This window comes from Pipistrellus kuhlii, unplaced genomic scaffold (assembly GCF_014108245.1).
Source record: "Pipistrellus kuhlii isolate mPipKuh1 unplaced genomic scaffold, mPipKuh1.p scaffold_m20_p_24, whole genome shotgun sequence".
NCBI lineage: Eukaryota > Metazoa > Chordata > Mammalia > Chiroptera > Vespertilionidae > Pipistrellus > Pipistrellus kuhlii.
In genome coordinates this window covers 8982281-9126459 of record NW_023425523.1, presented here as the reverse complement: position 1 = coordinate 9126459, position 144179 = coordinate 8982281, and the positions used below count along the sequence as shown (strand labels likewise).

At 44.5% G+C, this 144179-nt stretch overlaps 1 protein-coding gene across 6 annotated transcripts; it reads left to right on the top strand.

Moving 5' to 3' along the window:
* The first annotated feature begins 23828 nt into the window (after positions 1–23828).
* TBX15 (T-box transcription factor 15) lies at positions 23829–113539 on the top strand. Of its 6 annotated transcripts, none has more exons than XM_036452553.2 (9): positions 23829–24175; positions 72822–73035; positions 77357–77458; positions 79106–79277; positions 80370–80537; positions 88548–88612; positions 102504–102601; positions 105924–106022; positions 111148–113539. In XM_036452553.2, the coding sequence occupies exons 1-9, from the start codon at positions 23971–23973 to the stop codon at positions 111930–111932; spliced, it is 1908 nt and encodes a 635-aa protein (XP_036308446.1). In that variant the 5' UTR covers positions 23829–23970; the 3' UTR covers positions 111933–113539. The 6 variants fall into 6 exon arrangements, with proteins under 6 accessions (XP_036308446.1, XP_045442923.1, XP_036308447.1 ...); XM_036452555.2 differs by lacking the exon at positions 23829–24175 and adding an exon at positions 45321–45438; XM_036452557.2 differs by lacking the exon at positions 23829–24175 and adding an exon at positions 61586–61812.
* The last annotated feature ends 30640 nt before the right edge of the window (positions 113540–144179 follow it).

The window sequence follows — 144179 nt, the reverse complement described above, 5'->3', positions numbered from 1 at the left end:
GAAGAAGAGAAATTAAAGACAGTGACCTTGACTACTTTTGCAAGGAATAATGCGCTAAAGAGCAGCAGAGAAATGGGATAGTTTGGTAGTGCACAGAGTCAAGAGAAGGTTTTTTTTTTTTTTTTTTTTTTTTTTTTTTAAGGTTAGGAGAATAACTGTATACTTCTATGCCGATGGGAATGATCCAGCAGAGAGGGAAAGTTTAATGATACAGGAGTGAGAGAGAACAATGACTAATGTACGTATTTGAGGAAGTAAGGAAGAATGGGATCCAGAGCACATGTGAAGAGGTTGGAGTTAGATGGGAGACCAGAGAAGACAAAGAAGAATATATGGATACGGGCACAGATGGATTTTTACATGTGGTAGAATAACAAGTAAAAAGTCTCTGTTGCTTCCATTTTCTTAGTGAAATAGGACTCAAGGTCCTCAACAGAAAATTGGGATGAAGGAAGATGTGTTGGAGGTTTGAGGAGTGAGGAGGAGGAAGAGGTGTGAAATAGTCATCTAGGGGAAAGGAGAGGGAGGGACCAGGGACGTGCAGTAGAACAGCCAGGCAGCATTTAAGGGCTCTCTTGAGGCTAGAAAACACGAGTTTACGAGAGCAGCCAACCAGTTGATTATTTTGTTCCCAGCCACATTCCGCTGTGTGGCTGTAGGCAGAGCGTAAGCAAAGTTGGATTAGCCTAGAGCTGGGTTTTGCTAAGTGATTACAACAAAAGGGCAAAGGGGCAAAGCAACTAAATGCGTATAATAATGAGCCACTGCCTCCCAGTGGGGCAAGGGGGAATGAGGATGTGAGGGGCGTGGAGACAGAGGACTGATGGGAAAATCACTTGATTGAAGATTCCAGTGGTGTCAAAAAAATGAAGGCGATAAAAACACAAATGTTGGTCTGAGTTTATATTCAACAGGCATGCAACTCTTGGTATTGACAAAAGTGGAGGTATGGCTTGAGGAATGGTTGTTGAAATAGGTGGAATATATGATCTTTAGGAGATGAGGTAAAAAAAAAAAAAAAAAAAAAAAAAGACTAGGGAATTATAAAGCCCATTTACTTCAGTATGCAACCAAAAAGACTTTGCCCAGGGAAGCAATGGAGACAGAGTAAAGTAGGAAGAAATTTTTCAAAAAATGAAGGGGAGCCTGGCTGGTGTGGCTCAATTGATTGAGCTCCGTCCTATGTACCAGGAGGTCCTGGTTTAATTCATGGCCAGGGCACATGCCCAGGTTACAGGATCAGTTTCCGGTTGGATGCATGCAGGAGGCAGCTAACTAATGTTTCTCTCTGACACCAATGTTTCTCTCTCTCCCTCTCTATTTTCTTTGAAATCAATAATATATATATATGTATAATGAAGGGGAGTGGTCTTGAGAGTCTGGGGGCTGATGATATGAGTCCCAAACCAGAGGTTTTTAGGGAGAGAGAGGGATAATGATCTGGAAGTAACAATGAGGAGCAAAGGGAACACTTCCTCCACCTCCAGCTTCCAGTATTGTGTACAAGCTGGAACATGAGATCCCCCATATCTCCAGCACATCTTGGGTGGCGGGGCTGAGCTAAGTAGTGAGCATGGAGTCTCTTTGGAGGATTATGTTGGGGACATTCAGAAATCTGTGATTGTTGTTGGACTGTTACTTCTAAACCCATAGATGTCCCATCATCATTTTAAAAAAATTTAAAAATATGTTTTTATTATTGACTTTAGAGTGAGAGGAAGAGCGGGGGAGAGAGAAAACACTGATGTGAGAGGGTAACATCAATCAGCTGCCTCCTAAACAGTACCTACTGGGGATAGAGCCTACAAACCGGGCATGTGCCCCGATCAGAATCAAACTGGCCACCTGTAGGTGCACGGGGCGACACTCAACCAACTGAGCCACAACAGCCCTGGCACGCCATCATCCATTAAGCCTTCAGCACATTTTGAGAGTCAAATTTGTTCGACCTTACTACAATAGTTTATTATCTAAAGCATTTTGTTGTTGTTGTTGTTGTTGTTGTTGTAGGGGGCTTGAAAATGTGAAAGGCCTGACAGCTAATTTAGCCCAATTCATCAGAGACCTTCATAGAACATCTTAAAAACTTGCAATAGGGATGCTGTCCTGGAAAATGTTCTCTCTCTCAAATAAGGGACCAGAATATCTGGGGCTCCCAGGTGGGTGCACCTCCTGGAGGAATCTGCCCTGACTTCCGGTGCTGCTTTGTTCTGGAGACACTGGCTGATGTTGGCACAGTTGCTTTGGGTCACCACTTTGCTTGCTGTCACAGGGAGATCATTGAAGTGACACACTTTCTCTAGGCAGAGAGGACGCTCTGCATCCGGTGTGCCAGCTTACAATTCTGTCTTTAGCATGAGGGGCAGCTTTGGTTCCCTAGTAGCGGGCAAGGAAGAAAAGAGTGTTGGAGTAAGTGATGATGTGGTCTTTCATGTGGCTGGGAAACCATCCCTGAAGTCATTTCCAAACACGGCATTCCAAAAATGTTTTCAGCAATCATTTGAATAAGATGGAGATCCCCAGGGTAACTTCTTTGAAGGACAACTCAATCCAAATCAACTCTGGTATTTAAAAAATACATATCAACCCCATTACTTTCTAGTCAGCTTTCAATCCCTGAATCCTTTAACAAAAATTTTTAAAACTGACCAAAGGAAAGAGCCTGCCGTGGTGACAGTTGCTACTCACCATCATGAGATAAGACGCAGGATGTGTGGCTGGGCTGGAAAGTACTTCTGATTTGGTGGATTTATGATCAAACCCAACTTGGTTTGCCTTCTAATTTAGCCAACATTTAATTCAAATGTTTGAGGCTTTCGTACATGCTAACGCAGAAGCATAATGAGGAATCAGAGGATGAACTAGTCATTTTGAGGAAGGCAAGCATTTTAAATGTTGTGAACTGCGCTTTACGTCTAAATAATGAGATGGCTCCAGAAAGCAGGAAAAGTCTATCTGGAAAGCCACAGGGAAATGAGGAACAACTTGATCTTGAGTGCCTATCTTTATCTTTGCCTTGGGGAAATTTTAAACAAAAAGTACAAAAGAGGCAGAAAACAGAAAGCTTCTTGAAAGTGGGTTTTATGTCTTTTTTTACTACATAGTCTAACACAGCCAAATATACCTAGTGATGCCTTAGTTTGTACGGGTGAAATCCAATTAGCATACCTTTTTTGAAACACATAATCTCTTGTGAGGAGATTAAGGGTGGCTCTTTCTCAGTTCCCTTTGGCCCAATTATAGGGAAGGCTATCATGGATGTGTATGGAATGGGCCAAACGGACTAGCACCCAAGTGGGTGGAGATTTTGTAATGATCTTATTAGTATCCATAAAGACCCACTGAGCTAAGCAGCCATCGTAGCTTACAAGGGAGCATGGGTGGGGGAGTGGGGTGGGAGGTAACAAGGAAGTCATCCTTAGCCGAAAGAATCCCCCTCTCTGTGTTTTCCTGGCCTGATGTGGGGAGGCAGAGGAGACAAGGATGTTGGTTCTGGAAGCTGGGCAGGAGGAGATATGCCCCAGTGGAAGAAGGAATCTGAACAGAGATTTGCCTGCCCGGGACGTGAAATTTTCCTTCACTGTTTCCAGGTCGAGTCCTCCCCTTGACCGTACTCTAAGACGGGGGATCAGTGTACCCAGCAATATGCAAGACCTTGTGTATAACGAACATAATAACATTGAGTGTCTGATCTCAGTATGTTATAGCTTAGTCAGGGAGACAGAACTTAAGCCCTTTTAACACGTGGTCACAATCTAGCAAAAACAGTCTTGCTTTGGAGGACACATTCACTCAAGAAATGGATCATAGAGGGTTTTTTTTTTTTTAACTAAATGAAGTTAAGTAGCCAATCCTTTTTGTATTCCTTCTTAAATAATTTGTCCATTCATTCTACAAATATTTATCGAGGGCTGTCTGTTGTGAGTAAGGTACTTTGTTGGGCACGGGGAAAACCTTGCTAAACCTAATGCATCAAAAAGTATTAATACTGATCAATAATTCCCCAGTAAAAGGGGGAAAAAAAACTTGATTCATCTGGAAGCATTCTAAACAAATGATTTATTCCAATTCGGTTATTATTTTCCTTTATCCTTCCTGACGTGCCTTTTCCTTTCCCATCCTACTATAAAGTACTGAGAGTATTTTGGTGGCGTGAGGTAGGAAAAGGCAAGTTTGTGCTGTGAAATAAATGGCATCGGCACTCTCTTCTGCCCTGGAAAGAGGGGGAATCGGCTTGCTCTGGGGGTTCCTGTTCCTTAGGAAGCCCTCAGCTGGTCTTTAGCAGCAATGATGACATAAAGGAAAATTACATTCTGATGCAGAATTCAGCCCCTTCATCTTTCTCCTGTCTCTACGGCATGAAGTCAGGGGCCCATAGAGGATCTAATATCAAAAGGAAGAGGGTAATACCACTACATGTAGAAAAAAAATAATTACCAAATTTCCTGAATAGTAAACAGCTTAGAAAAAAGAAGAAGCTGAACCCTTTGATAGCTTGGCCCTTGGTCTGCCCATGAATGCCTTAAGGATTATATCATCAGACTGACTCCAGCAGCCCGCGCTATTGTTTCAGAGGAGGAGATGCGAAGGGGGCTGGGGTGGGGGGAGAAGGGGAAGAGGGGATGGGTGGGAGCAGGGCTGCACCTTGGGGAGGGGAGAGTTTGATTTTGAAAGGGCCGTTATTAAACGTCAATGGCACTGCGGCTACGAAAGACAAATTGAACAATTTCTCAGCGTCTGCGGGAAGGAGGTTTCTCGGGACCATTACTTCTTTGCTTGCGAGATTGATGTAAACGTTTGGATTCAATAACTTCTACCACAGATGACATTGGCTCGAAAGGGCGAGAGGGAAAGGGACTGAAAGTTGCCCACAAATGTTATTGCCGAAAACCATCACCTGGGGGCAGTCTTGTGACTGTTAAGTGCCCCTATGCCTCGTCCTGGAGCGGATTTTACTACTTTTTTTTCTTTTTTCTCCTGGATGTGCTCAGTTTCTTTATCGGAGGGTAAGGTGTGAGACAAGGCGCTAAGGGGGAAGGCGGCTTAGGAACCGAGCCTTACACCTCCTCGGTCAGCCGGAGCGGATGCCGAGGGAATGGATGTGCAGGAATTGGAAAGAGTCGCCAAAGTTTTTGAAGGAGAAGGAGGCTGAGAGGCGGCGGGGAGCGGGCCGCAGACTTGGGGTCCTGAGATACTATCGACCTCAGCGTGGATGGCGAGGCCGGGATTCTCCGCATTCCGAGAACTGACGGAGCCCCCCTTCTCTCTGCCCCCGCACACCCCTCCCGCCTCCCTGAGCTTCTAGACGCCCTGCCCCCAACAGGGCCGCGGGGACTTCAGCACCCGGAGGACGAGGACGTGGGCCCCCCGGCTCCAGCCGAGGAGACCGGGCTCCGTGGGGCTCCCAGGCCTGCCAGGCGCTGCGGCCACAGGAGTTGTGGGCTCTGGTTCCCAGGCGCGCTCCTTGGTTCGCTCTCGGGGTGCGAGGTGCGGGGGGGCTCATGGGGGCATCTTCCTTCGCAGCCCGCCCGAGAGGCTGCTCGTTCCTTCCTGCTCTCTCCGCTCAAAGAGTAACGTCTTAGTCTAGGAACTCCAAGACCTTCGTGTGCGATCGGATCAGGTCCGTGAAATAGAAGCTACCGCGGCCTTCCAGCATCCATGGGCGGAAGCGCTGGGTCTGGAAGGTCTCATTCCTTCGTGTGCATACGTCCTTCGTGTGCATACGTCCTTCATATGCATACATCCTTAGTGTGCAATGCGTCCTTAGTGTGCAATGCGTCCTTAGTGTGCAATGCCTTAGTGAGCACACGTCCTTAGTGGGCACACGTCCTTAGTGGGCACACGTCCTTAGTGGGCACACGTCTTTAGGGTGCACACGTTCTTAGTGAGCATATGTCCTTCGTGAGCATACGTCCTTAGTGTGCACACGTCCTTAGGTCCTTAGTGTGCATATGTCCTAAGTGTGCACAGGTTCTTAGCGTGCATACGTCCTTAGTGAGCATACGCCCTAAGTGTGCACACGTCCTTAATTAGCATACATCCTTAGCGTGCATACGTCCTTAGGTTGCAATGCGTCCGCTCTTGTGCACGTGTGCCGGGCAGCCGGAGAGCAGGCTGAGCGCGCATGCAGCCGGACGTGGAGCGCAGAGTGGAAAGCAAACCCAAGAACACCGAGCGCGCGCTCCGCACAGCATCGGGGGACTCTCGGGCTGAGGAGGGGTGACTTCCCCAAGGCTTCCCCCTTCCCCACGGGCCGCCAAGCAGGAAGGGGCGCCCTCACAAGTTAGGGGGTGGCTGTTTCCCGCGTGGGGGGAGGGGAACGTCAATTGTGGAGGGTGGGGACAAGACTTGGGACAAATATGCGTTTGGAGGGCTCGGCATCAGCTTTCACCACCAGCCCAGGGCCCGCGCCAGGATGCCCTTGCGAACTGGCCGGTTGGAGCGCAAGGCCAAGTTCACGGAATTCCGCGCGGGGGCCCATTTCTCCGGAAGCTGTGTCCTTGGGGCAGGCCCTTATTGAAAAAGAGGGAGAGATCGCTCAAAACGGCATTTTTTTCTCTCTCCAAGACGATGGAGAAGAGGACAGTACCTGGCTCAGCGCGGGTGGCAGCCTCTGCCCTTCACCTCGGAGCCCCTGGAAATGACCGCGGCCGCCGTGCCCCCTCCGGGCTGCGGTCCACGCCCTCGTGGGAATTGGGGGGGGAGTGCCTGGGGAGTGGACTTCGCCTGTAAACATCGCGGAGGGCACCAGGCGCCGGGAAGCCCACGTGGAAGGCTCTCCGTGTCCGCAAACGTGCGAATTCGCGGGAAACGTCTCATTCGAAGTCCGCGGCCCGGGAGGCGCCTTTGGATGCAGGGCCGGCTTCCTAGGGGGTCCGGGCCCCAGCTCGGGCGCGAGGTCCTTTTTTAAAAAAACTCCCACCCCCTCCTTGCAGCTCCACGCGAGCTCCGCGGCCGTGTCCCGCCTGGGACAAAGGCGGGCGCCGCCGCTGGCCTGGCCCCCGAATGTCCGGACACGGGAACCTCGCTCGCTGGTTGGGGACCGAGCCCGGAGCCCGGGGAAGAGGCCACACTCCTGCGCGCGGAGCCGCGATGGGGCCGCCCGGCACCGCCCGCTTCCCGCGCCCGAGCGGCCGGCGGCCGGGCTCCGTTCCCCCGGCTCAGCGCGGCGGGCGCTGTCTCACCTGGGCAGGTGCAGTGGGAATGACTGTAGGCGTTCCGGGCCGAGGCTACATTTTCAAGGGAATGATGGGAACCTAAGCACGAAATTCCGAAAAGGAAAAGCCGTTTTTGCGTCCCTTGTTCAAGGTGAAAGTGAAAATGTTTCAGCTTGCCAGCGGCGCAGCCGGGGGAAGCGCCTCAGGGGGTCCTGTGCAGCTGCGCCGTCAGGAACATAAAGGAAAGGCTCTGTCTTATGCGCCTTTGCACTGGGAGAATTTACCCGCCTGGGCCGTCAGCGGGGTGTGCTTGAGCACCGGCCGCAGCAGCCACCACCACCGAGTCTGGCGGAGACCGCTGGCGATCAGCCCCACCCCTGCTTTTGCCCCATCCTGACAGTGGCGTTGTTTTCCACTGCAGCTCCTCTCTTTGGGGTCATTGTACCTTCCTCTCCATCGCTTTATCATCCCCCCTCCAATTATAACCTCCAAGGCACTTATCAGACGGAACCCCTATATTGGTACCGCTCTGCTTGGCCTGGATCTTAGAATTCGAAGTCACTGCCCAGGAACATTCCTGTACATGCAAATGCCCACACCAAGGCTGCTGAGCAAGTCTCAGAGGGTCTGAGCATTGATAGCAGCGGGTATAGATCTGATTGCAACCAGCTATGCCAGGAAGCCACAGGCCACGGGATGACACACACACATCCGGGCAGTGCCTGCGGGGCTGGGTACGCACTGATGAAGCAGATGGGTAGGTAAGGGCACATGAAAATTACTTTTAAAAAAGCTGAGTGATGCTTTGAGTCTACCTATAGAGTGTCTTAATACCCCTCCTCCCATTCTACTTTTTTGTAGGTACACTTAATTTGTAAATAAATTTGTATAGTAACGCGTGGGATCTGTGCATACGTGTCTGTGTGAGCATGATAGTGAAGTGCGCACCTGTGGAAATCGCCCTGAATCAATTTCTCTTCTGTGCCAGATGCACTGAGAGGAAATCCTTTGGTCTCGGGGTTTGTGATTCCCAAACTTCTTAGAAAGCCCCTGGAAGGGGAACAGGCTTTGGGAAAAGTATTGTTTAAAAGGGATTTAGCATCCTCTGCTTCTCAGCATTTCCCTTAAGGTAATAGGACGGGACTTGGTAGCTCAAGGCTGTCCACTTCCGAGGAAAAGTGTGAACTCCTGCAGACTCGTGACCACCTCTGGCCATGACCCAAAATGTGTACCTATCCTGAAGTCTAAGCACCACCACTCTGACTGTTCTAAGCCCAAAGTCCCACAAATCTGCCATGAAGCCAAATCTGAGTGTACTGGATGAATCTGTACTCTCTCTCTCTCTCTCTCTCTCACACACACACACACACCCACACCCACACACACACACACACACACACACACACACGTTTGTTTTCTTTTACAAAGGAGAGCTTGGTAATATGCCCTACATGTGGTGGACATTCGGTGATTATTTGTTGAGAGAATGAATGAACTCGTGTGTATATTTATTCTGTCCAAGGCAAGTTTTTCTCTCTCACTAAATAAGCTGGTACATGCATGTGTCAGATATATGTGACAAAAAACTGTGTGCCCAGAGTACAGGGGAACTTTCTTGGTATCTGTCCCTTTTGCCTTCAAGCTCTCCTGCACAGCCTCCTCCCCCACGTCCCTGCCTGAGGTGCAGGTCTCTGCAACTACCGTGTTTCCCCGAAAATAAGACATCCTCCGAAAATAAGACCTAGCGCATGGAAAGATAAGACATCCCCTGAAAATAAGACCTAGCGCAACTTTGGGAGAAAAAATTAATATAAGACACTGTCTTATTTTCGGGGAAACAGGGTAGTTGGCAAACATATCCAACCCCTGCCAAAGCCTGTCAGCCAGCAAGGAGAAGCAAACGCATTACTTTGGTGCTGTCCTTCCTTCCCTCCCAGAACACACTCGTGTTTCTATAAAGGTTCTTCTGCTGGTTTCCCCCTGCGCCCTCCCCCTTCCTTCACATTCTCTCAGGTGGTGCGCTGCTTGGGCTCCAGTAGCTAGCACACACCTGCAGACAGGCAGGTCGCCCCTGCTAAGGGACACGCATTGGTCAGCATTTGCACGGAGTGGCTACGGTTCTCAGGAAAGCTTGAGGACTGCCCATTCCGGGAAGGCCAGAAGCCAATCTAGCTGACGTTTTCTTTTACAAAAAAAAAAAAAAAAAAAAAAAAAAAAAAAAAAAAAAAAAAAAAAACACAAAAAAAACAACAATGTATTTTATCTCAACAGAGTCTGACTTCGGGAATGATAAACCTCCAAGAAGAGAGTCCAGTGCCAGGACCTTGGAGCTCAGTGGGGCTCACTCTTGCCATCCAGTGGGTCCCCGAGTCCTCATCCCTTTGAAGGGCTTGGAGGACCCTCTCCTGTGCCCCAGCCAGCCTGCTGCCACCTAGAGGACGCTGACACCCTGCTCCTCCCGCCGCCCCAGAGCTTTCTGAGGGACAGCAATATGGACGGAGCAGCCCACCTGCCACTAATTCCTCCGAACAGAGTCTGCCCGGCAACAACCCAGGAAAACCAGAACGGGGACTTTTCCTTCTCCCTTGCCCTCTGTCCTCCCCTTCTTCATCTCCCATCTCTACTCCTCACACTCCGCCTCCCATCTGGGAGTCCACAGGTCCATGAAGAGGGGTGTCTCTATGGCTTTCACCCCCCAGGGCAGCTGCTTGCTCACCAGGAAGGAGGGGCAGGGGCAGGGGCAGGAAAGGCGCTTTAAAAGCTCCACTAAAACCAAAGCTGCCAAAGAACCTTTGGGGTGACCTGGGAAGTTTCAGACCCCACTCTCCAGACCCCCAGCCCTGGAAGGGCCAATACCCCCTCTTTAAACAAGATGAATTGTGATCAGAACTCTGAGTCAGGTGTGTGGAGGGGGGGCAGGGGAGGGAAGCAAACACCTCTGAGGTGGAGGGGAGTCTAACCTGAACTGCCAATGTCAAACCGGTTTCCTCTGGGCAGCTCTTGACCTCGAGCACCATTCTCCTCGTGAGGCCTTGGACTGGGGACAGGACACCCATCAGAGACCCTCTGTTTTCTCACCCTACCTCAGAGACTCAGGCCCAGGGGAGCTCTGTGATTTGTTAGCGCTTTACACTTTATAAAGAATGATAGTGGTGACAAGCCCAAGGCTGGTCTAATGCAGGGACCTCCGCAGCCTGCTGACTGACGCCTTCTTTAAGTTCTCCGGGGGCTGCTCTCCGAATCGCCTTAAAAAAATGAAACCAAGTCTCAAGGCCACAGTGTTGAATCAGCTGTTCACTCTACCTAACCCGCCCCCCTGTGATCTACAGCCGTGATTGCTAACGATCACCGAGGGGCAAATTAAGGAATTGAAAATGCTGAGCTTGAGAAGCTGAATTCCTTACACTATCTGGGGTCGTTAATCACCCAGCAGAAACCAGTCGGGCAAGGAGAAGTAGCGAGAGGGACAGGAAGGTGTGGGTCTGTGTGCTGGTGTTCAGGGGCTCACGTGGCGGGACTCCAGTGCAGATGCTCATATGAGTAGGATGTGCTCCAAATGGGTGCAGAGGACCCGTCCCATGAACCATAAGGCTCCTATGGGCTGCCCCAAACACCCTAGTTCACTGCATGAGAAATGGCGGCCTGGTAATCAAGAGACTTGTGCAAGGTTAGCTCATGGCTTCTTCAGACTCCATTCCCCCAGTGAGTCGGGTCCATGCCTCACCCGGTTGCTTTACCCAATGTGGTGAGAAGAGAAGATGCTGGGTCAGAGACTCCAGAATCCTTTCTAAGGTTGGGGTGGGGTGAAGGGCCCTGTAGGGAGGAGCGGGCCTGGGCAAAGTGGGGTGCAGGAAATTTGCAGCCCTAGGAAAGCAAGTGTCTGGGGACGAGGAAGGGAAAGGCTTTACCACCAACCCCCGCTGCAGGGTGGGGATCGCGACAAATACTAGGAAACCTGGCGCCTGGTGCGGGTCGTCTGGCACCAGGTCTTCCAAGAAACTCACATTCTCCCAAGAGCCCGCAGCTGCCTTACTCCCGCCCCCGTGCCACCCGGACCCCACGATGCCAGGCCTGGACCGCCCTCTCCCAGGGCCTGGATCCGAAGTCTCAGAGCGCGGGGCTCTGCACTCTGAGCTCCCGGAGTCGCTGGGCTCCTCGGGAGAGGGCGGTCCAGGAGGGCCCACTCTCGTCCCTCACCCCGTTATCCGCTCTTCCCCGCAGCCCCGCCAGGATCGGGAAGGTTTGTTTAGGGAAGCTCCTCAAACAATGGAAAGTTCGGAGGTTTCCTGGACCTTGTGTTGGGGAGGCGGGGCCCGGACCCGCTGACGGCGGCTTCCCCAGCCCTGCTCCCCCCTTTCTCTGCCCCCTCCGCCGCCGGCCGGGCAGCAGAAAGCGGCGGCCAGCCCGCTCCTGCCCTTCGGCCGCCAGACGACCCGCGCCCGCCGCGCCCGCCGCCTCTGCACCTGCCGGGCCGAGGTGAGATGCCCGCGCCTCCAGGGCGCCGCGCCCGCTCCGGCTGCCGGGCCGTGACCCCGGGCGTCGCGGGAGGAGGGCGAGCGAGGAGGGCGGGACACCCCCAAGGGAGCGGGGAGCACACAGATGTGCGGGTGACTTGGGTAAAGGGCCCTAACCGTGCTGCTCTGGAACCCGGGACCAGTCGCTGACGCTTTAGGATCTCGGTTTTCTCCTCTAGAAATGAGAGTCATCACACTGTTGGGATCCGGGGTGCCAGCCCCCCGGGGAGCGTCCTGTGGGGGAGGGGGGCTGGGAGAACGCGGGATCGGGGCAGGAAACAGGCGCGCTCCGTCCGTTAACCCTTCCCGCCCGGGCAGGGAACTCTGAGGTTCAAACCATCAGGAGCGGCCACTGGGGACAACTCAGACCAAGGGCAATGGAAGCGGCCTGACAACGTGAGCACTGGGTCTTTCCAGGAGAAGAAATGCCGCCGCGGCCTGGGAGCAGCCGGCCTTCGGGCTTCACCCCCTCCCCGTGGCGGTCCTCGGCCGCCGGGCTCCGTGACAGCCGGCCCGCGGGGTGCCGGGCGGCCGCCCTCCCCGGGCCTCGGCCCACCCCGGCTTCACGTCTGTGGCCGCCAAACCTCGAAACCTTACGAGCGAGCGGCGCTCCCCTCGCGGCTGCGGGCGCCGGCGCCCCGGCCCCTCTCCGAGCTCTCTGCCCTCCACTTTGCTCGATGGAGCGCGCAGGGGCCGAGGGGCCGCCGGCGGGCTGCCACCCAGACCCAGACCCAAACCCGCCCTCCAGAGCCTCGCTGCCCGGCGCCCGGGAGGCCTGGGCCTGACCCGGGTCCCCCGAAGAAGCCGCATCCTCGCCCGGTGCGCGGGCCGCGGGCGGAGCACAGTGACCTGGCCGCCCGGGCGGCGCGGGGAGGCCGGCGAGGCGCCTCGGGCAGGCGCTTGAGTAAGAGCGCGGCGACTCGGCGGCGTCTCCGCGGGTTATTTGGGAATTTGGGGACTGGACGGTGCTGGATTAGCCACCCTCACCACGCCCCACCCCGCCCCACCCCCAGGACCGTCCGCAGCCAGGTCTCCGCCGGGCCTCGGGCGCGGGCACGGGGGGCCGAGGCCGGGGCTCTCCGCGCGCGCGCACCGGGGATCCCCCCCCCCCCCGCCCCCTGCGAAGCCGAAGGGAGAGAGAATTACAATGCACCGGCTAAAACCCGCTCTGGAGAACACTTTGAAGTCGGGGAACTGTGACTGCACCACTCTTCCCCTCCCTCCCCCCATCTCCCGCTCAGCCAGATGCACCAGAAAGCGGCACTTTGATCTTACAAAGCAGCAATTTATATTTCTTAAAAAAATTTTTTTTTTCTGTAAAACGATGATTGGGGCCGGGGAGAAAATAATGTAATTCCGCGGACACAGGGCTGAGGAGCAGCTTTCGGGGCCGGACCCAGGGTGGGCCGGAGGGGCGCCGGGCACATCTGTTCGCCCGGGTTTGCGGTGGTGCATTCCTCTTCGCTAGGCTTGTGCTTCCCTCCCGGGGCGGGCGGACCGTCCCTGTGATTCCCCCCAGGCAGGAAGCTGGGCATTACTGTGCCTGGCCGAGAGAGGCTGGGAGAGGGGTGTGTCTGTGTGTGTGTGTGTGGGGGGGGGGGGATGTTGCAGGAGGAAAAGCTAAGACTGAGGCTCTAAGTCCAGTGAACTGAGTTGGAAGACAGGGGAGGAGGAGCTCAGAGAGAAAAACCACCTCCCTCCTACAAGAGAACCCGCCACATCCCCCCACTCCCCTCCAGGAACGGGGAGAGGGCAGCTGCGGACTTGGTGGGGGAGGGCTATGCCCACCCGTTCCCATCGGTCTTTGCAGCCAGGGGATTTATTGAAATAAAGCGCACGGGTAACCTTTCCCGCTATTTGGACTAATAGCCTCAAATTGGATTAAAATTTGGGAGAATATTAACCTCCTAAAGCGCCGAACTGCAGACTTTCCACCAGCTCCTCCCACCCTCCCACCCAGCCGGGAGGCCCTCCCTCCTTTGCCCGGGCACCGGGCACCGGGGCCTGAGCGGAGCCTTTCTCCTCAGAACCATGTTTTTTTGTTTGTCTGTTTTGTTTTTTCTGTTTTCTAACGGAAACTTTTCCCTTTCCCCTCCCCAGACCCGGGGTCCTACCCAACGCCTCAGTGCTGGAGCCAGTGGTGCAGGAGACGTCCCATCCCTGCCCTTGGGTGTGCAGTCTGCAGGTGGTCCGTGGAGGCCACGGGTCTCTCTCTGCGGGAGTTTGGTTTGCGCCAGGAACCCTTAGCTGAGGGCTGCAGCCTAGGCGGTGGGCCGCAGGGCTCTGCCGTGCTCAGAAGACCCATTCCAGGCCTCCTCCCTAAACCTCCGCTCTGACTCCCCCCAATCCCGCTGTGGGAAGATGGCTCAGAGTGGGGGCCACGATTTTACACCCAGACCAGGCAGGAGTGGGGCTGGGTTTCAGGAATTGGAACAGCCCTAGCCTCTTTTCTTCTCCTTTTCTTTCTCTTGGTTTTCTTTTCTGTTTTTTTAGTTTTCCCTTTCTCTTCTCTACTTCTTCCTTAAGCTATGTCTTTTTCTTCCTCCCTTCCTTTCCCTCTTCTGTTTCCCTCGTCCTTACTGTCACCAGTCTGGATGGAGAGGGGCTCAGTGTCTTGAAGGTACACCCTTCCCTCTTCTTTGCCTGACACCACCTCTCACTCACCTCTCCCCGCAGCCTTCCCCAAAAGACACTTGTGAGCTCAACTTCCCACTGTAACACGTGAGTCAGGAAAAGGAGATGGAAAGACAGTGGGCGATGTCCTGGGCAGGTAGGAGAGAAGACGTGTCAGCGGCTGGGTGAAAAAATGCATCTGTGGCACCGAGGGGGAGGGGCGTGGGCTCTCCAGCCTGGGGCAGCACCCCGGGCAGGCGTTAAGGTAGTGCTTACTCACAGTTTACTGTGGTGTTTGCACGCAGTAAGTCTGCCAGTGAGACTGGCTTTGCCATCAGGGAGAAAGAGCCTCAGAAGAGAGGCTGGCAGCATTCCACTGAGACACCAAAATGGGGAGAAGGAGAGGGAGGCGGGAAGGTCTTCTTGCATTCTATCTCTTTCAGGGTCTCTCAGCTCTCTTAGCCCTGCAGCCCCTACTCCCAGGCCAGCCTTGGGGAGGGGGGGGGGCGGAGGGCTGAGCTAGGCCTGCGACCTGGGCGAAGGGAGGAGGCTGCAGCCAACCTACAGGAGACAGGACCAAACTCAGCTTGAGCTTCTCAGAGCCTGAAGGTGGTGTAGGACTCTGGGCATCGCTGCCCAGATGCACCTCTAAGAAATGGGGACACCACACGGATGACAAGTCTGTGTCTCTGTGCAGCCCCAGTTCCCAGGCCGGTCTGGGGCTTTGATATAAGCTCTTCTTGGATGCCTCTGCTTTACACCCTCTTCCCACCAAATTAAGCCCCAAAGCCCTCGCCCCTCACATACACACCAGGCCGAGGTTTTTCTTAGATGCTCCGAGTTCTCCCTTCCCCGGGACCTGAGCGTTTCCCCCTCTTTTGCAACAAATCTGAGTTTGGAATCCTCAGCTCTTCTGAGGAATAAAAGTAAATGAGCCACGGGTAGAAGTCGGTGTTTTTTGTGACATGTCACATGGATCCGAGCTGTAGAACCAGGGATGACAAGAGGAAGGACCTGGGAACCCAGCCCTGTGAGTGACTGTGTGTGGGTGAAGGAGGCGAGAGGGAAACGCAGTGTAAAGACAGGGGAGGGCCCTGGGGGGGTGGGGCAGGCATCAGGGGGTGCAGGGAGAGGGCCCTGATGGACACACCCTGCCCCCAGAAGCTCCAGGTCTGAGGGGGGAAATGGCCTGCACCTCACTACCTTCCATGACCTCGAGGGCAAAAACCACTGGAGAAGGACAGGGGCTGCCAACCCACCTGGATGGAATCGCTCAGTTGCCAACCCGCACGTGTTGTGTGGAGGACTGGCAGCTTAGGGAGGGTCGGGGTGGAGAGAGAACAGGAAACATTCTGGAATAGATTGGCGGTTGAATCAATAGTGGTTCAGAGCCCCGGAAAAACCGCGCTTTACAACGGAGCAGCCCAAGCCTAGAGGGAGGGCCCAGGCTGGCGGTGGTGTCGGAGCCACTGGAGCCCAGCGGAGTTTTGCGCCTTGATCTTAGTTGACAGTTCCCTCCCCAGAAGCAACCAGTGGGGCTGGCAGCTTCCCACCTTCCCTGCTGAGCCCCAGGCCACACCTGCCCTGAGGAAAGACCTTGGGACCCTGCAAAGACGCTGCACCTCAGCTGGGAAGGCCTCCGAGGTGTGTGCGTTTTAGATGGGGCAAACTGTTCCCCCCCCCCCCCACTCCCGAGTAGCCAACTCCCTCAGGGCCCTTTCCCCAGCGCCAGCCCCTCTGCCAGGCACTTGCAGGCACAGAGAGTGGGTTTGCGCCTAGAGCGACAGGAGGCGAAGGGATGAAGGATTCTGGCTCTCGAGCTAGATGAGCTGCAATAAGAGCTGTGAGACCCACACCAAGTTACACAACCCCTCTTTACCTCCGTGTCCTCCTGTGTAAACGGGCTGGTTAGCACTGGTTCTAGGTTCATAGAACGTGCAGTGGGGAGGGGGGGCGATGAGTTAGGCTATATAAAGCACTCGGCACGGGGCCTGGCACAGAGTATAGGCTTAACAATATTCACTTCTCGTGAGTGGTGCCAACCAAAACGACAGACACACAGAATGGTCCTTGGTGGCAGGAGAGGAAGGTTGTGAAAAGAAACGCTTCTCCTCCTCCCTCTTTCTCTCTCTCTCTCTCTCTCTCTCTCTCTCTCTCTCTCTCTCTCTCTCTCTCTCTCTCTCTCTCTCTCTCTCTCATCCTCCTGGAAGCAGGGGCCTCTGGATAGGACCGCCTTCTGCAGTCTTTTGAGATGGTCAAAAGTTCTCATTTCCAGTGAAGGCAAATATTGGGGGCATCTGTCCGAGGTGCAGTTCCAGCCCAGGGTGGTGCGCCTCAGATACCGCCGAGAATTAGGAGGATGGGGATTCACGCATTGTTCTGCCCAGGGATCGCCTTCCTTTGCCTGGAGTTGTTGACTGTCCTGTGAAGACCTTGGGAAGTATGTGAAGTTAAGTGAGTATTTTTCCTGATTAGGGAGAGAGAGCTTTCCTCGCCCCTAGCTTTCTGGGGTGCCTGGCTGTGGGCCAGAGCGCAATGCCTCCTGCAGCTGTTTGAGCGAGACCAGTGTGGGGCTGCCCCCTCCCCCCCTCTTCCGCAGCAGCAGGCCCTGCAGCTCCGGAGACGTGGGCTTCTCCACAGAAACCCAGCATATGTCTCTGCTCTGAAAAGCCCCGTCAAGATATAAAGCTGATATATATATATATATATATATATATATATATATATATACACACAGCTGATATATATATATATATACATACATATATTATATATATTATATAATGGCTTTTTAATATATAAAAATCAATTTCGAGGGCTCATTTGTCCAGCCATATGGGGCTCCCCACGTTAGTAATCTTCCTACCCCATTAGTTTTGGTGTCACTGGCTACACCACACACTTCACCCAAGAGTTCTGGGTTCTTTTTTACACTCCCTTCTTTGATTTGGTTTTGCCTAAGGGTCAGGAAGGTGGACTGTGAATCACGGACCAAAACTAACCAAAAACCTCCCACGAACTAGCTCACCTGCCTCTTGCCAGCTCCTCCCTCCCTAGTCCAAGGGCAAGTGGCCAGCTCCCCTGACCTCCACACACCGAGGGTTTATTCAGAAGGCCCTCCCTGGAGCGGGTCCGTGGTTTCCACTCTCCTTGTATAACGGACAATTCGTTTCCACTCGCGGAGAGGGAGCGATTGATCCGTAAGAAGGCTGTAAAAACCTACTCATGCTCGTTTGCAGGGAACGGCTCCGGGCTGGGCCAACTGGCACAGTTCTGCCAAGGGCATTTTGCTCCTGGGTGGCTGATTTTTATTAGTGACAAGTGAAATCTAAACATTTCTGGCAAAAAAAAAAAAAAAAAAAAAAAAGGAAAAGGAAAAAGTCATCCCACCAAGGCCCTGTGCCTCAAACCATTGACTTTAGCTGGTGGTCCTCGTGGCTCCTCCCTCCCCGCTCCCCACCAGCAGTGCCCTCTCACCTGCCTCCCAGCCCCCTCCCCTGAACGTCAGGTACCCTGTTCAGGTGCCAGCTGGCTGTGTTAGACTCTGAGGTCTAGCTCTTCCTCCTCCTTGACCCCCAGAATCCTTAGATAATCCTTTCTCTCAGAACCAAAGGGAACTCTTAACCTTGCTTAATCAAGCACCTGCAGACCTGGCGGGAAGGGGAGATGGAGTCGCTGTTTAGGGTACTCCGGGTGTCAAAGGAACTGAATAGAGTGCTCTGCCTAGGAGAAGTCTGGCTCCAGGGATTTGGCTTTCTGGCTGGCAGCCTGCTGGCTGGAGGGCGGAAGGGGCTCCATGTGCTTAAAAACAAAAGGAGGACAACCCTTGCTTGCTGCTCCTGCTCGCTGCCAGGATCTCTCGCTGTCCAGCCTGTTGGTCCCTGCTGAGTCTCCCTCAAGCACTGGATGGCTCTCCCAAGGGGTGAGGTCTCAAAGATGGGGATATAGCATGTTTCCCTTATTTTGTCACCTAGGATACTTTTGTCACCTCACAGGTAAGCTCAGTGCAGACGAAGGAGAGGAGGTTGGGGGACAGCCACATGGATTAAGTGTCAGGGGCCAGGGCGAACCCCGAGGGAGCTGTGGAGTCAGGGAGATAGGAAGCAGGCTGTGACTCATTCGTGTACATTTCTGCAGACTCTGGGCAGGTTAAGTGTGTGGCCAGGATGTTTCCCCTATGCCTGTGTGCACCCAGGAATGTGTTGTTTCTCTGTGCATGCTTGTTTCTAGAAAGGCGTGTGTGTGTACACAAGTGTAGCTGTACATGGTGTGTTTATGCGCGGGTGTGCAGCTGGCTGGATAGAACCATGGCTTTGTGCAGTCGGGGGAAATACATGTTGAACCCTGTGCTTATATGCTTACTCTACAAGTACATGGTAGTTACCGATGTACGCACATTTATTTTGGGAGGTGGGCACTCCAGTGGCTTCCAAAGTCGACTTTGGGTTGAGTTGCCTAGGACTGCCAGGCAACCTCAGTTCCTGAGGGTGTGGATGTCACTCTCCAGTCCAGCCCTCCAGCTGGCGGAGAGGGGCGGAGGGAGGGCCTTCCTGGAATGCCCCTTGCCTGGAGCCCAGGGCGACCTTTGCATAGCATCTGGGTGCCCAGAGCCAGGCTCCCCCCTCGCACTCAGTGGGCTCAGCGCAGGCTGGAGGTTTCGCTTCCGGCGAAAGCTGGCACAGGGCGGGACTGGCAGGGCTGGAGCTGGCTCCCAGCAGGGCAGGCGGACACTGAAGGCCAAGATCAGGCTGCCCAGTGGCGAGATTTGCCCCGGGGAGAGCGCCGAGGGGCCGGGGGAACAGGATTTCCTCGCCTCCCGGCGCACAGGCCCCCTTTGTGGAGGGCCCAGCTCCTGCGCAGACCCGAGCTGGCGAACAATAGCGCAATGTTGCTGCCCGCTGGCCAGGCTCTCCCCGTTACACGGCGGCGGCCCGCCGAAGGCGAGGAAACCGGGTGGCGCTTTTTTATAGTCGCAAATATAAAATTGGGGCTTTCTCCCCTTTCGCTGCCCCCTACCCCAACGTCGATAGAAAGCAGATAAATTTATGAAGGGCGAGCTAAGAGAATAATTACAGAGTGAAGGCCGTTAAATTTTATTTCCAGTCCCAAAGGCAAAACCTGCGATTTTATTGCAAACATCTGGAAGGACCGAGAGGAGGGCACGCTGCTGGTTTAAAACAAAAACAAAAGATTTTATTTCGTGAAAACAAAAAAACATCATTAATGACCCTTTTGCCCCCACGGACTTTTATTTTTGAAAAGTGTGAGGGGGTAGCTGAATAGTCAACGGCTCACGGACCCGCAGCTCCCCGCGACTGGAAATGCCATCGACAAAAGTGGGCCGGTGCCATCGCTGCGGAGCTGGCACTGGGCAGATGTTTCCAGAAATTGGCTCCCTCTCACGCCCACCTGAAGGTTCCAGGACCGCTAAGCCACCCATAACTGGGCGCCAGTTTGGGAAGAGAAGTGAAAAGTGGGTACTTGGCCTCCCATTCCTGGAAGATTCAATCACAATAATAAGGTCCTGGGTCTGTCCAGCCTCCCATCCATATCTTGCCTGCTTTGCTTGCTTGTAAAGTATTTAGGGCTCATTCACCCTGCCGACAGGGAAACCGAGGCACAAGCCATTAAGTGACTTACCTAAGGTCACAGTGTAGAGCTGACTGGGACCTGGCTGCTGGGCTCTGCTTGTCTTGGAGTCTATGGTTTCCTCCCACACCATAGTCCTCGTAATGTTTTATACCTGCCCAGTCAGGGTGAATTCATTGTAATTCCCAAGCTCCCTGCCCACGTGTTTAAGGGCAGCCTAACATGGCCTGCTGGCCAACTACTTTTAAATTTTGTTTTCAATTACTCACTCAAAACTGCCAAAGCACTGCGTCTGGTGGCTCACCTTGAGGCGTTAGCAGTGGTGGGATTTCGGGGGATGTTTAGTGTGGAGAGAAATACAAATCGAGGGCAGTCATGTGGAGGGAATAGGGCTCCAGACTCTTGTCCCTAAGCCATAGAATTCTTTCTGGTTTCTTTGAAAACATTCCAAAGGATAGTTCAGTGCCTGTTTTAGGTGAGCACTGTGCTGTCCTTCCTTTCTTGGTTTTCCTCCTATAAGGCTAGCTCTGGCTATCTATCTTGCCCCTCCCACCACCCCACAGGTGGTCAGTGAGCTCATCTTCCCCTCCCCCCTCCCAGATCACCCCTAGACTTTTCAGAATAATTATCCTCTTTGGGGCCCCTGCAGGGGGTAGGGTGGGGTCTCCTGCTTGGTCCTTGTCAATGAGCTTCAGACCGAAATAGACCTGAACTGGATTCGCCACCTACAGACTCTGCCCAGGGCCCTAAGTGGGAGCCTGTGGTTGGGAAACTCAAGGATTGCCTTGGAACATAGCCTCATACATGCCGCCCACCCCCCCACCCATTCCTAAGAGTTAAAGGAGCGAGAAACTTGGGTAACCAGAGGAGAATCTGAAAAGCCCTTTGATGCAATCCGTGGAAGGAAAATGCATCCATTACTCCCAGATTTTTACATGGAATTCCCTAACCCTCTTTTTCTCCTCCCCATCACATAAATGTAAACACCCAGGTCACAGACATTAAACCATCCTGCTTAATCTTTCCCCAGACTCTTCCCCATCAGCACAGGTCACACGTCAAGGAGTGTATGCCCCTGGGAGAAACCTCAGGTTGACCCATGTAGTCACAAAAAGAAAATGTCCCTGCCCCTTCCATATCTACCTAGAGGAACACTCCCATTTTCCTGATTGTTCCGAACCAGCCTGGCTTCACTGCCATCTGATTTGTTTTCATGGCCTAACCTGCTCTTAAGGACATGCGTGTACATAGAAGGGGGTGGACAACCTCTGTAACCTGAATGATGCAGGGGGTCTTTCTGAACTCTGCTGAGCGAATGGTTTTGGGGGCGGGGGGGGGGGGGCGTTAATGCCTGCCTTTAAAAGCTTTGCTCACTTCTCTAGGTGTGTCTCTGGACATGTGTCTGTGGACACCTACATAGAGCAGGCATTCTGGACCTGTATGGAGGTGTGTGGATAACCCCAAATTCCTCTTTTTGAGAAGCTTTCACAGCCTATGGCGCACCCAATTCTTAATCCAAATTGGGTCTGTGTGAGAAGGTCAAGGCAAGAGGCTGCCAGAGGGAGCTGTGAGGTACAGAGGATGGGGAGAACACAGGCTACCCCACTGGGCCTGATCCCACTGGGCAAACTCCAGCCACCAGTGCTGACACCAGAACCTGGAAGCCGAAGAGCGGGCAGAGCCTGAGCGGAACATAACTGAGAGCTCTTGGACTGAATGGTCTCACTGCAGCCTAAGGGTGGTAAATGCTGTCCCTTTAGGCAGTGGCTCCTGGAAGCAATGCCAGGTGGGGGCTGAGAGGGAGACTCTGTGCCTAGCCACCCCAGCTCCTGGGGAGTTTGCGAGGCAGCGTGGAGGGAGACCCTGAGGGGCTCAGCACCCAGCTTCTACGTTCCAGGGTTTTTAAGAGCAAGTCAGAGACACTGGCTCCGGAGGCCGAGCCTGGCTGAATCACACTCCTCCAGTGGTTTTTCCATTATTCTTCCTGCATTTGCTGCCCTCTTGGCTGATTCTCATCTGGGACGAGGGGGCTCCAGAAGTAGCCTGTTTTGCTCTCCTGTGAAAAGGCCAAGAACATTCAGGACACTAGGTTGTTGCCTCCAGCTCCAGAGCACTTCCAAGTACAATAGCAAGGACTAGATTTCCCGGCCCCTCCGTGGTCAGGGGGAGAGTGTGGCTTTTCAGAGGACTTACAAGCCCTCCCTTCTCACCCCAGTGCTCCTTCCAGGGGGGCCTATGACACGCCTGGCCTGGGCCCCTCTGCCCTAGGCCTGTGGGTTCGGACTCTGCTCAAGGCCTGGCTGTTGGCAGGAATAGTCTGCTGGGCCTGGAGATCGGTTATTCTCACACCAGAGAGCCGACTCTTTCCCGCCCCTTCTCGGGGGCACAGAAGTGCCTGTGCCTCCACCGGGGCTTTGGCTCCGGTAAGTCAGGCTGTGTCGAGGTCGTCCTTTGGGAAACCCGAGACCCTTCTCCAGCTCGGTAAGATCGACAGCTTCTGGCCCCTCCGAACTTGCTCTGCGTTGGCCTGGCTCCGGCTTTGTCTGTGGCCCCGGACCAGTAGCGCAACCTAGGAAGGGGTGTGGGAAATCAGAATAGCCAGAAGAATTGGACTTTAAGTTCCTTAGAAATCCCTAGCGACCGCACTGCTCTGAAAAAAACATTTTTTTTGGAAGGGTGGTGGGAGGATCAGCGGGGCGGGGAGAGCCATGCTCCCGAATGATCGGATTTGAAGGGAATTTTGAAAAAGTTCCTTCTGCTCTGTCCGAGTTCCCGGCTGCACTCGTCCAGCCCCTCTCCGTGGATTCCACCGAGCAGGCGTCCTGAGCGGGCGCAGCTCGGCTCCGCGTCCAGCGCCGAAGGCCAGGCGCGCCTTTGTTGCTTGCGGGCCCAGTCGGGATCCGGGATCCATCGGTCCGCAGAGCGTTTTGGGCGCCCCACCCGGCCTCCGGCTTTGAGGGGCCCACCTCTCCTTCTCCAACAGGTAGAGATGGAAGGAGGAAGCCGTCCTTAGATTTTCAACAAGGTTCTGGCTAGCAAGGGGGGCTTATAGCTTGTTTCTTTCGTTTTGCGTCCACCGGAGTTGTTTAGAAGTCGTCCAATCGGGAAATAAGAACCTTGTGTCGAAATCCTTAGGATCCAGCGAATCTAAAAGCATCTGGGGGGGGGGGGGGGCAAGCAGGGAGATGACTAGAGCCGTTTTCTGGCATTTCGGTCAGGTTGACATTGTGTCTGAGCCCCCGAATTTCAGATCTGTAGTGAAAATGACTGTGGGCTTGCAGCATCTCTGAAACCTAGTGGATTTGGGAGGAAAAGGTACTGGTTGGAGGCCGGCGGGAGTGTGTAACGGCACAAGTCTGACCTCGACCTTCAGCTCCCCTTCTCCCCCCACGGGGAGCCCAGGGGACCCTGGGAAGCCAGGAGTTAAAAGTCGGCCCTGGAGCATCTCGGGGACCGCGGGCGCTGCGCCCTGGCCGGGGCCTCAGTCTCTCCCCTCCGCTCATTGGCCCGCGCGCTCAGGGTTTCTCCTGTTCCCTCCTCGCCATTGGCCGGGGGCTTGCTTCTCCCCCCCCCCCCACAGCCTTTCTCTTCCTCCCCCCTCCTCTCCCTCGCCCCAAGGACAGGAGCGCACAGCCTGCCCCCAGCTCCTTGGGAAGGGAGGGATTCAGAAAAAAAGTTTCCCAGAAGTTTGGATCAGAGGGAAGGACGGGAAAAGACCGAGAGAGGAAGAGGGAGAGGGAGGAGAGAGAGGGAGAGGGAGGAGAGAGAGAGGATAAAAAAAAAAAATGAAGTCCAGTGTACACAGCCTGTGAGCGCCTGCCCGGGCGGGTGGGTGGGAAGCAGGACGCGGGCGCTCATGCTGCGAGCGGGCGGCGCTCCGGGCGCTCGTGCTTAGCCGCCGGGGCAGCCAGGGGCGCCGGGCCCAGCCCGCGGCGGCGGAAGGAGGGGGAGGGAGGCGCAGGGGGAGGGAGGGCGCCCAGTGCCCGCGGAGCTGCCGCCTCTCCCGGGCCCGGCCCGGCGGGCGCTCGGAGCGTGAGGGCGCGGGCTGCTCCCTCGGCAGCGGGGGCGAGCGGGGGGCCGGGGTGCGGGCGGCTAAGATGAGTGAAAGGAGGAGATCTGCAGTCGCCCTGAGCTCGCGAGCACATGCCTTCTCCGTGGAAGCCCTGATCGGCTCCAATAAAAAACGGAAACTGCGAGACTGGGAGGAGAAGGGGCTGGACCTGTCCATGGAGGCGCTGAGCCCCGCGGGCCCGCTCGGAGACGCGGAGGACGCGGCGGCGCACGGCCTGGAGCCTCACCCGGGTGAGTGCGCAGGGCCGGGCCGCGGGCGGCGGGCGGCGCGGAGGGAGGCCCCGGCCGCGGCCGCCCTGCCCGCCCTGCCTTGCTCTGCTGCTATGCGGCAGTTTCTTAGACAAATGCCTGCAGTCCGCCCCAAATTCGCCGGAACCAATTGGGGGAACTGGCCTGAGCTTTGCATGTCGTCGCCAAATTCAAGCCGGGAGGCCTCCTGGCTCGCATCCCCTTCTCCTGGGGAGCGGGGCGCAGGGGTCCTGGGGCCCGCAGCGGAGGAGCTTGCAGGGCCCTGGGATGAGGAGGGGCGCCGATGGCCTGGGGAAAGGAGAGGGGCTAAGACCAACTTCTGAGAACTCGGGGGATCGGATCGAGCGCGGGGGATCTTGGGCCGACAGCCCCCTCTTAGGGAATGCCCCGTTAGCGTTCCACCTCGGCCCTAGCCCTCCCCTTTCCCCCACCAATTTTTCTAGGGCTTAAGTTGGCGAATTTCCCCTCCTCGGGTGACAAGGGAGCACGGTCCTATTTCTACTTCGTTGACTTTTACCGAAAGAGGCATGTTAGACCCCTTAGCCCGCGCCCTGGGTTCATATCTCCGTGCGTTGGAGGGCATGGGTGCGATTGATTTGTATCTCGGATCCATATGCACACATCGCGTACAACACGAGGAGGAGGAGGTCGATGTGGGTATTTTAACAGAATGGGGGGTGGGATGGGGAGGGAGACGACTTAACGTTTCATAGTAAGTGCCAAGATTTCAACTGTTCAAAACAGTGGAGGGAACAGCTGTTATCAGAGGAATCTCGTACACACACACACACACACACAGGCACACCCGGCTCGCAGCTGGGGTTAGCGGCTTCAGAAACTTTCCAGCCAGGACTTCTAAACCTCTTCTCGAGGTGCTCCTGCTGACCAGCTGAGGCTGGGAAGTGGACCTGGGTCAGCGCACAGGCCAGCGCGGGGGGAGGGAGGAGGCGGCCAACGAGGCAGTGGCCTGCACAGGGATGGGGGAGGCCTCGGCCCCAGGCACTTGGGGGCTGGAAAACTGGCCGACCCAAGGAGGGACAGCTGTCGCTTACCATTTTCTCTGTCGGCAGTGACAGTTCAATTTCCATGCTCCCGGGGCTAATAATAACGCGATTAGCGGGTGACCTGCAGAGACGGAGTTTTATGAATTCTCCGTGTTCCTGCGGCCCGTTATGGTATTTGAGTTTAGTGTTGGGGAATTATTTTTATTAGTCGATGAAAAGGAAATTAAAAGGAGATTTATTTCATCCACTCAAGTTTTCCCCTGCATCTGGATGCGGGTGCCTGCCCACTCGGATAACTGAGTGAGCAATCCGGAAAGAAATTCTCCTCGGCTAATGTGTTTCCCGTCTCTGGCCAGACTATTTCCTCCCCGCATTTATTTGTTGTTAAAATCTTTGCTTGGGCCTTCACATAGTTTAGTGGGAGTTCTTTCAGGCCTTATGACAACGGGCGATGAGGAGGGTGGATTTACTTCACGTTCGCAACGGTAGCAAAGGCGCACGTTATTTAACTGTGCCCGGCAGACGCCCTGTCCTCCTCCACCCCCCCCCCCTTTTCTCCAGGCAGCAGGCCCCCAGAACCGGCCTCAGTTCGAATGTTAAAAAAGGACCAACATGCAGGGTCATACGCAGAGATTCAGCAGGAAGTTTCCTTTCCTCCGGTCTCAGCCATAAGCCCGGAGAAAACTGAGTGAGGGCTCGGCGCCGAGATGCCAGTCCAGGGCCCTGAGCTCGAGGACCCGGTATCCAGAATGCTGTTCCCTCGCTGGAGCTGGAAGTGAGTAGGTGGTGAGGACCTCACCCTGAGCTTCACATAACAGAGTTCGGCGGATCCGTTCACATTACCTTTATCGCTTTTGTAAAAAGAAAAAAAAATATGGCCTTTGGGTTAGAAAAAAACAAAACAAAAAATGAACTATGTCTATGGGGCGAAGGTCCAGGAGGAGGAAGAAGCCGCACACCGAGAGCACTCGCGGGCCTTCTGCCCAATGAACGGGCCTACCGGCGGGTCCTGGGCACATGGTGGGCTGAGGGGACTCCAAATTGGAGATCTCAAAACCCTTGGAAATCTCCAGCGTGGAGTCCCGCAATGGCCACGGTTTTCGTAGCAGCCGGACAGAGGGGGAGAACAGATCTCTCAGGAAAAGGGCGCGGTGTGGGCTCCAGCACGTTGGGATGGTAGCAGGAGGCAGGGCCAGGGTTTGGGGTCCCCTGCCTGCCTTTTCTTCTTCTTTTTTTGTCTCTCATTCAGCGCCCTAACAGCCGCACAGAGGGCCTCATTTAAAAGTGTGTGTCTGGTGGCGGAGGTGAGAGATGCGGCCCTGTGGTTCCATTGTGCCCAGGGCCTCCGGGTTCTGTTTTACCTCTTTTCCTAATGAGGGCCCAGGGGCGGGGGTTCGGACCTGCTGCGTGGCTCGCCTGTCTGCCCTGATAAAAGTCTGGAACAGAAAACAAAAACAAAAACTACAAGAAAAACAAAATTGCTTTGGGGCTGGGGAAGGATAAACGCTGGGTCGCCTCGCACATACAGGACGATGGCTTAGCGCATCTGTATTTGTCAGTCTCTCCGTCCCGCTGTTTGACGGATCCCCTTCTCCCCTGCCCTCCCTGTCCCAGCCTCCCAAACCCGGGGAGCTCAGGTAACTCGCGGAGCACATTTAACGTTTTGCTTTTATTCAAAGACACGGCCTTTGCCTGTTTGCAACCCGTTTTTCTCTCCGCGCCGGACAGAGCGGGCTTTGGTTGGCACGGCGGGCCCGCAGGCAGCCGAGGGACCAGCCCAGCTTGCGCGCTGCAGGCGCTCACGCACCAGAGGGCACACAGTATGTATTTCACAATTTCCTCCCAGCCTGGTGGTCCCGAAACCTCCCCAAGGCCTCAGGGCTTTAGAGAAGGGCCTGCGAGGCGCTTTCAGTATTGCACCGGGGCGGGCCAGCACTCAGCGTCTTTGGGAGAAGCCGCGGGGCCTGGCCCACCGCGCACTGCACCGGGGCGGGAGGGTCTCCGAACCCGTCCTGGAAGAGCCTGACTCTTGAGCCCGCTCGCTCCCCACTTCCCTCCGTCCGATCGGCTGCGGCCACGGAGGAAACTTTCTCCGGGAACAGCTGCTCGGCTCGGGGGCCTGGGAAGTATATTCCAGGCACGTGGCGGCGCCAACGGCGCTCTTACCGCAACCCCGGCGGCTCCCCTGCCTTCGTCTGGGCCTTTCCCGCCCAAACACACAGCCCTGTGCACCGAGGCCCGGGCTCCCGCGGAGCGACATAATGTAATCCTTCTGCGGGGCACTGGGCAGTTCCCGCTACAGAGCCCGCAGGCTTGAATGTTGAAGCCGCAGCGCCCTTCGGGCTTCGGAGGCGGCGAGGCGTGCGGGCGGCGCCCAGGACCCCATACCCTGGAGCGCGCGGGCGGGTGGGCGCTTCGTGCGATTGCACACACGCCAGGCGCCCGCGCTCGCTTTCGTCCGCACCCCCGTGTGCACAACCCTAGTGAACCGATTCGAGAAAAGCCCTCGCAGTGCCCCAGCGCATCTTATCCTCTGGAATTATCCACCGCCTCCGAGAACGAATATGCCGGTTTATGGCTTGTTCGCTCAGAGTAGAGCTCCAATATTTTAATTCCGACACCACCCCTCTACCCACCCCTAATGCCCAACAGAGAAACACAGACCCGTTACCGACATTTAAATGAGACAGAGACAGTGACCAGCGAAAAGTCTGGGGCCGGTGGGGCGGGCACCAGCCAGGTCTGGCTGGACCACAGTGCAGGGGTGGGTGCGCAGCGTGGCGCCAGGTGAGCCCCGCAAGGGTCTGCCTGGGGTACAGTTCCCCGAGGTGCGCACCCCCGGGGGCACCCCCCCCAAAACCTCAGGGGTGCCCCGCCTGAGCTTCCAACGTGCCCAAGGCTCCTCCTGCTTGGTCCAAGCGGCCTTTCTCGGTGGCTGTCCCTTTGGTAAGTAACCTTGCGAGAAGGGGAATGGGGGTGGGGTGAGGTGGGTTGGCAAGATCTGAATTCTACTTTACTTAGGCCCGCGAGGATGGTGATTTGCTTGAGATGATGGCCAAATAATTTTTTCATGCGCCCGTGGGATCATGGCTAAATCAGACGCCCTCTGGGTGTGCGTGCGGGGCCCTGGAGGGCACCTCCATGGCTTGCAGGCGTGGGGAGGGTTAGGGAGCCAGTCTTGTGTATCCGTGTGGCCCTGGCGAGGTGGCACAAGAGAGTCACTAGGAATAAGGAGATGATTCTAACTTCTTTCATCCCCCAGAGGGAGCAAACTGGGAGGCTGGTGGGGAGGACAGGGAATGGGGAGAACCCCGTGCCCAGAATCTGGGCTGCAGTGGAAAGAAGGTGGAGTGTGCTATGGTTTGCACCTCCCTGCGTCCCCCTCTCTCCCCAGCGGTGTTCAGAAATCCTTGTGGTGGGTGTGAAAGGTCTGAGGTTAACAAGGCAGTGTGGGAGGGGGAAGTCTTCTGGATTTCTGGCCAGGGCAGCCCCTGGCCCCCCACTGACACCCACCTGGCTCCTGGGAGACCCCTCGGAGAGCAGAGGCCTAATAGGCGACAAATGCTGTCCCGGACAGAGCAGCCCGCAGGCTAGGAACACAGCGATTCATGACTCCACCGCCCACCCAACACTATTTCTCATTAAACTTTTTTTTGGGGGGTTCAGGTTGGCCACTTTGGGTTTCCTGATTTTATATGTAAAACTCCCAGAAAGGAAAGTTCACGAGGTGATGCTCCTGCAGACGGAAGGGGGAATTCAATTTCTTATAGTGGAGTTTGGACTGAAATGATATTGATGCGTACCCACTGTTTTCCTGCCCCCCCCTCCGCATACCAATTACTTCCAATGGGGGCATAGACGTTTTTAATTATTGAAATTGGTTTAAAGCCTCTTTCGTTAGCACACCCCGAACGTGAGTGAGTGAAGAATGGTTTGAGATGCCTAACCTGGGAGCCAAAATTAAAGATGGGGACTGGTGGTTTGTGCTCCCCTCCTGATTTGTATAATTTCCTTTGCGTGTGTGGACCAGAGTTTAATGGAAGCAAGTCCCTCATTATTAATCCTTCACGTTAGGCCACAAGGAGAGAAGGACAAGTACGTTTTGGCTCCAAAGACTGAAACATTTTGTTCATCCAAGCCTCTCCAAGGGCATTGCTAGCATTATTGAGTGAAATATTCCAGGTCTGTCACAATCGCTCTCTCTAGTGCCAAACATATTAAGAAGATGAGAACCCTTTTTGAGATCCTGATTATGGACCCTGATAAAAATTTATTTCTCGTATTAGGGAGGGAAATGATTGCAGCACTTCTTAAATCTTTAAGTTTAAGTTCCTTCTCTAGGTGACTGCAGGTGTGTGTGTGTGTGTGTGTGTGTGTGTGTGTGTGAGTTTAAAAGCCGGGCTAAACTGTGCATATTCCACAGGGATAAAGAGCAGACTGGCATTTCACTTTCTGGAAATACAGACATCCATCTATATAGTGATTATTTTGGGGTGTAGCTGGTTATTGCTTTCTTAGCCCCAAAAGATGTTCAGCAGGAGAGAATATTTTAAGTGGTTTTCGAGTTTTGATCTTTTGGGGATACTTTTCCACAGAGAAAAACAGGGAACTGGTGGAATGTGGGACTCTTCCCCCCTTCTTTCTCTCCTCCATGTGGTTTATTTTTGTTTTGCTTTTCCTGGTTTCAGTGAGCTTTGAATTTTATATGCGCATGGCTGCGATACTCAGGGGTCTGCACTGGGAAGGGCAATTAGCAAATTTATAAATTAGGGTCTGTTTACACTGCTTTGGGCAAGGATAATCATTAGTTAATTTAAGTGAGGCCCTGGCTCCAAGTGTCAGGGTGGAAAATGAGACTCAGTAGGGAGGACCGGAGGTGAAATGAAAAGAGGTGGGGAATTCGAGCGACTGGTGACGACAAATCAACATTTATTCATTGCCATTAATGGCCTCGCTTTGAGACAGGACATTTTGCTGACTACAAACTGATGGCGAGCTTTTGATACCAGAGTGAAAATAGGTCTTGAAATCATACATAGGAGTATAAAGTGTATTAAAACGTTGGTACACAAATGTAGCCGTTTATGCACAGATTTACGTGGGAAACACCAAGTTCTGAATGGGACGTAGACAATATTTCAGAGAAAAGAAACCGCGGTGTGTGTGTGTGTGTGTGTGTGTGTGTTTGGAGCCAGTTTTAAAAAATAGGAACACATAAAATTTGGAGGCCAAAAACTTTTGTCATTTCTAGAGAGAATTTCAAATTTGAAAATTCTAGTTATTGGGAGAAAACAAGACTCATACAGTTGCAATTTAAAAGAAAAGGGCGAGTGAGAGTTTTCCTGCATTTAATTTTGTGAAAAATGCCATCTTCATTTCGGATGCATTCTGCCGAACAATTAACTCACTGAGAGAAGCTCGGATAATAATAATAATAATGGCTAATAGAAGTAACCAGTAAAACACTGCGATTCGGGGAAAATAATTTTAGAACGTAGGTGACATATGCAAAAATATAGTTGCTGAGGCTCTAATGGGCTGTTTCCAAATTGTCACACACTTTAGCGGATTAAAAAAACAATCCCCTAATTCTGGGTTGAGCACGTAATAGCCTAATATAGTCTCCTTTCAAAAACCAACATACCAGAAATAACATTAGAGCTCCCTGGAAGGGATGACTAGAGGTCATTACCATACTCCCAGCCTGCCTCGGAGTGTGAGCGCCTAGTTCACCGGGTCAATCGAAATTCTCATTCGGGACTCCCGGACTCCCGCTGCCTTCTTTTTACGTCCCACAGCCTGGAGTGTATTGCCCCAACGAGGTTAGCCCCCCTTTTTCTCCGTCCCCCACCTACTTCCCCTCACCTCGACATCCTGTTCCCTTCCCCCAACCTCCTAGGCACATATTGAAAACGCCCATATATTTCCCCCTACTCACAAAAAAGCATCAGCGACATTTCACCAAGGAGAAGGAATATGGATCATGTCTTGTCCCGAGAAACCGTGCTGGGGACGGCGGGCAGCTCAGGGCACCCGGCGGCCGGCGGCCGGAGCCCGGGTCTGGCCGCGGGAGTTGTGTCTGGCCTTGGGGCACGCTGGCCCCGCGCTCCTGCCCCGCACCAGGGGATGGTGCGTACCTTCCTCAGCCCTGGAGACGTGCGGGGACTCAGCGGTAACTGGGAAGGCCTTGAGCCCCATTCCCCCACCCCCCAAAAAAAGATCAGGGGGAAAAAACCCTCAAACCAACCCAACACCAAGCGGAACCCACGGCGGGCCCTACACCTAGCGCCCGAGGGGAGTTTGAGCTTTTGCTTTCATCAGGCTGCACAAATTTTCGAGGAATCAGACTGACTTCAAACATTGGCAATTAGGAACCAAGGATCCCTGGGCCCGAAGAACTTTTAGTCCCTAACCATTTCCAAATGGGTAATGCCAGGGTCAGCGACTACATCCTAGCGGCGTTGGAAAGGAAACTGGCAGCGGTTCCTGGTGCTTAGGATCCATCCCGAGAGGCAGCGGTGCCCGGCCCAGAGGCCCGCACTGCCCGCCCAGACAAAGGGATAGCACGCGTTTGCCCTCCATGTTAAGGAGATGAAAAACAATGAAGTAATTTTAACTTCTTTAAAAGAAAGAAAGAAGGAAAAAGAAAGAAACCACTCAACCTTGCAAAGTAGAGGGAGAAATGGCTGGTTCTGGAAGAAGCAGGCGGGGCTGGTTAAATATTAGCAGAGAGGGAAGTCCAGCCTCCGGCCATCCTTGCTTTAAAAAGTCAGTCACATCAGTATTGTAACCTTGGGGCTAGGTGGCTTGGGTGGCTCAGGGCTTCTAAAAAGTACTCCTTGGTTTTCACAGTGGGGAGGGTCAGGCATTTATGCCAATAAGTGACTGTGAACACTGCAGAGTTTTCTCTGGGTTTGACAAAACTTCCTCAACTCAGAAGCCTAATTAGATTTCTTTCTCTTTTTTTGCAATGAGCTGGGGAAGGGCTATATACATCTATGCTCAATTTAGAAGAAAAAAAAACAAACACATAGTAAAAGCAAGCTAGCAAAGGACTACTGAATTCTAAAAACATTTCAGAAACCGTAATTGCTCATGCGCGTGTATCTAGGAGACTTCGCTATACTACAAAGCTTTCACATTCTAGATGATATCCACGTATCCTGCTAGGAAGAGGGCTAGCCCTGCTTACATTAGACTTAGATTGTGGTGCTGGCTTACCCACTGATATTGGAACCAGGGATGTTTGTTTTAAAGGCAGATGTGTAAATGTTGGGGGGAAAAAAGTTTTTAAAAGATGGGGCCTCAATGCCTCCTCTGTGAAATGAGGCTGAGAGGCTCAAATGGCATCTGAGGCCCCTTCAGCTGTAAGAATCTGTGACTCTGTTAATTTATTTTTAATCACCATTTCCTTCTAATGCACCTTGGCCATCGCTTGGCTCATCTTTAATCTGTCGCAATGAGGAAAACTTTGCTGCGGTTGTAGAAAGTAACAGTGCAGCAATACAAAGCCAAAGAAAGAAAGAAAGAAAGATTTTTACAGCTAGAATTAAGAGCTTTCATAAAGCTCTTGAAAAGTTTTGAGATTGATATCACATGTTCAGGAGTCCTGGACCGGTGATTCTGAGCCCTTGGTGTTTCATGTAACCTGTGTGAACGCCCAGGCCCTTCTTGCCAAAAGAATCCGGGCCATTTGTGAATGTAAAGGAAATGTGCGTTATTTTATGCTCTCACCGTTTTTTTTTTTTTGTGTGTGTGCCATTCCCAAAAAAGGCTGGAAAAATTCTGTGGATTTGAAAAGTGAAGACTGAGAAAAGCAACCTCATCACTGGTAAACGGAATTGGTGGGATTCCACTCCCCCCAAAAAATCCGTGGCCCCTCATTACTATCGGAGCCTAATGGAAAGCCCTCGTAACTATTTTCCATGTCTAGTCTGCTAAGCCGAGATCTTGATCTGGCAGAGAGTAAGAATGCTAAAAGGATGACTTAGTAACAGGCAAAACGCTTGTCAACAAGATAGATCAGAAGACAGCTTAGCATTCAAGACCTCTATTCATAGCTGCTGAACTTGAAGGCAGGGTCAGACACAAACCCTGGGCCCAGCACTCACTTAGGACGGTTTCTCATGTTTTTATCTTGTGGGACTTTGTTTCCTCATCAACTTCTACATTTGGGCTTCAATTCTGGTGACAGCTCCCCGCCCTCAGTGGATGCCCCCCATTCTCCGCAGCCCCCACCCCTGTGCGGGACTCTGTCAGCATGGAGCTTGTGGAATGACAGGTCGTCCAATCTCTCTATTGCTCTATGAACTGCTGTGGGGCAGGGACCTTGTCTTATTGCTTTTTTTTTTTTTTTTTTTTTTAATCTCCAGAGCCTAGCACAAGTGACTGCTTCAGAGCAAACACTTAATAAATAAATAATAAACATATAAGGATATTACAACAAAAATAATGATAATTAGTAACATGTATTGAACACTATGTGCCAGCCAGTATACTGAGATATATATATATATATAATTAGCACTAAATATATATATATATTTAGTGCTGTGTATATTTAGCAAAATGTGTATTTATACATACAACATATATCCTAAATACTAATATGCAACAATTATATATTTCAAATAATATATAATTCCATATACACACCTACACACACACACATACACACATATACCAAATACCATTACTTATATATAATACATAAAATTCCAAAACACTCATTTCTATTTGGCATGATGCATGAATGAGTGATATAGGATAGCAGTTCAGGCTCAGGTTCTTGGGGTTAGACTGCCTGCTTCAACACGTGCTAGTTGTATGACCCCGAGCAAGTTTCTAAATATCTCCCAAGCCCAATTTCTGCATTTGTGAAATTGTCCTAGGAAACTTATTCATCAAAACCTGGTCGTGAGGACTGAATGAGATAACATACAGGAGGGAATAAAGGATTGTGCACCGTCCCTGTTATTCCTACCCCATGGACAGTGATGACTCACCTCGGTGACGAACCTGGGTATGAAGCTGTTGCTGATTTCATGTCTAGCGGCACCGCCCATTCCTCCAGTCGTTTGCTTCCAAGGAGATGTTGGACTGGGCGTGGATCGCACCTGGTGCACAGCCTATGGTTGGAAACAGAGCACAGGATCTGAGTACACGTGCCAATCAGGTGAAATACTGAGTTGAGAGCTGCTGCTATTCAGGGTTTCACTGAGGCAGAAAGTCAGGACCTGAGGGAGCACCTGAAGGAGGAAAAGAGGGCTCCCGAGGGTGGGGACCAGCCTCTGATACCAGGCAGGAAGAGGGGGTGGGCAGAAGGTGGGGCAGAAGAGCCTTTCTGAATTCGGGGAAGTAAAGGAACACACCCACGTTTCTTTGTGAAACAGGATATTTCTATCTGAAGCCCAGAAATCCTCGAAAGGTTAGCTTTAGGAAAGAAGGAAGATTCATTTACGTAAGGCCTATGGACTCTAGGATTCTGGGCAAGATGAGCCAGCGGTACCAATGAGTTGGGGCTACAGTAAAGGATATGTAGGTGTTGCTTGGTTCAGTTTTTTGTTCTTCTCCCCTAAGTGTAAGGAAAACCTCTGGTTAAGCCGACGATCTGGGAAGAAGAGGTTTGGAAGTCTTTGTAGGGAAACAGCAGAAGCCCCAGCCATTGCGTTAGAATTCACATCTGGCCACACAGTTTTCTTCAAGAAAACAGAAGCCTGGATTTGATCATTTACTATTGAAAAAAAAATAAAAAAAAATAAAACCAGTTACACCCTAGATTTTGTTTAAATCGATTTCTGGCAGAGGAGGGCAAAGGTGCATTCCCAGGGGGAGAGGATCAGAGGAAGGGTCCCGTGGAGGCCTCCCCCATCCAGGGAGCCCAGGGCACCTCGTCGGCAGTGCTCAGCCCCTGCCTGACCATCCAGAGGAGCAGGGAGCTGCTCCGCGTGAGCTGGAATCCAGGCTTCAGTGCTCACAACAGCCTCTCTGCCCCCACTTTATTTTCAGGACAGATCCTTCTATACCTCTTCCGCATCATCTTATTTCAGAGGGAGCCCACAATGCCCTCCGAGAGAACTTTCTTGGATCGAGGGTGCGTGCTGTACCAGGCACTGCACTGATGTTCTTATTCACATTCTCTTATTGCATCCCTCCAGCAGTCCTCAAAGCAAGGTCATTGTTTCCCCATTTCACGGAGTAGGAAATTGAGGCTCAAACAGACTAATTTGCCCACAGATACAGCTCCAATCCAGTTGAAGTGGATTGGCCAGAATTTAAACCCAGGTTTCTATGGCTCCAGAGTCAATACCCTTAACCACTAGACTATATTGCCTCCCCCTGCAGATGGCTCTTCAGTGCTCTGTGGAGAATTTTGAATGTTTGTAGGTGGAACTTTATGCTTGCTGTTCATTCTGCCTTTCCAAACAGAAATTGTTAAGCCATAAACATGAGAAAGCTGGTTATAGTTTCTGGTCTCTATCTTCATTTCCTACTGTTATTTTTTAAAAAAATATATTTTTTTATTGATTTCAGAGAAGAAAGGAGAGGGAGAGAGAGAGAGAAAGAAACATCACCGATGAGAGAATCATTGATCTGCTGCCTCTTGGGTGCCCCAGACTGGGGACTGAGCCAGCAACCTGGGTTTGTGCCCTGATGGAATGGAACTATGACCTCCTGGTTCATAGGTTGACACTCAACCACGTGGGAAAGGCTCCTATTGTTAATGGTCTGTCCAGTCCTCAGGTGCCTTCTCCTCTACCAGCTAGCAGACGCTTCTGTGACAGTGCAGTGGGGTTGAGTTTCTAAGCCATGGCTTTGGGTTGGCACAGGCACAGCCTTCCCAACATGACTTGCTTTTTCTCTGACGGAAATGCACAGAAATCTCAGCGTCTGAAATGCGGTGGCTACATATTGAATTGGATCTAAAGCCCCCTCATCCTAAATCCCCCCGTGCAGTGAAGTGCAGGGAGTTCTGTTTTACCCATGGCCTTCTCCATTCACAACGGGATGGAAAGAATCTGATTGGTAATTGATTCAAAATGGAACAGCTTAGAAATGTATCAGTTGCAGTGACGAGCAATTCATGCATTTCTAAGTACTACGGTTGATTTTTTTTTTTTTTTTCCAAACCCGGCAATCACAGCTGAAATCCCTTTGCCATGGATTGAATTTACAAAGGAAGAGATCCTGATTTCCACAGTGGCTTCTTTTTAATGCCCGAGGATTAAGAAACCGCCTCGAGGACCCACAGCGAGTACACCCGCTCTCAGAGTTTGTGGCTTTGACTTTAACCTCTGAGTGACTGCTCCGAGTCATTTATTTTGGAACAGCTCTATTTAGGGTGGCCTCGTTTGGTATGGGACCAGTTATTTGCAGAAATCTCCCATGCTGTCAAACACTTCGGACGTGGTAAAAGTGAACGTGAGCCAGACACTGCGTTTTAGGGAACTTAACATCGGCTTTCAGGGCTTCTTGGTCCACCTGTTCGCCGTTTCTCCATCACTTTTCCTCCCACTCCCACTAAGCATCCTCTTAGGAAGTCTGGTGTCTCCAGCAGGGATTTGGAGGAAAACTACACCCTCCGCTTTTTCGTGGGCGGACTTCATCATTAATGCATTTCTTGGCTGTTGGGCTGTAAGGTCTATCATATTCCTGTCTGTTGTGCCCGGGGGTAGAGAGTGGCTTTTATAACTGGAGAGAGAAAGATGTAAGATCCATGTCTGTTTTAAATCTTTGCTTTCTCCTTATTGCCCACCCCACTCTGTGCAGGCAACGATTGATGGGATTTGATAAGCTCTTGTAGCAACAGAAGCATATGAATCTCCGGGCCATTTCCTTTCCCAGAGAACACAGGTGGAGCCTGGGTTGAAATATAGAGTGTGGCAGAGGATAAGGTGAATGCTGCAATTTTGGTGATTTACTGGATCTTACCCTGGAGGTCCGTCCTATGAGAAGTGTAGATTCTGCAAGATAGGAAAGCAGCCAGGCCTGGGCCATTCATTCTCCCTCCAGCGTTCAGGGCACTAGTTGCATGACCGGCAGTAATCCTGGGAGTGTTGGATCTCAACTGTTGCAAGAGCAGGTTACACAGAGATGTGACACATATCTGTGATGTTCAGATGGCCGGGTAGGGACTGCAGGACGTGCTTCCTGAAGACATAGGAACATAGGACCACTTAACTGGTGTAGGGGCCCGCAAATGGTAAACCAAGCTCGAGAAAGAGAGGGAGAGAGGAAGGCGGGAGGGAAGAAAGAGTGAGAGAGGAGGGCTGGGGCAGAGGCCTCAGGCATGTTATGAAGGGCTGGGTGTAACGGTTCCCCAGCCTGCGTGGGCGAATTGGTTCCGGATGTTAACATTTTTTTGCTTGGGGCCTGAATACATTCTCCTTTTTCTTTGCCTGTTTTCCTGCCCAAACTGTTAGGCCTCCACAGCTGTGTGGCTCATTGCTGGTGAATGTTGAGAATGACAGATCTGGCTTTATTGCTGGGCCAGTTTGGGGGCATGTGTTTAGGTAGACTTTTGAGACGTTTTCACCCAGCCACTTTCCTGAACTTTGAGGCCTTTTATGTCCATCTTGTCGGCTGAGTAACAACTCTCTACCACACTGGATGACCTGTGCTAGGGGATGAGTATGACATGTTATAGAAAGCATATGGTCCTTCGTATCCTAGAAGCAGAAGAAATGGCTGGTGTGAGAAATTAAGACTACAGAGAGCTTGGGGTCCGGGTCAGGGAGGCCTGACCCAAGCACATAGTTCTGGCTGTGACCTTGGGCAAGTAAGTGACTTGATTCTGTGCCTCAGTCGTGTACATGTGAAACAAGAGTAACGATACCTGCTTCCAGGCCATGGTGAGAATTAAGTGCAAAATGCGTGGCATGGCGCCAGGCTCATAGAAACTGCTCAGTATTAGCACCTGTCTACCTTGCTCATAATTAGACACTTGGTAAAGTGAGAAAACTCAGAAACTCTTCAGTGTTCTTATGAGAAACTGTTTGATCAGTGTCAGATATAGAATGGTCCCAAACTACCCTTCTTACCTTAGCCACTGATGCCCTATTTATAGCACACAGTCTCTATTGATAATTGACATGTACATTGTACATGTGTTGATCTGGTACACTTATATTTTGCCATATGATTACCATATCTTATGGTGAGACATTTAAAATATAGTCTCTTGGCAACTTTAAAGTATTGTTGACTTGTAATCACAATGCTATGGGATAGACCCCCAGAACTTATTTAGCTTCTTTCTAACTGCAAGTTAGTATCTTTGGATCAACATCTTCCATTTTCCCACTCCCAGCCCACGACAATCACAATTCTACTCAATTTCTATTTCAGCTCTTTGAGATTCCATATGTAAGTGATAGCACACAGTATCTATCTTTTTCTGTCTGACTTATTTCACTTAGCACAATACCTTTGAGGTCCAGCCATGTTCTCACAATTGATAGGATTTCCTTCTTTCTCATGGCTAAATAATATTCCAGTGTGTGTGTGTGTGTGTGTGTGTGTGTGTGTGTGTGTGTGTCTAGATGGGAGGTATGAACCACCATCCCCCAAGTATTCATTGATGAACACTTAGGTAGTTTTTGTGTCTTGGCTATTTTGAATAATATGTAATAAAAACAGGAGTGTGGATACATTTTCAAGATCCGGTTTTCATTTCCTTTGGACACAGGCTGACTTTTTATCATCCTCCCTGCAGTTGCTCCTGCACCTCTTCTGTCTGGAGCACTTTCTCCTTTTCCTCCCTTAAGTTCCTCCTGAAGAAAGTTTAGCCTATTTTCAAGACCCAATTTCCCAGCTCATGACAACCACAATTCTATTTCAGCTCTTTGAGATTCCATATGTAAGGGAATCTTAAGCACCTACTATGACAGAAATATCCCAAGATGAAAAGGGGCGATTTGGTATAAATATTAACTGACAGGATGTACAGATTCAAACATGTGATGACTTCAGACAAAAACTGCATATGTCTACGCAGAGCTCACATAAGGTTTGGGCATTGCCACGATGGAAGAAAGTCCTCAGTTGTCACCAACTTTATTTTTCCTTGGAGCCTGCTGGAGGGAGATCTTCTTTTGGGGTCTACCTATGGTTTCCTTTCAAAATGGTGCTAGTGTGCTTCTGTGATTTTATAGTCACAGGGGAGCCTCAGTTGGGTAATCTGTAATGCTTAAAGGTGTAGCCAAGATGGTAAAAATACAAGTGCTTCCAATGGTGTCCACCATCAGAAAGCTCCTCTTGAGATGTAGCCTGATTAGACTATTTCTGAGCAAGGCTCTTGTCCTGCCCTTAGCTTCATAGAATCCCCACAGGCTTCATATTACCAGCTGTCCAGTAATTCCACGTTAGTCCTCTCTTTCTGTGGAAGGATATACACCTGTTCTCTTCTAGTTGTCCTACTGGATTGGCATTCACCTTTAGGCTCTTGGACATGGGTGCCTGTAGCCAAGGAGAAAGTGGCTTTGGCTGACTCTGTTCTGTGGCTCTCTTTGTGCACATGAACACACCCAGACATGCTCACATCATGCTTTTGATTGACCTTCTCTACATTTTTAAAATTGGTCACAGAAAAACGGGTAAAGTAGAAGCCTATGCAAGTATAGTACATTGTACCTTTCTTACATTTAACAATGAAAGATTTTTGGAGGGTGCATTTGTTTTGTGAGTTGATGAGGTAGGGGAGCCCTGGAGAGCACTGTGTCTTACTCATCTCAGGATCCCTGTTAGCGCTCAACTCAACTGGTAGTTGTCAGAAGTTAGCGATGGGTTTTGTGGCCACTACAGCCACTTTACAGATGATTTGGCTTCAAGATGGTCCTGGAGGCCCGGCAGGAGGTGTCTGCCAGTTGCTTCTAGGTGTGATCTTGGATGTGTCAATTGATATCTTCATACTCTCAAATCTCTATCTCTAATGGAGATAAGGCCAGTGGATTTTAGTAAAAAGGAAAGGATATCAAATTATACTACTGACAAGGCATTTTTGTAGCTAGAAATTGCTGAATGTTCTCTGCCTGGAATCTATTTCGGAGCTCTCTTATGTCAAGGTATTAGCATTTAGAAATACATTGAGTCTGAGAATAACTGTACCACATCTTTCCATATTTGTTTCAGGTCTTATGTTCATGGCAGCCTCTGTTTCCTGCCCAGCAAGGAAGAAAAAGAAATAAAGGCAGTTTGAAAATCCCCAGAGTTAAACAGAAGTGTAAAAATATCTCTAAATGAAAGACAGATTGCCCGAGATTGCCTAAAAGCATAGAGTTGGGTTAAGCTGAGGTAGAATGATAGAAATTCTTCTTGCCTTCCCATGAGCAGTGGGAAATATGTGCATGAACTGACGTGGGTGGGGGTTCCCAACTCCAGGCTCAGCCCCATGATGGGGGAGAAAACATGTTGTCAGGAGAAAGCCCTTTGAAACACAGGTAATTACTGAGCAACATGGAGGGCTGAGGGGGCGAGACAGCTCCTCTGTGGGAATGCATTCACAGTCAGCACAGTAACAGTGACAAGTGAGGGACACATATACAAAGTGCCAGGTGCTTTTTGGTATCCATCACATTACTTATGAGATCCCTAGTACTGTCCTGGGTCTGGCTCAGATGGTCAAGAAGAAGAGCCTTACTTTGCTATTTCCTTGCATCCTTTGTCTTCTGACCTGCCTGCCTCCTGCTCTGTGTGGCTGGACCTTGCTTTGGAGGAAAAGGCTCTCTAAACTCGTCTTTGCGTGGGCTCTCAGCTACCATGTCCACAGTGGTGGCTGATTTCTGGGACCCACCCAGTGCCATTATGGATTCTGCAGGGATGGTGGCCTCCAACCCATTGTTAAATTGCAAACACAGCAAAGTGGAGACAGACCTATATGGAGGCTGACAGACTGGGGTGAATTGATGTCTTGAGCTTCAAGTTGTAGGTTCTTTGTGAGTAAATGACCAGGTGACTCTGAGTCTCTGGTGATGATCTTTGGTCGTAAATCATGAGGACACTTCTTCAAGATGAGTTTTTTGACCCCCTACATCTTTTACAATTAGCACAAGTAGCTTCCTATTGTTTTTGCTTTATATCTGATCAAACAGGGAAGCTCCCTGTGCCTGGCTCAAGGCCTGTGTTCATTGCAGACTGCAATCCAACACCCACATCACATGCTTCTCTATAGATGTTAAATATGAACCACCAGCCCCCAAACAAATTTCCATGATCAGAACATTCAGGTTTATCCTTCCTAATGGGCAGTGGGTAAACAAACCATCATGTTTACCTACAAGTGCAAAATATTTTTACCACCACTCCCGATATCTGAGTAGCTTATGTCAATAAATTTATATTTAATTTTAACCAGTGGTAGGACTGTTGACATTTAGGTAGGTGCTGCTATACCTCAATTTAAAAAAAAAATATTTTTTTGATTTCAGAAAGGGAGGGAGAGTGAGAAAGAGATGGAAACACCAATGATGAGAGAGAATTATTGGCTGCCTCTTGCATGCTCCCTATTGGGGATTGAGCCCACAACCCAGGCATGTGAACTGTGACCTCCTGGTTCACAGGTCAACGCTCAACCACCGAGCCATGCCAGCCAGACTATATTTCACTTTTTGGAATATACAGATTTTCACCAAATATGTACATTGACTCTTTGGGCACTAACTTCTTATAGTACAAAGAATATTTGCTGTTTTGGGGTGTTCCAGCATGAAATGCTATGAAAGAAAAACAAAACAAAACTGTTGATAAAATGAAGACTAATTCCTATCACTTTGTCAATGCCAGAGTTTCACATACCAAATTTATTAAGATGAAGTTACAGCTTTCTGTACCAGATTCTGTATTTGTGTTGGGACTTAAAAGCAGACTTGTTTTGTACACTTGACTTGAATTTCACCTTCTGCATTGCCAAGCTCACCAATTCAATGTAATTCTAATTGAAAACCAAAGTGCCTAGTTTCAAGGAACTTCTTTAAGAAAAATTCAAAATACTTTACAGAGGTAAACTTCCAAGACATTGCTTAAGTCATGGCTCAGGAAAAGGCCCTGATTCCATTTGCAGTAGAATACTGAATGGAAAGTCCTACAAGGGAAAATATCAGAGGCTGCAAGTATCAGGTAACTGGCAATACAGTGCAATCATCTACCTTCTCTGCATCCTTGTTTCTCATGTAAATGGACGAGAACACAGCTTTCCAACCAGCTATCTTTCAGAGGCAGTGCAAAATAGCATTGAATGGCAGAGACAGGCTCTGGTTATTACTGCTGTTCTCTTTCAATTAAAAAACATTTCATTATGAAAACTTTTCAACATGAAAACACCAGAAACCCTGATGAGTTCCATCATCCTCCTTCAATACCATCTATATTTTTGCTGCTTGTGACATCTCTCTTTCTCTCTCTGGAGCACTTTAAAGCAAACCTCAAACTTTATGTCATTTCACCACTGATTTACTTAGGATCATTTTCTGACCTACATACAATGCCATTGTCCTATCTAATAAAAGAGTAATATGCAAATTAACCTTCACTCCAACACACAAGAACGCCGCTCTCTTGTGGTCAAAGATGGCTGCCCACCTGTGAACATAAGATGGCCGCCACAAGATGGTCAGCAGGGGAGGGCATTTGAGAGGGACCAGGCTGGCAAGTGAGGGCAGTTGGGGGCGATCAGGCCTGCTGGGGAGGGCAGATGGGAGCAATTGAGCTGGCAGGGGAGCAGTTAGGCATTAATCAGGCTGACAGGGGAGTGGTTAGAGGGTGATCAGGCTGACAGGCAGAAGTGGTTAGAGGCAATCAGGCAGGCAGGCAGGTGAATGATTGGGAGCCAGCAGTCCGGATCGGGCCTAAACAGGTAGTCAGACATCCCTCAAAGGATACCAGATTGGAGAAGCTGCAGGCTGTGCTGAGGGATTACTCCCCTCCCTATGCATGAATTTCGTGCACTGGGCCTCTAGTTATATATAACATGATTAATACTAATTCCTTGATATCATCTTTGTCAATTGTACAAATTTCCTGATTTGTTCAGAGCTGTTATGCCACAAATCTTTCTTCTTTGATTTGCTCTTTTTTTTTTTTTTTTTTTTAAAGATGGTATTTTAGAGGAAGGGAAAGGGAGAAGGAGGGAGGGAGAGAGGAAGGGAGGAGAGGAGAAGAAAGGAGAGGAGAGGGAAAGAGAGGGAAAGAGAGAGAAAGAGAGAGAGAGACAGATCAATGTGTGCGTGAAACATCGATTGGCTGACTCCTGTTCCCTCCTACTGGGGATCAAGCCTGCAACCTGGGCATGTGCCCTAACCAGGAATCGAACACCACTGATTTACTTAGGATCATTTTCTGACCTACATACAATGCCATCGTCCTATCTAATAAAAGACTATATGCAAATTGGTCAGAAAATGATCCTAAGTAAATCAGTGGTGAAATCGAACACAAACTTTTTGGTGCATGGGATGATGCCAAATTAACTAAGCTGCACTGGCCAGGGCAGTTTTTATTTTTATTTATTTATTTTTTAAAAGATGCCTCACACCAAACAAGAGTTTATATACTAGGTTGGCTGCCCAACATACCTGAGCAGTACTTCACCAGGATGGATTCTGGGGTCCCAACCTGGAGGCCTGGACAGGGAGGAGGAGAAGTCTTTGCTTTAGAAAAGTACTCAGATTATTTTGAGAGGCAATCAGGTTTGGAAACCACTATTCTACATTGCCGGCTTTTCCTTAGAAAGGTCTAGGAGACAAGGGACGAGTTAGTCCATGATTGGCGTATGATAAGAGTGCTCTGGAGCCCGTAATTAAAAAATTTATTATAATGGTTCTACCAGCACCTAAATAAATGCCACAACTGAGAAGAACAATTCCTTACTGTAGCAAGGCCAGAAAATTACTTTGTTTTTGCTTTAATAGGAATGACTTGTGGCAACTGAAATAACGTGGGGATAGTAACATCTGATTCCTGGCACTCTAGGCAAGCGAGGCTCAGGATGTTTCTCTGGTTGTAGCAAATACAACTTGTTATTTTATAGAGGTCACGGAAAATGAAACTCCTCCAGGGTTTTACCATTTGCAACAGAATCCCATTCTGAAAGTGAATTAAATTAGAATGAAATTTAATTTTATGCAGGTTAACTCAGGGAGCTCTGCCTAACATTTGCTACCCAGAATGATATTTAGTCCTAAATGAAACAACCAAGTTGAACAAAACACAAGTTTAAAAGTGAAACATTTGGTTGACCTTTCCTTTTGCTTTAAAACTGTTTTGTCCATTTTACCTGTACTTGTCCCTTCCTTTCACTTCATGCGTCATTGTGATCCACCAAGTTGGTGGAGAGCTGCTGTTTAGATGGAACACAGCTTATGTTTGTCTGGCACATGGAGGAATAAAACCCGAGCTCCATGCTGGTGAACATAATATTTGAAGTTATCTTAATTGAAATATTGCCTAATGCTGCTGTCACGGACAGGCCATTTATTTAACTACCAGTGTTCATACCACTGTGAAACTTGAAATGACCACCGATAATGAGGTCATTTTTGGTCCTTTAGATTTGAAATTGTTCAACGAAAGGGTTGACTAAATCAAAACAATACCAAACAAATATATTGACTAATATGCTATTACAAAAGATTACTGCTAATACTTGAAGATTTCCTTACAAAGACATGTACAGTTTAGTAAGCATTTGTTATTAGTCTGTATAGATTGGTATTTGGGGAGACTGTATTTGAATGTTGGTACTGATATGATAGGTATCACAGGGTCAACCCTATTGTTTTTCTCCTTGGCCTTTTGCTGGTACCTCTAATGGAGTACTGTAGCAATGATGCTCATGTGCCCTTTGCCTACACGGAACCTGGCATTCTCAATAGGACAAGAGTCTGTCTTCTCTTTGTATTTTCAATCCTCACACCACCCCTTGCTTTTAATAAGTGGTCAATAAATGTGTGTGGTAATGAATGATTTAATTGATGCTTGGGTTTGCGCTGGGCTCTCAGTATTACTGTTTTGACTGAACCAACTGACTGGACAATTTAGTCAAATTGCTGAAAAGTTCACCTGTATATACTGTTAATATTTTACATTTGTATAGCCATTTATTTTTTTCAAAGCACTGTGTGCCTTAGGATGGAATATCATGTTGAAAATCTCATTCTTCTCTCAACACCATACAAAATGAAGCCAACAGTCATCTTATTTTAGAAGTGGAAAAACAAATGAAGACAAATGGCCCAAGATCACAGTCAGGTATGAGCACTTGGGACTTCCCATGTCTCAGTACATCCCACTTCCCTTACCCTGGACAAATAATGTGGTGGGAGCTTGGAGGATGTGCTGGAGGAAGGCAGAATACTGTATTCTTTATTTATTTTAAAATATATTTTTATTGATTTCAGAGAGGAAGAGAGAGAAACATCGATAAGAATGAATAATTGCCGCCTCTTGTACACCCCCCACTGGGGATCAAGCCCACAACCTGACATGTGCCCTGACTGGGAATTGAACTGTGACCTCCTAGTTCATAGGTCGATGCTCAACCACTGAGCTACACCAGCCAGGCCAGAATACTCTTTTAGATTCTGAGGGCCTCTGGCTGTGCAGTGGTTTTCCTTTAGTTCTTGAAGATCTAGCAGAGGGCTGGGCCACAGGCAGGTGGTAGGAATGTGGAAGGCTTCCTTAAGTCTTTTTGAGGAGACGGTCGTTCTGGCCCCCCCCCTCCCCCCCCCCCCCGAATGTCTGCTGTGTGTTCTCCAAGCTCTGCCCAGCAGGCCCAGGAGCTCTGCCCAGCAGCTCTTCCCAGCTCTGCCCAGCAGGCCCTGCACTGCTAGCTAAATCCTTGCTGAGTGATAGTGCTCCTTAGGTACCTCCTTCCGGGCATGGTTACCTCTTCACCTGTTAAACGGCTGCTTGGCAAGTTCATGTACAGATTTTCCCTGAATCACAAGATTGGCTCTATGCTTTGTTTTTCTTTAAAGTACCAGGCCCACCTCTAAGTCTCAGATGATCATATTGATGTGCAAGATTCTGCCCTCTAATAGGCTCTGACAGTTGTCTCCTCTTTTACTTACAATTTTCTAAAAACTCAGATAATTTGTACACATCTAAACAGTGCAAAAAGCACCAAGAAATCGCTGCAAAGCATCAGTTAAAAAGTAGTCTCCCGCTCATAGTCTCCTGGTTATCATCCCTGAATCATTGTATGAATGATGTATGTGAATAACTATGTATGCATACAAACATTAAAATTAAAAACACAAATTGTGGCATGATACCAGTAAACAGTACTTTGGAATTTATGACTTCAGTTTCAAACTGTTATACTGGAGATTGTTAAATAAACATACTTATAGGTTCCTCCTTCCTGCTGTTTTAAAAGAACCAAATATTCCACTGTGTGGATTTGTCATAATTTTTATTGAACCTATTTTAACAGACCTGTAGGTTGTTTTTAGTCATTTGCTCCTATAAATAAAGCTCCATCCGGAACCGGTTTGACTCAGTGGATAGAGCCTTGGCCTGCGGACTGGAAGGTCCCGGGTTCGATTCCGGTCAAGGGCATGTACCTTGGTTGCGGGCACAAACCCAGTGGGGGCTGTGCAAGAGGCAGCTGGTCAATGTTTCTCTCTCATCGATGTTTCTAGCTCTCTAGCCCTCTCCCTTCTTCTTTGTAAAAAAAATCAATAAAATATATTAAAAAAATAATAAAGCTCCATGATTATGTTTGGACACATTTGTGATAACCTTTATAGAATAAATCCTGGAAGTAGAGTTGTAGGGGAAGTTATATCACTTAAAATTATGATGGACGTTGTAAGTCTCCCCCCCCAAAAAGGTGGTTCAGTTTACACTTCCACCCACAGGGTATGACACCCTATTTTCCTATGCACTTGCCATCAATATTATAGAAAATGTTTCCACTTTCGATAACTAATATCTTTGTCTTTGAAAAATGCTTGCAAATGTGGTCTTGTCATAAGTCCTCTTCAGCTCTGCCTCCACTTCCCTGTGCTTTGCAGGTCCAGAGCTCAAGTTTATAGGTCTGCAGGGCAATTCTTCCCTTTACACAAGCATAGGGTTTTATTTAATCTCTCAGGCTTCCATGCTTCTCCATTTATTACCAATCTACTTTAACTTAATTCTTTTAGGATCCCGGGGTGCAAGCCATCAGGGCCCGAGGCTTTCAAGGTATTGAGTAAATAAGATATGGCAGCAAACATTTCTTATTAGTGAGGGAGAGAATAAAAGGCATGTCACTCAGGGTTTCTGAGCGCAACTTTGGTTCAATTATCTTCAGATGTTTAAAATCAAGGCCGTTTCCAGACCATTTCAAAGAACAGCAGGGCAACCTGCTGGGAACTGTGTGAAATGAACACCCTGTTACAACTAATTAGTGTACTGTTTTCCTTGCAGTTGGGGGTGAGAGGAAATATATGAAGGGTGTTTATCCCTTCCTGTGGTAGGAAAGAATTGGAACCGCTGGAAGGGCCTGGAGGGGGACCCAGAGGAGGTTTGTTCCCTCCTTTCTCCAAAGAATGGCTGAGAGCAGTGATGATCACGTTGCTGATTTGATCGCAGTGCTCCTGCTTTTTTTGGAGCCATGCACCCTCTCTTCTGTTGTTTTTACAACAAACCTAAGACAAATAGTCCGTTCGATGAAATCCAGTAACTACTCACTGGACACTTAAGAGTATGTAGATGAGTAAGGAATGAGTTCTTACCTAAGATTTTAAAAATCTAGACACAAAAAATAAATGAGTAGATAGGTGTTTGAGCCCCCGTAAGATTTCAAGAAGCATAGTGGTCATGGGCTTAGACTAGGTTTGAATTGTGACTTTGCCCCTTATCGGCTCTGAAAACTGGGGCAGGTTGCTTAACTTCCCTTGACTTCAGTTTCCTAATTTCTTAGAAGAATGGCATAAGAGGCATCCGTGGCTTGTGATTCATTAATATCAGTGGGTGTTTTGTCATTAGGGCTATGCTTCAGGAAGATCCATGTGACAGTAGTAACTGAGATGACAGAGTGTGAACGGGAAGGATAAGGGGGGGAGATCAGAGATCATATACTTTTAAAAATATAATCAATTTGCTGTCTCCAGCATGTACCAGACCAAGGATCAAACCTGCAATCTGAATATGTGCCCTGACCAGAATTGAAACCACCACCTTTTGGGTGCATATGATGACACATCAATGAACTAAGCCACACTGGCCAGGGTAGGAGATAACAGTTTAGTCAAGATAGGTTGTGCAGCTGTGACAAACATGCCCCGAGTAATGCTCCTTTTCTCCAGCAAAGATGGCCACCTCATCCCAACCAGTGTTGTGAAAACAGGACTGCTCTCCAACACAGCAGTACCCCCTATTTCGGTGGAGGGAATGACTCACACTTTATCATGACAGTAGTTCACTCACTCATTCCACAAGCATTAACCTAGGCAGACAGGGAGGTGAATAAAGAACCCCTGCTCTCAATGAGACAGATATGCAAACAGGAAAAGGAAATACAGGGTGATGAGTGTCCCGACAAGGTATGCACAGCCTGGGGGAGCAAAGGGCGAGGACACCTGGCCCAGCCTGGGTGAAGGAGGAGCCAGGAAGTCATTTTTAGTCTCCCGATTCCCACCAGGCTTCCCGGAAGGAGGGCCTGGATGAAGGAAGACCTGGTGTGAATGTCCAGTTCCTGTGTGGTCACTCCTTCACTACCCTGCAGCCCAGTACCTCTACTCCCCTTTTGCTCCCAGCCTCTCCTGCTACTCCAGTCTGTGGGTCTCTGGCTATAGCTGCCCAGTGTCCATGACCACAGCAGTGATAAATTGTCCCTTCCCTCCCCCCTTACACCAAGAGGATGGGTTGGGTCAAGCCCAGGATGATTCAATCAGTTGCATCACACGTCACTGCTGCATTGACCAGACTCTAGTTCCTGCCCTCCTTCCTCTTCTCTTGACTTCAAAGCAATGAGTAGCAGAAATTCTGTCTGACTGAGTCAGAGTGGCCACTTGTCTCTATTTCCTCACACCCGCTTAGCTCCAGAACACGAAGGCATGATGCTGAGGGGAAGTCTGCCGGCTCACACGCTAGCCTGCTTGCGAGGCTGTGTCATGTCCTATAAATGACAACCCTGTGCTTCCTGCCCTGACATGCATTGCCTCAGCCCTTCCCTTCATTCTCTAATATGGCTCCTGATCACCAAAGCCCAGACTTGAGTGCTTCCTGGGACTGGCTCCCTCTTCTGGGGTCCCGAGAACCTGGCAGCTAAGGGCATTCAATGCCCAGCCATTGAATCTGGTCGCTCAAGCTGGTCACTTCCAACGTTGGACAGGGGGGCTGGTGGCAAGTGCAGTGACGAGCTACAGATGTTTTCTAGGTCTGATTTGTACTGTTGTTTCCATCTGATGGCAACAATACATTGGGCTTCTGAAAGCAGAACTTCCTGGTGAGTCCATGGAACCTGACATGGAAGGCGGCATGTTTTCCAGGGCAGGCCCAGCGAGGGTACCTGGATGGAAAGTCACATTGGGCCTGTGAACACAGCAAGATGGACAGACTGCCCAAAGCAGAAGCAGAAATAGCTGAGGGGTAACCCCCCCCCCCCCCCCCTACACACACACATCCTGTCAGCCTCTCCCTAACCCATCAGCTCCTGCCAGACATCCATCTCCCTTATTCCACCTTCTCTCTTTCTCATCCTTGTTTTTCTTTCTCTCTCTGTGGTTGTCTTGCCAATCTCTGAGTTGCTAGAGCTTTTCTCGGGGTGCAGGAAGACACAGGGGAGCTGTTTTCCCCAAGGGCTTCTCCTCGCTGAGAAGCCACAGGAGCATGGGTACTCTGCTCCACCCCAAGGCCATGCAGTCCAGGTGTCTGGACAGAAGGCGGCCTTGGCTCCCAACTCACGTTATAAGCAGAGTGTTTTGGGATGTGTTGAATTTGCTGCAGATAGTTGTGCTTATTCTGGTTTCGAAGTCAGATTTCATCTCTTTCTCATTTGGTCTACAGGTAGCTCTCCTTGTACACTGACTTGAGTTCATTCTCTAGTTTTCACTAATGGTGAACCGGGATTCTGGAGCAGGACGGACCCCACTCTGGAGAACAAAGTTCAGTATTTGGCTAGTGCTCAGAGTGTTAAGATTTTGGGAAACCGGTAAAGTGCAATAGGAATGAAATAGGTGCTGTATGCAGGCAGCTCCAGGGAGGCCTCAGCTCAGCTTGGCAGGGATGGTGTTTTTTTTTTGCAGCTACAGAGAGTGGAGTCCCGGCAGAGGTAAGGCACCGGCAATATCAAGGCCCGTCATCTCTCAGACACCAGCCCGAGACATTTTGTACATTTCGTGTTCTGATGCAAAAGGCCTGGCACACCTGGCAGACCATAGCTCTCTGCCTTCCAACAGGGAGAGCGGATGGTCTCTCTTGCAGATGTCAGTAAATCCATACTCTTATTCGCCTGAAAGCTTTTGGGTATGGAGCAGAGTGTACCTCCCCATAGACCAGCGCTGAGGTGGGAGAATTCGGTGCGGTCATGTGGGAAGGAGCGCCTAGCACAGGTCGAGGTGCAGAGCAGGCACATAATCACTGACCTTCCTTTCTCTATTCCACCTCCCTTTTCTTCCTTATTCTTACATTCTCCTCAAGGAAAGTTACCAGAACCTGCGTTTAATTTCCCACTACATATATAATGGGAGATGTTACACTCTTTGCTGTCTGGTAAGGCATCATCTCTCAGAGTCAGACTTCTCATGAAATAGTATTGATAATACTGGGACATAACCTCTCTTTCTCAAAATCTATAAAAACATATCCTCGGGTGAGAATTAAAAAAAAACCCAAGACCTCATAGAAGTCTGGATCCCCATTAAGAGTGTGTCCCCCTAGAGTTTTTAACTCTCAGATTTATCCATGTGGAGCCTCAGGATTAATCAGTTTCAGGTCAGGTTTTCCTACCTGGCTCTGGTGCCTGTGGAGGTCTGTGCTCATGGGTTTGTTCTCCAGTAAGTCATGATTCTCAGGACCCTGTCTCTTCAAGTTTTGAGTAAGATATTTGCTCTGTGATCTCATTTCTCTAACACATGAGTTGTGATTTTCCAGTTTGTTTGGGTTTTTACTTGTTGATAAGATGGAGTGATGATGTCTGCTTCTTATATGCTGGACCAGAGACTGGAAGTCCATTGATGATAGTATTTTCATCTTCATTATCCCTTCTATATTTATTAGTTGACCCTCTACTTTAAGAGCTTTTTTTTTGTTTTGTTTTTTTAAATTAGTTTACTAATTATTTAGGTATCTATTTACCTATGTATCTATTTAAGTGAACCCAGGGACTCATGGACTCACATCTAGTTTACTTAATGGATTATAATCTGTCCTTATAATTATTTATTTTGATACTCCTATCATTCTGATTAACTTCTGACATGTTCCCAATACTTAAGCATTTTCTTACTTTCTGATGCAACAAGATGTTCCAGGTTGGTCTTGCATTTTTTTCTGCCCCAGAGCTAAAACAATATGATTGCATTTTATTTTTTATTTTATTTTATTTATTTATTTTTTAAAATATATTTTATTGATTTCACACAGAGAGGAATTCAGAGAGTTAGAAACATTGATGAGAGAGAATCATCAATCAGCTGCCTCTTGCACATGCCCTACTGGGGATGTGCCCGCAACCAAGGTTAATGGTACATGCCTTGACCAGAATCGAACACGGGACCTTTCAGTCCGCAGGCCGACGCTCTATCCACTGAGCCAAACCGGTCCCGGCTATGATTGCATTTTAATTAATTATTTTCCTCTGGCGGAGGTTATTATAGCAGAGGACTGAGTTTGGATGTGGAGTCCAAACTGGTTGTAATTTGTTGTGTTCACTGTACTTTGCAGCACATACTGAGTGTGATGTCATCAGCATTTCCAATGCAAAGGGGTCATCTGTTATGCTTCTTTGAATCCTGTTCTCCTTTGGTTTGACATTTCAAGCCTGGGTGTGATTCATACAGGTGCAATACCTTATTTTGATTTAGGTGATTGATTTATTTGGATACCTTTGTTAAGAACTGCAGTAAGCACCCTAGTTAACTTAATATGCTTCTTTCTAGTGCTCTGAGCTTAAACTTTGTTAATAAAACATGGTCCCTGCACTCAGACGCTGTTGCTAAGTGGTTGAGCTTTGACCTATGAACCAGGAGGGCACAGTTCGATTCCAGGTCAGGGCACATGCCCAGGTTGCTGGCCTGATCCCGGTGTGTGCAGGAGGCAACTGATCAAAGATTCTTTCTCATCATTGATGTTTCTATCTCTCTCCCCATCTCCCTTTTTCTCGAAACGAATAAAAATATTAAACAAACAAACAAACAAACATGGTCCCTGCTCTCATGAAGTTTTATATACTGGTAGGGAAGACAAAAAGAGCCTCCACTAAGCCATGGCAAATACCACACGAAAGCATGTAAATCACCATGTTTTACGGTGCCAATAATAAGTCTACCAATTCTAAGGGGGAGGTTATAGGTGGGACAGAGAAGACAAGCAGGACCCACAGCTTGTAACTGTCAGGACAGGACGTCTTTGCAGATCTAGCATCCTAACTCTGCACATTTACCTTGTCTGGAAAGACTAACCCTTTTCTAGGCCTCCTTTCCACACCTGAGCTCTATGGCTACTGGGAAGCACATCAGGAAAAATGGGCTGCTGTAACCAAGCCTTGGGTCTCACTAAATCTCCATGCCTGAGCATTACTTGCAGCCTAGAACAGGGTCGTGGAGAAACAGGAGAGCATAACATTAAGAGATTCCCTGTCTTTTTTCACTCCCTGATGCCTAGAGCAGGGATCTCTTACTTTTATAAAATTGCTATGTGAGCTGTGTTTCCCGGGCCTCACAGAAAGAGTATCACCTAGCAGAAAAGCATGCCAGGATTTTTTTCTTTTTTTTTTTTCTGGCCCCGCAATTTTATATTTCCATGGTGTCTACAGACTAAGTTGTAAATGCCTTGGAAGCAGGGCCCTGCACTGTACAAATTAGCACCCACCCTTCCGCTGTATGTACTCAGTGATTGATTGGCTCCCTGTAACAACCCTGTCTGCTTTGGGATGTGTGAGATGGGAGACAGATGATGAGATTTGTTAATTCATATACATACAAAGGGTCTGCGGTGTTTGCTTAACCTTAGGGCCCTGGGGTGGCTCTAGATTTTCACTTTGTAGAAGCAAAATCGCTATAGCAGATCCAGACCTCACTTTTCCTAAACATTTTTTGAAACCACATTTTTCCTTATTTAAAAAGCAGATGGCCTTTTTAAAAAGGGGGCTCCTATATATTGCAAAGTCTCTTTTAAATAAAAATGAAGCCATAGTCTAGATCAGCGGTTGCTAACCTTCTGGACCTCACGGACCACTGGTTGCCAACGGCTGGTTTAGATGACCTCCAATGTTGAATTGTAGGAAAACTTAGGGCAAGAGAGGTTTTCCTGGCAAAACTAAAATGACACCGTGTTGGCGACTTCTGTGCTGCCCATCTTCTGGAAAGATGGCTTCCATTCTTCAGACTTGATGTTATACTGGGCCTTCTTCTTGGACCTGATGATACCTGCAGCTTGGTTTTGAGTAATTCTTCCAGCCAAGGAGGTGCTGGAATTCTGTCCTCTTAATGGGAGGGGCAGGAGAAGGTGCTGGTGGAGCTTGAAGGCTGTACTGAACCCGTTGGTTGGATCATATGGTGCTCCCAACTGGGATGTTCGTGAGCATCACTTTTAAAAACCAACAGTTGGATTAGGGAAATCCCCCAACCTGAAATGAATATTGGCTTGAGTTATTAAGCCCAGAAATATTTCCTGTCTTTCAGATTTGCTGGTAGGCCAAGCTCGCCTTAAGTTAAGGGGTTGGATTTTCCCATAAGCACTTGAGCTTTCTTGCTATTTTGGGTAATCACCTCTCTGCACACGTATGCTTCATCAGGAGCTGGGGCACAGTGAGTTTTGTTGACTTTGTCCCGTGCTGATTAGGGTCTCTTCTTTGGCCAACTGAACGCTCTCAATGAGTTTGTTCCCTTCCGTGAGCAAGTTGTAGGGCTCTGGATTAGACCCTGTTGTGTGTAATCCATCCCCATGTTAACAGGCGTTCCTCCAAGTGACGACAAGATCTGTCCCGTGGTGGATGACGGCTCTCCCCTGGGATCTGCTGGGGACAGACTGGTGCTTTTAGAACTGCCGTGTGCCTTGATCTTAATTTATCTGTTGTATTCAATATCATTGGAAGCCGGGAAAAGGCCACATAGCTGACCTCTGTTCCAGGGCTGTGATATTGCACCCACTCCAAGCTCCCTTTGATTCCTTTGATCCTTGCCTTGGCAAGCCAAGTAGGGGAACTCCTTAGCTTTCGTTAGTCCCCAAAGATTCATCTGACTCTGTCGATTTGTGACATTTAGTCTTCAGATTAGGGTTTGATTTGATTGCAGGCTGCAGAAAAAGAAGGCTTTGACTCTATACTGGAAAGTAGCTGATCAGGCTGAGGCTTTTCCATGTGTCTCCATGAAGATCAGTACTTCTCTGTCATCGGCTGGCTGTCATGTGACAGTTCTTGAGGGGTAGGACGCTGGGCTTTCTTTGGGCTTCCAGGCTAGGAGAGCTTAGAAGGGTGGGTAAGGGCCGCTCTAGACAGCTAACAGTATTTCTGTGAAGTATGCTCCCGTTCTAAATAAGGACGACTCGTTGGCCCTGTTTATTTTAGAATGTTTATTTGGAATGAAATCAACTCTACTGAAATATTATCTACCTTTGTGTGTGGGGAGAGCAAGAAAATATTCACTACATATTTTTATGCAATAAAGAGGAAAATTGTTGACTTTCTTGAGCATCAAGACCAATAAACTTGAAAGAAGGAAAGGAAGGAAGAAAGAAAGAAAGAAAAGAAACTTGAAACACACTGTGTGTCAAATATTAGTGCTGGGTTAGGAGGACATGGGTTTCAGATACAGTTCCCATATATGTAACATTATACATATTATAGGCACACAGCCTCTCGTGTATTTTCCATTCCCATCTGAAATAGTATTATGTGAACTGTGAAATAATGAAAGTGCATTTTAAAATATATTTTATAATTAGAATCAGTGGCCTTAATGAATTTTTTCACAAAGTAAAGTCTACTAGAGAATATTCTCAGCCATCTTCGGCCCAGAAACAAGTCCATGGCAATATAGAAAAAATGTCAGAATTTGGGTAATATATTTTTTAAAAATAACCCCCTCTCCTTCTGCCTCATTTAGTGGCTGCTTTCTCAATTTCTATACTGCTTTAAGATCTAAATATAGGATGTACCATTCCTTCAAGTGCTAAGGGCTTTTTTTCTTGGTGGTTTCCTGCGCTTGGCTTCTGAGACAGCAGAATTTCAAGTAAAAGAAGTACTTGACTTCTGTCTTTTATGGGCTCTAGCGCAAGTTCTTAGCCCAGAAAAAAAAAAAGTCTTTGTCAGGTTTCCCAGAGCAAAGAGTAGCTCTCATTCTTTTGCTGAGCTCCCTTTGGCTAGTCCACTGGGTAAGTTCAGCAATACTTCATGAGAATGCCCAGTCTGGACAATGGTGGGTGTTTAAGGCTATGCTATGGCAGGTTGCCCAGGAGACGGAGGGATTAAACACCTGGAACCGATGGTTGGCTCCAGGGTTGTAAGAAGCCTTATAGAAAGAGTGGGCCTCAGTGAGGTCCCTGGGTAGGGAGAGAACTCACATGGAAAATAATTGAGAATGAAGAGTTTTGGTCTCAATCTGAAGATATGGTTAGCTTTGAGCACAGAAATTGTTTTAAAAATTACACTGTTTGATGTATACTCACATCATCTTCCACTCCAGCGCTACATTCCTGTAAGCTGAAGGTACTGCTAGAGTTCCAGGGTGGGACAGGGTCCTCTCACACCCGTGGCAGGGATGGCACGGGTGAGAGAGGGAACTTTGTAGGGGTCATTGGCCTGGAGAAGGAGCGAGTGGGTGTAGGGAAGGGGACATCAGACTGGTGACCTTCGGAGTGACTGTTGCAAACTGGCAGGGATGGGAGCAGGTAAATAGTTCCCTTCACCTCCCCCAAGTCCCCTGGCTCCCCAGCCAAAGACAAGAGATGAAGCAGAAATGGCCCCTGTGACTGTAGCAGGTGAACTTTAATGACAGCCATGGAGAGTTCAGGAGCAATCTGGAGATCCTGCCAGGCAGAGGGAGGACCAGGGCTTGGGATTCCATACGTCTCCTGCCCTGTGTTAGGAGCCAATGACTGATGTTACTGTGAGTGAAAACCCCTCCAGGGCCTTTCTCCAGCGGGGAGAAGCAGACCATCACAGCTCACTAGTGTTCCTCAGCAGACACACGTTCCGGCTTCTCATTCTGTGCACTTGCTCTTTGGCAACGACCTGTGTGTGGCACAGCACAGAACTCAATGGAGGACTTGGCTGAGAATTTAGAATACCACACCAACTGGGGACAGTGCCTCCTACTGATGGGAGATTAAACTTCTTTCCCATTATTTCGTTACCCTTCTGATAGCTAGAACTTGGACATTTCTAGACTTTGAGGAAGGAGAGGCAGAAAAGGTAGCACCTGCTTCTGTTGTGCTCAGACTCAAAGGCCTCAGCTGAGGGCCTCCCCACCAGGTCCCTGCCAAGGCCTTTTGCTTTCTTGAATGACTTGATAGCACACTGATGTTTTGAGGCTGGGTGCTCCTCACCTGGAGCCCTGGAAATGCTTGCATGGCATGCTAGAGAAAGGAACTAACTTGAAAGAAACTCCCATGAAGTAAATCACCAGGACCGGATGGTTTTCATCCAAGAGTGGAGGAAAGAAATGAAGTGTGAAATAGCACAGATACTGATGAAGACATTAGTTCTCCATTAGATCCACAGACGTGTCAGAGTGGAGGAAGTTTGCTAACATAGTGACCTACTGCTACAGGACAGAGATCGGTGGCCCGCCTGATGCCTCTGGAAAACCTGCCCCATCTGAAAAGAATGACACAAAATATAAATGACACAATAGCTTTTGTCACCTTAAAACAGGTAAGAGGGACAGGTGGCTATTCATGCATGGCAGCATTTTAGTACAAACCCTTGGAAAGAGTAAGGTAGTGAGTATATGACATGTGAGGTGCTATCCCCTCATCCTGTGCCCATGGCAGACATCACTAATCAATCCTGTAATCTCCTCTCTAAGCTTGGACTGGTCTTCGTACTCTTTTAATTTTGTACTCTCAACTGCCACCATCCAATGACCAGATTTGACATATATGTTAAAACTCACTCACCATTCTTGCCTTAGAGGATGTATTTTATCATGGACCATATTGGCTTCTAATTAAATTGTAAATAATGGCACAAAGGAAGCCCTTCACAGGTAGTTTGGTTTAGGAGCATGACAAGAAACACGCCACATTCTTTCTTCTAAAGGCCGAGTTAGCAGAACATCTATCTCCAGGGACAGCAGTTTTGTGAGAACTGAATCCAGATGTGTAATCCCCGCCCCAAACCAGGGGAGGGTCTCTGGGAAAGCAGGGGAAGTCACTTCCTCTGAGGCAAGCAGCAGTCTGCTTCAGAAGGTCTTTTTAACAAATGAGAATCAACGGCAACATCTTTCATTAGCCTGTCCTTGCAGAGTTTAAAGAAAGTTGTAAGCATGGTTGAATCCTGCATAGCAGCGGCTCTGTGGGGCTAAGGTGTAAGCTAGGTTTTGAGAGAAGAGCTACATGGAGGCCGAGAGAGAAGAGACAGGAACTTTGGATCCTGGGGAAGCTGAATAACTGGAGGTTTCACTGGGACTGGCCTTTATTTCACATGTAGGGAGCAGAGGCCAGAGACTCCCAGGGGCTATGCACACAGCACTTTGCCATCGAATTGAGCAGAGCCTCCTGTCACTGGTAATGATTAAAGTGATTTAGCTACAATCACTATCCTACAGTTTAGTAACCTCCATGTTGAGGGGTGTGTGATGGGGCAAATCTGGAGTGGATTGAAATCTGGCCATTTGAAGAATAAACTCGCCTGCCCCATTAGGGAATGGGCTGTTGAGCTTGATCAGCGAAAAGATGCTACATAATTTGATTATCAGAGAATCAGAATGCAGTAAAATGCACTTAGCATGTGCAAGACCCTCACTGTCCTGTGATTTCTCATTGGTAACCCAGGATCTTTGTACCACAGGTTGGGTAGGCGCTGTGGTTCTGAGGCCATGGCAGCAATGATAGGATGGCATCTAATTGGTCAGCAGACCCAGGTGCTAGTTCCCACTGCACCCGTGACCTTGGTCACATCCAAGCAGAGTCATAGGTCATGGAACGAGATGCTGGTTGACTATTTTGTCTGGATCTTTGCCTCTTGGGAGCCAGGGATTATAACCTTCATCTTCGGGACACTCAGTAGATGAAGTGAGCAGCACGGGGAGGTGTGGATGAGCGAGAGAAGAGACATCAGGCCCAGAAAGCAGGTCTTCTCACTTCACAGCTTTGCTCCTGAGTCTCAGTTTCCTGTCTTTAGGGGCTGCTGTGAAGGGAGTGCGGGTTTAGCGTGATGTTTACAGCCCCGGGGAGAACTCTGTGGGTAGATGATTAAATGTAGTGCTGATAATGTACATTTATTTCCAAGGCACTCGCAGTTTTCCAAGGGCTTTCATCTCCGTAATTTCACCCTGCTGAAGACTCACTGAGTTGGGTAAAGCAGTTGGATTCTCTAACCGCTTTCCACAAACACATTTACCGGGACTCAGCTGGATGAAAAGGCTTCCTCAAGGTCAGATCTAGTTCAGCACCAAGGCTCCAACTCCTCTGACCTTCTGATTCTGAATCCAGGCTTCTTCTCCCCATAGAATGATAGAGAATGGAGAGTTTACACTAATGATTTTGACAGTAGTCTTCGGCATCACAGCATGCTAAAAATAGGTTGTGAGGACAGGGAGGATCTTGGGAGCAAACGAACTGAGCTCACCAAGGTGTTCTCGTCCGGCAGCTTGGCGGCCGTGGCCTTTAGGAAAGTCTTGGCAGTCATGCCGCAGGCATTGGGCAGCAGGCAGGGGCAGCGTCACCTTCTCACTGTACTAGCTTTCCCCGAGGAGCTGTCCTGGAGGCCCCGGGGCAGGGGTGGGGCGAGAAGGACTTCTTTTGAGGTGTGGGGACCAGGGATGAGGGGCCTGAACTGTATGTCCCCCAACAGCAAACAGGCGTGGTTGTGGCGCATGTGGGGAAAAACAGCCTGGGAGTCCCAGGTTCCTGTGCCACAGAAGTTTTTCTGAGAGGCAGGGGGGTAGAGGGAGAGAGTCTGGAAGAGTTAAGGCAGTCTCACTTTCATTCACATAAAGATAACTTCTATTAATTTGTAATATATTAACACACTTATTAATAACCATTAAAATATTACTAATAATTCCCTACTTCCCAAAATGATTTGATATGGCATGTAGTAAAAAACAAACCCACATATACGTACATGGATATGTGGTTCAAATAAAGGTAAAGGGGTCTTGGAAGCACACAGAAAGTTGGGACAGTCCTACAGGGCCATTTCACACTCACAGAGAAACACAAACACTCTGTCTTTGAAAAGAGATGAAGGATAGATTTTTATTAAGCTGCAACTCTATATCCTAAGTCATAGTCCTTGGGATGCCTCTCCCATCGGAGACATCTGGATGAGGGGAAAGACTATATGACAGAAGAGAGCTTGGCCAGGGGATGTTTGTCCCGCGTGAGGCAGACTGAGGCTGCCAGCAGTCCTTTTTCAGGTCTTAGATTCCTGTGAATCTCATAAATACCATCCTCTTGCCAGAAGAATGCAAGCTCCTACAAACGTGACTTAGATCACTTACAAACTCCCTAAGCCCATCCATTGACTTGAAATGAATAAGCTCTTCATTTAAAAAATGGGAAATGAAAATTTTATAGAATTTTTTTTCTTTACAAAAAGGTTCATTGCATGCAGGTGAGATGACTGCAATGGAAAATATTCTATGATAAAATATTCTGATGTTTATGAAATTCCCTAGCCTATATTTACTTTAACATTTGTAGTCATTGTACATTCCCTTACAATTTTTCTTAGTCTTTTACTGGTTCTTTTAAAGATGTTACTATATAATGTGTACTCCACTGTAATTTGTATCTGATAACATGAGCAATATTTGATATAAGGAAAATGTGCCTTTACTGTTAAGTCTATTTTGATTACATGTAGAGTATGCTATATAAAATAATACTTTAATATATACCACAGCCCACACGCCATCAATAAGATCTCATCCTCCAGACTTGTGAATTCTTGGAAAAAATTACTTCCACATGTTCTTAAAACTACTTAAGATTTTTGACTGGTTGGTGGTCTATTGATTCTAAATATGTGACCTGTCAAAACGCCATCTTTAAACTTCAGTGATGCATAGAGGTTTGGAATTAGCAGGGCTGAATTTATTACAGAACAAAGGGAGGCGATGATTAACACACGCATCTGAGCAGTAGGGGAGAAAATAATCCGTGAATGGATTAGATGCCATGATCCTAAAACCACATTCTCTGAATGTTGGGTCCTTGCCCAGAAACGGGGTGAGGCCAAACACTGATGTCTTTTATAAGATGGGGTATCTCCATGGACCTCTGATCGAGAGCACTGGGGCTGAGAGTGGGGGACCTAGACCACTGTGTGTGCAGTGACCTTCAAAACTGGGAGCCCACTCATTGAGTGTCATGCAATTATCGGTCTGCCTGCCTGGTGGATGTTACATGAAAATGTAAATGAGTGAGATTTTATTTTACCACTAACCAGGAATCACTTACAGTTTTGTTGTTGTTGTTTTTTTTGGATTCCAGTTGGCTACTTTCAAGGCTGGCACAGGGGCTGCCAAGATGAAGCCAATTATTTTTCACTGTCCCACTAGAAGCCAAGAGTCACAGGCAGGCTCTGTTTACTGGCAAATTCTGGTAGATTCTGAATGCCGAGGATGTAATTTCAGGGAAACTGATCTTTGTAAGAATAGTACATGAAAAGAGAACACTAAACCCGTTTTCTGATTGACGTCCCCCATTATTTCCTACTGATCCCACCATGTCTTGCAAGCTTTACAGAAAGCAAGGATTTTTCAGTATCAGAGTGGCACTGATGGAGAATGACACTCTGAGAGAGGTCTCCGATAGATAGGTACCTTTCTGAGAAGAAAACAGACCATCAGGAAAGTCACTGTGACCCCCATTCCCTGGAGGGAGGAGGAGCATTTGAATCACAAGCCCAGGTGCTCAGGAAATCTCCTGTCACTCTGAGATGGGCTGGGACATGGTGCCATGCCCGAAGCTTCTAAATACAGTTCAGGCTGGGTCATCATGACAGATGCTGAACTGGCACCGCTACAGGGACCGGAGTGGGAACTCTGACAGCACTTAAATGCCACAGCCCCTGGGCTCCAAGTCTTCCTGGGCCGGGACAGGGACAGGCAGTGCAGAGCCTTATGGGGAGGCAGGCAGGAGCCGCTTTGGCAAGGAGATCCTGCTGTTTCGGCAACACCACTGCTCCTTCAGAAGGCAATGGACACCCAGCCTCACTCCAGCTATTTTAGAAGTGGTCAGTTTCTGAATTGCTGGCACACTTGGAGGACACTGTCTCTTCAATGGTCATTCTGACCCTCCAAGGTAGGTAGGCCTGGGAAAAAAGAGGCGTGCTTTGTATGGCCAAGGCGGTGGATGAGGAATGAGCGCAATGAAGTGAGCTGATCAAGATGACTCAAGGAGTCAGGAATAGCGGTAGGAACAGTCTGTTGACTTCGGGATTCCCAGATAGGTCTTTAGTACACAGAAGACAGCATTAGGCACTTCCTTACCTTGCTCCACCCTCTTCTTTCTGGCCATCACCAAAAATCTACCCTGGGGTTAGCTTCCTTTAACAACTCATTCTCTTCTGGGAGGGCTTTAGAGGAAAAAAGGAGACAGGAGAGACTCGAGAGACAGGGTTTTGCTGGTGTATGTGTATGTGTCTATGATATGGGATGTGAGGGAGGTGGGTTCTAAGTTTTGCAGGCGCCCTAAGCTGGAGTTGGTGAGATGTAAATATAAAGACACTACTACAATTATAATCAATCCAGGGTATTTGTTTCACTCTTAATGCTTGACCCTGCCAAAGTGAATCCCTTTCTGTTGTCAGGGCATTTGATTTTAAGGTTTCTGTAGGTAGTGTGGGGTGGTGAGTGAGTTCAAGCCTTGGAGTAAGACCATGCATGGTTCTTCTCTCTGATGCTTCTGGGTGGGTGCTGCTGGGCACGTTCGTTACGACCTCACCTGTCAAATAGGGTTATAATGCCCAGGTCTCGGTCAGCCTCACTCTCATTACTCTGGAGACTCCCTTGTGAACCAGACCTTTTCTGTCTCCTCAGTGTGTACTTTTCTCATCTGGAGCCACACGGTGAGTGCTCTTGACAAGATTGCCAATTTGGAGTCAGGGGACCATGCTGTCTCCCAGCTATCTTCATATTCCCACCTCTCACGGAGTCTAGGGCTGCTTCTTCTGCTAAGGTTGATCTCTCTGCTTCTCTGTTCAAGTCCCCATTTCCTTACTGAAGGTCCAACATATATAAATTTTCAATGGACCATCCTGTTTTCTCTTCTTTCAGATTCTAGTCATGTTCCTTCTCTAATAGGGTAGCAGTCGACTTGGGCCAGGAGAAGTAGACCCACACAGAAACAGGCTCTCTCAGCTGCATGCTTGCTGTTTCTTTGCTTTACCTCCTGCCTTTCTGAAATTTCTCCTTCTAACACCATTTAATTTTGATAGTTTTTGCTTGAGGCCCTGGAATCTTTCCTTCACCAAGCGATTGATCGCTTCCTGTTCTACATTAAAATTTTTCTTTATTAGGATTTGCTTTTTGCTTTTCTTCATTTGAAAGAACACAAACCTTCTTTTCCCCTCTCAGATATGGTCAGAGAAATGACCAGGAAAGATTTAACCCTTGTGGTCATCTCCTTTTCCAAATGATGGAAGGAACTAACATTTAAAATACTTCTACTATGTGTGAGCCATAAGCATCTACTACAGTATTTTGATGATGAGATTGGCTCAGATAGGTTAAATTGCTTGCCCAAGGTCATGGCTGGATGTGTGCGGTTCTAGAGGACTGTGCTCTTTCCCCTTCCAGGTGGCTTCTCTGGAAACCCCACTTCACTGCAGGCAATAGGAACACCAGGGGTATAGAGAGTGCAGCAGCTGTCTGTGTAAGAGTCATTCTGTTCTCGAAGGGAAGGACATCTCCGCCATCCTTCCTGCCACCTCCAACAGCTTGACTAGCTCCAGCACTTGGGGAAAGAGTTTGTTTCTTTCCCTATTTTATCCTCAGGACCATAAACATCTATCTGGGTTACTGAGAATTTTTTAGATGATTGACCTTGACTCCTACTCATAGAAGTGACTAAATTCACGGATTTCATTTGATGCCCCTGAAAGATTTGATGCCATTGAACTCATTTGATGCCCCTGAAAGTTTTAACACAACTCATGGTTGTGGAAGGAAAAGCTAGTTTCCATAGTTCAGATTGTGTGTAGAGATGGCATTTCTGAGATTTCATTGGGAACATGGCATTCAATCAAGACACCTTGTTATTAGGGATATACTGGCCTCCTAAAGAAGATCAGAAGGCTAGCATTCCAGGTTCTACGTCTGGCTCAGCTTACCCTTCCTCCCAGCCCTTCTCTGGACACACCTCTTTTCTTACTTGGTTACATATTCAGCAATTCATTCACTCACTCACTCATTCATTCAACTAAAACAACATTTTATTGAGTGCATAATAGGTACCAGACCTTGTCACTGGTGCTGAGGAATAACAAAGTGTGCTTGCTTTTCTCTAATATGCTAGACTTTACTGTCATGCCTTTTCCATAAAATTCCCTTTTCTCAGAAGATCCTTCTCCTTTCCCCAGCTCTGCCTTTTCATCTTGCAGACATCTCTTCATTAGGCCCAGACAAGACCCCTGGGCTGGAAGAGGTGCTTTTCCCATAGCATTTTGTTGATATTGCTCTTAGCTAATAAAATACATGGGAATTAGCATTTATATATTCATTTTACTATTGATAAATGTTTACATGCACACAATATGTTAGCAATTCATAAAAATTTCAGCAAGTGGAAATAATTTTTTTATTTACTTATTTTTTTACAAATGATAAAACTAAGGCTTAAAAGGTTAGACAGTTGTAAAAAGAGGAGATGAGCTTTAGAACTCAGTTCTCAACATGCTATGTGGCATGCTGGATTTTGACTTTCAATTTTATTAGCTTATTTATTGACCTGTCCTGTCTCCTGAATGATTTCTCTGGGTTTGGCTTGATAGGTTGGGTGGACTTAATTTTTTTTTACTATTATTATTAATTTCCTCTCACCATTTATCCTCCATCTATCCTCTTCCATCTCCCCCTTTCCCCTCTGCACTCACCACAGTTTTCTGTGTCCATGAGTTCTTTCTTTTTTGTTCAGTCAGGTTTGAGTGGATTTTAAACCTTGAGTAGCTGGTGGTCTCCCAAGCATAATTTAAAAGGCATTGCATATTCCTGGCTATACTCAAATGTTCTACTTACATATTTGTAATTGCCACCTCCAAAGGGAACTGTCTCCAGAAGTCATTGTTAGATTACACTTGTTGCTTAGAAATTGGCGGCTTAGTTCTTCCCTTGCAGGTTATTAGCATGAACTTGTTTATTTATCGGTGCATAGTGAGAATACCCTAACAGGGTATAAGGCAAGTTCTTCTGTGACCTTTGGGGGAAGGCTTCCTTTCACTTCATGGACATTTAAAGAACAACCAACATGGCACACGTCTGTTGGTGGTGGTGTTGGGAGGTTGCAAGTAGTTGTGGTTGCAAAGAGCAAACAAGAGCTTCTCCCAGAAAAAAAAAATGCCAAGAGCCTCAGGAGGGGCCTATGTTGACAGCTGCTGGCCCAACACTGACTGGTAAATTTTGAAGACCACCCAATCAGGATCAACTTTTGGAGGACCTCTGAAGCAAGAAGTATTTAGATTAAATATTGCCATATGGCTTGTGACCAATTATTGATTATTTTATCTGTGCATTGTCTGTGCTTTCATCAGGGACATTTTCTGAACCATAAGTTGGTCTCAAGTATTTTAGCTCTAGCAGAATTGGTTCAGTGGATAGAGTGTTGGCCTGTGGACTAAAACGTCCTACGTTTAATCCTGGTCCAGGGCATGTACCTTGGTTGCAGGGTCCACCTCCCTGGCCTGGGCCCTGGTCAAGGCTCAAGCAGGAGGCAAACAGTCGTGTTTCTCTCACGTTGATGTTTCTCCCTGCCTTTCCCTATCACTTCCACTCTCCCTAAAAGTCAATGGAAAAATATCCTCGGGTGAGGATTAACAAAAAAACAAACAAAAAAAGAATTTTAATTTCACGGGAGAATGACATACAATATTTGAATTAGGACCATTCTAGAAAATCCAGTACATGTAAGTATCCTTATTTTTTCTTGGTCTTCCCGATTAACTTGGTTATTGGCTTATAACCTTATATGTTAATTTGATATATTACTATTTATAAAGTGCTTACAGATACATTATTATCAGATGAATTCTCTTCAAGAACACATATCCAAAACAACTTTGGAGCCTGAATTCTGACTTGAGTTAAGCCTAAATAAACCAAATTTATTTTTATTTTTATTTTATTGATTTTTTACAGAGAGGGAGAGGGATAGAGAGCTAGAAACATCGATGAGAGAAAGTCATCCATCAGTTGCCTCTTGCACACCCTCTAGTGGGGATGTGCCCGCAACCAAGGTACATGCCCTTGACCAGAATCAAACCCGGGACCTTTCAGTCCGCAAGCCGATGCTCTATCCACTGAGCTAAACCAGTTTCGGTGTAAATAAACCAAATTTTGCACATGAACTATTTCAGCTGCCTTTATGTCTTTCAATGCTGTCATTACACATTTCTTCAAGTCCAGACGTCTTCCACTATTAATTTGTACCTTGTAATGTTATGTTGCTTATGGTCTAGGACGGTGGTTCTCAACCTTTCTAATGCTATGACCCTTTAATACAATTCCTCATGTTGTGGTGACATCCCAACCATAAAATTATTTTCGTTGCTACTTCATAACTATAGTTTTGCTACTGTTATGAATCACAATATAAATATCAGTGGTTTCCAGTGGTCTTAGGTGGCAGGTTGAGAAGCACTGGCAGGGTCACCTAAGACCATTGGAAAACACAGAGATGTTTACATTATGATTCATAACAGGAGCAAAGTTATAGTTATGAAGTAGCAATGAAAATAATTTTATGGTTGGGGGGGGTCACCACAGCATGAGGAACTGTATTAAAGGGTCACAGCATTAGGAAGGTTGAGAACCACTGGTCTAGGACAAAGCAAAAGAGTGACTAACGTTGCCTGAGACCTTCAGTGGCCTGTCACATTTGGATGCTTTACCCAGAGGGTACGGGGACAGGAAATAAAATACAACAAAGAGGACCTTTACCAATGTACTTATTAAATAATGTTACGTTTGAGATGATACCTAAAAGATTCATGAGATAACTACCATACTACTGAGAAAGACTAAGTCCCATATGACCTTGGTTTGAATAGTCTCCTCTCCCAAAAGAACTGACTATATTTTAATTTCCATAAAGCTATCTTCTGACTGAGCCTGAATATGAGGTCTGCACTGCCACATTCAGATTGGGAAGCACACAGTTTTTCAGGCCTGGTTCTGAAAAATGGGCAACAGTGTCTGGTGGCCAGAGCATCATCTCTAATGTCAGATAACTTAGGTCCCGCTCTGACTCCTCCCAGTTACGTAATGTGAGAAAAGCCCTTTCATCTTGTCAAGCCTCCGTGTCTCCATAGCAGCAATCATGCCTACTTTCTAGGGTTTTCTGTGAAAAATTGTGTAAGATGATAGAGATAACTGTCTAGTATAGTACCTGCTACTTCTAACCCCCTTTTTTTTGCTTTCACCTGCAAAGCATGCTGGAGCCCTTTCAGGCTGAACCTCTGATGGACTTTGGACCTTTGATCAACAAGAAATAGATATAAAAATTACTGCTGCCATTTCTTTGCAAAACCTCTTTAAGAGGCTTAGATCGCAGGGATGACTGGGTCCTCACCTCTGGTGCTGTGTACCGCTGAGAGAGGTGCTGGTTGTTGGGTGGGGAGATATGTGCTCCTACTCTCCTTAATTGGCTTATTGGCATGAAAACTGCAGGCTTCAGGTTACCTCCCCCTTTCTCCCAAAGAGAACTCGGAGGACATGGATTGCTTAGAGGCTTCATTCCATTACTAATCATCTAATGGGCTCATTTGAGTGTTTGCTATCATCATAATTTTATTTTAATCCAACCTGGGTTACAGTTCATTCGCTTGAAACTCTGGACTGGGTATCAAATTTGGGCTCAGCCCGTACTCAGGTCAATGCCAAATGCTCTGCTTCTGCCCTATTTAGAATTACTCTGAAAATTTTCATCACCAGATTTCTCTAAGCTCCCTGATAAAATCTGACATCCCAGAACCAGTTTCCACTGCAGAGGTCCTCTGGAAATATTGCAATAGTTTATTTGAGCCTGGTACAGAGAGTACTGCCCAGCGTATAAGCTTCTGATGTCTGCCCTGGTGTGAAGGGAAGCCCAGAGATGGCTGTGAGAGTGTTGGTTTTAGAAGCTTTGGGGCTTAGGGAAGTAGACCAAGGAATGGTTGCCCTACCAATATCAGATAGGAATTAACACTCAATACAATCGTGTCTCAGTTATTGGCAGGAAAACACCCCAAACAAAACCACCACAATTGTTTATCATATGGGTGATGGGTATCTTTCTCCTTTGTTTCTAACTATTTTCTTCCTCGGGGTAAAACATGACAGGTGGGGTGCAGTATTATGGAAGTGGCACTGTGCACGTAATCTCAGATGTGCATCTCTTATCTACATCTCTTTTTTTTCTAAATATATTTTTTATTGATTTCAGAGAGGGAAAAGGAGAGATAGAAACGTCAATGACGAGAAAGAATTATTGATTGGCTGCCTCTTGCACACCCCCTATTGGGAATCGAGTCCACAACCCAGGCATGTGCCCCTAACCAGAATCAAACCTGGGACCCTTCAGACCCAAGGCCAATGTTCTATCTACTGAGCCAAACCAGCCAGCGCTCTTACTTCTCTTATCTGACTATAGTAGTCTTCCAACATCCATCTCCAACAATGACACCAGGGTATCATATCATACATTAGGGGTGTCGAACTCAATCAGAGAAGGGGCCAAAATCTAAAATCCAGCCTAAATCGCGGGCCGAATGGTTTACTGAACAGTCATAAACTGTCATTGTGATGGAAACGCAGCGGAGTGCAGTGATGACAGCGCGGTGCGGGCCACATTGCAAGGCCTGGCGGGACGGATTTGGCCCGCGGGCCTTGTGTTTGACACATGTGTCATACATCATTCCTTCAGGAGAGACCTACCTTCTAAGTCATATTGTTTTCTATTTTTCTTAGATTCAATGTTCTCATTCACAAAATGGACATAAAAATATATGCCATGGCTACCTCATCACATGGAAAGGCATTTAGATAATGTACTATAAATTATGAAACTATTTCATAATTGCCAGTATTTTGCATAAACTGAGAATTGAACTTGCTCTAAGCTAACCTCCACTTTCTGTGGGAATTGGGTATCCATTTTATCCACTCGAGATAGGTAGAGATAGAAAGTGAGTAATACTATGAACTGATAGTTAGAATATCTATAAGGATTTTTTTTTTTGGTGGAATAGATATGTTCATTTAACCCTATGAGTCACAGAGTGTTCTTCAATTACTTTTAACTGACTCAGTGCAGGTCCCCTAAGTTTCCTCCTCTAACTTCCTTAGTTACGCGTGATGTTATCATTTATGCTCCTGATTTACTGAAATTCTCCTCGTTAAAGTACTATGCACAGGAGACATCTCATAGCCAAGAAGTCTTTCCAGGTCATTCAAATGAGTTTCTAATGGTTATTTTTTGAAGGCAGGAAGTTACAAATTGACAAGAATAAAAGAACTTGAAAACACAGAGGTGTTTTCTGATCTTCAAGGGACTGATTATATTTCTGAATGGAAGGCCTGATTTGATTGAAATAACCTATTATGCATTTCCTATGTTCATGACTTAGGTAACTGAGTATACATTTTGATTAATAGCTGAAATAATTGATCTGATTAGCCTATTTCACATAACTATGATTTAGAAATGTATTTTAAAAAGAAGTAAGCTTTATTTTTACCTAAGCTGTAGATCTTGACTCTGAGATTACTATTTTAAGGGTATTATAGGTAGCTTATATCACAGATAGCCCTAACTACTCTAGAAATTTATATATATAGTGTCCCAAAAATGTATATATACACATTGAATAATTTTAAAGGAAGTGTTTATTAAAATACATTTTATTTTCAAAATTGAGCTATCGGCTGATAAAGTATGTATACTTTTTTGGGGGATACCCTGTGTATATAGATATAAAATATGACATTAATTTTATTTCCAAATTATGACATGTAAGAAACAGTTGAAAATGAAAAATTACATGGTGCCTTCATGTTCTTGCAAGTGTGGGCCAGTTTCTGTATTCTGTATATAATAGTCACTTGGGTTCTATTTTGTGGGTGATGGAGAATCTAGGAGCACTAAATATTTCTCGGGAAACAAATGAATGTCTCTGGAAATCCTCTTCATGGGCAAATATCACCTTTCCATTTCTTTCCAGTAATCATGGGCTCCCCAGGACTGTTCTCAGATCCCTCTTTTCTAGATTCCTATAACACACAAGACTGTATATAATGGTGTGGAAAACTGTGTGATAGCATTTGGCTTTGTTTGTAATTATTTGTGGATGTGCTCAGTTTCCACTTGTACAGTAAGTACCTTTAAGAGAAGCCCCATTATATACTTCGATATTTCCCAGAATCTAGCACAGTCCTGGGCACATAGTAAGCACTCAATAAACACATAGTTAATCAACATTAACTGGGAAACTTCTCAAGGTCTGGAATTCTGTTTCAAATTATCTATATGGTACCTCATACAAGGCCACATGCTGATAGGTGCTTATTGATTGATTTGATTGAAACTATAAACAGAGTACCCATTCAAGTTTTTAACTGCTGTGATGATGCACACGTGGGCCCCCAGTCTTTTTCCTCATTTAACTTATCTGGCCCAAACAGTTTTAAATTTGATGCTTCTATCTGAGATTGCCTCTAAAAGTTACAGTAGAGAAGATTCTTAATTCTTCAAGTCATCAGAGGTAGAAGAGGTTAGAAAAGTTTTCACTTCAATCCTTCTAACGGCATGATGAGGAAATAGGTCCGTTGTGGCTAAGTAACTTGTCCAAGATTATCCACTCATCCGTTTAATGTCACATTTGAGTACCCATTTTATTCCAGATGACACGGTGAGTTAAGAGTAGAGCCTCTTATTTCCTAACTCTCCAGCCATAGTCCCTGTTTCAATCACAACCTCAATTTGGCTACCATTAAATATTTATCACTTAGTGCAGCGATATTGTTCCTTCCTCTCCCCTTTCCTAAACACACATTAGAGAAATCAAATGTCCAAGATTTCTACTGGGCCCTACTTAAGATGACTATTTCCAACTTTTTCATAATGATAGCCCTTATGACAAGGAGATTTCATAACAAAAGTAAGACAAGGCTATTTTTCTATTAAATCTCGCCAAGAAGCTTTTGAAAAAATTTACAATGTTCATGGTAAGTGAGGAACTCTTGGCAAATTACAGAAACAAAATGGGATTTGGGAATCCATGTCTCAGAGGATCAGAATGACTGTGCTCGGCCGAGTAGGTGAAGACCTAAGGGCTCAGCTACAGGAAGGCATATAGGATTGGGCTAGGAAAGAGATTTGTCACTCCGCAGCAACTCTTGTCTTAGAAAAGTAGCTTCACTTTTCTGTGCTTAAAGAAGACAAAAATTAGTAGCTCCTGTTAAGTCCAGGGGATAAAATTATATGCTTAGCCATGTAAAACTAAGTCATAATTTTTTTTTGTAAAGATGGTGACTGGACTTGTGATTGTGGATACACTAAAGATCATGGGCAGAGACTTCTGTGGGATTTAGGAATTTGGTTCAGTTCTGCAGCCCCCCAAATGCCTTCAGCAATGAAGGGTGAGGAACTGAGGAGGACGCAGAGAGATGGCACCTTGTTCCTTGTGGCCTTTGGCAAAGCTGTGGAATATTCTGCCAGAAATGCTGCCTGGGTTTGAGAGAGGAACACACCAGGGTACAGGAAATGGCAACCAAAGGTATCATGGGCTGAGTTGTTCCCAAGCCCAGAACCCGCTACAGGTAAATGAACATGGCAGCAAGGTGGCCTGGCATTCTGTGCCATCCTTCCCCCACCCTGCTGGTGTCAAGGACTGATGTTCAAAAGATCACAACCTCTGGGTAACATACTGCTGTTTCCAATCTTTATGTAGTACCTATTTCCAGGGGAAGCCATCAGATGTTAAGGTTGGCTTAGAGAAATAGCTTCTTAGATTTGGCTTGAAGTATCATTTGGTCTAAGAAAATTGTCCTAGCTAATCTGAGCTTAAAAATTCTTAAGAGATACAGTTCTTGGCACTGGGCCCCTGAAAGTAAAACAGTTAAAAAAATTTAGAGAAAATTCTCTTGTAAATCTGACACTGGCCTTCTCCATCAGTCTACTTGCCACCCCCTCCTCCCCCATGGGCATGGAAGACACACAAGGAAAGGACCATCTGGCTCAGCATGCCAGTTTTTTATTTGGTTGCTCTCAATCCTACCTTCCTGTTTGGCTCACCACTCTCCTCTGCCCATACTTCAGAAACCAATCAAGGTGTCTCCTGAGCTCATTTATTCCCTTTGTTTCAGCTGCCTTCTTGGATAACTTTTTCCATATGCTTACATCCTTGCCTCACAACGGATTTTTTTTCCTTTCTCATCCAAAATGGCCTGATTGAACTCTTAGAAAAGGCCATATACTTGGATATAGGACAAAGTGCTTCTAAATATCCCCAACAACATTTCATTACTTTTGATGGCCAGGATATATACAGGGTGGGGAGGAGAGAATTGCTGTGTTTAAAAGTTATTGGTTATTGACTGATGGGCAGTGATGCCAAGTAGGTTGGAATTCAAGAACATGTTGCTGTTAGCATTGAAACTCCCCACTCCCCTCGCCCCCCCTGAAGTGCACGAGACCAAACTAGGTTTGGAGCTAGAGTCTGTTGTTATTGTTGTTGTTGTTGTTACTATTATTAAAATGTGGCCTTTATGTACTCTGTTGCCCCAGATTGGCTTCAAGCCCTTCAACATGGTGACGTTAGTATTCTTTATATTGCCTGTTGTGGACCAATTTTCTTCAGCTGTTGCTAAAACTTACTAAAATGCCAGATGTCATGTTGGAAACATGAAACCTGAAAGAAGGTCGTAAATCACAAAAACAAACCATAAAAAAAATAATAAAATACCCTGAGTGCTGTGCTCTGGAGCTTCCCAGCTTCAAGTCTCCCTTTGTTCACCTCTCCCCCTCTCCACTCGGCCGTTCTCCCCGCCTTCATCTTTCAGGGTTGGGGTGTTGAGGGTGTCCAGCATTTCTCACCCCAGGCTTGATGGTGTGTTTTGCAGATTCTGAGCAGAGCACTGGTTCAGACTCAGAGGTGCTGGCTGAGCGGACTTCCTGCTCCTTTGACACGCACGCTGACCTGGGCCCGGGTGCTGCAGGCCCTGTGCCTGCTGCCATGGCCTCCATGGAGGAGATCCAGGTGGAGCTGCAGTGCGCTGACCTTTGGAAGCGGTTCCATGACATTGGGACTGAGATGATCATCACCAAAGCGGGCAGGTAAGGACGTGTTCCTTTGAATGGCCACATTTAAAGAATGAGGTCTAAGGAGGAGCTATTCCATTCCTTCTTTTCACTTATTGGTGGTAGGTAGCACCAGTGAAGCCAAAGTCATGTGCACTCATGTTTTTGCAGCTGGACATCTTGGTGAAGTGATCATGTGTTTTCTGTGACTTTGCCATTTTTCTCCAAGGGCCACAGAAACTTAAATCACCTCTAGCCTCACAAACATTCCTGCCTACACATTTCAGTTAATATTGGAGACCCATGGTACATAACAGCCAAACCGATTGCCAAAGCAAGTGTTTCTTCACCATGCATCATTCTCAACAGAACAAGTTTGCTCCCCAAGCAACAGCTTGCATCTTCTAAGGCCTTGAAAGCAGCCAGATGTTTTTGTAAGAATTTTGGCTTTAGTACGAATTGGGTTTGGTTTATCTTCTGAACCCTGCTGTCAATCCATTGTATTTATTGAAAGTATTACAAAACTTTCATGCATTCTGGTGGAAACTCTTGCAAATATTTATGTAGGATAATAAAAGTTTTTAAGACACAACTTCTCTTGAAAACACACTAAGCTACTCCTTCATTGGTATCTTTCAGTTTTCTTGAAGGACACTGTTTTGTTAGTTATCTATTTGTGCTGGATACTCAATGTACACTACATTATTTAAAATTCAAAGGAATTCTATGAGGTCAGATATGATAATTCCAAATATGGATGAGGATGTGAAGGCCGAGATTAACTAACTTGACTATAGCCACATGAGCAATAATGGACAGCTGCAGAATTCTATACAACTCTGCCTGGCTCTAAAACAATGGTCTCAACTATTTATAACTCTGCACTGTTAAGAAATGGTTGTAGTTCTTACCCATTGGATTCAAAATGAAAATGATTTAAATAAAGATAAATTGGGGCTACACTTATTGAGTACATAGTGATACTTCACTGCTGCTTTCATATTTTCCAAGCCATTCTATGCAATCTCACATCCTGAGACCAAAAAGACCTACCTCATTGATCAAAAGCTGTCTTTATTAACATGGACATTTAAAGTAAAAGAACTTTGATTGGGTTCAGTTAACTTAAATGAATATAGAGAAACCTCCAAGTATAATAAAACATCACAAAAACATGAGGTTAAAACAAACCTGAAATATTGTTCACTTTCTTTTTCTTCTAGAACTAAGTTTTCCTTCTTTAAGTTTTAGCAGTGAATAAAACTATTAAAACGCTTCTTAGGAGGCACAACTTTGAAGGAGAATTACTTTCCATACCATCTCTTTTTTGTTGCTTGGGTTTCAGTTCTACATTTTGAGATGTTATGGCATGGAAAAAAATAGAACAATTCCAGGAAAAAGTGTTTATTCTTTTTCTTAGTTTTGAGCAAGAGGCTTGGTTTGGAGAGAGATGGGAATTACTTTTTTTTTGGTCTATAAGATTTTCTAGTTTTTGTCTTAGATTTTCACTTTCTACTATTGGGTCTGTGTATTTTGGCTATTTTTGTTCTCAATATCATACCCTTGTTCCATGCACTTCATTGAATTCAGTTCATCTGCAGAGCTCATTGACAACTCTTCTGTGACCTCCTTTTGTGATTTCTTCTACCTTCACAGATTGACTTTGATTCTTGAATCTATGTGGATAACCACAGGACAGACATACAGCTTGGTCTTCAGTCGTACCCCTTTATTTAGGGTTAGAAATTACATTCATTGCTTCTGTATCACATTGCCTCAGGAGTTGCAAAGAAGGCTTTCTCTTCTGTGAATTTTGTTCCCTCCTTCCCCATTCCCACAGTTGTTTTCTTCCTTTTCACTTCCTTTTTCTTCCTGTGTAGTCTCCTTTTCAATTTTCATTTCAATTTCCATTTTATTACTTAATGTTAGTTATGTATATCTCTCTTTTATTTTTCCTGCTCAGGAGGGCTTAGTTACCATCTACTCCTCACACCCAAACTGTAGTCCTGTCATTTAGAACCACTGTTGTCTACAAAGCCCTCGTACTTTGAATATATAATATTATAGCAACGTAATCTGTGTGATCAGCACCATGGACAGAGGTGCGTGTAGGGATTAATGGCTTTAGAAGACAAAAGAATTGGCCTAAATTTTGTCTTAAAAATCAAACCAAACACTTCTTACTTTGTAAACCTGAAAGATTATTTTTTCTCTAGGGTGTTATGACTTCACTTGGTATTCTGTGCTAAAATGCTGACAAAAAGAAAAAGCAACCTTTGATACATTTTTAAGAAGATAATTAAAATATAGTCATAGAGTTTTGAAGCAAGAGGGCACTTTGGAGATGATATAGTTCCTTTCATTTGTTTAAGAAGGTATGGGGTTAAAGGACTTATCCAAAGGCACCCAGCTCATTCATCATTGACTGGCTGCCTTCTGCAGGCTCCTTACTGGGGACTGAACCTGCAACCTGGGCATGTGCCCTTGACTGGAATAAAACCCAGTACCCTTCAGTCTGCAGGCAGGTGCTCTATCCACAGAGCCAAACCAGCTAGAGTTACAGGTAGCTTTTCTACTTTAGGTCATATAAAATGTTCCTGATAAACAGTAAATCAGTTTAAAAACAATTTATCCCTTTTCTTGAAATAACCAGAAAATAAATTAATCTTTTTCAATGTAACAAATCTCTATAGGTGACTGAAAGAAACCACATTTTCTTATCACAGTTATTAGCAAGTGAGAGGACTTCCTCTCTATCTCTGGCAAGATGCTCTCCAGCACTTATACATATAGGACAGTTCTAAGTCATTGTTATTAAAAAAGAAATTACTAATCGATATTTAAATATATAACCAAGGTTCTCAAATTTTTGGAATTAGTGTGGATCAAGGTGCCTAACAAATGTTACATTTAGTCATTATGAGTAGCCCACCATCAAAATTCATTAGTGCACTATAATACTAAAACATAGGGCTTCTTAATTAAACTTGTGAGGGCAGAGGGAGAAAATCTAAATATACCAATAAAAGCTTCTGAAAAATTATCAAGTGGGAAAGAAGGAACAGTTATATACATATTCTTTGAAAATACTTAAGAATTAGACATCATCCCTGTTATAAAGACTATGGTCTCTCTTATGCTTTCCCCAAATATGATTATGATGTCACTGACCTTATACAGAAGACATTTGCTTTTTGAGTTGCTTTTGTTGGATTGTGTAACTAGAAAGCCCCTCATATAAACAACCGGTGCACATTTGCAAGATGGCTGTCTGGGGCCAAAGTATGGTCTATGGCCGTGAAATGAAGCAAAGCCAATTAGGCTGTATGTGGATCAAACCTGTGACCTTGACCTCATTAGCACTGTGCTCTGCCCAGCTCGACTAAATGGCCCCAGATGGTTAAACTTAATGTAGCATTTTGTGTACAAGTACCCTACAGAACATTCAGGCAATTCAACTTTTTGAACTGAGCACTTTTTATGTCTGGCTCCTAAATGAATGACATACAAAAAGAGCTTGATGTTTTTCTTCTTTCTTATGGTTAAGGAAGAATGGTGAATTTTATTCTAGACTCCTTGAAACACAATACCTCTTTGGGTTGCTCCCTCTTCAATTATGAGAGTAGTTGTAAAGTGCCATATCCTGACCTCGCTTGCTTTGGCAAGTTTAACAAGCCATTGTGGTAGAAAGGAGGTATTGCCCAGAGGCCACTAGAATTCATTTGGTATTTGCTCCCTATTCCACAGGGTCTTTCTCATGACACACATGTTGACAGCCTGAGAACTTGCAGAAATTTTTCTACATTTTACCCATTAAAAAAACACTTTGGTGGCCCTTTGTTTGGGAATGGTAGCACCTTCCTTTTTTTTTTCTTAAGACATTATTTTTAGAGTGGTCACTTTCAAATAGACTCAACCAATCAGAAATATTTTATGATCAGCAACAAACAGTTGTGATAAGCTACTTGGAGAGTAAGATGATTATAAATTATTCAAGTATGGTAAGCATATGAGTATAAGTATATTCAAGAATGTTATACCCTAATAAGAAACGTATGTGTGGATTCATACACAACATCCATTTATCTAATTACAATTATGTATACGCCCTTTGTGTATATGAATCATCAAATAGGTCAATGTGAGTTAAGGAGGCACTATTTCAACAATATAAGTCATCAGCATATTTTATAGTGATAATTCTCAAAGTGAAAAGAAAATAAGCTAACTTTGAGAATTAGAGGACACTGAACTTTGGCATTCTTAAAGTGCTTAATGAGAAGAGACTTTCTGATCTTTTACTTCTGCTGCTTCTTCCTCTTTGATTGCTCGGCTTCCTACTTTATTCCCTTCATAGGAGGATGTTTCCTGCCATGAGAGTGAAAATCACTGGTCTGGATCCTCACCAGCAGTACTACATAGCAATGGACATTGTGCCTGTGGACAATAAGAGATACAGGTAAATGAATGACTCTGAAATGTGGAATTTTGGGTATCACTAAAATTCCAGAACTAAACTCATTTGATGAAGCATTTTAATAGTGTACTGTATAATGCTCTGTACAGGGAATAAGGATGGAGAATATGCCAATGGCCTGTGGCAGAGCACCAGGCAGGAAGGAGTCGCTAGAGGCAGGAAATCAGGACTCAGTAATTGCTGGGTCTGGAATTCATCCCCACTGCATCTCTGGAGAGAGTAGGATTGTATTAATATATAGTCTGCCAGGGTAGCAAAAATCCAATGAAATTAAGTCTAAAATTACTTCTGTTAACATTGAAAGTAATTAACATATTGAATGATTTGGTTTATGAAATGCTGAGGTAAAATGACTGATTTTGAAGAGGAGAAAGAGAAGTAGACATGTACAGTACATTCAATCATATATTTGATAGATCACCTTGTGGATGGTGAAGGAAAAGAATAGGAGAATTAGGTGAGACCTTAATAAGAACATTTAATTAGAGTTATAATTCATTGATATGGATTGTGAATGAGTTTGCTAAATATTTTTCCTTCAAAATCATGAAAAGCCAACATAGTCTCATAGCTCTTGGGTAGCTCACATGGAGTTCTTGTCTGAAACAAGTTGGGGCTTAATTGATCTCTTGAGATCTCAATCCAATCAATGAATCATGGCTGATTTTTGAAATGACTGAGAAATTGGCACTAGATCCATGAATTTGGAGGACAGAGGTGAGTGGTGAAGACCAGGACTAGTGTGGTGGGTGAGGGAGCTGGCCCAGAGAGAAGTGGTCCTGAGTGCAGGGCTTAACAAGGGAAAGGTTTCTGATCTTTTTAGAGGATCTTGGGAGTAAGATTTGGACTCAGCGCCTCTGTTTGCCAGGACCCAGGGCCCACAGCTCCTTTACTAAGAAACAGGAAGTGTCAGATCCATGGAGAGCAGCCTTCAGAACTATAGGGCAATTGGCAAAGTCTGGAAAACTGACCTCCTTTGCTACCAACAGTATCTCATTTCCAGTGGCTTTGTGGGAAAATAATGTGGGAGATGATTATGTTCAAGATGGAGTTCATCAAAGAAAACACTGGGAAGACTTGGTGTTGTTTCTGGGGGTGGTTGCACTAAGGCAAAGGCCCTCCATTTTCCTAGAAATGCCTCAAAATAGAGATCTCTGGCAAGGAAATGGTTAACAAGTGAGCTGCTTGGAGGGTCTCTGCACATGGCTGTGTTTTATAGGACGATATGGAAGATGTTTTTAATAAGGAACCAAATCCTGAACAAGTGGCCAACAGATTATATGGTTTGCATTTGGAAGGTGAAAGGTTGCAGTAAAATACCTTTTCCATAGCTAGGCACGTGGGTTCAGGATGCCTGTGTGCACACAGGGGTGCAAAGCCAGGAGAGGAAGAAGAAAGAAAAAGGGCTGTGAGAATGTTTTTCTTGTGAGAGCTGCAGCTTTGATCATTAACCACAACACCTTTTTGCTCTCCCCCACCCCACCCCATCTCATTCTCCTTTTCTCCTTATCATTCCTTCTCTTTTTCTCCTTTGTGCACTACTTCTCCATTCTTGTCATCTCTTTGCTTTCTGAACCTTCTATTCCCTCTCTGCATACGTCTCTGAATTCTCCTCTCTCGCTCTCTCAGATACGTGTATCATAGCTCCAAGTGGATGGTGGCTGGAAACGCTGATTCCCCTGTGCCACCAAGAGTTTATATACACCCTGATTCTCTAGCTTCTGGAGACACTTGGATGAGACAGGTGGTCAGTTTCGACAAACTCAAGCTGACCAACAATGAACTGGATGATCAAGGACATGTGAGTTAAAGAACCCCATCTCCCTCTTCCTTCTCCCTGCAGTTCTCCTTTCTGCTTTAGAGCCAACCAGCCCCAGGCTTTTACAAACAGGCAAAATAAGAATCCCCATGCCACTGTAAGTCATCTTAAGAAAATAAGCATGAAGTTTTTTTTTTTTTTTATTCCTGTGACATTTCATTTATTACAAATCTAACATTTAGCAAACGTCTGCTATGCATCAGGTTGTGTTTATCAGACAGAAGTCTTGTGCTCCAGGACTCACAGTCTAGTCAGGGGAGAAATTCTGACACAGAAACACAGGACAAATAAAAAAAATGGTGAAATAAAATCACAACATTCGTAACAACTATCGTTTTGGCTGATTGTTGAGGGAAGAATTTATAAATTCTGGCTGAATTTCTAAGAGAAGAATAGGCCCTAAAACTTTCCAAGTATAATTAGATCACCTGATGCTATCAATTTACTTTCTGCAGTAAAACAAATTTTCACTGAAGGCCATGATCCAGATTGGGTGCTATGAGAAGATTGGAGAAGCTAAAACCATGGCTCACATCTTGCAGGAAGTGCCAATTTTCTGAGGAAGGGAGAATGTACTTGCACACTACTCACTCTCACATGACATAAGAGAATGTCTATAAATTCAGCAACAAAGTGCAAATAATAGCTTGTAGAATATAAAGACAGCACGAGCCCATGTTGCAAATTTGAAGCAGGAGGGAACCACCGTCATGTGGCAGAGGTCTGGGACCTTTTAGTGGAGTGACGTCTACTGGTACCAGAACATCATTCAGCATTTGCCCAGTTAAAGCAAATGTATCGCATTCACCGCCCATGATTGGGATGATTTGCTATATGGTTCCATATGATGCTCTCTAATCACTTAGTCCTGCCTGTGGTGGGCAAGTATACTGACTTCTGGTTTCTTGTACATCCCGCCCCCTGATTTCTGGTTTCCTGTACATCCCACTCCCAATATATACTCTTTCTAAAATGCTTCTACTCTATGATTTTATTTGCATGAGAGCTTGAAAAGACGTAGGGACTTTAGAGCCAACCCTGTCTTAATGTTTTGTTTTGTTTTTCTCATTCCAGATCATTCTGCACTCCATGCACAAATACCAGCCTCGAGTTCATGTTATTCGCAAGGATTTCAGCAGCGACCTTTCACCCACCAAGCCTGTTCCTGTTGGGGACGGAGTGAAAACGTTCAACTTTCCTGAGACTGTGTTCACCACGGTCACAGCCTATCAGAACCAGCAGGTAAGAGGCTGCCTTGAGAGTTTCTGGCGGCATCTCCTTTTAAAGGAGCTTATTCAGGCTTTTGGTAAGAAAGGCTTCGTCCTTCCACATGGCACTGAGGAGCATGGAATGAGAGACAGCAGGCTTGCAGGGCACATAAGGCACCCGTGATGACAAGGCAGGAATGCCTAGGAGCAGCTGGCATGGTCTCGATTTAGATCAGAGACTAGATCTTTGCCCAGGAGGAGCAAACCTAAGTCATCTTCATGTCTCTCTGTGTGTGTAACCCATGTTCATAATCTCTACCACAGCCTGGCAAGTGTTTCTCATTTGCAAGTTCTAAGGTTTGATCCATTCCTTTCCTCTTATCTGCACTTTTCCACATATCCCAGCACCTGGCTACACTAGAGGCAACAGGTGTCTGAAATTCCATTTAAGACCCATGGCTTCACTTACACTTTCAGAGGAAATTTACTTACCTGACCCCAAGATCTGTATGTTTTCATGTCAGTAGTATGTCCATTCATTCCGTAAATATTTAGTGGACACTGATGAATGAACTCATTGAGATCAGTTCTGGAGACCAGGAGGGTCACTATTGTAACTCAGGCTGAACTTAGAAAGCCATATCAATGTGACAATGAAAGGAAACTGAACACGAGACCTGAAATCCCTTTCTCTTCCTCAAACTTCTCTCATAGGCATTGTCCTGTGTCTGAGTACATTCTCACTGCATACATATTTTGTTTATATCAGGACTGGAGTAGGGGCTGTAGTGTTTTGGAAGAGGTGGGAAACCATGATTAAGATAATGAGATTTGACAGCAGACATATCTGATTTGATTTATGACTTTTCTACTAATGAACTGTATGGCCTTGAACACCTTTCTTACCCCCTTTTAACCTGTGTTTCCTGGTCTGAAGATGTTCTAGCATCACAGTGCTACGTGGACTAGAAGAGGTAACATGTCTAAAGTCACTGACACAAATCTGGTGTCCAATTAATGGCAGTCAGACATTGCTAAATGACTGGGTCCATAGACATAAAGGAACATGGGAAAATAGAGGCCATTTTAAAGAATAAATTGCTCAGCCCTGACCAGTGTGGCTCAGTAGTTTGGAGCATCATCTCATGCACTGAAAGACAGCAGCTCAATTCCTGGTCAAGGCACATGCTCAGGTTTCAGGTTTGATTTCCACTTGGGGCATGTTCTAGTCCCCCCACCCCTCTTCCTCTCTCTCTACAATAAATAAAAAACATATTCTCGAATGAGAATTTAAAAGGAATAAATTGCTCATTAAGGAGAAAGGGGATTGCTGGGAATGGGAAGAGCTGCCTTGGCTCTTGAAGGTATTGTAATCAATAGGTAACTACTTTGATCTCTCTGTTCTCGTGTCATGTTGGTGAATTCATGATGTGCTGACATTCAAAACAGATGAGTCACACTCAATTCTGCTTATTTTGAAGTCAAGATAACAGCTTTTGCCTGTTTAACAAGCCTCCAGTCCCTGGATAAATCAACAAGCACGATTGTTTAACATTCCTGTCAGCTTCATAGATATGATTTAATATAATGCAGTGACTTACAATAAAGCAAACTAACCTCAGCTCTTCCCCCCAGGAATCTTGAGGTCTGCATCCTGTAAGTCAGAGCCGTGAGCGAACGATAATTTTCAGACCTGTCTTGAAGATGCTGGGTAGCATAACCTGCTCTCTTTTGTGAGCTATATGTACCTATCACTGTGTTTTTATTGCCCTCAACCTTCCAGAATGAGAACAATTAATATTTAATGGCCAAATTGTTTAGTCCTTATATTTCTTTTTAAGGGAATGGTTAGGAAGCCTATCAGAGTAAAGAAGAAGAAGAAGAAAAAAAACAGTGGTAGGTTCATTGTTCTCAGGAGCATGTTTGCAGTAACACAATGAGGAAAGCAGAAGAGAGAACAGAATTCAAATGAAATGTTACCCAGTTTCCCAAGGGAGGAGTCTTGTCCATAGAAAACGATGGGCTGGACATTTGAGACCTGGTCTTTAGTCCTAAATTTCCCGCTAGTGACCTGTGTCACTGGGCTCTGTGTCTTTCTGGGCTTCAATTTCTTCTTCAAGAAAATGAGCAGTTGGCCTATGCTTTCTAAGGTTTCTGTTAGCTCTGAATTTATAACTTCTCCCTCCTTTTCCCCTGTATGCTTTTTAATGAGGATTGGGAACAATTTATTGTTATCAGACAGAAGCAATAGACGTGATTTTCAAGTATTAAAAATTATGAATGTTCACGTTTGTAAACTTGTTTAAACCCTCACAATATTCTAGGCCGGTGTAGTTTTAGCAAGTCTGTCCTTGAGAGGCAGGAACATGTTTTGTTCCTGGTAAACAAAACACTGTAACTGCACTATTCATTTGTTAACAATGCTTTCTATCGACTTCCATCTCGTCATCCAGGCTGGACACCTGACTCTCCCACATCCAACCTACCATTAAACTCTGATGCTTCTATGGATGCAATATTTTCTTTTTAATCTCACTGCTTCTGCCCTTGTTCTGGACCTGCCCCTTTTCCTCCAACCTTGAGGTGTTGTGATAGCATCCGGCAGAGTCACCTGGACTGCAAGCTCAATGTCTCATTGCCGGATGGATCTCCAAAAGCACAGCTCTCACTGCATCATTTCTGTGTCAGAAATTGCCAATGACTCCTCAGTGCCTTGTGAACAAAGTCCAGGAGTCCAAGTCTTTCAATTAAGGTCCTCTGTGGCCAATTATCAACTACATTTCTAAGCTTATTTTTAATTAACCCTCATTAAGCAGCCACAGGAGTTCAGCAATCTAATTAGAATTTTACTATTTGTATTTTGTAGCCTCCTTACTTTTGCCTATCTTCTTGTCTTTGCAGAAATGTGCACCCCCTTCATCTTTATCTGTCTAGAGTCCTTCTATTCTTCAAGTTTGGTCCAATACTATTCCCCATCACCTTCCTTACGTTTTCAGCTGCAAATGAGCTTTCCCTCATGGAACTGTTACTGGGTGTACTTCACTTGCTAACCTGGGTGTGCTTGTTCAGTCTTCCTCTCAATATTTTAAGCATTTTAAAAACAAAGGTTGAATGTTCTACAAAAAACTGTGCGACATGGTAGAAAACATCAGGTTGGTAGTTAAGAGACTTGAGTACAGTACTAGACCCAGCTGTGGATTGCACTGCTTTTGACGAATCCCTCGGTATTCTCATTTGCAAATTGGTGGTTTGGTCTGAATCAGTGCTTCTATGTACTCAGCCAATGGAGAAGGTTTTGATGGTCCATTGAAAGGTGAGAAAAATAAAAGACAGTTATAGAGACTTTTCATACATGTAAACATTCATTTTAATAGACTCTACAATTTTTATTTTGTCCTCTTAACTTTTTTGATGCTAGAATGTCATTGATTTTTTTTTAAAAATAATGATGGCAAGAGATAGTAGTCATTAAGTCCCTTCACTTGGTAGAATAAAAAATTGGACTATCAATGTTGATATCTCAAATATTGGAAGGGGGAATTAGAATTGGCCTATGGAATTTTAAAGCCCTAAAACCACTAATTAAGATGGACAATTCCATCTCCATAATTCTAAGACATCTGTGTCTGTCCCATAGTGCAGAGCTCTGAATATTTCCTTGGAAAATTGCTGAATGTTAACACCATTCTACTACCAATTTCTTTATATATCTGTATTTCTAGTTTTTGGATATAAATAGTAGTAAAGTGTGAAGAAAGAGTTTATTTCATGAAATATCTTAAGCTTTTCTTTCCCTTTTTCCCATTTCTTCCTCTCCCCCCCCCCCCCCCTCGGACTGACCCATAGACTCCCGGGGCTGCTAGCATACTAAAGTTATTATTACTGCTATTAGCTCTCAGTGTGCCAACTTGGCCAGCCTGTGGCAGAGATGAAGGTACCCCATGCCCAGAATCTCATCGTGAAGAATAAGGTGGTAGAGGTTGGAATAAAGGTGACTCCACACTTTATGTGTTTTCTTGGAAGAGGCTGATGCCAACATGTCCTCATGGAATTAGCAGGAAATTTCCATTACAGAATCTGTCTTCTCTAGGGGGAAAAGCCTGCTGAATCTTGAGGTTTTTTTTTATTTTTCCCAAACAGGAAACTAGATTTCCAAAAAGATACAGCCCCATTCTCCTCAGGTAACACAGTCTTATTTCTTGATGAGAATTGGCTACAGGAACCAGGAAGTCTGCAACCACAGCCAGGTTTGTGTAAGCAAATCCAATAGGATTTCTAAGTCACTCATTATATATTAAACTAGTGAGCCAGTTTTACCGTAACTTTCCAATCAAATAAGTGTAGAACTTTCTATTTCATACAGGCTAAGGTTTTAAAAAAAAAAATCCTAATGGAATACCCTTCAAGCAGTATGATAAAAATAAGCAAAACTAAGAGAGTGTTAATAAGGGCAGGCCCTATCCTGTAAAAACCATACTCAAGACTTAGTTTACTTTGTAGGTTGTGTTATTTATGTTTGCACTGTGCGTTGTGAGGTATATCTCATTTATTAATAGCCTCTATGTTACTAGGCAAAACAAAAAAGTCAGTGAAAATGATTAAAATGAGTGGTGGCAGGCCAGCAACCACTCCCTCATGTGCCTCAGCCTTCAATAGCTCAGACTGCACCAATCAGTGTAAGGTTATGGAAATAAAATCAGTGAACAAAAATGCTTCCATAACCTCTGTATTTTCCATGTCTCCTCATTATCATTGGACCGAGTTTGCATATAACTCCTGTAGAGTAGCTTTGGCTGCCTGGGAAGCTACTAATGGATCTTGTTCTCACTGGAAGAACACTTAAGACTTTTGTCTGTAATGCCTACAGTGAAAGCAAATAGGATTGAGGGAACTGTTTGCTTTGTAGTTTTTAAGGCTTGTTATGGCTTTGGGACTGGTGATCCCTGTTTCCCACACCATCACTACCCTCCCTCACTCTTCCCCTTCCTCCCTCATTCCCTCCCCACTTCCTCCCTCTCATATTCACTCATTGAACAAATATTTTACTGAGCATGAATAGCATGTCATATTAGATCCTGCTTAAGAAAATGGTATGTAAAATAGATAGGGTTCTTACCCATAGAGCAGGGGGAGAAACATGTGAAAAATAAATAAATGAATACTACAATAGTAACTGCCAACTAGGTTAAGACTAAAGACTGAATTAAAGAGGGTGCAGTTAAAGAGAATAGCAGGCCCTAGCCAGTTTGGCTCAGTGGATAGAGCATCTGCTTGTAGAGCATTGATTCTGGTCAAGGGCACATGTCTAAATGGCAGGCTCAATCCTCAGTGGGGGGCATGGAGGCAGCCAATCAATGATTCTCTCTCATCATTGATGTTTCTTCCTCTCTCTTCTTCTCCAAAATCAATAAAAATATATTTTTAAAAAGAGAGAGGAAGGATGCTATTTTGTAGGAGTAATCAAGGAAGACCTCTCTTATGAGATGACAGTAGAGTGAGATTTAGGAGGAGGAGGAAGTAGCTTATGTGAAGAATATAGAAAGGAGCACATTTTGTCTGAAGATAAGAGTGTGAGGGGTCTGAGCAGGAAATGTTTGGCACATTCCAACACTGAGAGTAGCTCAGTGGGCTCCAGCCCATGAACCAGGGATAGAGGAGTGTGGGTGGAGCCAGGTATGGAGTACAGTGGGAGTCTCTGAAGAGAATTACATGATCCAGTGACATGCTAACAATGATCACTTTTTTTTTTTTTTTTTTTTTTTCTGTTTAGAGAAGAGATTGGACAGGGACAAGAGGGAAAGAAGGAGGATCAATCTGAAGGATAGAGCAGTTTAGTCAATAGATGATGGTGATCTGGTCTAAGGTGGGGTGATACAGACAGACAACCATATTAGGGTCTAATTGATACATGTTATGATGGAATAGGGTTGAAAATGAACTACTCAAATGCATTCCCACATGCTATCTCCTAAGACCTCAGAGCATTTCAACTTGGAATAATCCCTACATTCTCTAAGCATACACAGCACTCTAGCTTTACAGCAAACCTAATCACTTTCTGTTTTACATTGTAATTGTTAGTGCACATGTCTTCTTTCCTAGATTATAAGCTCCTTGGGTTGGAAGGAAAGGCAGTAACAGCCATGTACTGACTGTCCACCATTCTGCCACCTGTGCTACCTGTCACGGTGCTTTGCACACAAAAGGCACTTGGTAATAAATCAGTAATAAGTGGCACAGCCACATTCTCCATGAAGTTCTCATTAAAAACTTTGAAACAAGTACAGAGATGTTGTTTTCCCTAACATTTGGTGGCGTTTGTCTATTAAACTTCTATACAGGCCCCTTGGCCTGAGATCCAGTGAATTGTGGGAAACAGGTTTTCTACCAGGCCCATGAAGTAGAATGTCGTTATATTTACAAAGGTCTGTGGAGGTCCCCGAAACACAGCAGCACAATCATATATCATAAAACCCTATCATAAATGGGTCGAACAGGATAAGCCAACTTGAAAGAGAAAATAAAATATTATAACCCCAACTTGAAAAGAAAATATGGTGTGTGGTTTATGGCTGTGGATTATGGAGGAAGAAATAACTGATTTTAAGTCAAGAGCAGAATGCAGTGACAGTCTTTAAACTCAATTCAGCATTCACAGGGCAGACAGTGGACGTTGGAAAGCCGAAGTGCCAGGCTCCTGCTCTGGTCTTTAAAATGCATGTAAAATTGCCTTTGCTGTATTTTTAGTGCTACATTATTAGTATGTCATTCTAGAGGCAAGGAACGTTGAGGGGGGAAAATAACAGGTACTTTCAAGTTTTTTTCATCAGAGTCTCACATTGCATTTTAAAGACCTTTAAAGACTGTGGCTTTGAGAAATTCTGCTCTGATGGAAGGGGGTCTTGAATAGATTTGCAACATTGGAAAGAGTTTGAACCATCCCAGTGATAAGTTCTGCAATCATCAGAAAAAGATGATATCAAATAATGAGACTCTCTTATTTCTAGAATGACTTTCCATTGAGCATGCCTTCCCTCCTTTCCGGAGTTCCTCCCTCACTCCTTAGTCTCTATTGTTTGAATGTAGAGAGTCATTCACATCCGGTTCAGACATGAAGGTATCAAAATACGTCCCATGACCAAGGCTAAAAGCAGAAACACTAGAGCACATATGGGATTTTTTGGTCAGGCTTGTTCTAGTCTAGAGGCACGGGGACAACACATACAACCACCACATAAACCTATAGAACTAGGATAGGATACTATAGAGAGGAGCTTATGCACTGAGAGGAGGTTGACCAGATAGCTCCTAAGGACTTGTTCAAGCTGGGTCAGATGGTTGTTTTGTTGGGTGTGCTCAGCCTTATGAATCTATTTCTTCCGATTCTCTTGTAAGCCTTGGAGATTGAATAATATATGTTGTATTCTGCCCCCTGAAGTCACGTGATTTTAAAATTTCCTTTGGGTGCAGCCTGACAAAAGAATAGCTACTTCTTGTGTCTTTTATGAGACCATTTCAGGTCATCAAAGGAACAATCCCTAGTGGCTGGAAGACACAACTTAAGTAAAATGGGTAATGCAGCCAATTATTTGGATCCTTCACATGAGGCAGGTTGTCTTGGTGATTCCTCCTGATTGGCTTGGCTGAGTGCATTCATTCATTATTCATTCACTTGCTTACTTATTCATTTACTCACTCATTCAATAACCACTTTTTAGGGGCCTTCTGTGTATCATGTACCACGGACCCAGTTTTCCATTTCAATATTTATCACCATTTTGGGGCAACAAAGGTGAATGGAAAAGAGTTTATGGAGTCATACTGGGAAAACCTTGTTTTTTAGGGAGAAGAGGGTCAGGTGGGTCAGACATCTGTGTGCCAGGCTCTAGTTCTATATCAACTTCATTTAAAGCTCCAACTAAAAGGAAATGAAATAAAAACACTAGCTGTTATTAACAGAATGACTTTTGTTATTTTTCCAGGAGCAGCCAAAAAGGAAGTTCATTAATGAAAATACAATTCATGCTTCTTTGTTTGTTTCCAGATCACCAGATTAAAAATTGACCGGAACCCTTTTGCTAAAGGATTCAGAGATTCTGGAAGAAACAGGTAAGAATTAGGAAAGAGTCTCATTGAGACTTATTTTATATGTGACATTATTCCAACCACAACCCAGTGGCTCCTGCTTTTTGGGAAAATACTTGCATATCTCTGTGCAAGGACAAATAGACAGCTGATCCAGGAGTGAAAAAGCTGCCCTCTAAAGGCTGAATTATCCAGATTGGTTGGTAAAACACTCTAAATTATCAGATCAAGTCCCTCATGGTGTTTCCTCCTCTAAATCATACTTGGTAATCCAGGCACTTAAAACAAATTTTATGGTGATTTATTATCATCAAAAGATTATGTTTTCTGTTAAGCATTTATATGTGGCTGGAGAACTTTCAGTGATATCTCATCTATTTTTCATTATCAGGAAATAAGGAATTGTGGGCAAATAAAAATTTTCACATAATTATTTCTTTTAAGAGGTAAAACGTTGTTAAAAAATTAACCATTTTTCTGAAATGATTAATATGAAAACATGAGATGTTTCTGTTTTAATAAAGAGAGTTTATAGAGCAGCACCTCTCTGGGTGCGCTAACATCACCATTGACTAGGTGGTTATATAGTGAAACTCGAAGGAACTGTTGACATTTATAGAACTATTTGCTCCTATTGTAAATGGCCTTGGAGACTATGGTATTTTTATAGTTAATTCTGTCTTCTCTCTAAATACCTCCTTTCTAAAATGAAAATCTGTTATCCACAGAGTTAAGAGAGAACTAAAATTGCCAGGGAAACCAGATTGATCTAAGGTTATTCGATCAGAAAATTCACTTTACACAAACCACACAAACAACAAATGTGATATGCATGTCTCATAAAGTGTGTAGGCTTTGTGACACTATTCACTTTAGTGTTAAGACATTTTCCAAATTGGGGGCATTTCTTTACATTGGAATGACATAAATTGTTAGAAGTTATCTTTGCTATTTTCTCTGCAAGAGTTTTCAGATGAACTAGTTTTATATTTAATCATTCATGAACTACATAGCTAGCACATATTAGAAAACAGATTTATGCTAAAAATCAGTGATTATTTCCTTTACAAAATGATTTATGGAAGTTCTTTTTTATGAGATACTTATCATATAGGTAAGAGCTTTTAGATTTCTATATAATTTTATTTACCTCAGAATTTTTTAAGGTCCCATCTATTGAATAAAGTAAAAGCCACTTAAATTTCCAGTTTGCAGATGCCAAAATTGAGTAATATGTTTTAGGTCAGGCAACTAGTTAGTGACACAGCTATGTGAGAACTCAGGCATATGGACTCCAGGCCAGATGCCTTCCTGCTCAAGGGCTCTTTGTTTAAAATAAGACAAAAGCCTTTGTTTTCAAAATGGAGAACGAATCCCTATTCCTTTCAGTTCAGAGAGATGGTCCTCTTCCTCACAGAGTTTCTAGTCCATGTTCAGGTTACAGAAGGTGCCGGAGCTGTTTCCTGTTGCCTCCCTTCCTGGGCTGGCTCTCTGGGCATATTGAGGACCTTGTGATTAAAGCTCAAAATAGAAGCTGGCCCTTCAGAAAAAAGCCTAGGGTATTGGAGATCTTTAACTCGGAGTCCAGGGATGGACATCATGGGTTTTGTGTGTTTCCAGATATTGTAAGTAATATCGTGTGCGGATGAGCAGGTATGCATTTTTCCAGGGAGAGGTCTACAGCTTCCTTCAGATTCTCGAAAAGGTCTGTGAACAGCAGTTAAAAATTTCTGCTCTAGACACAACTGTATTTGCCCAGGGCCCAACCAATCCTATTGTCTTTAGTTATTCAAGTACTTTCCTTTTATTTATTTATTTATTTTTTACTTTGTCTCACCAGTGGCATTTATTGTGTTTATTTTCTTCTTGGAGCTCCAGAGCTTTTCTTTTCTTTTTTCCCTCTTTTTCTTTGCTACACTTTTCTAGTGGAATCCTCATTTGTCAGAGGTGTGACCTGGGCAGAGAATCTGAATAGATAGGCTGTACTGACCAGCGTTAGAGCTGGGCTATGGGGTTGGAACCACATTTTAATGGACTTAAGAATAAGGCCATGCATCTTGAAGCATTTGCCTCTGGTTATAAAGTTGTGATGACATCTCAGTTCAAGTCCTGAGGTCCCTCTGCTTCCTCAGTGGGCTGGAAGGGACCTTGACTCATCATGGGGCCCTGGCCTGTGCCTGCTCTTATGTCTGGTGAATGTCTACTGTTCAGTAACTGCCTAATCTTCCTGGGGAACTGCTCTTCTTTGTAAGGACTCCAGGAAAGCAGAACTATAGCCTTCACTTGCCCGTTTCCATGCTTTATTTATTTAGTAGAGGCCCAGTGCAAGAAATTCGTGCACTTGGAGGGGGTCCCTCAACCCAGATTGTGAGAGGGCATAGGTCAGCCCAAGGGACCCCACTGGTGCATGATGGGAACTGGGGAGGGATGCAGGAGGTTGGCCAGTCGAGGAGGGACTGCGGGAGGGCTCCAGTATATGTCTGGCCTGACTTGCTCAATCCTAATCGGCTGGACCCCAGCAGCAAGCTAACCTACTGGTCGAAGCGTCTGTCCTCTGGTAGTTAGTTCACGTCATAGGGGGCAGTTGAGTGGCCTTAGCACATTAATGATATTACACTTTGATTGGTTGAATGGATGACCAGACACTTAGCACATTAGGCTTTTATTATATATTAGGATTTTTCTCATAACCTGGAAATACCCCATTAAGTCCCATTAAGCTCTAGCTGGTTTGGTTCAGTGGCTAGAGCATCAGCCTGTGGACTTAAGGGCCCTGGGTTCGATTCTAGTCAAGGGCATATGCCCAGATTGCAGGCTTGATGCCCAGTAAGGGGACATGCAGGAGGAAGCTGATCAATGATTCTCTCTCATAATTGATGTTTTTCTCTCTCTCCCTTTTCCTTCCTCTCTGAAATCCATAAAAATATATTTAAAAAACAAAAACAAAAAAATAAAACCTGCATGCTGTTTTAAGTAATATTAGTTATAGAAGTTATCTGTGATCAAAGGCTTACTGTGCTCCAGACCTTTTACATACATTCCGTCTCATCTTCAAAGCAACTTGCATTTTACAAGTAGGGAAACTGAGGCTCAGAGAGTTTAAGCAACTTTCCTAATGTCACACAGTAAGGCTGGAAGAGGGGCTAAAACCCAAGTCTGCCTTACTTCCAAACCCATGCATTTTCTATGCTCTATGAGGCTAATGATTGAAACTGAACTTATTTTATGTCAACAGGTATGGAGAATAGATTTCCCCCCAAAAAGCCTATTTAAAGACAAAGGACCTCCTACTTTCTAAATAAAACAACCTGTATATACTAGTACTCTGCCCTTCTTTGTCTATTTCCTCAGGACTTTGTCATCTGCTTCCTGCACCCCTGTAAACAACGTGTAGGAAGTCAGGCTGAACTTTGCTGGCAGGTGATACTGTGATACAATGACACTGCAAACCTGTGTCATGATGGGGCCAGGATGGTCATTAAAGGTAGAAACCATTTTTGTCTCCCAGCACTCTGGGAAGCTGGACTGAAATACAACTGTTGTGGCCCTTTTATTTTCTCTTTGAAAAGCTTCAAATTATTTGATTATCCCAATTTAATTATCATTAGCTGCCTGCAGGATCTGATGAGGGCGAGAATGATTGATGCCTTTGTGCAGATGGGCCGGATTGATGGGCGAGGATCTAGAGGATTATCTGTAAATCTTCTGGTGATTTGTGCCAATATCAGAGCCCAGCTTGTCACCTTCCAGCCTGTGCCTCATCTGTTGCCTTTCTCTTGCTAACAGAATTCTTATGAATCCATGATCCTCCCCAGGCCTTTTAGACATTGAGTGGCTCATACAGACGAGCATAGTTTGACGAGTTGCATATAAATGTACCCTAAACATACGGATTACATTTCCTTTCAAAACACATGGGGTTAAAAATTAGGGAGAAAAGCGCTCAGCCAATGTTTTTTGATTTTGCAGAACACAAAACATTTGTGGAATACTTTGGAGTCCCAGAATTTGCCAAACCTCAAACCAAAACATGTTCAGGTTTGTTGATCTCAATCCTTCCTAGTGCAACGCAGAGGCCCAGGAAGGGAGAAGTGTCAGAGAAAGGATGAGGAGGACACAACAGCCTGATAACGTCTTATGATGCCTCCTGCCAGTCTCTAGGCCAGTAAGCCTCTCATTGCAGCACATCGTCCTGCGGCTGGGCTGATAGCAGTGCCCGCTGAGGGTAGCCAGGGTGAGGATACTTATTTCCCATTCTTTCTTTTTCAATGTAAAGAGATATCCATGGAGAAATACTTCTGGCTTCTCGCCCCATTGCTTCCTCCTTCTGCTCGATGGGGAACCAAGGTAACTGATCTGATTGCTGAGTCTGGGAGGAGGAACCCTTTAGGACCTGCTTGCCTGCAGAGAGCTGGCCTTCTGGGCTCTTTCCACTGGATGGTAAGCCCAGCAGAAGAGGCCCACGGTTTGGGGGAGTAGCTTATTTCAGTGGAGTTCTAGCCCACTCATTCAGCCTTTATGCCTATACCATAGTCTCCAGACCCCTTTGCCAACATCAAACTGGTATTTTGATCTCCATTTCATCAGGCTCCTAGGTCTTCCTTGGAAATTATTTTGAGTTCAAATAAGGATAAGAGGGGATAGTCATGGGGCCTTCCAGAATCCCAATAAGAGACTCAGTGAGTCCAGTGTCAGCCCTGTGCTGTCACCATCATTGGAGCCTGTCATGGTTCTCCTGCTTCTTTAGGAATCATCATTCGCACTCTGGTGTGAGAAGGTCATCACCCTTCAAACTCTACTTATGAAGCTTCACCCTTTTTTCATTTGCACATAACCAGGTCCCTGATGAGAAGTCTCCACCAGAAAGACACGTGTGTGTGTGTTCGTGTGGGTGCATGTATGTGAGTACATGTGTGAGTGTGTGTGTGTGTGTGTTCACGTTTTTACTTAATTTTACTTCCAGACGTGGTCTTTGCAATGGGTGGGAGATTTTACTTACTTTTATTGATCCTTCTTCCAGATTTCTCAGAAATAATGTGGTCTAGATCTGGCTTTGGGTGGGGAGTGGGTCGATACATGTTTACCTTGAATCAGACCTAGCCCCAGGACACAATTTCCAGCATTCCCTCTGGGAGGTAACTCCTCCTGGGAGGAGACAGCAATATCCTCCTGTTTGGGATTTGGGGGGTAGATTCCTTCAGCCTGAGATGACTGTTGTCTTGTGCTCTGGGTTCTAGGACTCTGCCCCCTGCTGGAATGTAAGCTCCTTGTAATAGGACTACCTTTTCCAGCTTTCTATTTTTAGATTTTCTTCCTATAGTGCCAGGTATACAGAGTAAAATAATACTTGTTTGTTTAGTACAAATCAGTAAACCGAGCTAGGGAGTGGCAGAGAAATGAAAAACCAGGAGCTCTGGAGCAAGAAAGCCTTAGCCCAACCAAGGCTGACGGGGAGCTAGCCTTGAACACCAAATAAGAAGGCAAGAGAGAATGAATTTATAAATGGGCTTATTTTGAAAGAGTAAAAGCAATTTTGGTTCCAATTTGCGATGGACCACTGCTGTGAGACACTGACTCATCCTAATTGTGGGTTAGCCGCCCTTCCCAGCCCCTGCCCTTCAGACCAGCTGAACTGGCTCTGGACAGTGGGGACCTGTTGGACTGCCTGGCTCCCCGGAAAAGGAGGACAGCCTGTAGGTTTCAGAGTCTGTGAGCCTCAGGGAAGCAGGGGTCCCAGGGGCTGAGCCCAAGCACAGTAAGGTTTGGTTGAGAAAGGTCAGTAGCAAACTGAGAGGTAAAAATGACATCCTTGGGGGTTTGCCACCCCAGTGGGAAGCCTGTTCCAAAGAGAAGACAAAGGTCATGAAGCTGCAGAGAAGCAAGAGGCTTTGCTGTGAGTGTCACCGTCCAGAAGCAGCCGCAGGAGGTACGCCCGCTCACATGCCTGGACGGTGCACTCGGCTCAGCTAGGGGGAGCATTGCAACCACAGACCTTGTGCTGGGAAGGGGCAGCTGGAGGAGCCGAGGAGAGAGGGCTCCTGGGGCTCTCGGCACAAATCTGATGTGACAGCCTCGTTGTTGTTAGGGTGGCTGCCAAGATTTTCCAGAAAGCCCAAGTCGGCTTGGGAAATTTCATGTAATTCCCAGGGACTTCCTCCAAAGCAAACACATGGCATAAAAAAAAGGAGAAGATTGAAATTTTGATCTGTCTGGGGACTGAGAGGTTCTATGAACTTGCTTTAAAAGTGCCATAAAGTCCACGACTCTGTCAACAGCCTCCATCCTGCCTCTGACCTTGTGCTTTACCCTGACTTCCAGGCTCACTGCGTCTATGACAACTGCAGAGGGGGGCTCTCTCATGTGACATGGTTTCCTCCACGTGCTCCCAGCTGGCCTGGCGCCCCAGCTTGCTGTTGGGACCAGGAGAGGTCCCAGGTGGAGCGGCCCCTCTGCAGCTCAGGGAGTTGGAATACGTTAGGAGGGTATCTTTTTTTCTAAGGGGTCCACTTTTGGAGGATTGAACCAGGACACTCAAGTTCCACATCAGAAAGGAGCTGGTGGCAAGCCCTGAATGATGGGGAGGTTGGTTTATATGGGCAAATAGTTTTAATAGGTTGCCCATCACTGAAAAGTGACAGGGTCTGCACAAGGAGGTATAGGAAGCAATTTGAATGTGAGCTCATTAGTGGCCGGCACTGTTGTTTGCTATGAATGTGACTGGTTGGTGGCGGTCCATCTGGGTGCCTAACGTCCCTTCACATATTGTTTCAGGGGATGGTGATCTAAAAATGGAGCCATTAAATTCTTTACAGGGGTGGATGTATTTGTTTGCTGGACGAGGATGCTTAACGAGGCTCATACTTAAGCCAAAGAAAGGAATCTCTACTGGTGGTTAGGGAAATATTTGGGAGTGAAGAATTTCCCTGTGCCCCGCTCTTCAGCAGCTGCTATCCTAAGGCCATGTTCATCTCCCTGAGCACAGACAGGAACCCCTGGCAAGGCCTAGCCCCTCTTCAGAACACACACTCAAGATTGAGTGTGCAGCTAGAAAGAGATCTGTGACAGGAGGAATCAGAGTGGCTGAAGCGCACAGACAGGAAGAGAAAAAGTCAGCTAGAAATGAGCCCTGGGCCGGTTCATCTTTGCTTAGATCCCAGAAGAAATAGCTTTTCTTTGGGAGTCAGGGGAGGAAGGGTGCAGGGCGAATCTCCTGATGAGTAGAGTTACAACTGATTAGTAGAGCTCTCTTATTATAATCAAGCATCTCAAATCTTGTCTACACTCTTACCTATTAAACTGAACATATAAACTTGCTATGGTAAAATAGCAGCAATTTTATACAGTTCGATCTCATGCATTTACAGGCAGTCCTTGGGTCACATTGGACTCATTTCATGGTTACCTCACTATCTCCCATTTATTTATTAAAAAAAAAGTTCCATCATTTTGACCTATGTATATATGTGCTTTATGTTTTTTTTATTATTATTTATTTATCACAAATAAAGGTCAGGAATTGTTTTATATATATATATATATATTTTTTTTTTTTACTGTTTCACTTCCTTACTACTGCGTATGTGCTCCATGTGAGCGATGTAGGTGCTTAAGTAGGTGGGTTCCGACTTACAGCAAAAATCATGTTATGTCGCACCATAGGAACGGATATCTGACATAACCCGAGGACCTACTGTATTTATAGTCATTCAAATTGTAAATATACAACTAATAGTAATCATTTCATGTAGTATCTGTGGTCCAAGTCATCTACTTTTATCCCTGAGATGATCAGTATTGGTACAGCATTACCTATTTTACTGATGGTAAAACTGAGTACAGTAAGATAGTAGCTTTTAGAATTTGCAAATCCAGCAGGGACGGCATCCAGAGAATGATGTTACCCTCCTCGCTAGGCACTGCTTGCCAGTCAGCAGACAACTTCGCCCTTGTCCACCTCCAGTCCCCTGTTGCTCCCGAAGGCTCACGTAGCCAGCACAGAGCCAATGAGCTAACCACTTGCCTACTTTCGACAGCATGACTTTCCAAGTGTCTCACTTTCAATTTCTGTATTTTCATTTGTTGTCCCTAGAGCCATTGGCTGTATTTTTTTTCCAGCCAATCTCCTCCTGCTCTTTCTTGGCAATCTTTCTAGCCTCCCTAGATTTTGCATACTCTTTTGTTATCCCTGGCATGGGTAACATTTAGCTGAGCTATGGGAGTAATCAGTACTGGACTCCCTCTCTGGCCAGCCTGGTTGCATCTACAGTTCAAGGTAGCTGGCCCACACTGGACTCTGGCAGCTGCCTCCGGCCAGACTCCTCCTAGTCACCAGGACCAGAGCTCTTCATCACGTCCCCGGGCTTACGGTATTTAACCATCTTCTCTGCCTTGTTATTTGTTCCCCCTCCTCCATCATGAACCTTTTCCACCATTGTCCTCTTGGCCATGTGGGTTTGCCAAGGAAGGTTGGCAGCTGTTTTATTATCTATGGCTCTTGCCCAGCAATGGTGTCATCTAACAGAGTGACGTCTTTTTAATGGCTAACATATTGGACTCTGAAATATCTGCAAGATAATGAAGCCTACAGAGGCTTGAGGGACACGTTTTTGGTTCTTGGAGGAGAGAATAAGAAATGGGATTAAGTAACACACAGATCCCTCCACATTCAGTCCAGAGCCAGAGGGCGGACACAGTTTTGAGTTCCAGTGAAGTAAAAAGGTTTTCTCTTGTTTCAGGTTGTAACCTAAGCAGTTGGAGTGATTTTTTTTTTTTCTTGAGTTAGCCCAATGGTGCTCAAGCTTTCATTGTTTTCTCTCCTTTTGATACATTTTGTCCATGTCAATCTGCATTTATTAGTTAGCAATTAGGAGAGAGTAATATCATGACCTCCATTTTACAGATGGGAGACTTAGGCATGAAGAGGTTATGTCATGTGGCCACATTGGCATTAATAAACAGCAGGGCTGCAATCTGAACCCAGGTAGTCTGGCTCCAAAGTGAGTGCTCTTAATCACGATGCTAATCAGCCCCTCGTGTGATTTAGTATTACCATTTTTTTTTTTAACCAGTCATCTTTTATTAGGTGTTCATTACAATATGAAAGGATTCAGAGGTGCTGGGCGAAGGTCATGATCAGGAATGTGGAGTCCACACTGGGCCCTCTGCAGTGGCACTTGCTCAGTGCTCAAATTTGAGTTCCCTATAAGAATGGTAGTAGTTCAAAAATACATAAACTGCCAGTGCCATAGAAAGCTCAGCAATGCTCCCTTTCTTCATATTGACATAGCTGTTGTAATACCCGTAGTAACCTCTTTGAAACACTCCAGCAATGCCTTCAGGGGTGGAATCCCGCATCAATATCCAGCTTGGCAGTTCCTGTATTTTGATATCCATTAGTTTCTTCTTCAATTGTATGATTGACACCATCTTGGAGTCCAGGGTCGGTATTACCAAAGTAAAGTTAGACCATTCCAGTCAAATGCAAAGAAACTTAATATTTTAGTTAGCTTGCTTTGTGTTTTCATTACTTTTTATCATACTTCTTGAGGCTATGAAAACTCCCTATGGACTGCTATTGCTACCTATTCAGACTCAAAGGGGACAAGGTTCCCAAGTTGGAATCACTGTGTAAGAAACCCTTTTAACTCAACTCCAAGCATTTGTCCATTGAACATCTACCTGCTTTTCCAAATCATTATAAGGCACATCAGTGACAACCAATTCACCATGTAGATATATTTTTTGTAGCATCTAAAGCCTCATTCTGAATTTTGGCTTGTTTTGTTTTGTCAATTTGCAGACCTCTAGTTGTGAGGTCTATTAAGACTATCTCCACACAACAAACACTCTGAGGAATTTATCTAGGTGTTAGAGCCTATTCCAGATACAGCAAAGGATGAGGGTGTATGGAAGGTTTGACCTCACCTTGGTGGACCAAGGGAGGATTAGAAAGTTGAGATTCAGTAATGAGATCTGAAAGAATAGTATGATCTTGTTTTGTGTATTTTCAAATGTTGGAAAAGGAAGAAAAAGGAGCTCAAAGACACAGTACTACCCATTAGATAAAATCGAAGCACTTAATATGGAATAAATATCTATGGTTCCCACAACCCCTGATCCCCATCTTGCACCCAGTCATCCTGAACTATTTTCAATTCCCAGAAGATTCCTTCTCTTTCATACTCCCAAGTCTTTGCATATCCTATTAACTCTACTAGGAAAGCTCTTTCTGCCTCTTGTCTGGGGAGAAAACAGTTGAGTATCCTTTAACATGAAGCTTAAATAACTGGCCTTTTATGGATTCTTCCTTGAGTTTTCAAGCATATTAAGTACTTCTTGCTCAGTGCTCCATGGCATCTATATAATTCTGGTGTAGATAGCATTTATCACAGTTCAGAAATAGTCATTTATATGTGCTCTTTTTGTTGAAAAGAAAACATCTAAAGGGTGAAAGATCTTGTGTCTTTTCTACCTTAATATCTTCTAATCTTAGAATAATTGTTTCCTGCTTGGATAGCTTGTTTATGACTTCAAGATACTGATCAATAGACTTCCCTTAGCTCTTGACTGTCTTCTATTGAAATAACTAATGATTTTATCAACTCCTAGCATATGTTCCCTTTGTTACCAGCAAATAGGTTGGGGGAAGAGTCAGAAGGCAGAACTACAGAGAAAATAAATAGAAGAAACATAAAAAGCAGCTATCTTAAGACAAGAAGCAGAAACCATGCATCGGTGTGCTACCTAATAGGCTCATGAATGTAGTTGTAATTGTTATAACTGTCAAATATTTGCTGAACTCCAAAGGGATGGACCCAGCATTTTTTTTTTTTTAAATGAGGAGGTTGGAAGAATATTTCTTTACAGCCTGGCTATTTGTCCAAACCAGTTATCTCAAGGCATAATCAATTTGTAAAAGAGCTCTTTGGCTTGCTTCCTCTCTTTCCTCTTCTCTCTCCTCTTCAGCACATTCTGTTGGTTTGGCCAAGGAGCAGACTGAAAAGTCTAAAGAGACAAGGCCTGGAAATCAAAGAGGTGATTACAGCCAAAGGACTAAACCAGGAGGGTTTGGGTATGGCCTGTGTTGTCACTGTAGCAAACAGGGAAAAGTAAGCAAGAGGGAGACACTTGCCAAGTGGATCATCTCTGATTGGAAACCTCAGAGATGACATCAGTCTTTGGTGTGCAACAAACTCAGAGTGTCTCGCCATGTGGAACATGTTAATAATATGTGGTTACCTAAGACCACTTTAAAAAAAATTGTTAGACAATGAATTCACATTTAAGAACCTTGAGATAAAATTTTGCAAAAAATAGGGTTTACTGATGATGAATAAGTAAACAATGAGTTACACAGGATAACCTTTGAAAAGACATCCAAATGGCTAAAGATGTAAATAAATGGTTGGCAAGGACTCTTGTAGGAAAAGATGAGGAGGGAAACTATTGGCCTTGGCTAAGGGGATTCAGACTCTGTTGAAGGTCAGAAATCCCATGACCAGAACGGAAGAAACCAAAGGAACCCTTTAGTCAAGAAAGGCACAGTCAGTTGTAGAAATGACTCCCGTCTCCAGTACTAGGAGGATTCTTTCTGTCTTTAGTCTTGATTTTACATCAAGTTGTTTTCCTCAGTTTTAGGCTTTGAAAATGAATGTGCGTTAAAGTTCATGAAATAATGACTCATACCATTGAGATCTTGCCAAGTAACAGGCATTGCGCTAAGCACTGGGACATTAAAAAAACACCCATGGGATCCCCAAGTAAACATGCTAGTAGTGAGAGGGGTAAATTATTTAATACTTATCTTGCCCTGGCACTTCACCAAATCCTGATATATAGAGCTATATTTTCTAACAATTAGATTTAGCTGATGAAGCTTAATGGGGTTTAAGGACAAATAAGATGTGGCATATTGTAAACAAATATGGTTAATTTTTCTAAGAAGAGATATACTTTGAGTACATAAATAGATCCTAGTAGATCTGATAAAAAATTGAATATTTCACTGGGGAAAATACTCCAACAGAGGCTGGATAACCACCCAAATGGTATCATATGGTGACACCCAACATCCCTCCCATTTTAAAATCTGAGATTCTGGAACTCAGTCTTTCAGTTGGATTTTGATTTGGGTAAATGCTAATGGTCACTATCTTATACAGTTGACTGCTTTAAATAACAATATTAATAATTTTGCCACAAACTCTGTATTTTGCCTGTTATGAAGATACTAGTTACTTTTCTATTTCTTTAATAATATTGGAAATACATCAGAGTGGTATTGGTACTTCCCAGTCTTCTATCAACTTATTGTGAAATGAAAAGGGACCATTCATTGTTCTTGAGCTAATATTTTGTTACCATCATTGATACATGTTCTTATGAAGAATGAAATAGGAGATCAAACAATAAATAGCTCGCCATTTACAGTAAGCCTCCCATGCCACCAAAGGGATCCCTAAGATATCCTGATGGGCCACAACATTGCAAAGCAAGGCAGTAAGACCCAGCCTGTCCTGTTTCTTAAATTCATCAAGGCTCAATGTGGCTTTTCCTGCTTATCCCCTTAGTATTCTGAATGTCCTAATTGCTTGGACTCTTTCTCTCCACAAATAGTCGCATGTACTGTATTCAGTATTAATGTAGGGTGACTATGTAGAGATGTCTTCTATTCCTACTTCTAGCAGATTAACAGCTAATAAACACCATGCAACACCCTCTCCTCCCCACCTCTTCTAAAAATACAGAGTTTGATTTGCCAACATTGGTGTATTTAAAGCCTCCAAGATTCCAGAGAAGACTTGAGAAAGTTAACTGTGCAAGTAAGGCGTGTTCAGAGAGGAATCCTGTTCCAGTCCAAAAAGCCAATCAGTTTATCAGCAGCTCATCTGAGAACCACAGGGTATTTTTTAGTGATTTACAAGAAAAGGGTGTTTGTTCTCATTTAAAATAATACTTCTCACTTTCCTCTTGGGATGCAAGACAGAAGAGAATGTGTATTACCTGGGGAGATAAGTTTCATCTCAAGAGGGAAAAGCTGTCTATTTTAGGAAGAAACACCATCTTATATTCCAGTGATTTATGCCATTTCTCTACCCTCCTCCACAGTCCTTGAACTTCGCTTCCTCCACTTAGATAGAAGCAATTAATTCTAAAGAAAAGTCAATAATCAGAAGCTGTGTTCAAAGCTTTAAATGAAACCCCATCTAATACTCTGTTTTGATGATAATATCAGCAAAAAAAAAAAAATCTGAGAAAACCTGGATAGTTATATTAAAATGATGTCCATCAACACCTCATATAAATGATATAGAATTTACTGAAGGGTAAAATAGCTACTCTTGCCAAAACCGGTTTGGCTCAGTGGATAGAGCATCGGTCTGCGGACTGAAAGGTCCCAGGTTCGATTTCTATCCAGGGCATGTACCTTGGTTGTGGGCACATCCCTGGTAGGGGGTGTGCAGGAGGCAGCTGGTCAATGTTTCTCTCTCATCGATGTTTCTAACTCTCTATCCCTTTCCCTTCCTCTCTGTAAAAAAATCAATAAAATATATTAAAAAAAAAACACAAACTACTCTCTGCTCAACTAAAAAAAAAAAAAAAAAAAGCTACTCTGGTCATGATATTCATGACCCTGACCTTAACTTGTTTTTCTCATGCAGACCAAACTTCCTTTGAAGGTAGTTCAGGGTGAAATTCCATTATAGTTATGACTTGCTTGCAAATTATCTTCTTCTTCCTCTGGCTATCCACTGTCATTTGTGCCTTGTGTTCCTCCTGATTAGTTTACTGGTGCTGCTGTCTCTCAGAGCTTCTCTATATACCACCTGCCAGACAAATCGCCCAGGACCTGTAAAAAGGCAGTGTGTTTCTCGGGATTATTTACGACTTCCTTTGCTGACTTTTCTCCCTGCAGAACCGGACTGGAAGCCATCATGGAGACTTATGCGTTCTGGAGACCCCCTGTGCGCACACTCACCTTTGAGGATTTCACCACCATGCAAAAGCAGCAAGGTAAAGCCCTGGGCACGGCCTCTGCTCAGAGGTAGGGACAGAGAGGGGGTGGGAGCTGAATTTATATAGCACATCTGGCCCCAAGCCCAGCCCGATTTTCTCTGAACAAAGATAATTTGGTAGCTCTGTAAAAACTAGAGCATCAACACCTGAACAAACAGGCCAGTTCCAGTATTTCACCTAGCACCCCAAATTTTCTCTCCTTCCCAAAGCAAGGTTATACATTCATGATGATGATGGTGGTGAAATAATTTCTATCACTAAGCATTCACGAAGCCCTTGGCATTGGAAGAGATCTTCATAATTACTTCACTTATTCCGCATGGCAGCCTTATCAGTATTCTTGTTCTAGTTTTGTGGATGAGAAAACACTTAGCTTTGGCTGGTGTAGCTCAGTGGTTCAGCATTGAACTAGGAACCAGGAGGTCACAGTTTGATTCCTGGTCAGAGCACATGCCTGAGTTGTAGGCTCAGTCCCCAGAAGAGGAGGCAGCCTATCAATAATTCTCTCTCATCATTGATGTTTCTATCTCTTTCTCACTCTTCTTCCCTTTCTCTAAAATCAATAAAAAATATATTTTATAAAACCTCCCAAACTTAGCTTTGGACAATGGGAATAAATCACTCCAGGTTTGAAAGTGAGGAGAGGGCTGCCCAAATTTGTAGCTTGTGCTCTCTCCTTGGCTTATGTGGGACATGCCTCTCAAGTTGATGTGGTAGGTAGAGTTCTCTTCACCACTGCTTTGTGCTTTTCACCCTGTTTCAAATATCCCTTCCCTCAGAGCTCAGGTTCATAAACTTGTGGCCATGTGTACAGATGGCTCTTGGGCTGATTTCACCTCCTTTTCTCCATCTAGTCTAGGGGTGTCGAACTCAATCAGAGAAGGGGCCAAAATCTAAAATCCAGCCTAAATCGCGGGCCGAATGGTTTACTGAACAGTCATAAACTGTCATTGTGATGGAAACGCAGCGGAGTGCAGTGATGATAGCGCGGTGCGGGCCACATTGCAAGGCCTGGCGGGACGGATTTGGCCCGCGGGCCTTGTGTTTGACACATGTGAATTCTAGTCAGTGACTCTCCAGAGCAACACCCATTCACCTGGGTACCAGAATGAAAGCTTTCCACGTGTCAGATGAGCCTTATGAGTCTCCCTGTCCAGTCTTTTCTTGCTCAAAAGTGACCAATCAAAGTGACAGATCAAGCCTATTCTGTCCCATCAACAGGCCACTGTTCACAGAATCCTATCTTTGAACTGGTGGCTCTGCGATATGGGAGGCCATTCCAGGACTTGACAGTTCATTATATTACATTCCCTCTCAGCGGAGCTCCTGGCAGCTTATATACTAAAAAGAATTTGTGACATAAAACACTGAAATGTCTCAGGTTTTATGATGAATACAGAAATTAAAAATATAGGGTCTGCAGTCAGACAGTGTGGGGTAGGCTCTTAGTGTTCCTTCCTAGCTTTACAAACTGATGACGTTCAGATGTTGTTCTGTTAATGATGTTATAATGACATATATGATGGAGCTATTGGTATGGCCCAAACTGAGAGTACCTTTGTGAGAGAGTCTCCAGGTACATCTGACAACTGTTATGCTAAAAGGAACCCTTCCGGATCAGTGACACCAGAGCAGCAATATGTCTCCGTCTGTGGAAGTAAGGAGACCTGCCGTTGACAGAAGCCCTCCCTCTCCTCAACTGGTAGCAGTCACCACTAGGGAGATCTCAGCACCATTGGGTGTTTTAATGTTTGTCAGGTAGTTGAAGTTAGGATTATGAAGGTCTCTGTTGGTTTTGGGCATTTGTTTTAATTAGAGGTTGGTCAGTGAGAGGAATCAGTTACTGAGTAAATTTATTTATTTATTTTTTAAAATATATTTTATTGATTTTTTTATAGAGAGGAAGGGAGAGAAATAGCTAGAAACTTCGATGAGAGAGAAACATCGACCAGCTGCCTCTTGCACACCCCTTACTGGGGATGTGCCCGCAACCCAGGTACACGCCCTTGACCAGAATCGAACCTGGGACCTTTCAGTCCACAGACCAACGCTCTACCACTGAGCCAAACCGGTTTCGGCATAAATTTATAACTAGTAAGAGATTGGGAAAGGAACAGCTGAATGGGTGGCAGCCTTTGAACTACTGCGTGATCACTGTAATGATTCAAAAATAGCAGATTTTACTTATCACTGAGATAAGGGACAATGCCCATGAGGAGATCTCATTTATCACGGCGATAAGGAATGATGCACATGAGGGGCATCGTGACAGGGATTAGAGAACATTTTAATTATCACTAAAATAAAGTTATTAGTTACAATTTCTATTTTATTTCAAAAGCCCCTTAATCTCAACGTGTCCAAAACTGATTCTATGATTTACCTCACAGATTTGGCGCCCTCTCCTGGAGGAAGGACACCTCCATCCATTAATCCCCCACCAAATCCAAACATTACCAAGTTCTTAGATCCATCCACATCTTAATTTCCTTGCTACTACCCTACTCCCAAGGGTCATCCTTTCTCACTTGACTTTATTCTCAGCCCCCCCAGGGTGCCTGGATCTACATTTTTTAAGGTTTAAATCTGTTGGGAAAGGTCATGTGCCTCTCTCCTAAAGTTTCTAGACAAAATCCCACTGAGTCTCATGGACTCTAATTGAGTCACCTGAACCAATTGCTGAGCAGGGAGGTGTGGGGGTGGGGGTGGGGTGGGGAACATGATGCCTGGATTGTCCAGGTGCAAGTCATGTGCTTTTCCGAGTCTTAGGCTTTTCCAGGAGGCCAGGCAAATGGGTGAGTGTGGAAGGAGAGGTGTTTCTCAGTGGGAAACCAGGTACTGTTGCCAGGGGAGCAGCAGATTAGTTCTAAATTACAATAACAACGGATGTACACTGCAGCAAGGAAGGCAGTACATCAAGTAGCAGAGAAACAAACAAGTTTATGGAAGGTGAAAAAAATAGGGACAGTCCACCTAGGGAGTGTGAAGGCATAAAATAGGCCATCTAAGAATCAGAGGGACCAAGACGAAGAATGAGAATTGGGCAACTCTATAAAATGCTGTTTTTAGGGGAAGAGGTTTGGATCTGGGCATATCTTTAGACGTTATAGAGAAGGATGCACTCGGAGTCTTTCTAGACTGAAACCACACAAGTCCCATTAGTGCTCCAATGTTTCACCTTTGCACGTGGAGAGAGGTACTGATTTCCACTAAGGGCAATTCCTTGGTTGGGATGAGCAGGGATGTGATCATTAAACTTTATGGCTCCTGGGTTGATTCCCTGGAATCAGTCCATACGGTGCTGACATTTTACCTCTTACCTGTTTGAAAGCCACTCAAGGACACATAGTGAATCAGCACTCCTCAGGGGCAGATGCCATCAAGTTCTACGAGAGGGGTGCCTGGCTCATGGAACCAAGTAATTACATGGAAATTTATTCTTTACTAGCTCAGATGGGGTTTTCTTTGACCATTTTAAAGTTTTTGTTTGTTTGTTTGTTTTTTTTGGGGGTGGGGTGGGGAAGTACAACAAATTGAACCCAAAAGGAAACTGTATGTGAAAGCCTCCCTATCACAGTCTGGAAGTGATCAATTTAAAGATGCAAAAGTCAGCAGGTTTGCTATTTGGGATTTTCACGGTCAAATTTAACTGTCTTCATATAGTGCACAAGTATATTCTGGGCTATTGTCTTCATATGGAATCCTGCTACACATGGATTCTTTTTTTTGTTATGTTGGCTGTTCGCCTTGAATATTGGAGCAAATTAGAGGCGAGTTTGAATGTTAATGAACACCTCCTCACTTTGGTCAGCAAACGAGAGTGCAGGGAGGCCGAGTGGGTGGAGGATTGGTCTTGGAATGCCAGAGGGTTTTTGGTTACTCAGGGCATTATGTTTTTAAAAACATTATATTAGTTTCAGATGTACAAAATAGTGATTCTACATGTATATGCTTTACAATGTGATCACCATGACAAATCTAGTCAATATCTGTCCCTGTATACAGTTATTACAACATTACTGACTATATTCCCTATGCTGTACAAGCCTATCCACTTGTATGTGGAATCTAAGAAACCGAACTAACAAAACAAAACAGACTCACAGAGACAGAGAACAAACTCATGGTTGTCAGAGGGGAAAGGGGTGGGAGGATGAGTTAAAAAGGTGAAGGGGATTAAGAGGTACAGACTTCCAGCTATCAAGTAAATGTCATGGTCATTATATTTGAATCACCTCTAGAAGTAGATTAAGTCCTTTGAGTAAACTGAGTGGTCGTTATCCATTGGGGAAAGTATCTATCTATCTTTCTATCTATCTATCTATCTATCTATCTATCTATCTATCTATCTATCTATCTATCTATTTGTGTTCAATTATGCTTTGCTTGATCTGAAAAGAGTTGGAGACATAGGCCATCTAGTGTCCACAGGGGCAGAGGAGATTGGGGAGGGGCCAATATTCAGAGAGGAAGCAGAGTTGGGAATACGGCCCTGGTGAGTCCATAGCTGTCATGTGCCCAGTGCTGTGTCTTCTAGCCTGTTACACTGGAGCATCTACCTATGACACAGTGCTCACCAGTGGAGAGGCCAAGATGCTCAGCTCTACAGTCAGAGGCCAACATCTGTGAGCCATCTCTACAGAATCCAAATGCACCAAGATTCCCTTCTCTTTCCTTCACTCGTATAAGAAAGGAGACAAATATTTAATGCCTATATGTACTTTGTAATATATATTATTCCATCTATTTCATAAAATATCCTAACCAGGTAGAGATTCGTAATTCTATTTATGTGGAGTGGCTAACTTGCTAAGCCAGAAAAACATCTGAGTTTGTTTGACTTTATAGACCATGTTCATCATTAAGTAAAGTTTAAATCAAGACCCTAGAGCAGTTGGACCTGGCAGGTAGGGAGGGGATGAGGGTCAGGAAGGGAGGCACGCTTTTCTCTGAGAGGCAGTTCTGACGCCTTTGTATCAGCGGAGCCTGGCCTCCCACTGTGCCCAAGCTTCTCTGCGATGAGAGGCCTTAGGCAGCCAAGTGTTGAAATGCACAGGGAGGGTGGCCTGCCTCCCTATGCTTACTTAGCACTTGGCTGGCACTCCCAATCTTGTTTAACAGCTGACAAGTTGTTAGATCATAACAGTAAAGGCTTCTCAGTATCTTGGTTTGGTTCTCTGCAAATGCTTACCACAGTCTTCTTTATTAGACTTTGTAAACTCGCTACTATCTGTATCAAGTACGTTAAGTGCGTTAGGATATTTCTTCAAAGCCAATGCAAGCATCGTGACCTCCTGGACAGGTTTGCCCTCCCCCCTTCAAACACTGGTTCATATGGGGGGCTCCCACCCCTGAAGCTCAGCAGGCCACCAAGTCTCATTTCCAGTGAGTGTCGTTTAAAAGCCAAAGCAAGCTGACTACAAACTTTTTAACATGTGCCTCTCATCTGCTCAGCAGAAATCCCTGTAACTTGTTAATTGTTCCCGTCTTTTTTTTTCTTCTTTTTTCTTTTTTTGTAATGAAACCAATTCAGGGCTTAAATCAGTACCATTCGTTCCATCTCGGGTCACCTTAAAAAAACCATTAGAGTTGTAAAAAGTCATCTGCTCCATCCTGCACTTCCTGCTGCAGGGTGAGGGCCAGCGCCTGATGAAGCTTACCTGTACCAGGACAGTGCAGTGTCCTGCACAGGGGCTCTCCGGGGGGACTGCATAAACACCAGATCTGGGAGAGCCAGGACAGGCTTTCAAAGAGAGGAGACCAGATACAGAGCCCATAAAACACAACTCTTTTTACAGCTGGAGTCGAGTTTCTCCATTTATATTATACCATAGCGATTATTTCACGGAAGCTCACAGCATTTAGGGTGAAAGATAAGGAAAATGCTTCTGAGAGGAACTCTAGGCTTACAGAAAACGAATTCCCAAGCTTCCTGTAAGGCCGTGCAGGCTAGGCATCCAGAGGAACAAACACAAGATGCACCAGAGATTTTTTCTAATCTGCCCAGTCTTCCCTCCCAGAATGTCTTCATTCTATTAAAAGGATTCCTGGAAAGAATTTGTTGTTGGCTATTTGCACTTTGCCATCAAGTGAATCCCCAGACACAAATATAATTTTGAGAAAAACAAACTGAAGTCAGCTTAAGCCCCTCATTTCACAGGTGAGAGGAATGAATAGGCAGCCCGCCTCACCCGTGGTGATGAGCTGGGTGGATGGAATCAGGCTTGGTGCTCTTCCTACTGTGGTCAGCTGCTGGCTGATGTCTTCCAGAAGTAGTTACAATATTGGCCTTATCTCAATTTATGGAATAAAAGTCTTTGTGACATCTCATAAAGGAATTTAAGGCATAAACAAGAAACTAGGAAGGTGAATTTCCTGAAATGACTTTAAAATCAGCAGCTATTTATAACCAAATCCAATTCTACCTCAGAAGCTCATTGGGGAAATGACTAGTATTTTGACCAAGGAAGAGATATTATGTGGGCTGTGTAAAAATCTGAAACTGAAAAGAACTATTAAGAGCTAAATTTGTATTTTTACACCCAATCCTACTACTATTTCTGTATATGTAGGCTGAGGCTTTTCGTTTCCTGTTAAAAACGAACTTTTGGCTTCTTTTGAGGTATCTGCCTCTCTATGTGCAAATCTGGACTGTTCCTCTCTGGCACCCTATGGGTGGTTTCTTTGCAGCTGAATATCTGGAATCTTGCTGGTTTTCTTCACATTTCCCTCACTGGTAAAAAACTTATTCTTGCTTCTTTCCACTTAAAATGTCCTTGATCCTTTTGTAGCTGCCCAGATTCTAAGAGTCCCTGACATGAGTTGTGGGTGACCTTGGGGAAGCATAGCTCTCTATCATTCTGGTAAACTCCCAACCTTGCCCTGAAGGAGGAGCTCCACCATGGGAGCTTCCCTATGGAAGACAAAGCAGCCGCTCATTCTAGAGAATTCAAAGTTAAGGTCCAACAGCCCCAGAACTAAACCACTGTTTTGAATTTCCAATGGGGAGACAGGAAGTGGATGCTGCATTGTTGCTTCCTGGCCTGGGAAAGAGGAGGCTCCAGAAGGTCCCTTTTGGTTTTTTTAAACTATCTGAAGGCCAAAGTAGGTTGTGTTGGACTAGCCCTTCGCCTGTTGGTGCACCTGCCACCAGTCCAGTTCTAATATCCACCTGTCATAAGGGCCCCTTCAGATCCATCCAGTCCAGGGACTTTATGAGTTGAAAGGGACCAAGAGGCCTTCTAACCGAATATGTGCTCCCTAGACCAGCAGCATCAATATCACTTGAGAACTTAGTGGAAATGCAAATCCTCAGGTCAGCCTCAGACCTAGAGAATCAGGAATCCCGAGGGGGGTGGGAGTAGGAGGAGGAGTGAGTGTATCAGTGATTTGGGTTTCAAGCCCTCCATGATTCTCAAGCATACTCAAGTTTAGTAATCACTATTCGGGTACTTTGAAATAAGAAATTTGGTTTGTATCATTGGTTCTCAACTGGGGCTGCCCATCAGAATCAATTGGGAAGCTTTTATCCATATGGATATGGAGGTCCCATGCTCAGAAATTCTCATTTAGTTGGTTTGAGGTGGGATTCTGAAACTTAAGACATTTTTAAAGCTCCTCCTACCTTGAGAACCACTGACCTAACTCAAGTTATCTTCTAGATAAGGAAATTGAAACCTAGAGGGGAAAGCCTTGGGTCAGGTGAGGGGCGTGGGGAGAGGAAGAGGGTGTAACCAAGCTGTGAAGCTGGGAGTAGAACAGAGATCTCTAGACTTTATTACTTGCTTGGCTTTTGTCCTGGTAAATACCCAAACCCAAAGGTGGCATTTGCAGTATTTGTTTCAGGCTCTGAAACTGGGCAGGCTTTTATAAAAGGAGATTTCGTTTTGGTGACTTTTGCTTTATGCTTAATCTAGCTCTTGCAATTATACTGATGTGTATTTCATATGACAGAACTGCAATCCCATACCTCAGTTCCCACTATTTGGGCCCCTAAGCTCAGCCCTCCCAGGCCTCAACCTTGACTTGGCCCACCTTATGCCAGGTACTCCATTTCCTCTGAGCTTAAGATCCTGAGATTTGTTATCCTATATTTTCAGCTGGAAGATTAAATATGGCGAAGCAAGCAACAGTGCCCAATTAAAATACATATGTAATACATTTCCACTGAGAATGGAAAAAGTTGAGCTAGTTGATTTCAGTGCTGATTACCAGAGGTCTTACTGGAAAGTGAAGTTGATGGTAAGAAATGGCAAAGTGAATATTAGAAGTTATTATTTTTCTAAAAAGCAAGACTTACTTCACAGAGAAACAAGAGTTTGGTATTCTTTTCTGTTACCCTGTATGTCCTCTCTTCTGGAGGGGACACACACACACGTGGAATCACTTACCACAAGTTTGCTGAGCTAAGAGAAAACAGTGGTTCTCTAAAAATCAGCCCATCTTGGACGTTTGAGGGCACTTCCTGCATGGCTTGCATCTGGCCTAGACAGACTCAACGTAAAAGGCCTCTATCTTAATGGAATTCATGTTTTATTTTTCAGGGGGCAGCACAGGCACTTCCCCAACCACCTCCAGCACTGGCACGCCATCCCCTTCAGCTTCTTCTCATATTTTATCTCCATCCTGTTCTCCTCCAACTTTTCACCTGGCTCCCAACACTTTCAACGTGGGCTGCCGAGAGAGCCAGCTGTGCAATCTGAACCTCTCCGATTACCCACCCTGTGCCCGAAGCAACATGGCTGCCTTGCAGAGCTACCCGGGGCTGAGTGACAGTGGCTACAACAGGCTGCAGAGTGGCGCTGCTGCAGCCACTCAGCCCTCCGAAACCTTCATGCCTCAGAGGACTCCATCCCTGATCTCAGGAATACCAACTCCTCCCTCGCTGCCTAGCAACAGCAAGATGGAAGCCTATGGTGGCCAGCTGGGGTCCTTCCCCACTTCCCAGTTTCAGTATGTCATGCAGGCAGGCAATGCAGCCTCCACCTCCTCCTCACCACACATGTTCGGGGGCGGCCACATGCAGCAGAGCTCCTACAATGCCTTCTCTCTCCACAACCCTTACAATCTGTACGGATATAACTTCCCCGCTTCCCCGAGGCTGGCTGCCAGCCCAGAGAAACTGAGCGCCTCGCAAAGCACTTTACTCTGTTCTTCGCCTTCCAATGGGGCCTTCGGAGAGAGGCAGTACCTGCCCACGGGGATGGAGCACAGCATGCACATGATCAGCCCTTCGCCCAACAACCAGCAGGGGGCTAACCCCTGTGACGGCCGGCAGTATGGGGCGGTCCCAGGCTCCTCGTCCCAGATGTCTGTACACATGGTTTAAAGGCCAGTCCGAACATCAGCCAAGGTCCCGGAGTCTCCATGGGCACCTCCTCCTCTTTGGGAGCCCAAGGCCCTTGAAACACAGGAACTGCATATATTTTTTTTTCTTTTTTTTTTTTTTCTGGAGGAGGAAAGCATATGCTCAAAGACAAGAGACATTGAAGCCACTGAAGTATACTCGTGATGGAATCATCTTCAACCCAGTGGCCATGCTCCTGTCTTCCCAAAGCTTAGTTTTATAAAGCATCGTCTACTCCAGAGTGTTCTTTGAAGAAACTGAATAATCATTTTATAATAATGTTAATGGAGATGTTTAGCAGCCATGAAGTTAGCCAAACACACACACACACACACACACACAGAATGACCCATACATACATACACAAATGCACACACACATGTTCACACAGACTCATACACACATACATGTACATGCACACAGACTCACAACTGGACGAACTCTGTGGAGAGAGGCCTGCTATGGGTATTTCCGCCGAGAATTGTCTGTGTACAACACTAGATGGACCCGGCTGGCAGTACTGTTCACCTTTCTCCCCTGTGGCTGTCCCTGATTCTGGAATGAACCGTGTATCCTGGAACCCCTTCCCATCAATGAAGGTGGGAAGACATCAGAACTATACAGCTGGACTTGGCTTCTTGAAGAAAATTGTTTTTAAACTTTGGTTGTCTTCACTCAGTGTGACGTTCCCAGTGGTGCCGTGAAAAGATGAAGAGAGAGAGAGAAAGAGAAAGAATAGAGGTCAAGAGAGAGGCTGAGAGCAAGACTGACAGAGGAAGTGTGAGCAGTGATGAGAGTTTCAATTCACCAAGGAATTGGTTTTTGTTTGTTTTCCCCATTCCCCCCTACAGGTTATAGAAGGAATCCTGGTGTTGAGGAGTGAGTGTCTCTGGGACTCTGTGCCTGGTCAAGGGCAGTGGTGAGAGGGACTGTGCAAGGAATGAGTCTTGATCCCACAGCTCTGACCATTGTGATCCAGAAGAGGGTGCACCACGTGGGAAGTGTGGATTCTGGAGCATGTAGCCTGGCGTGGGAAGGAATGTAGGGGGAGTGTGAAGATGGAAGAGTGATGAAACCAAGCGCAGAGGCAACAAAAGAGGCCTGGCCTTGGCAAGTCAGATCCAGACACCTGGCAGGAGAGATCCTGTTGTGTCCCAGGGAATTGCAGATGGGCCGTCTACATCCTTCCACCTGCCCTTAGATCTCCATTTTTATCAAATAGTTCATTGCATTTTGATGTTTTGGGTTTTTGCCTTCATCTTTCCCTTCCCCTTCAAATCCTTTAATGATAAGAAAAACAAGTGGAGTTTGGTGCAAGCTAAACTTTTTAAATGGTGTGGAAATGCAAATAATACCAAGTAAAATAATACAGATATTATTAAGATTTTTTTGGTTTTGAGGTGTTGTAGATAAGTGTATTTATGTGCCTAGTGGGGAATTCAATATTATGAATATTAAAAAAGGGGGCAATAAAAAGGTATGTAAAATATGTATGAAAAAAGGTGTATAAAAATTTGCCCTTATGCACGGAACTCTTGTTTCTAAGTGCCAAGCACAGAAAGCCGCTAAATAAAATCTTTGCCATTGTTCTCTGTGTGTTTGTTTCTATGGAAAATGTGAATAGCAGCCTGTGCACATGCCCCGTGCTTTACAATGAACACGGCGCTCTCAGCTCCACTACTTGACATCTCCTTTATTCATATCCCAAGAGGAAAATATTACTGTCCTCATTTTATGTTAGTAGGTGAGCTCCAGAGAAAGTGAGCAAATTATGCCGACCAAATCAGAGAGTCCGTTAGAGAGGGAGGCAGAAATGAAACCAGCTCTGCTTTCCGTGGGATGTGTACTTTCAGATTAGCCCTAGAAGACTACATGGGTCTAAGTGCTTCCCTCATCATCGTCATGTGCTAGACATTACCTGACTATCATACGGAACCCTTCCACAATTCTTCGAGGTAGCTATTTTTAGCATCATTTTATATATCTGGAAATAAGCTTTAAAAAGTTTAAGGACTCGACCAAGGCCCTCAGGTGGTTAAGTGGTTGAGCTGGTGGAATTTTGACTGTAAGGTCAGTCTGTGCAATTAACACTAAGTCATTCCCCTGGAGCTTCAGCAGTCCTGTGAGGAACAATTAGGAAGGAGACAGAGCCTAAGGGGTTGAAGGAAGACTGCCCCTGTGGCTAGATTTACTTGGAATGTTTAATTGTAAATATATACGTTCTCCTTTGAATGTACCACCACAGCATGGAGGGGTGATTTTGAGTTGTCCCGCACCAAATGATGACTTCTAAGACGCTAATAATGTGCCTAGGGCTCTCCCACACTTCCCCATATCTCATTTGAACTCTGCAAGAGCCAGGAGATGTGGAAAGGCAAGAAGTACTGTTTTGTAAATGGGAGACCAGGATGATAAAGGTTGTGACATGCCTATATGTAAATGGGGATGGGAAGCAGCAGAGCCAGGACCTAAAATCTCCTGCCCCAATGTTCCCTGGTGGACAGTTACACTAGGAACCCACTGACCGTTTCACCAGGGCTTGATTGGGGGGGCGGTGGCATGTTGCTGACCATCACACTCATTAACTAGAGATGAAGCTTGGATTGGGGCAGCAAAAACCTTAATCATCGCTTTGGTTTTATAAATACAATAGCTCCAAAGAGTGGCATTCTGGTTAATTCCATTAGCCACCAGACCACTGCCAGAACAGCAGGTACAGTGGCTGACTGAGGGCCTCATGGTTTGTAGGCTCTTTGGGCATGACATGTTTCAAAAATTAAAAAGACTCTTCTATTGTATTTGGAAATCTTTGGGTCAATCCTCAGCTTCATAATCTAAAACAACTGCCCATGAAGCTTATTGTTATTTCTGATTTAGCGGCAGCACACCAAATACTGTTCCCTGGTCTGTGTTTAAGGATTTTGGTAATAGATAATTGTATGTGCCAAGTAGCAAACTTGACCTAGAAATCTCCAGATTTTCATTTAATAAGAAAAATTTCAGTAGTTATTTAAGAGTATTGGATACAGACAATTTCTGTAATTTGGATGAATTACAATAATACAAATCATTTCTATCTGTAACAGAATATTTATTTTTAACAAAAACTGGATACTCAAGAAAATGCTCTACCCAATTCTCTTTAATGCAATCGTGAAAATTCATTGTAATTGATACATTGGTTACATACAAAGTGCTATTATTATAGATGTCATTATATACAAAGGCCTATAGAAAGATGTTCCTCTATAGTTAAGCTGCTCCTCCCTCTCTCCTGTTTCTTGAGGAAAGCTGTCTTGTTCCTCTTTGCATCCTCAATGCCCAGGACAGCTCCTGACTTCTTACAGAATCTCAATACATATTTATTCTGATTGCTGAATTTATCAACCAATCCCACTTTTCAAGGATAGTGCAAAATGGTTGCATTCACTCCAAATTAATGGGACCTAAATTTACAAGGATTTGTTCTTCATGCTGTATTCTTTGACAGATTAATGTGAATTTAATTTAGATACTAGCTTGTCAGCATCCTTACACATAAGGTAGAACAAAAAAATGTTTCTTGGTTTCTTGCCTGAAAGGGTTCACTTTTCACGCAGCCAGGCACCTGTGAGACAAAAGACAGAAGATGCTCCTTGCAAACTCAGAGAAGATGCCCATTGTAAAAAGGTGAGGCTGGGAGAATTTGATTCATCTTTGAAGGGTGCTCAGAATTTTTACAGAAGGAATGACAGGATAGGAATGAAATAATATTTTAAAAGTCAGTGAAATAAGTTTTAGAGGATAAATGACAGCTTCTCAATTCAAACCTAGTAATTTAAGGAAATGAGACATTCAGGAACTTCTTTCAGCCTATAGACTAACATCCTCTTTTATGCAATACTTTGTCATTTATGAGAGAATTGAGGGCCGAGACTGAAGGAAAGAGTTGTTTGGTTGGTGCCAAATGTCTTAGTCGTTAGTGAGCACTCTGAGGATTTCGGAGGCTCTGCTGTACCAATTCACATTTAATAATCTAAAGGGGAGAGGTCTTCCCAAGGAAACATGGCCACAAAGATACATGTTCACCAAGCTTATCAGCTTATGTCTGCCAGTTGGAGATATGATTTTATCTGGTCATAACTTCACTGTAGGTCAAAGTATATACAGGGTTTAGTACCATCCCCTGTTTCGGGCATCCACTGGGGATCTTGTAAGGTATCCTCCTAGATAAGGGGGAAACTCCTGTCTCTAGCAAACAAATGAATAGTATACTTTTAGATTGCAAAAATAATTTTGAGGACTTTAAAAATAATTGGATGAGAGAGACTGTTTAGGGATTAAGGATAAAGGCTTATTTAGACAGGGTTTTCTACCAATGCAGACATTACCTTAAAATCTGCATACTCCCAACTTACGCTGAGGGTGGCATGTCCTCATGGGAAGATGGGTTCTGCTAGCTTTGCGTCAGATGGGGCTGGCCATTTCTGTCCTCCCAAGGGCTTTGGGGCATTGACACTTATTTACAAAAGCCCTGCTGCTGACCTTCTGGGGCTAGGCCATTTAGAGATGCCTCAGATCTCAATCTATCTCCCTCCTGGCCCCAGTAAAGTCCTATTTTCATGACTCCCATGGCAGAAGGATGAGAGTCATTCCTTCTAACTTCATTAAAAGTTTAAAACTGATGCTCAGAAAACCAAATGAGTAACAAATTACTAATGAGCAATAAATAATAAGAAAAATATTAAGTACAACTTGGTATTCTACAATGTTCTCAAGATAATTCTATGTTGTACAGGGATGTAGAAAATTTCTACCTTGAAGAAGATGTCAGCCTGGTTAAGAGGAGTAAAGGTGTAAGCATATAGTACAGTGAACAATAAAAGGATTAAATTGCTGCTAATGGCCATGCAGACATATCTCCTCTTATAGGACTCTGCTCTGCTGCATTTGCAGATGCTGAGTTTTCATCAATATGGAGGCAAGACCCGCCACCGGCAAAAAATCATGACTTGCTGGAGGCCCAGGTAATGTTTAGCATTTTTTAGCAAAAAAGTATTTTTAATTTTTAATTAAGTTATGTATATTGTTTTTTTAGACAAAATGCTATTGCACAGCCAATAGACTACAGTATAGTATAGACATGACTTTTATACACACTGGGAAACCCCTCAAAAATCATATGACTCACTTTATTGCGATATTGACTTTATAGTAGTGGTCTGGAACCAAACCTGCAATATCTCTGAAGCATGTCTGTACATGAGGCACAGTTTTAGAAAGGAACACATTTTTATTGAGTGTTTATTACTTGTTACACATTATGCAAAGCTATCCTATAATCCTTGCAACTACCTTGCAGAAATTGTATTTCAATCCCTATTTTATAGATGGTATGGACGAAAGGGGCCACATGCTAACCTGAAAAACTCAGGGAAGGCCTGGATGGTGGTCTTGCAAACTCAGAGACCTAAAGTCACCACAAAGGATGGTCTGAAATTAAAGTTTAACTAAAAGTAGTTATGGTGGGTAGTCACATTGTAGGCCGGTATCTTCACTGACAAGGTCAACCTTTACCTTAACTGAGCCTATCTGCCTTTTTGCATCTATAACATAATCCTTTGAAATGTCTAGGTAACTTTAACTTCCCTTTTTCTGGACCCTTTGGGGCACAACCTAATGTGCTAGGTGCCTGGACAGATACCACAAATTCTTTCATTATTGTGTTAATTGTTCCTGTACCCACCTAAGCATGTGTCTATCATTTTACCTTTTACCCAATCCCAGGGGTTTCCCTACTTTGTTTCCCACCCCACCTCTCTAGTCTATCACCAATGGATTTCATGTAACTCACCTACATCCCTTTCCTTTGACTACAATGTATAAATACAGATAATCCGCCATTCTCCGGAGCATTATCTCAACTCATTGAGGTTCTGCTTCCCAGCATATGTCCACAGTTTGGCTCAAATAAACTCACAAAAATTCTTTACAGGTTTCAATGTTTTTTTTTACCTTAACAATGGGGAAACTGAAACTCATGGAAGCTAGTAATGTGCACAAAATCATAGAACTTGCAAGTGACAAACAGGGCTCCAACCCAGGCCTTTCCACCACTATGTTCTTCAAAAAGTGAGATTTATAGGGACTACAATAGACAAGTTTTCGTAGAGAAGGTTGAACTTGAGTTTTTCTTTGAAGAATTCATCAAAACTGCATAAACTGAGGAAAAGGAAGGGTGCAAGGGTTGGAAGCAGCATAGTTAAGAAAAGTATTCTCCATATGGGACAATAAAATATAGTGGTGGGGTTGGGGGAGAGCATGTTCTCTCTCTCAAGTCAAATCTCAAATTTCTTCAGTCAAATGTTCCCTCTGTTGTTCCTGATACCATGATTCTGGATTCTGTTTTTCTAATGTGAGAGTCCTAACTTAGTAATTTAAGCAATTCAGGATTCCACTGTATCTCACTGGGAACATTTACCCTGGGAAGGACCAGTGGGGGATGGGGAGGTGATGGTGGAGTCATGCTACATCCCCTGTGACACTGCCACATATACCCGTCCCCCAGCTAGGGCTTCAGGGACAGGTCAACTGGAATCCTCTATGAGAGCTCTGCATACAGCCCCTTGCTTTCTCTAGGCAGGCATGCAGTGCCATGTGGGATGGTGAAAGGGGACCTTGCTACTTAAGGCTGAGAAAACACTCATCATGCTTTCCTTCTTAGCTCATTTTACTGCGCAGAACACTCATCTTTTATGGGCCAGTCTAATGGCCTTTCCCACTTCAGATGCTTCCTTCTCACACTTTTTGCCTCTATTAGACTTTATTGCAGGTCCTGCAGAGGCATAGAAAAGCAAAGAGGTTTTGAGTATTTTTTAGTGTTTTCACCCGGTAAAGCTGAAACAGACAAAGCAAACTGCCAGAGAATTGCCAAGTCAACCCTCCAGCAATTCCCAAATCTAGGAGAATTTTCTTGACTCCATGAAGAGGATTCTTGGAGTTCTCCCCTTATTTCCACACTGCACACCTTCCTCTACTCATGCAAAGGTAAAGCTTTCCTAAGTTGTCTTTAGATGATGTAATAAATTAACTCCCAAATATTAACATATTGATGCTTATTTCTCATCTAAACAGGAAGTCCAATATGGCTTAGGTGGCTCTTCTCAAAGCAGTGACTCTGGGAACCAGTTTCCTTCCCAAATCCACTATCTTCAACACATAGTACATACAGTACCTCTCTATTCAGGTAGCAGAGGAAGAATGGAAACTAGTTCATCAATTCTTTCATCTAGAAATGGTTTCCAGAAACACTTAGGCAAACTACCACAGGTTCCAGGTCCCATTTCCAGAGTCTGAGGAGAGTTTCATGCTTCATTAATAAGAGTCTTTTTTCCAAGTGCTGGTTTTGTGTCTTTGCAATGTGGGCTTATATACAACTTTTCATTAAAACTCTCTAAGCATCACCTTAACATGGGCTAATTTTCTTGGGCCAGGAGATTGAGGCCTCAGTAAAATAATCAGTGAAAAGGCCAGAAGACCCAGAATGGGAAAGACTTCATTTTCTGCTTAACCCACCATGATGCACGACTCCTCAGCACCCAGGGACACCCTTTATTATGTAAGTGAGCAGAGATATCCTCGAGCAAACTGACAGTGTTGAAATTAGCCAAGATTATCTCCGGGACACCCAATCTGTATCTAAGATAGAACATGCTTGTGTACTGGGGGTATGGCTGGAAAATTAATACAGAAGGTGAGAGGTCCATATGTCATATCAGATGGTTTGATAATGTCCATGAAATTCAGCAAAGACTTTTGGGAGGACTTAAGATCAATTAGATAATACTGAGCTACAGACCAAACCAAAGGCCAATCCAAAGTAGCTGCTAAATTTCTTATCTGTTACAAGGTGAAAGCAAGGGGGATATCAGTCATCCCACTCCATGTGGCCTTCCACAGAGATGGTAATTACCCTTTGAGTGTTAAACTACTTAGTCTTTTTGTGATGACAACTTCATCTGGTTGTGTGTTCTTCTATTTGAGTGTCAACACAAGACATACTTAATAACTCATGACAAAGTAATATTGGCAACAAAAATAGTTTCTGGAATAGAATTGGAAATAATAATCTGGAATAAAATTGGAAATAATAGGCCTGGAAATAATACTACCCCAAACTCATTCAACCAAACCTTCAACAATGACTCATGAACATGTACTGAACATCTATTTTGTGTAGGACGTAGTACTAGGTTGATAATATGTAGATGAATAAAAGATGGTCCATATAATTTAGAACCCCACAGTCTACTATTGAGACAGCAGAAACAAAAACAATGATTATAGTGAGGAAATTCTATGACACCAATAAACATGGATGTTATGGGAGTAAAGAAAAGAAGTAGCTGGGTGAATCCAGAATTTAAGGAAGACTTCCTGGAGATAATGATGGTTAAAAGCAAGACTGCTTAACACAGACACAGGGTAAGCTGAAGACCAAGCTGGCCTGTAGTAATGCTCCAAGGAAATGCAAAACTCCACTGCCACACAATTCAGTATGACTGGAATTCTGGGAAACTTCCTATAAGAGGACATGGCTCTGGAATGTTAGGAAATAACAGTACATGGTCTAATATTTAGAGAACAAGAAACTAGGTACCATTAGATATGTGTACGCTCAGTTTTATCTTTTAAAATATGTACTGGCTAGTTCAAGGAGATCCAAGAGGCAGTGTCATGGAGACATGGAGGCTATACATCATCTTGCCATATCATTTTTATCCATAATTATTCCAGAAAGAATTACAGGAACCCAAGCAGAATGCCAACCTCTTGCATGTCTGGAGTGCAAAACCATGCATGACCACGTCATCGTCACACCAGGAACCTGATGATGAGAATGTGTGCAGGCACTTAACCCAGCACAGAAAAGCCAAGCACAGAGTGAAGGTCACTGTGGGAAGGTGTGAGATGTGTAGGGAAAGCCAAATTGCAGAAGAGTTACCCAGGCCAGGGCCAAGTCAAGCAAGATTCAACAGGGGCCGTCTTGCCTATTCAGGCATTTCATAAGCCCACACTCAAGAGTGCTAGCAAACTCAGAGATCAAAAATTATGAGTTATTTAACTTGGCCTCCAGCATGACTAGCTCTTTTGTGACTTGGCTGTTCTTGGGGATGTCACACCTTGATTTCTACTGGGTTTTACTGAAGAATATTTTTTTAGGTGCATTTTATACTTTCAATGACATAGTGCTTTCTGTTTAGAGAAATAATGAAAAAAAAGAATCAGTAGTAGGGATGCATTCATTCTAGCTCATTTTCTCAGGGAAAATGCTGCTTTGCAAAGGGTTGTACCACAGAACACAAGCTCCAATGGGACCTGCTGCTGAATACAAAACCATCCTTATTCTTTCACCACATCTAACAGTAGACATGATCAGAAATAGGAGACATTAAGAAGAAGATCAGAGGATGGTAGAGTAACCCTTTGACTCAAACGAGGAGCATCTATTTTGGTTTCAGCTCTCCTGAATCCCACCTCCAGAAATTCAGAGGAGGATATTTATGATAATTTAGACCTATTGTCTCTTTCAAAGGAACACATACTTCACAGAGTGCCCAAGCACAGAATGGAGTGCTGCTGTGGTCAGCAGAGAGCAGGAAGCTGGCCTGAAGACAAGATCCAGAAATCTGAAACAAGAGAAATGAGCAGAGACTTTTGTAGAGCCTGGAGGCAATGACTCTCCAAGAATCTGGTCTTCTAACTCACTTTTATAGGTCAGGAGATGACAGAGTGAAATTCACTCTTATTTGATTTCCATTGACTCCCCGGTGGAAGCAGATATTTTATTAGTATGTTTTGCTTCGAAAGAAGCTACAGTCTTTGTGCCATATCCAGTGGTTTTCCTGCTACATTCACTATGGAAGGTACCACACAGGAAGCCCTAGATATGTTTATAAAAGGTTTGGATTTGAGCCTTTGATTCTATCGTTTATTATCTGTAAAATGGAGATCATAATAATCCACCTCCTAGATTGTTAAAAGAGTATGTCATCAAAAGTCCCAATCAATAAGGGCTGTATAATAGGCACTTGATAAATGCTAGTTGTGATGGTGTTTGTCCACCTGTCTTCCTGATATAAAGTAACAAGTTAGCAAAAGCTGTTTCAAAAAAGACATGAATAGCTTGACTGCCTGTTCCATTAAAACTGATCTGAGGAACTCTGAACCAGTAGAATCTTGCCTAGGTCATATTGCAATTAATGGGAACACCTGCTTGGTAAACAGGGTTACCTAAGAATGTTAGATGTCTCTCTGGATCTTTCATGAGAATGAGCATACCACATATGGGCCAAAATGATAGTAGATGCAAGTTTTAGCCCTGCCAAGTTCCAGATGGCTATATTACAATACAGTCTTCAGGCCTTTCTGGACTATAGTTTCCTGTCTTTAAAATATAGATATCAAAGAGATGATTTCTAGTGTCTCTGTATCTTCTGATGCTCCATGAAAAATAGCTGGGTTGTGTCCATGATCTTTGGTCAATCTTTGGAATAGATTCTGCTTAAAGAAATAAGTGAAAAGCAAGATCAGCAATAACCTGACAAATATTACTTGTGTAGAAAGTCAAACTAGATAGTTGGGTGTCTCCTCTTTGCCTAAGCACTTCTGAATACTTCGTAATTAGTCTGTGTTGAAATATTCTTTCTTCTTCACAGCTGTGACACTCCAGCAAGTATGAAATCCAAAGAAGTCATTTACCCTTGAAGCATTTGATAGTGAAGATCCCAAGATTAGAACCAGAACCCAGTCCTTTCCTTTGATGCCATTCATCTTCTTTGAACCTCAGTTTCCTTTATCTATAAAATAGGAATAATTATAGCTTTCTTACTTATGAAGGGGAAGGAGTGGATTACTTGAGTTAAGCAATATGGAAAGTATATATATCCACTATGGAAGCATAAATACAGTATAGGGCAAAAGTAGGTTTACAGTTGTTCATATGGAAAATACATTAATAAATACAAAAAATCTGTTTTATGTCCTCAAAACTGTAATCCTACTTTTGCCCTACTCTCTCTCTCTGTGTGTGTGTGTGTGTGTGTGTGTGTGTGTGTGTATACATATATAAAAGCCTAAGTGACCATCCAACTGTTTGACTGTCCTGCCAGTAGCTATGATGTGCACTACCACCAAGGGCAGACGCTCAATGCAGAAGCTTCTGAGCTGTGGTGACTTGGCAGCTGTGGTTTCGGGTGATGAATCCAGAACCAGAAAGAAGGGAGCCCAATTCTGGGGTGCGTCACCTGAGAACCGCTCTCTCGCAATCTGGGACTCCTTGGGGGATGCCAGAGAGCCAATTTTGGCCCTATCCCCACAGGCCAGGCTGAGGAAACCTCCCGGTGCACAAATCTGTGCACTGGGCCTCTAGTATGTATATATATATCTTTATACATATATCTATATGTATATACATATGTGTATTATAATACTCAAAAATAGGAAGGGTTTTTCTTTTATTTTCTTGATGGGATATAGCACAGTATTGGACTCATAATAGATGCTAAATTAATTATGAGTTAATGTTATCTGATAGGGATTAAATATTTTACACATTCACTTTTTAAATTTATAAAATGACTTCTTGCTTGTTGTAACAAAACATATTCAATAAAAATGAAAATTTTTCCTGGCATACTATTGTTTGGTATGTGTCTTTCCAGATTCTTTTTCTAGCATTTTCACCCCACATACCAATAATATATACTTACATTTACATATACATTCACATAGAGTTTTATTTCCTTCTATTTATTTCCTTTAAAGGTTTTTAACCAAAAAGTGATAATAAATACATTTTATTCTATAGACAGCTTTTAAAAAGTAATTCCATTTTTTACCATAGCTGGCTATATCTGTTTCATAGATGTGTTATACTTTCTATCCAGTTTTCTACAAATAAACATTTAGGTCCTATCTATCTATCTATCTATCTATCTATTATGCCACGTCAAATGATATTGAAATAAAAATTTTAAATATACATTTTGAGCACTTGTAGGCATTAAATCTTAGCTTACCCTAGCTCTAGCCTTTATGGGTTAAATCTGTTGGAAAATTATGTTGGTTTCCAAAGATAGACTTGGCTCTTAGCAACTTATCAAAGCTCCTTCAGCTCCCTTATAATGCTCAAAAGAGCAAAGCTTACTCAACAGCTGCCACCAGCCCTGCTAGCCCCAAATGGATCATCTTGTGGGCTTCAGCAAACCTGACCGTGACACAGTGGGTGCTGGCTCCAATAACCTCTGCCTCACTTCCACAGATGCGGAGGGCAGGGGTGGGCTTTCCGCTTCTAACCACACAGACAATTTTAGCAACAGCTTGCCTGGCATCTGTTTCACCAGGTTCTTAATCTCAGCACCATTAGTAAGTGACACCATAAATAAGATCGCCGGTGAGTGCCTGGAATCTTGGGATGGGCCAGGAATTTGACCTGGAGATTCTGGGACCTGACAAGAGCAGTCTTGTGGTAAATTAATATCTGTGACAAAAAAAGGGTGACTCTAGCACATAGCTGAGTGGACACGCAGGTTTCCCAGCCTGGAGGTGCTCCATAAATAAGATAAAGTTTCCTGACCTATCTCTGGGATTATGTGTAGTCATGGTTACAGCATGTGGTAACTACAAGTCCTTTCTGTGACAAGAGTGGGGATTCAGACTTTAGATTTTAGTCCAGGGTTTGCAAACTGCTGGTATGTTGTTAGTAAAGTATTACAGATTTAAAATACAATTTACCAGTATTTAAAAATTGGGAGATTTTACATAAAAGTCTGGACTTTGGGTATCTCTCGGGAAAAATTTTAAAACGATTTGTTAATGTCGACAGACATGAAAGGAAGTAAAGTACCTCAGTTCCCACTTTCTTCACCAAGGAGAAGTGTCTTTCTACTGTAAAGTGTTTTTGCAGATATAATTAAAAAGGAATTTAAGGCCAAGGTAAGTGAGAAGACAGAACAAGAGTCCTAATAACAAGATAGGTATGGCTCAATGGGCAAGCAGAACCTGGATTTTGGACTTGGACAGACTTAGGTTTGACTCATGACTCAGCCTGACTCTAGTTGTGTAACCTTGGTCAACTTTCTTCTCTGAACCTCAGTTTTCATGGTTAGGATTAATGAGTTATGTGTGTTAAACACCTGGCACATAGCAGACCCTCAGCACATAGCTGAGTGGACACGCAGGTTTCCCAGCCTGGAAGTGCTCCATAAATAAGATTAGGTTTCCTGACCTATCTCTGGGATTATTTGTAGTCATGGTTACAGTATTTGGTAGCTGCAAGTGCTTTCTGTGGCTCTAGGAGAGAACTTCAGACTTCGGTAAGTTCAGTTCTTTAGATCCAGATGAATCAGACCCTAAGTACCAGAAGAATTTATAGATGAGTTGAGGACACTATCCTTGGTAATGATTAAGAACTCACAAATATTGAGAAAGGTCCTAGAAAAAGTGAAGAAGGGAAGATGTCATTATTTTGAAAGAATTGAAAGGAAAAAGAGCTTAAATATGAGACTTGGTGTCAAACCCTGGCAACATTCTGGAATATATTAATAAGCAGATGGTTTGAGAGAAAGACAGCAAATGGTTTAGAAAAAGCAACAGATGGTTTAGAACAGCCAACAGTGATTACAAGGTGTCAGCCCAGAATTGTTAAGAAAAAAGTTATTCTAATCAAATCCCATTTTAACTTTTTGTCTGTATCACTGAACTAATTAATTAGGAGAACACTTTGGATTAGCTAACCACACCATTGGTGTGACATTTGACAAAGATTTCAAAGTATTTTGTTGATGAGATTGTGAAACTTGGGTTGAAGGCAGCCAAGTCCAGGCTTATATAACTCAAACACTGTCCATAAGTAGACCACTTCCAATTCTCAAGGGAGCCCCCTGGCTGGGCTATGACATGGGATTCTCTATTCTTTATCCTTATCAACAATTAGGATGAAAATAGATTGCATGTCAGACAAATTCAAATCAAAGCTGAGAGAGTAAATAATGCACTAAAGGAGGAATCAAGATCCAAAAATATATTGCTAATCTTAAAAATGGGCCAATGTCAGAAACCAGCAAACTCACCAGAGGTGCTTATTTATTTTTTAATTTTAGAACGTTCAGTTCTTGAAAGTACAAAAAGGAGAATTATATTGAAAGCAGCACATGTAAAAAAAAAAAAAATCAGATTTTCTCTTTCTGTTTGGAGTTGTTGAATGAAATTTTAATATAAGTATATTGTGACTCCAAAAATGGTGTATTTAATTTCAAGCTGAAGTGAGATAATAAATTTGACTCCGGACAGACTGTGTCTGCAGTAGGAGTAATTACAGTAGTTGTAGTGATAAAGGTGCTGTTAGTGGTAAAGGTGCTAATATTTATGAAATACTTTCTCTATACCTGACACTGTGTTTTTACACAAATGAATTAGTTCAACATACATAGCAGTACTAGGCTAATGGCTGAAATAACTTTAAAATCTCAGTGACTTAATATATAAAATTTTATTCTTGGCTATGTGTGGGTCAGGGGAGAGGGATAAGGAGATGCAGTCATACAGACTCCAGTTCTTTCTGTCATTTGATTCCCTCTTCCTCTAGGTCTCTGGAATTATCCCCATTTCAGTAGACAGGTGAAAAAGATAAGAAATGTTATACAAGAACACTACTGGGGGAAGAGAATAGATCTGAAAGTGCATGTAACACTTCTGCTCATCTTTCATTGCCCAGAACTCAGCCTCCGTTGACTTCAAGGAAGACAGGAACATGTGCTCCAGCTGTGTATCCGAGAGGATTAACACTGGTGAGCACTCACAACCTGGATTATTTCTTTTAATATTCAACATACACCTGTGAGGTAGATATTACAATTACTCACCCCCCCTCTCTGCCCCACCACCACCACCACCACCATCTTAAAAATGGGAAAGATAGATTCAGGGTGACACAGTTTGGATCTATGTATTATACTTAAAGAATAATGATAAGTTACATGTTTCAAAGAGACGGGACCAACCTCTTTATAGATGTGAGTTTGCAGAATTGTTTATGTAAAACTTGGAAAGAAAATGACAAATGGATGCCCAGATAAATATCTTCAAATAGTTGAAGCGCTGATTTGAACTTGAAGTAAAAGAAATTATTTTCTAAAAGTTGAAGTTATTCCATAAAGCCATGATCCTGGCATTGCTTCTAAGAGCTCTTTGTCTCTGGAGAGTTCCCGTGGAGACAGAAGAAGAATCTTTGAAAGAACTCCCAAATTGGGTAGAAGCTTTGGTTCTATAATTTTATTGAGGTGGGAAAAAAAAGACACTCCGCCTATTTAATATTTTTGCCATGGGCCTCCACTTTCTCATTTGGCATCTTGGATGGAAACATGCTTCTACAAATTTACCATGCAAACACAGTAAAAAGTCTTGAATTTAGATGAACTGAGCAGGGTATGCATGTGTGAAGTTGTGGGGGTGATGGTAAAGAGGAACTAGGTAGGAAATAAGAAAGCTGCTTTGAATTACATATTAAGAATTAATAAGATAATATTTTAAAAATAAATTTGGTTTTATCCTATAATTTTCAACTCAACTAAATCTTACCCCACTTTATAAGTTTTTAGTGAATAAGCCTAACTTATTATGTATGTTCCCTTTTAGGCAAATAGATCAATGTTTATAAATGGTAAATGGTTTTCATTTTTTATTCGTGAGTTAATAGCAAATCCCTATACACTTGTATTTTCCCTCCGCTAATTGGTTTAGACCATCTTTCTTAGTATGTACTAAAAATGCAAACTAAGATTAAGGCCCTGGTCTAAACATTAAAAACTAATTTTTAGGACCATCTGATTAGGGCCATTTGAGTGAATGAGAAACATATAAATAGTTTCTGTTCCTTAGGCAAATCTTTGAAGGATTCCTACTAAAACTCCACTTAGGCGAGAACAGTAAAGTAAAACTGAATTACTTTGGAAACAACCTTTATTTGGATTCATGCTAATTATAACTAGACCTCAATTCTCTCCTTCCTTCCTTTTTTCTTTAGCCCACCACCTACTTGCTCTTGATTAAGTCTGTGTGGTTCTGTGATCTTCCCTTCTTCCCATGGGTGGTGATAGTGATCATATATCCTGGGCTCTAGAGCCCTAAGAAATCTGGGGGAGGGTACTGAACTGCCAGAATAACAATTTGCTGAAATGACTAACATTTTCTATGATTCATTTGAAGAATTTTACTGGTGTTGTGCAGAGCCAGTCTTGCTGGAGGTAGGGAGAGGCATGGGCTGGAGTTCCAGCTCTGCCTTTCCTGAGATGTGGAAAGCTGGGCAAGACTTAACTTTTCTGAATCTCAGTTCCCACATATTTAGAATGGCAATAATAATGTCACACAACCTATATTCACATACTTCTCAGAGCATTGGTCAGCACACTTGGCTCACGAGCCACATCCAGCTCTTTGGCCCATTGAGTGTGGTTCTTCCACAAAATACCATGTGCAGGCACACACGTACAGTGCAATTGAAACTTCATGGCTCATACACAGAAGTCAGTTTTCGACCTGGGCACATCTATTTTGAAGAAGTGGCTTTAGAACACTCAAGGGGCCAAAGAGCCGCATGTGGCTCTCGAGCCGCGGTTTGCCAACCACTGTCTCACAGTAATAGGTCAACATTGAGTGTATGTGAACTTTCTTTGTAAGTAAGAAATTGCTTTCTTTTATATATAAAAGAACAAGAAAGCCCACTGCATGGGAGAACATATTTGCCAAAGTTATCATTGATAAGGGTTTAATCTCCAACATTTACAGGGAACTCATACAACTTAACAAAAGGAAGAGAAACAACCCAATCAAAAAATGGGCAACGGACCTAAATAGATACTTTTTGAAAGAAGACAGAAGGAAGGCCAAGAGACATATGATAACATGCTCAAATTCACTAATCCCCTGAGAGATGCAAATTAAATTGACAATGTGGTACCAACTCAAACCTGTCAGGATGACTATCATTAACAAATCAACAAATGACAAGTGCTGGTGAGGATTTGGAGAAAAAGGAACGCTTGTGCACTGCTGGTGGGAATGCAGACTGGTGCAGCCACTGTGGAAAACAGTATGAAGTTTTCTCAAAAAATTAAAAATGGAACTCCCATTTGACCCAATGATCCCACTTCTAGGAATATATGCCAAGAAACTAGAAACACCAATCAGAAAGGATATATGCACCCCTATGTTCATAGCAGCACAATTCACCATAGCTAAAATTTGGAAACAGCCTAAGTGTTCATCAGCAGATGAGTGGATTAAAAAAAATATGGCACATCTATACAATGGAACACTACACTGTGGTAAAAAAGAAGGAATTCTTACCATTTGTAACAGCATGGATAGAACTGGAGAGCATTATGCTAAGCTAAATAAGCCAGACAGAGAAAGATAAATATCACATGATCTTACTCATTTGTGGAATATAATGAAGAATATAAACTGATGGAAAAAAACAGATCCAGAGACAGAGAAACATTGATCAGACTGTCAAACCTCAGACGGAAGATAGGGGAGGGTGCAGGTAAGGTGAAGAGATCAACCAAAGGACTTGTATGCATGCATATAAGCCTAACCAATGGACACAGACACCAGGGTGAGGTGGTAGGGTGAGGGGCTTGAGTGGGGGAGGTTGGGAGAGTAATGGGGGTGGTGGTGGTAAGGACACATATGTAATACCTAATCAATAAAGAAAAAAAAAATTCATGTACTATTGCAGCCAAAAGATACTTAACCTTGGAACAATTTCCTTACCGGCTCTAGTGTTTCTGGTGCTGGATGTCTAGGTTTCTCCTAAAGACACCCAGGGGCCTCTGCTCCAAGTTTAAGCTCATGGAAAAGTACAGATCTGGCTTCCTTCCCCACTGAGCTCTATAGAGCCCTACCTACCTGCTTAGTTAGTTCTGAGCTCAGTTTTTGAGGCAGCTTGCTTTCTTGAAGGCAGTGCTTCTTTCTTCAAATATGGGGCAAATTCTTTTTGGGGCCTGGCAGAAACTCACACTCACTTTGCAGACTGGTAGCACCATGGTTCTGTGCTTTAGATTCAAGCAGCCTCATTAAGAATCTCTGGGGGTAAAGGGGAAGAGATCAACCATGTGTGCATGCATATGGGCCTGGCCAGTGGCCATGGACAACGGGTGGAGGCGGGGAGGGCGTGTGTAAGGAGGGGCTTGGGATGGGTTTGGGGGCATGAGGACAATTATGTGATACCTTAATCAATAAAAAAAAATGGGGGAAAGTTGAAAAAAAAAAAGAGTCTCTGGATGTAGTATAATTATGACATTTTAAGGCAGGCAAAACATCGGTATGATTTCTCCTGTGGCTGGGAGCAACACGGGCTGGATCAGGCATCCATTTGTCAGGAAAAACCCACATGAGCCTCCTCCTAAGGCAGTGCAGGATATACAGTACATACACACTATCCTGCTCTTTGGTGCAGTTAGTTTTCAGTGAGCATACAGATCCTCTTAAATTGGGCGGGAAATCCATCAGCATTGTCCTCTTCTGTTTGGATTTGACCTCCCCCTTTGAGCTTTTGACATGGTTAATAAGAGCTACTCTATCATTTTGTGGCGTAAAAGCTGGTGACAGCCTGTAGGAAAATAGTCATGAATCTTAGTTATTAAATGGCAAGGGCCTCAGTTGTCCATCCCTCTGTGTTTGGGCAATCTAGCACTAGCCTCATCTCTCACCACTTCCCCATTTGTTCTTTGTGCTAACTAACACCATGCTGTTTTACACTTGTTTACTCTTGTGGATATCATACAATTGGCCTGGAATGCTCTTGCCTACATGGTTCATATGAAAAACAGCTACTTCTTTAGGATGTTCCTCAAAACTGTCACTTGCTTGCTTCATTCTCTGAGGTCTCTATAGCTTACATATAGTCATCATATAATCATCATTCATTTACATGTTGTTGTCCCAATTAGTCCATGAGTATCTAAAGAACTCCAATTGTTCTTCCTGGTCTCCATAAGCTTGAGGGCCGTAGTGTCCAAACCATAGCAAATTAAAATATATATATATTTTATTTATTTTCCACAGAGAGGAAGAGAGAGGGATAGAGAGCCAGAAACATTGAAGAGAGAGAAACATCGATCAGCTGCCTCCTGCACACACCCCATCTGGGAATGTGTCCGCAACCAAGGTACATGCCCTTGACCGGAATCGAACCTGGGACTCCTCAAGCCCTAGGCCGATGGGAAGCTCTATCCACTGAGCCAAACCCGTTTTGGCCAAACCATAGCAAATTTTAATTAAGTGATTAGTGAATAAGTAGTGAATGAATTAATTAGCCCATCCAAAGATTCTTTTCCAGCATCCTTCCACAGAACCAAATTGTTTGGTAATCCCACTTTCTCTTATTCTGGCTTAGTTGTCCCTTAGGTGCTGGTCACTGCACAATGGGATAAGGCTAAGAATTTCAGGTTGTACTAAATTTGTGGCACCAATCTCATAAGTTTCTCATGAGGGGCTAAAAATCTATCCTGTGGCTGATCATGAGAGAAAATGAGGCGGGACTGTGTACAGAAGGCTCAACTTTGTTTAGATCTGTTCCGATTTCAAATCTCTTACCTTATTTTTAGACTATGTGTCACATTGTCAGATTTTCAGTTCAGAAAATATGGTTCTGACCAACATGAGGTGTTTCTCCCTGAGAAAACACATTGAAATTAGGTATCTGAGAGGACTCCCACACTGCATTTCTAACACTTCAGAGAAGCATTTCCCAATAAACTGTTAATAGGTGTTTAGTAAAATTCAGAGCTGTGGTTTTATAATTGAGGGCATTGGGTTAAACAAAGTTAAACAGACAGCTTTATTCAGGGACTTCTCAGAGCCCTTAATTTGCTAACATAAACGGTGACTATGAAAAGATGTGCAGGGAAATGCAAACTTACTGCCTATGGCAACTTACTGCTCTGGGCATCTTTTGCTACAATCATTCAAAAGAACCTTCTTTAGAAAACTCTTTGTAATGGAGTGTCTTTATGACTTGTCATTCAAGCCAGGTCAATTTTGAGAGGAAAAGTGGCACTATTACATCAGCAGAAGGATCAACTAGAACTGTCTTGGTCAGCTGGGCACATCTGGTCAGGCTCTAGGCTGAGCTTCTCCCAGAACAGCCTGAGTGGCATGGCTCTGGTGCACTGGGATTTTTAGGGAGGAGGCAGAATTGATGGAGACTCTTGCCAAGGATGTAGGAAGCATCAATAGCAAATTCAGTGGGCTTAGAGATTCTCAATGTACAGCGAGGGAGGAGGACTTTGGAAGGCACCTTGGCAGAGCTGCAAAACAGTAGCCATCAGTAATGAAGGTGGGAAATGCATTGCCCTCCTCGGACCTGGCCTTTTGCCGCTCAGCTGACCCTATCTGAGCCCTGTATTTCAGTGAAATAATGTGGTCACAAGTGACATCAGCCCTCCATGTGACCATTCCTTGTAAAATGGCCAATTGCAAAAACAAACAAGCAGCTTCAAGGACCCTGGGAAAAGAGGATGCCATTTCACCCAGGATCTGCCAAATAAAACAGTCTAGGAAATACAAAATAAATAACTTTCTTAGGTCTAATGAGAAACAGCGAGTGTTTCTAATTCAGGCTTCCTCTGGGTCTCGTCTCACTGATGGGCCATTGGAACCTGGTCTCACAGAAGTTGCTGCTCTTTGCCCAGCCGATTGGGCCTGGTTCACAGTTGGCTTACATGGCCTGGGTTTCCTCTAAACGGCAAACATATTTCAGGTAGCATAGTGCCTATTTCCTCCTCCCGCATCAGACAATTTTTCAAATCTTTCATCAACTAAGATCTTCTGTTTATTTTGCTTGACTCCAATCCTGGGGACTCAAGCAGAAGACCATTCCTACTTCCTTTCTCCATGGATCAGAAAGAATCTGGCGAGTTCTGGGCCATTCATCAATTCATCATTGAAATAGATTCTTTTGGAAAAGTTTTTAAGCACAGAGTCAGTGATATTATTAAATTATTATTTATTTTATTATATATTTTTAAAATGACTCTTAACTGAATAACCTAGTGGAAAGAATGGATTGAAAGGGACATTCTGGGGGCAGGAATATAGCAGGGAGGATTTTTCAGGAGTCCACTGTCTCTTTCTGTGCTGGAGGCTGAGCGATCCCAGACTCTTCAGCATTCACAATTATTTTTCTGTTTCTTTCATAGCTATAGACAAAAGACGAGATAAAGCAGCTGCCTGTAATAAAGGCTTATTTATTATTTGTATTTTTATATTTTTATTTATTTTTAGAAAGAAGGGAAAGAGACAGAGAGAGAAACATCAATGATAAGCAAAACATTGATTGGCTGCCTCCTGCATGCCCCCTTCTGGGGATCAAACCCACAATCTGGGCATGTGCCTTGGCTGGGAATGGAACCAGCAACTTTTGGTGCATGGGATGATGCCCAACCAACTGAGCTACACCAGCCAGGCAATTATTTGTACTTTTAAAAGCACTTTCACAGCTATCTATATGATCTTGTACATTTGGAAGTGTAGGATCCTATATTTCCATTGCAGAGATAGGGAAACTGAGTCTCAGAGTGGTTTAGCATTTTTTTAAAGCATTCCGTTTTTCATAAAATTCTATAAATTATTTTATTGGGGTGACACTGGTTAATAAAATCATGTTTTAAGTGTCCAATTCTGTAATACATCATCTGCATATTACATTGTGTGCTTGCCATCCAAAGTCAAGTCTCCTGCCATCACCAAATATTTGACCTCCTTTGTTTTCTTCTATCACCCCCAGTCCCCCTCCCTCTGGTAACCACCATACTGTTATCTGTTTCTATGAGTTTTTCTTTGTCTTGTTTGATCATTTGTTGCTTTCTGTTTTATATCCCACCCATGAGTGAAATCATACGGTTCTTATTGTTTTTCACCTGACTTATTTTGCTTATTTAGCATGACATTCTCAAGAATCACCCACACTGTTGCAAATGGCAGTATTTCATCGTATGGTTGAGTAGTATTTCTGCTAATGGCCACTGTAGTGGTTAATGAGAGCCAGAGTTAGAACCCAAGTCTCCTAATTTCCAGTCCCGAGTATGTTTTACATCAGCAAGCTCCTCACTAGATAACAGATCTTTGTCCTAAACACAAGCTCCTCAAATATCCACTGCTTCTCTACCAGGAAGCATCAGGTCTAGCCCTGCCCCTGGTACCACCAGCACATCTGCGATAGACGGGATGAGGCAAAATTCCTTTACAGACATGCTGCTTCCTCACTATGTTCTTGGACCTCGGCTTGGCTGAACCTCGCTTCAGCTCTCTGCTTTCTCCCAGAGACAAAGGGTTCTCAGTCTTCTGGCTCCTTCTCAGGTATTCATCGTCTGGAAGCATATGTTTAAGGACACATTCTTCCATTTCTCCCTTATAATGATGCCCAGGAGTGAGATAGCAACCATGGGTCTGAATCTGACACTGACAGATTTTCATGCTGATTCCAAAGAGATGCCCAAACCAAATGTTAAAAGACAAACCATATGGGAGCCCCAGCTCTCTGGGCCATTAATACAAAGTTTTAAATGACTGTGATTGATGGTGTAGCCCTTACAAGTCCAAGATCAATGAAAATGCATTCTGATCTTTTGAACTCCCTCATTTTTTCTTGGATCCTTTTCCTGTACAGTGAAGTCTATTTCTGAGATGCCTGAAGGCATCTGGGGCCTCCTCAATAGATTTGCCATCCATGCCCTTGCCAGTCAGCCTGATGGTGGAATGGCAGAGGGTGAGTTGAGGGCCTTGGAAACCAGAAATCTCATCATGAAGTTAAAGGCCAAAAAAGGCCCTTCAAAGTAGAAATTTCACATCCTGCCTAGAAAAGGACTCTGGGCCAAATTAGGAACATCACTCACTTTATAGACCAAGGGATGGTAATATTAAGATAGACATTTATGTTCTTGAGTTTGTTTCTGCATGCTTATTTACCTGAGCATATAAGAAACCCCCTACCCCAACTGCACTATACCAGGGTATTGAAGAGGGGTTTGTAAAGAATTTGCCTTGCTTTGGAACTCCCCAAATCTGACAAGCCTTTCCTGATTCATGTATGTGATTGTGAATAAATGAATACAATTTGCACACAATTTCAGGGCACTCATAAACCTCCTGTAACCCATACATGGACCTCACATTAAGGATAATTAACGCAGAGTAACAATTTTGGGATTGAAGTGAGGTAGTCAGATTGGGGTAAGATATTGTAAAATTTTCTCTAAAAGCCAAAATGAGGTGAAAGTCTTGTACTTTGAAAACGATAGGACACTGAGAAATTTAAGACAACATAACTAAATGGATTGCTATACCATGCTCATGGATTGGAATAATTATTATTATTAAAATGTCCATAATATCTGAAGCAATATAAAGTTTCAATACTGTTCCTATAAAATACCAATGGCATTTTTCATAGAACAAGAACAACAACAACAACAACAACAACTCCTAAAATTTGTATGGAAGCACAAAAGACCCTGAATAACCAAAGCTATCTTATGAAAAAAGAACAAAGCCGGAGGTATCATATTTCCTGATTTCAAATTGTACTACAAAGCTACAGTAACCAAAGCAGTATGGTACTGGCACAAAAACTGATCAATGGAATAGAGTAAGAAGACCAGAAGTAATCTTCAACATACACTGAGTGGCCAGATTATTATCTCTGAATGCATAATAATCTGGCCATTCAGTGTATATCCGATATAATAAAAGGCTAATATGTAAATTGTCCCCCCAACTAGGAGTTTAGCCAGCAGGCAGGCTGGCCAACTGCCCATGTCCCCCCTGTCCCCTCCCCCTGGCCAGGCTGGCTGGACCCCACCCATGCATGAATTCATGCACTGGGCCTCTAACACACACACACACACACACACACACACACACACACACACACACAGAGTGCCCAGATTATTATTTGTTCAGAGATCATAATAATCTGGCCACTCAATGTATATGGCCAATTAATCTCCAAAAAAATAATAATCTGGCCACTCAGAGTGTGTGTGTGTGTGTGTGTGTGTGTGTGTGTGTGTGTGTGTTAGAGGCCCGGTGCATGAATTCATGCCTGGGTGGGGTCCAGCCAGCCTGGCCAGGGGGAGGGGACATGGGGGTCATGGGCAGTTGGCCAGCCTGCCTGCTGGCTAACTGAAAAAAGGGGCAAGAACATAAGGAAAAGACAGTGTCTTTAATAAATAGTGTTGGGAAAACTTGACAGAGCATGCAAAACATAAAACTGGAGCACTTTCTAACACATATTAAAAAATAAACTCAAAAGAGATTAAAATATATGACTAGAAATGATAAAATTTTAGAAGAATACATGGGCAGCAAATTTTTTGACATCATCCTAAGTAATATTTCTGGGGGATACATCTCCTCAGGCAAGGACAACAAAAGCAAAAATAAACAAATGTGATTACATCCAAATAAAAAGTTTTTGCACAGCAAAGGAAACCATCAAAAAAACGAAAAAGCAATCTACTGAGTGGGAGAAGACATTTGCAAATCACACATCTGATAAGAGGTTAATATTTAACATTTATAAAGATTATACACAAATTAACATAAAAATACAAACAACTCTATTAAAAAAAAACTGGCAGGCAAAGTTAATAGATGTTTTTTTCAAAGAAGACAAAGAATGGCCAAGAGGTACATGAAAAGATGCTCAATATCACTAATCATCAGGGAAATGCAAATCAAAACTGCAATGAAATATCAACTCATACCTGTTATAAAAGGAAAAAAAGTGTTGGTGGGTATATGAAGAAAAGGGAACCCTTGTACACCCTCGGGTAGGTGTAAATTGGTACTACCATTATGGAAAGCAATATGGGGATTCCTCAAAAAACTTAAAAATGGGAACTACCATCTAATCCAACAATTCAACTTCTGGGTATTTAGTTAAAGGAAATGAAACCACTAATTCAAAGAGATATGTGCACCCTATGCTCATTGCAGTGCTATTTACAATAGCCAAGATATGGAAGCAATCAGTGTCCATTGATGAATAAATAAAAAGACATGATATATTACACAAAGATGGAATATTACAGTTACATAAAAAAGAAAGAAATCTTGCCATTTATGACAACATGGATATACCTAGAAGGTATTAAAATAGATTAACTAAGTCAGATAAACACTAATATCATATGATTTCACTTATATATGGAATCTAAAAAACAAATAATATGATTTCACTTATATATGGAATCTAAAAAATAAATAAAATAAAACAGAAATAACCCATAGATACAGGAAACTGGTAGCTACCAGAGGGAGGAGAGGTTGAGGAGCAGGTGAAAATAGGTAAAAGGGATTAAGAGATACAAACTTCCAGTTATAATTAAATAAATCATGATGATATAATGTACAGCATAGGGAATACAGTGAGTAATATTTTAATGACTTTGTGAGGTGCCAATGGTGATCATTTTATAATGTATATAAATGCGGAATCACTATGATTTACACCTGATACTAATACAGTAGGATGTGATGTCAATTATACTCGTATAAAAAAAAAAAGAGGGCCACATGATACTTAACAATGTATATGCATATGTATATGTATATGTACACAAGCATATACACTAGAAGCCCAGTGTACGAAATTGCATGGCCCTGCCCGCCCATGTGCACTTTGCTGCACAAGAAGTTTCCTTGTAACCCATCTTTGGTCGTTACGGTGTTAGGGCCACTGGGTTTTTAATATATATATATATTAAAATAGTGTTGGGAAAACTGGATAGAGCATGCAAAACATAAAACTGGAGCACTTTCTAACACATATTAAAAAATAAACTCAAAAGAGATTAAAATATATGACTAAAATATATGACTAGAAATGATTATATATATATATATATATATATATATATATATATATATATAAAATTTATATATTTGTTGTTGTTAATCCTCACTGGAGAATATTTTCCCATTAATTTTTAGAGAGAATAAAAATTAGGGGGAGAAACAGAGAGAAATGTCAATGTTAGAGAGACACATCAAATTGGTTGCCTTCTCGCATGAGCCCTCACAGAGCAGGGGATCAAGTTTGCAAATGAGGTACATGCCTTCGACTGGAATCGAACCCGGGACCCTTCATTCCGAGGGCTGATGCTCTATCACCAGATAATGTTATTTCTTGTAACACCTCAAACATCCCACAGAATATACTTTGGGAAACACTGAGCTGCATCACATCTGGACCAATGTGATATCTTGGTTTCTCCTATGGAAACTGGGTCCTACTTTTTGCTCCACTTCAAACCACAACGTGTGGCACTGCCTTTACTGTCGGTAGGTAGCATGGCCATTAGTGCACATGGCTAAGTGTGAGGGGGCTGGGCTATGAACTAGTACAGCAGGGCTGCCTTTTTCCCCAGGAGGCATCCTACTCATTTTATTGTATTTTGCTATAGAAGGTGCCATTGTCATAGAATACAATGTCATAGAATAACAATGTCCCCTGGAGTTGTGCAGTGGGAAGTACTGGAGTACAGACTTAGTTCTCAGAGGTGCTCACTGGCCTCTTTTTTTTTGGTTTGTGGGCAACTAGGATTTCTCTTTGTTGGCAGATAACTCTCTGGAGCCACTCAATAGAAGTGTAGTTGTCAGCCTGGGTGATAGACCTGGTTGAAAGACAGTCAAAGAAAATGACTCCAAAGCACTGAAGGTGGGCCTTGAGAGACATGAGGAATTTCATCTGGCAGTGAAGGGCCTCCTTGGCAGAGGGGATGGTATGGGCAAAGACATGGGGACTTTAATCTCATAAAAACTATTGGTCCATGGGGCACACCGGAAAATGGCACTCAACAAAAGGGCATTTGACTGCATTTTTCATGGCTCATGTTGGGAGAAGGCTGCAGAAGCATACAAACTTAACTTCATTTAGGCTCCGTAGTTGTAGTGAGCTAGAAAATGAAGGCCCTGACAGGGGAAAGTGTTTGGCAGGACTTCCCAAATCCTCCTTCAAGGGTTCTTACTTGGACAATTACCAAACATGGTTTCCATTTTTAAAACTTTTTTTTTTTTTTTTTTTTGTAATTGTTAAATCCTGGGTATTCTGTGGGAAACAATCCATCTGTTTCTGATTGTTTCACACTTAACTTATCGAGATGTTATTTTGTAAGAACTTTTGGATAGCCAAGCATCTTTCAGAACCATTTCCTTAAGCCCTTTAAGCCTATTTACTTTAAACCAGGAAGTTGCTATTTGCCAAAAAAGCGTGGATCTTGGGCCCAGGAATCCTAGTGCGAGACATTCTGCCAGTGTCACGGGGTTCCCCACCTGGCCAAAGCATCTCTCCGTTCTGACACGAGGCTTCAGGGTTCCCCCCAGTTCTGTGACATTATAGGTGGAATTGGCCCAATGGTTTCTTGTGTTTGCCACGGAGGTCACCGCACCTAGAAGGTTGATTAGCTTCTTGGCACAGTTAACTTACTTCAAGCACCAAAGGAAGTGAGCTCAGCATGCAATTTTCAAATTTCCAAATCAGATATCTTCAAACAAGTTAACTTGCAGGAACATGTGGATACCTACTTAGAGGGCAGCTGCCCCTCCAATTTCCCTTTGGGCACAATGTCAGGAACCACTTCTCACTTATCTGCACTGTTTATCACGGGGCTCAGTGTAAGTAAGCGCTCAGGAAATGCGTGCTGACTGAATGACGGCTGGCTGAGGGGTCAGTGTGTGAAAACAAAAATCACAGAAGCACTCTGCAACTGAACTAAAGTAAACTAAACCTTCTTTTAAAAATTTCTCAAGGGATCCTTGCCTGTATGGATACTAAAGTATGCATCAGTTCTTAGGGGAAAAAATTTTAACCTCTGCTATCTCAAGAAAATAATTAGTGCCTCAATGTCAAAAATATCATGCTCTCAGAATTCCAGGTTTAATTTCCATAAGGGAAGAGGGATGGATTTGAAAAATTTGAAAATTTTTTTTTCTTATGGAAAGTGGAAAACTAGTAGACTGTATTGGTTCATGGTAACTGGCTTTTGATTAGACTAGTCAGAGTTTCCAGGGGAATTTGAGTGTTTGAGATGTAAATGCTTCTGATCTTAGGGAGTAAAAACCCTGAGCAAAACCCAATCAGACAGCAGGTGTGGACAGAAGCAGCAGGTAGAGGTATTGGCACCATAAGTCTGAGTTTGGTGATATGGTAAATGCTTAGTAAACATTTCCCTAGCTGAAGACACTGTTATAAGTATTTAATTTGCACTACTTGGTTTAATTCTCACAACAGCCTTGTGAGCTAGGAATTATTATCTTCTCCACTTATCAGTGAGGAAACTAAGACACAGAGATGTTGCTACATGCCCAAGATCACACAGCAGAGGCCTGTTTTGATCCCAAGTATTAGAACTTAGAATCTGTGTTCTTAATCCATGCCTAATAGTTGCCTGCACTATGTCTTAGCTATGCAATATTAAGAAGAGCATTTTGAACTCTTTAACCCTTGATACCCAAGACTATGACAGGCAGGCACAAAATAGTAATTTAATAATTGCTTTGTCTACATCACAGGATAATTCTATGGACCATTTCAGGTAATGAGAGTAAAAACATAATAAAGTCTGAGACACAAGACCCTGATTAGAGTAAAGGCTAATTTTTAAGTAATGAAATGAGGATGCATAGGTTTGTAATACAGTAAAAATCACTTTTCTCTCCAAATCCACTATACTATCTATTCAGCATTTTAACAAATTTTAAAACACACTTACTCTTGAAGGCAAGTTATAATATTTGACATGAAAGGAGTATAGACCTACACCCTCCCAAGGATCACCTGCATTTTAGAGGCATTTCAGGATCCCTTCATCCTGAACGCATTTCACTTTGTAGTGAATACTAGGTAAAGTGGCCTTTAGTGGACTTCAGACAAGAAAGAGGCAAGATTTCGATTGTATATCCCAAATATTATCAAACCTTATCTTTCAAATATATGTAACCTACCTTGCCCCGTTGCTGAAAATTATTCTAATTCAAGAGGCCTGTGTCTCAATGAGGAACACTTGTGAGCTCCATGAGAGCAGGAAATGTGTCCGTCTTGTTTACTGTTAGATCTTAGAGCCCAGACTAGGGTGTGGCTCATCTACTGAATGGATACATTTGATAGAGGTTATTGTCCTGTCTTCCCTCTTCTAGGCAGAAATGGGGGCCCAGGCAGAGGTCAGGGTTGGGGGCATAGCAGCAGTTAATGGGACCACCTGGGCGATGGTCTGTGGGGTGAGTGCTGTCCCAGGAGGCAGCCATCCAGGAGGCATTGTCCCTGGTGGCCTCCTCCTCAGTCATAGGGAACCGGTTTTCTCTCTATAAAGCTTTAACGCTTTCCTGTGCGCCCAGAGGTCGCTTTCAACAATGGAGCACAGTGCTTAGTAACAGGATAAAATGAACTTAGATAAAAATCAAGATACGCTTATCTGTGCACATGCACAGACCTGATACTCACACATCCATGTACACAACATGCACAAATACATCGGCTTGAACTAGATCAGGAAACCCTGGCTAACCTACTAAACTCCACCAGAAACTACCTATGAATCTCTTTCTGAACTCTGAACTGCACTGAAGCCTCTCCTACAATAATAATGAGGATAAAAACACTCAAACACATACATGCAAACCAAAAAAGTAAAAACACTCCTAACGAATCAGTTTGAACTAAAACTGACCCTTATAGTTATAAAAACTAGTGAGCCCCAGATCAAAATATTATCCAAACAAAACATTAACGAAAATAATTTAATTTAAATTAATTTAAATACTGTGGCATTGATTTTTATGCAAAAGGTAGATTCAATGAAAGGTTCATGGATATAGTTTTTGTGAATCAAGCATATTTTTAACAGTACCAGAGAAAGGGATACACCCAATAACCCTATTCTTTAAATTTCCCCCATTATTAAGGTATTCCATATGTGTCTTTATCCCCCCCCCCCCCATTTCCTTTCTCCCCATTCATATCCTCCCCCCTGATGTCTGTGTCCATTGGTCAGGCTTATATACATGCATACAAGTCATTTTGTTGATCTTTCCTCCTTACCCCTCCCCTCCCCTACCTTCCCTCTGAGGTTTGATGGTCTGATCGATGCTTCTCTGTCTCTGGATCTATTCCACCCCCCCCCCCCCCCAATCAGTTTATGTTATTATATATTATATTCAAAATGGTGAAGGATGCAAAACTAATCTATTGTGTTTTCCCAGTTACCATTTCATGCCCCTCGCCAGTCCCTCCATGGTGGCTCAGGACTTGACTTGGTGTTCTCTGATAGGGTTGCCAACCTCATCTTAGCAGGGAATGGGGGTTACCTGGAATTTTTTTCCCCAGTGCTAAAGCTGGGTTAGTCCCATGGCTGGGACAGTTTTTTGTATTATAGAAAGATGACTAGCAGATGAAGGATTACTCTACTCTTCTGTGTTCCTGAGATACTATCAGCAGGTATCCCAGGGTAATAATAGGTTTATATTCTAAGTCTGAAAGACACAAGTTATTAAGGCTATGTCTAGGCAAACCACTGTGTCAGTGGAACCTGCTTGGGCAAAGGAAAGTTTAGAACTGAAAAAATAATCCTGAAAGGACCTTCTTTTCTCCTTCCACTGAGAAATAAAATATAGTTTCTTGGCATGTATTTATATGAAAGATATAGTCAAACCATTTCTGTTTTAACTTCTGAGCATTCCCATAGTCCCTTGTGCATTTTAAAAGTGGGTTCTTTCATAGCAGATGGGTAAATTCTTCTTATTAGGCCTGAACATTACTATTTAATCCTGATATGCTGGACCTAGATTTCTATCTTTTGCTGCCAGTATTTTCACAGAGAGAATTTGATGGGCAATAACTTAGTCCCTTTATGAGAATACACAAGCAAATTTTATGTCTTTCTTACTCAATGCCAAAAAAAATTGATAGGGTGTCAAACATAATTGCTAAACCAATTCATCTTTTAACAACAGGCCAAACAGGGACTCTTTCATTAGCAGGCTTCTTCTTGGAATATAAAACGTGGTGCATCTTGGGAGAGTGCTTGGACAAATTCAGCTCCTTGGGAGCTTTGGGGGAAATGTTTTGACCCATACATAGATTCCCCTTCAGGGACTTAAAGGGTGGATACTCAGATGGTGCATGACCATCTATCTATGCTTTAAAACTTGGTTTGAGGCTTTACAACAATAGTTTTCTAACCTATTCCTCTATGCATTCTCTATATTCTTCCAAATCTGCTTTAAAGATGTGACATGTGAGAGTGGTTTGTAAATGGTAAGGGACTGAAACTGAATTGGTAGGTTGTGCTGGGAAATCATTTGAGAAGATAAATGTGGTCTTACTTGGCCCATGAAGAGGGCTGGAAGCCCTCACCAGCCTTCCTCATGTCACCCATCCGACACCCTCTCTCAATGCCCTGCCAACTCTTTCTGTTGGGTATATTTCATAGATTGTAAATATACATTTACAGGTGTATTTACCTGTTTAATGTCCAGCCTTAATTTACCCTCATGATCCTGTGCCTTTACACCGGTTATCCATCTCTAGTTTGCTATGTAGTACTTAATTCCTTCGCATTTGTGGGACCATGTACTAGGCCCCTCAGAAAGGGGAGTTCATAGCGTATGTGTAGGAAGCAGGGGCAGGGGTGGGTGGGGGGAGGACAGGGTGTTAAATCTTTTGGGGCAAGAGTTAGGTGTAAAATAAATTAAGGCACTTCAGGAGCTGGTAGAGATTTTAGATATCATCTTTAATCTCTTTCCCACTATTATTTGATGAACATATACCTTATTGTCACCTTTTCTAATCTTTACCTTAACTTTTCTACTATTTCCCCTTCCCAGCTCCCACCAAGTAAGGGTGGGTGAGGAGGAACTGTTGAGCCTAGTAGCAGGGGCTGGGCCCCATCACCTTGAATATCAAAGCTGAATCTTTTCCCCTGGGGCCTATACCATCTTTCAATAGCCCTGCCTCTAGCTGATGTCTTTAATGGGCCTGTATCTAATTGATTTCCACTGTCAGAATTCTAGCCCTTCTTCATTGTGCATCTCAAATGCTACCTCTTCCTTTAAGCCTTGGAATAGAAGCCATAGCCATCTCTCCTCTTATTTTCCATAGCACTTCCATTATGCTGATCAAATGCTAAT

Bases quoted from the DNA above. Each gene is read 5' to 3' on its own strand.
- TBX15 (XM_036452553.2), top strand. From the start codon at position 23,971: ATGAGTGAAAGGAGGAGATCTGCAGTCGCCCTGAGCTCGCGAGCACAT. The intron at 24,176-72,821 runs GTGAGTGCGCAG...TGTGTTTTGCAG, and splicing joins CGGCCTGGAGCCTCACCCGG to ATTCTGAGCAGAGCACTGGT. The intron at 106,023-111,147 runs GTAATTACATGG...TTTATTTTTCAG, and splicing joins TGCCTGGCTCATGGAACCAA to GGGGCAGCACAGGCACTTCC.